The sequence below is a fragment of the Homarus americanus genome, unplaced genomic scaffold (assembly GCF_018991925.1).
Source record: "Homarus americanus isolate GMGI-L3 unplaced genomic scaffold, GMGI_Hamer_2.0 scaffold32871, whole genome shotgun sequence".
Classification (NCBI taxonomy): Eukaryota; Metazoa; Arthropoda; class Malacostraca; order Decapoda; family Nephropidae; genus Homarus; species Homarus americanus.
The window spans coordinates 2,909,040-3,035,458 of NW_024748870.1; the positions used below are offsets into that span (position 1 = coordinate 2,909,040).

Below are 126,419 nucleotides of genomic sequence, written 5' to 3' on the forward strand. Positions count from 1 at the left end.
AGCTAGATAGATAAGGGGAGGTGGAGAGGGTGAGAGAGACAAGATATAGCTTGATATAAAGAGAGAGAGAGAGAGAGAGAGAGAGAGAGAGAGAGAGAAGTAGGAAGATAAGAAAACTGGAGATAACGAGATACATTCTTTTTTTTTTTTACGAGGATTACCCACCGGGACAGGTCACTGACCCACATCGGCCTGGGGGAAATGTAAATATAAAATAAATATATAATAATAATAATAATACTAATACTAATACTACTAATACTAATAATAATAATAATAATAATAATAATAATAATAAAGAAATAAAAATAAAAAGAGATCAATAGTTAGAAACGATATATGTATGTTGTGTTGTCAAAGAAACAATTGAGACCCTGCAATTGTGTGTAAATGAAGCAGAAAGTCAGATCAGCAACCTGGGACTTGGTCACCATGGCTGCAGGGTCTACCATTACACAACACATTATGCTTCCAATATCTTCCCAGGCGGTAGTACCTCCCTGTTTGGTAGCTTAGCGAAGATAGACAGAGTGAGATGGAAAACGATAAAATTAATCAATGAGACTTTACAGCAGCAGAGTCCATCACCACTACCACCATCACTATAACCACCACAACCCCCTCACTATCACCACTGCCACCAAAACCCTCACTACCACCACTACCACCACAACCCCCTCACCATCACCACTACCACCACAACCCCCTCACTATCACCACTACCACCACAACCCCCCTCACCACCACCACTACCACCACAACCCTCACCATCACCACTGCCACCACAACCCCCTCACACACCACTACACCAACCCCTCACCATCACCACTACCACCACAACCCCTCACTATCACCACTACCACCACAACCCCCTCACCACCACCACTACCACCTCAACCACCATCACCACTGCCACCACAACCCTCACCACCACCACTACCACCACAACCCCCTCACCATCACCACTACCACCACACAACCCTCACTATCACCACTACCACCACAACCCCTCACCACCACCACCACTACCTCAACCCCTCATTAACAATACCACTACCACCACAACCCTCACTATCACCAACCATCACCACTACACCACAACCCCCTCACTATCACCACCAACACACCACTAACCTCACCACTACCACCACAACCACCTCACTATCACCACTACCAACACAACCCCTCACACACTGCCTCTCACCACCACTACTTACACCACAACCCCTCACACACCACAAACCCTACCACCACCACCACTACCACCAAACCTCACCACCACCACTGCCACCACACCCTCACTATCACCACTACACCACACCCCCTCACTATCACCACTACCATACCCTCACCACCACCACCACCCATCACAACCCCCACCCACCCCACCACTACCACCACAACCCCCTCACCACCACCACTACCACCACAACCTCACTATCACCACTACAACAACCCTCACCACACCACCACTTGATAATTCACAACACATCATAAGTCACAAGATAAACACGAGATGATTGGAAGGAATAAACAAAACCTTCTCAAAATAACAATAAATTAGTATAATGATTGAAACTAGTGGGGGGGCAGGGTCTGTGGGGGTGGGGAGGTCTGGGGGGAGGGAGGGCCTGGTGGGAGGGGAGGTCTGGTGGGAGGGAGGTCTGTGGGAGGTCTGTGGGAGGGGCAGGGTCTGGTGGGGAGGGGAGGGTCTGTGGGAGGCAGGGTCTGGTGGGAGGGAGGTCTGGTGAGGAGGGGAGGTCTGGTGGGAGGGGAGGGTCTGTGGGAGGGGAGGTCTGTGGGGAGGGAGGGTCTGGTGGGGAGGGGGAGGGTCTGGTGGGGAGGGAGGGTCTGGTGGGGAGGGGAGGTCTGGCGGGAGGGGGAGGTCTGGCGGGAGGGGAGGGTCTGGTGGGAGGGGGAGGGTCTGGGGGGAGGGAGGGCTGGGTGGGAGGGGAGGGTCTGGTGGGAGGGGAGGGTCTGGTGGGAGGGGAGGGTCTGGGGAGGGGAGGGTCTGGGGGGAGGGAGGGTCTGGTGGGAGGGGAGGGTCTGTGGGGAGGGGAGGGTCTGGTGGGGAGGGGAGGGTCTGTGGGGAGGGGAGGGTCTGTGGGAGGGGAGGATCTGTGGGAGGGAGGTCTGGTGGGGAGGGAGGGTCTGGTGGGAGGGAGGGTCTGGTGGGGAGGAGGGTCTGTGGGAGGGGAGGGTCTGGTGGGGAGGGGAGGGTCTGGTGGGAGGGAGGGTCTGGTGGGAGGGGAGGTCTGGTGGGGAGGGGAGGCCCTGGGAGGGGAGGGTCTGGTGGGGAGGGGAGGGTCTGGTGGGAGGGGAGGGTCTGTGGGGAGGGGAGGGTCTGGTGGGGAGGGGAGGTCTGGTGGGGAGGGGAGGGTCTGGGGAGGGGAGGGTCTGGTGGGGAGGGAGGGTCTGGTGGGGAGGAGGTCTGGTGGGAGGGGAGGGTCTGGTGGGGAGGGGAGGGTCTGGTGGGAGGGGAGGGTCTGTGGGAGGGAGGGTCTGTGGGGAGGGGAGGGTCTGGGTGGGAGGGAGGGTCTGGTAGGGAGGGAGGGTCTGGTGGGGAGGGAGGGTCTGTGGGAGGGGGAGGGTCTGGGAGGGGAGGGTCTGGTGGGGAGGGGAGGGTCTGGTGGGAGGGGAGGGTCTGGTGGGAGGGGAGGGTCTGGTGGGGAGGGGGAGGGTCTGGTGGGGAGGGAGGTCTGTGGGAGGGGAGGGTCTGTGGGAGGAGGTCTCAGTGGGGAGGGGAGGGTCTGGTGGGGAGGGAGGGTCTGGTGGGGAGGGAGGGTCTGTGGGGAGGGGAGGGTCTGGTGGGGAGGGGGAGGGTCTGGTGGGAGGGAGGGTCTGGTGGGAGGAGGTCTGTGGGGAGGGGAGGGTCTGTGGGGAGGGGAGGGTCTGGTGGGAGGGAGGGTCTGGGGGGAGGGGAGGGTCTGTGGGAGGGGAGGGTCTGGGGGGAGGGAGGGTCTGGTGGGGAGGGGAGTCTGGTGGGAGGGGTAGGTCTGGTGGGAGGGGGGAGGGTCTGTGGGGAGGGGAGTCTGGTGGGGAGGGAGGGTCTGGTGGGGAGGGGAGGGTCTGGTGGGAGGGGAAGAGGGCCAATTGAGTTGATGGATGTTTGTCATGTTGAGGACAGTGTGTTGTGATGGTGGTCGCGTGTGACCAAGTGTTCCACATTATAATATACAGTACAGTATATATCATTTAGAGTTACCATGATCAAGGTTTGGTTACTGGAGGAAATGGATCACCTGAACATTAACCACCCTAATGATAACTTAACATATCCTAAACCTAACCTAATGCTACCCTAACATATCCTAAACTTAACCTAACCTAAACTTAAGCTATCCTAACCTAACCTGATTTTATCCTGACCTAACCTAAACCTAACTTAACCTATCCTAACGTAACCTAACCTAACCTACCACAACTACCTTGGACCTACCCACGGCACCAAGCCCGCCGTAGAGTGAGGGAGCAAATGCCCGTCTGAGCTCTGGATTAGTCGCGATAAATAACCCGATTTTATATAAATAACCCGATTTTTAGTTAAATTACCCGATTTTCATTTCTCCAGCTGCCGTCTTTATAATTATCCGCGCGAGTCTAGAGGTAAATGCGACTGGTAATCCGGAGTAACAATGATTAGTAATGGAAGGTAACGAGGGGAGAGATTCCTGCCCCATGAGTATCACAGGATAGTTATGTCAGAGTAATGTTAGGAGCAGAGAGGGGAGAGAGAGAGATGGAGAGAGATAGAGACAGACAAGGAGACGGGAGAGTGACGAACAGGGAGAGAGACAGAGACAGAAAGACACAGACAGACAGACAAAGACAGAAAGACAGACAGAGATGAAAAGCGTCAAGGTGGAGCCATCAGCCACTCGACCTCTTCCTAAGCTATAGAATGGCTGCCGGTACAGACCTCTGAGGGCACAGACATACACCACATTATCACCAAGCTTCATCTACCATCTTTATCACTGTCTATCTTCATCTGCTTCTTCTTGGGGAGTTTATTAGGAAGAGGAAGAAGGAGGGGGAGGTACCGAGGAGGAAGAGAAGGCGGGGGGAAGATGAGGAAGACAAGAAGGAAGAGTAAAAGATAGAGACGAGAGACGAGAGCAAAAAACGAGGAAAAACAACATCGAGAAGAAGAAAGGGAATAATCTATAAAGGCTAGGAATAAGAGAATGAAAGAAAGAAAAGAGGAATTATGAAGGAATGAAGAATACATTAGTCTCTCTCTCTCTCACACACAGACACACGCAAACACACACACACACACGTAAATAAACTAGGTCAATGTTTTATACTTTCCGAGGGCAGTACAGGTAACACACACACACACAGTCGCATCAATAAGACATGAGTCCTGCCACTACACGACACCCACCTCACTTATTAACCCTCACGGTCTACACATTATTGACGAAACATAAAGTAAAGGTGTTTCCAGGTGACCACGTCCGCTGATGAATAATATTTAAGGAATTGCTTTAGTAATTTCTTTGAGGCTATATTTTTGGACAGGTGTGTTTGGTTTAAGTTTATGACTATTTTTCGACAGGTGGGGGTTTTTGACAGGTGTGTTTGGGGCTATTTTTCGACAGGTGTGTTTGGGGCTATTTTTTCAACAGGTGGGTGTGATTGATGTCAGGGTGAAAGGCATTTCTTTTTATATCGAGAGGAGGGGGAAGTGGAGGAGGGGAGGGAGTGGGTGAAGGGGGGATGGGGGGAGTAGGCGGGAGTAGGGGGAGGCTGACCACAACACGAGATCATCATAAATAATTATCAACAGAATCGAAGCCCAATGTCATGGTAGTTTGGGGGATGATTCAACCACCTCAGCTCTCATACCCCCGTCTCATCTCCTTCTTCATCTCCCTCCTCTCGTCTCCCGTCATGCTTCCCGCCCCACTCATCACACTACCCCCTCTCCTCCTCCTCCTCCTCCCGTCCCTCATCACACTACCCCTCCTCCTCTCCTCCTCCCGTCCATCTTCTCCTCCCGTCCCACTCATCACACTACCCTCTCCTCCTCCTCCTCCCGTCCATCTTCTCCTCCCGCCCCACTCATCACACTCCCTCTCCTCCTCCTCCCCATCTTCTCCTCCCGCCCCACTCATCACACGACCCCTCTCTCCTCCTCCCGCCCCACTCATCACACCTACCCCCTCTCTCTCCTCCTCCTCCCGTCCTTCTTCTCCTCCTCCGCCCCACTCATCACACGACCCCTCTCTCTCTTTCTCCTCCCGCCTCACTCATCACACGACCCTCTCTCCTTCTCCTCCTGCCCCACTCATCACATACCCTCTCTCCTCCTCCTCCTGTCTCTCCTCCTGCCCCACACATCACACGACCCCCTCTCCTTCTCCTCCTGCCCCACTCATCACACCGACCCTCTCCTTCTCCTCCCGCCCCCACTCATCACACTACTCCCCCCTCTCCTCCTCCTCCTCCTGTCGATCTTTCTCCCGTCACACTCCATCACACTACCCCCTCTCCTCCTCCTCCTCCTGTCCATCTTCTCCTCCCGTCCCACTCATCACACTACCCCCTCTCTCCTCCCCTCCTCCTCCCGTCCATCTTCTCTCCGCCCCACTCATCACACTACCCCCCTCTCCTCCTCCTCCTCCTGTCTTTCTCCTCCCGCCCCACTCATCACACTACCCCCTCTCCTCCTCCTCCCGTCCATTCTCCTCCCGCCCCACTCATCACACGACCCCCTCCTTCTCCTCCCGCCCCACTATCACACGACCCCCTCTCCCTCCTCCTGCCCCACTCATCACACTACCCCCTCTCTCTCTCTTCCTCCTCCCGTCCTTCTTTCCTGCCCCACACATCACACGACCCTCTCTCCTCCTGCCCCACTCATCAACGACCCCTCTCCTCCCTCCCCGCCCCACTCATCACACTACCCTCCTCCTCCTCCCTCCTGTCGATCTTCTCCTGTCACATCATCACACTACCCTCTCCTCCTCCTCCTCCTGTCCATCTTCTCCTCCGTCCCCTCATCACACTACCCCTCCTCCTCCTCCTGTCCATCTTCTCCCGCCCCACTCATCACACTACCTCTCCTCCTCCTCCTCCCGTCCTTCTCCTCCTGCCCCACACATCACACGACCCTCTCCTTTCTCCCGCCCCACTCATCACACGACTTCTCCTCCTTCCTGCCCCACTCATCACACGACCTCTCTCCTCCCCGCCCCACTCATCACACGACCCTCTCCTTCTCCTCCTCCCCCCACCTATCACACCCCCCCTTCTCCTCCTCCTCCTCCTCCTGTCCTTTCTCTCCTCCTGCCCCACTCATCACACGACTCTCTCCTCTCTCCTGCCCCACTCATCACACGACCCCCTCCTCCCGCCCCACTCATCACACGACCCCTCTCCTCTTTCTCCTCCCGCCCCACTCATCACACGTCCCTCTCTCTCCTCCCGCCCCACTCATCACACGACCCCTCTCCTTTCTCCTCCCGCCCCACTCATCACACGACCCCCTCTTTCTCCCTCCTGCCCCACTCATCACACGACCCCCTCTCCTTCTCCTCCGCCCCACTCATCACGACCCCTCCTCTCTCCTCCTGCCCCACTCATCACACGACCCCACCTCTCCCTTCTCCTGCCCCACTCATCACACGACCCCCTCCTTCTCCTCCTGCCCTACTCATCACACGACTCCCTCTCCTTCTCTCCTCCTGCCTCCACTCATCACACGACCCCTCTTCCTCCCGCCCCACTCATCACACGACTCTCCCTCCTCCTGCAACCAAAACAAACATATCCTCGAGTTGTAAAATAATAATAATAATAATAATGGTTCCAGAAGTATAACTATGACCCCCACACGCACACAACATACACACACACATCATACACACACGCACACATACACATACACACACACACATCATAAACGCACAGCACACACATACACACACACATCATACACGCACACACACACGCACACACACATACACACGCACACATCATACACGCACACGCACACACATACACACACACACATCATACACGCACACGCACACACACACATACACACGCACACATACACGCAAACATCTCCCTTATAAACACTTCCTCCATCCCTGCTATGATAGACTCAAGACAGAGCAACTAGTGAAACCTTCATAAAATGGATCTTCTCCATATAGTCCGTTAAATAGAGGTTTCACATCTAACGGACCTTTGATATAACGGACTTTCATCTCTATATCGTCCGTTAAATAGAGGTTTCACATCTGAACTTCGATATAACGGACTTTCCTCTCCATAAAGTCCGTTAGATAGAGGTTTCACATCTGAACTTCGATATAACGGACTCTCTCCATATAGTCCATTAGGTAGAGGCCATCTGAACTTCGATATAACGGACTTTCCTCTCCATAAAGTCCATTAGGTAGAGGTTTCACATCTGAACTTCGATATAACGGACTTTCTCTCCATAAAGTCCATTAGGTAGAGGTTTCACACTGAACTTCGATATAACGGACTCTCCTCTCCAAAGTCCGTTAGGTAGAGGTTTCACATCTGAACTTCGATATAACGGACTTTCATCTCCATAAAGTCCGTTAGATAGAGGTTTCGCTATATCGGAATACTATAAACATTATCCATTACAGAGAAACGAACCCACATTACTTACAATAGCAATTCAATACTTATTATGGCCTACCACCACGAGTTGAAGTGTTGCAGGTCACTTATAGTTCAGTTAAGTGTTGCAGGTCACTTATAGTTAAGTGTTGCAGGTCACTTATAGTTGAGTTAAGTGTTGCAGGTCACTTATAGTTCAGTTAAGTGTTGCAGGTCACTTATAGTTCAGTTAAGTGTTGCAGGTCACTTATAAGTTGTGCTGCAGGTCACTTATAGTTAAAGTGTTGCAGGTCACTTATAGTTGACTTAAGTGTTGCAGGTCACTTATAGCTGAGTAAGTGTTGCAGGTCACTTATAGTTGAGTTAAGTGTTGCAGGTCACTTATAGTTGAGTTAAGTGCTGCAGGTCACTTATAGTTGAGTTAAGTGTTGCAGGTCACTTATAGTTGAGTTAAGTGTTGCAGGTCACTTATAGTTGAAAGTGTTGGGTCACTTATAGTTGAGTAAGTGCTGCAGGTCACTTATAGTTGAGTAAGTGTTGCGTCACTTAAGTTGAGTAAGTGTTTGGTTCACTTATAGTTGAGTTAAGTGTTTCAGGTCACTTATAGTTCAGTTAAGTGTTGCAGGTCACTTATAGTTCAGTTAAGTGTTGCAGGTCACTTATAGTTCAAAGTGTTGCAGGTCACTATAGTTGCTGCGTGTCACTTATATATAGTTGAGTTAAGTGTTGCAGGTCACTTATATTGAAGGTGGCAGGTCACTTAAGTTGAGTTAAGTGTTGCAGGTCACTTATAGTTGAGTTAAGTGTTGCAGGTCACTTATAGTTCAGTTAAGTGTTGCAGGTCACTTATAGTTCAGTTAAGTGTTGCAGGTCACTTATAGTTCAGTTAAGTGTTGCAGGTCACTTATAGTTCAGTTAAGTGTTGCAGGTCACTTATAGTTCAGTTACAGACCAATTTGTGAATTTATCCTGTACTTATACATGCCACTATATATATGTCATGTAATAGCTATATCACACTGTTTATATATGGTGCAGCCTGAGGATATATCATAGTGTTGGTTTGGTTAGGTTAGGTGTTGGTTTGGTTAGGTTAGGTGTTGGTTTGGTTAGGTGTTGGTTTGGTTAGGTGTTAGTTTGGTTAGGTGTTAGTTTGGTTGGGTTAGGTGTTGGTTAGGTTAGGTGTTGGTTTGGTTAGGTTAGGTGTTGGTTTGGTTGGGTTAGGTGTTGGTTTGGTTGGGTTAGGTGTTGGTTGGTTAGGTTAGGTGTTGGTTAGGTTAGGTTAGGTTAGGTTAGGTTAGGTTAGGTTAGGTTAGGTGTTGGTTAGGTTAGGTTAGGTGTTGGTTTGGTTAGGTTAGGTGTTGGTTTGGTTAGGTTAGGTGTTGGTTGGTTAGGTTAGGTGTTGGTTTGGTTAGGTTAGGTGTTGGTTTGGTTAGGTTAGGTGTTGGTTGGGTTAGGTTAGGTTAGGTTAGGTTAGGTTAGGTTAGGTTAGTTAGGTGTTGGTTTGGTTAGGTTAGGTGTTGGTTTGGTTTAGGTTTGGGTTAGGTTAGGTTAGGTTGGTTGGTTAGGTTAGGTGTTGGTTTGGTTAGGTTAGGTGTTGGTTTGGTTAGGGTGTTGGTTTGGTTAGGTTAGGTTAGGTTAGGTGTTGGTTTGGTTAGGTTAGGTGTTGGTTTGGTTAGGTTAGGTGTTGGTTTGGTTAGGTTAGGTGTTGGTTTGGTTAGGTTAGGTGTTGGTTAGGGTTAGGTTAGGTTAGGTTAGGTTAGGTTAGGTTAGGTTAGGTTAGGTGTTGGTTAGGTTAGGTTAGGTGTTGGTTTGGTTAGGTTAGGTGTTGGTTTGGTTAGGTGGGTGTTGGTTTGGTTAGGTTAGGTGTTGGTTTGGTTAGGTTAGGTGTTGGTTTGGTTAGGTTAGGTGTTGGTTAGGTTAGGTTAGGTGTTGGTTTGGTTAGGTTAGGTGTTGGTTTTGTTGGTAGGTGTTGGTTTGGTTAGGTTAGGTGTTGGTTAGGTTAGGTTAGGTGTTGGTTTGGTTAGGTTAGGTGTTGGTTTGGTTAGGTTGGTGTTGGTTTGGTTAGGTTAGGTGTTGGTTTGGTTAGGTTAGGTGTTGGTTTGGTTGGTTAGGTTAGGTTAGGTTAGGTTAGGTTAGGTGTTGGTTTGGTTAGGTTAGGTTAGGTTAGGTTAGGTTAGGTTAGGCTATAATGGAATACGTGTGTAGGCTGAGGGGTCCTGCACGCTCATATTATCATTATTATTATTATTATTATATTTATTATTATTATTATATTTATTATTATTATTATTTTCATTATTATTATTATATTTATTATTATTATTATTTTCATTGTTATTATTGTCTTTTTACTGTTGTTGTTGTTGTTACTGATGTTATTGTTATTATAGTTGTGATTGTTCAATCAGCCATAAATTACTGCAGTCAATCAGTCAGTCAGTCAGTCAAACAATTAAGTCAATCAGTCTTTAATTAATTCAGTCATTAAGTGAGCCAGTCAATCAGTCAGTCAGTCAAAAAATTAAGTCAATCAGTCATTAAGTGAACCAGTCAATCAGTCAAACAATTAAGTCAATCAGTCTTTAATTAATTCAGTCATTAAGTGAGCCAGTCAGTCAAACAATTGAGTCAATCAGTCATTTTAATTCACTATTTTAGTAGGTGAGTGAGTATGAGTGAGTGAGTGAGTGAGTATGAGTGAGTGAGTGAGTGAGGTGGTGAGGTGAGTATGAGGTGAGTGAGTGGTGAGTATGAGGTGGTGGTGAGTATGGTGGTGAGTGAGGTATGAGGTGGTGAGGTGGTGGTATGAGTGGTGAGTGGTGTGGTGAGTGGTGGTGTGAGTGAGGTGAGTGAGTATGAGGTAGGTGAGTGATGGTGAGTGAGTATGGGTGAGTGGTAGTGGGTGGTGAGTGGGTGGTATGGTGGAGTGAGTGAGGTATGGTGGTGAGTATGGTGGAGTGAGTTGAGTGGTATGGTGGTGGTGAGTATGAGTGAGTGAGTGAGTATGAGTGGAGTGGAGGTGAGGTGAGTGTAGGTGAGGTGAGTGGTGAGGTGAGTATGAGTGGTGGTGGTGAGTCAGTATGAGTGGTGAGTGAGTGGTGGTGAGTGAGTATGGTGAGTGAGTGAGTCAGTCAGTATGAGTGAGTGAGTGAGTCAGTCAGAATGAGTGAGTGAGTGAGTATGAGTGAGTGAGTGAGTCAGTCAGTATGAGTGAGTGAAGAACATTAAATGACCCAAAATGCTCACTGGATTGAGGTTGTCGCCGGCTGTAATCTAATTAATGGAGGCACTTGGTTCACCTCTTACCTGGCCGACACGAACCCTGTCATAATAGTTCACTCCTCTTTTAATTCTCTCTCTCTGTCTGTCTGTCTGTCTGTCTGTCACTCTCTCTGTCTCTATCTATATATCTCTGTCTGTCTGTGTACCCCTCTCTCACACACACACACACACACACACACACACACGTCCAGTTTTCAAACCCATCGTGAAGAAAAAATCCAGGAAATTTATTCCCCATATTCCTGTCTCCCACACCACCACCACTATCACCACCATCACTATCACCACCATCACTATCACCAATACACCACCTCTATCACAATCCCTACCACCCTCACCACTACCAATATAACCACCACCACTACGACCTCCACTATCACCATCACCACCCCCTTAATACCACCAAAACCACACCACCACCACCACCACTATCACCATCACCCACCCCCAGCAATACCACACCACCACCACTTCCACTATCACCATCACCACCCCCACCAATACCACACCAACACCACTACCCAGCTACCACCACTACCACCACCATCACTCACCCCAACCACTATCACCACCACAGTCATTCACACACGGATACACACACCTCCCTTCCCCTCTCTTTGACTCGTTCACTCTCAGCTGTCATGTGTTCACGACCTGCAACAAATCAGACAGCATTGTGTTGTCAAGAACGTGTCGCTGAACTCCATTTATTTTGTCAGTCAGAGTCAGGCGTGCGTGTGACAGCCCAGCCCAGCCCCGCCAGCACTCAGAGCGCCAATGGTAATCTAACCAACGTAAAGTGTCAACAGAATTCACCCGTAGCTCAATTTTTTTTTTAGCCCTTTTGATTTTTGTACGAATCTGGTATACCAATTTGGGTGTATGATGTATAGCTGGGTTAATACATGGCTTTGTGTATGATGTATAGCTGGGTTAATACATGGCTTTGTGTATGATGTATAGGTTAATACATGACTTTGTGTATGATGTATAGCTGGGTTAATACATCTTTGTGTATGATGTATAGCTGGGTTAATACATGGCTTTGTGTATGAATGTATAGCTGGGTTAATACATGACTTTATTGTTATGATGTATAGCTATGGTTAATACACTAACTTTGTGATATATCGCTGGGTTAGCCTACATGGCTTTGTGTATGATGTCTTGGGTATGAAGTTTTATTTGACCAAACTGGGTGGATCGCAGAAAATTGGCGAAGACAGGGTTAAGTAGAGGAGCCCACATTTGGAAGGCTACAAGAAATTAAGAGGAAAAGAGCTGGCGAAGTTAAAAGAGAGGCACGGACAGAGTAAGCCAGTGTCTGACGAAAAATCAAAACGAGGAAGGAGAGAAGTCGTGGTAGTGGGAGGACCAAGCTGGTGGTCAGAAGCACTCAAGATAAACCAACAACGACAACAACCGTCAGTGTACCAACCCGTTCCAAAGTCCCTTATTCAAATTGGACGTTAGTACAGTCAGGGGCAGGGATGACCCAAGGAAGATATAAAACTTTATTGTTGGTGACTCTGGGTGGTACATGGACGGGGCCTTTTGGTAAAAAACAAAAATAGAGATGGTGTGTCGTTTGCCAGAATAGGGTGGGATATAGTTGACCAGGATGGACAATATCTTGTCTGGTATGGGAACAAGCCATTGTCTGCCTCAGTGCGAGCAATATTGGCCGGTGTGAGACGAGGAGCTTGATGGTTCAAGGCGGCATAGATCGTATTAGGACTAAGGGAGGGATCCTATCATATGCGGTGTCCTGCCTAGAAGGAGAGTTGGCAGTGAATGGTTGTCAAGGGCAGTTGGTGTTGGCGACCGTCTTGACAGATATTGCAAAGTCAATATCGGTCCCATTCTGTGTTGCATCTGGGACCTTCTATGGCAGAAGGACGCTACGCTGGGGATGGTGCACCTGTTGGATGATGTAACCCTATTTAGAAGACTCTAGAGAATAGTTCAAAATATCAGTCTCTACATGTTTAGAAGAACATAATAGGAGCACAGGGGTGGAGAACTGCGGTGGGGCGGGTAGTAAGGCAGTGCAGGGGAAATAGTGGCTGAGAATGATGACAAAACTAAATTAGACAGGGAGTTTTAAAACTAAGCAGCAGTGAGGAGGACTCAGAACCACATTAGCAATGCTTGGTGGTAGAGTATGAGAAAACAATAGTGATGTAAGGCCTTGGTATGTACAGAGAAATCGATATAGTGCACAAACATGGATCAGCCTAGACACGTGAATTACCAGTCGAATACCAAATTGCAGTTCCTAAACTAATTTCCATACCGATGAGCAGACCAGGAAAGGAGGAGTAACAATCTATGTTAGGATAATCTGGAGGTGTGAAATAAATAAGGAAATAAAAACTGAGAGAATACAGAAACAATTTGGATAGAATTAACATGCGGTGGAAAAGTGTCCTGAAGTATCTCTGTGATTAATCTTTAATCATCAGGCGACTTATCTGGATGAAAAAATCTTGGAATACCATACCGCCAAATCAACAATGGGCGACTTTGCTTATGGCCAAATGCGTTGGACTGTCCTTCTGAGGTAACAAGTCAGGATTTTCTCGAGACAGTCGGGACTGTTTCTAAAGATCAACATCTCTTCAGATATACGGGGAATGACCAATATACTAGTTTAGTTCTGACGAACAGAAAACCTCATGGCAATGTCCCGAGTAGGAACAGACACCAAACGGCGATCACCAAAATTCGATTCGGATTTTCGGGCGGAGGCCGATAAGGAAAATTCCTGAAAGTACCAGATTTCCAGAAGAACCAAACTTTGACAGTTTAAGAAACTGGCGAGGGTGTCGGCAACGTGAACCTGACAGATGACACCGGACCTTGATATGAATCTGAGATTGGGGTTTTACGATGAATTTAAATAATTGAGTTACTTAATGCAAAACAGTGTATATAACTAAAAGCTCAAGATCGAACTAACTGTGACCTAAATGGATAGAAATAATTATTTAAAGAATAGTATTAATGAAGGAAGGGCTATAGATTGCGAAGGATGAAATCGTGGCGAAATTCACCTCGGGACTATTATAGAGGTATTAATGAGTAAGAGTTAAAACCGAGATAGAGGAAAGCAAAAGAATAATGAGGTAAGGATAACAGGAGGCGAGACAAGCCCCAAAGGATTCTACTAAATGTATCAACTAAAACAGAAAAGTTGGTTATCTGGATCAAGGAGCTCTGGCGAGCTCACTGATGCTTGACCCGGAGAAATGAGCAATAATTTGAACAATATTTTCAACAGTTTCACCACCAAAAATCTAAACATGATACCGAGGCACCGACTCTATCAAAGATGAATGAAAAACAATATCAGTGAGATAGTGACTAATGTGTAAATCATTGGCAGCAAATAGACAAGCTAAAACTATAAGTCACCTGGTCTGATGAGATATTTGCCAGAGTATTAAGGAATGTAAGGAAGAGCTTGGTATGCCCTTAGCAAGTTGTTTAGCATGTCGCCCAAAACAGGTGTAATGCCAGAATCTGGAGGATAGCAGATATAATACCGATTTTTCAAGAAGGGGATAGATCACTATCCTCTAACTACACGTAATCAGTCTAACATCAATAAGGCAAATTACTGGAAGCGGTAAACAATGAAATCACCTACAGAAAACTTTCGTTGATCAGGTTTAGCTTGTGGCTTCACAACGGACGTTCTTGCCTAACTAATCTGTAACATTCTTTCAATGATTTCAGAATCAGTGGTGGATGAAGGCTTAATTATGATGTGGTATATCTCGACTTTTAGCAAAGCCTTCGACAGTCCCCACGAAGACTAATTAGGGTAGAAGCTCATGGCATCAAAAGACATCGTAAATGGATAGGGCGTGGTTACAGGACAGGAAAAAGCGAGTGAGCAATATTGAACTGGCATGCAAATTAGATTCCCCAAGGCTCAGTGCTTGGACCATTATTCATTTATTATATACAAGCGACGCAGACAACAACATAAGTATTTGCTGATGACACTAAATACTAGACGTGGTATCACAATCAGCGAGGACTAGGCAAAACTACAAGGAAAGATCTAAAGCAAATTTTTCGAATGATTCTGAAAATGGCAGATGAAATTCAATGTCAATAAATATTGAAAATTATAATTATATGATCTAAGCAGGAAACGAATGCCAGATGAACAACGATATATGAAGAAATCCGACTCTTTGAGAGAGAGATTTAGGAAGTAATGATAAGTAAGACATATAACCAAGAAGTAAACAATGTCAAACTTTATCAACAGTAATAATAAGTACTTGGGTTCATGAGGTGTTAGTTTAAGCTATTGGATCATCCTAAAACTGTATCTTGCTCTTGTGAGACCACACCTGGATTCCGCCAGTTCGGTTCTGAGTCACGTGTTACAGAATATAGAATCCTTGGAAAGAATTCGAGAAAGGAGAATAATAAAGGACTAATCCGGGCATTAGGATGCTTGAGTATAACAGGTTAAAACATCTTAATTTGCACTCCCTCGAGGCGTGGCGAGGGCGACTGATAGAAGTGTATAAGTGGAAGACAGAGATAAACAAAGGGACGTACGAAAGGTACTCAAATTGTCAACCAGGAGCAGGCTTCGTAACAATGGACTTTGAATTGACAAATTTAGATTTAGGCGTGAAATAGGTAAACACTGGTTTGAAGCAAGTAGTGGATGAATGGAGCTGGGTTAATACATGGCTTTGTGTATGAAGTATAGCTGGGTTAATACATGGCTTTGTGTATGATGTATAGCTGGTTAATACATGGCTTTGTGTATGATGTATAGCTGGGTTAATACATGACTGTGTATGATGTATAGCTGTTAATACATGGCTTTGTGTATGATGTATAGCTGGGTTAATACATGGCTTTGTGTATGATGTATAGCTGGGTTAATACATGGCTTTGTGTATGATGTATAGCTGGGTTAATACATGGCTTTGTGTATGATGTATAGCTGGGTTAATACATGACTTGTGTATGATGTATAGCTGGGTTAATACATGGCTTTGTGTATGATGTATAGCTGGGTTAATACATGGCTTTGTGTATGATGTATAGCTGGGTTAATACATTTTTGTGTATGATGTATAGCTGGTAATACATGGCTTGTGTATGATGTATAGCTGGGTTAATACATGGCTTTGTGTATGATGTATAACTGGGTAATACATGGCTTTGTTTATGATGTATAGCTGGGTTATACATGGCTTTGTGTATGATGTATAGCTGGGTTAATACATGGCTTTGTGTATGATGTATAGTTAGATTACATGGCTTTGTGTATGATGTATAGCTGGGTTAATACATGGCTTTGTGTATGATGTATAGCTGGGTTAATACATGGCTTTGTGTATGATGTATAGCTGGGTTAATACATGGCTTTGTGTATGATGTATAGCTGGGTTAATACATGGCTTTGTACATTTGTTATGATGTATAGCTGTTAATACATGGCTTTGTGTATGATGTATAGCTGGGTTAATACATGGCTTTGTGTATGATGTATAGCTGGGTTAATACAGGCTTTGTGTATGATGTATAGCTGTTAATACATGGCTTTGTGTATGATGTATAGCTGGTTAATACGGCTTTGTATGATGTATAGCTGGGTTAATACATGGCTTTGTGTATGATGTATAGCTGGGTTAATACATGGCTTTGTGTATGATGTATAGCTGGGTTAATACATGGCTTTGTGTATGATGTATAGCTGTTAATACATGCTTTGTGTATGATGTATAGCTGTTAATACATGGCTTTGTGTATGATGTATAGCTGGTTAATACATGGCTTTGTGTATGATGTATAGCTGGGTTAATACATGGCTTTGTGTATGATGTATAGCTGGGTTAATACATGGCTTTGTGTATGATGTATAGCTGGGTTAATACATGGCTTTGTGTATGATGTATAGCTGGGTTAATACATGGCTTTGTGTATGATGTATAGCTGGGTTAATACATGGCTTTGTGTATGATAAGCAGGTTAATACATGACTTTGTGTATGATGTATAGCTGGGTTAATACATGGCTTTGTGTATGATGTATAGCTGGGTTAATACATGGCTTTGTGTATGATGTATAGCTGGGTTAATACATGGCTTTGTGTATGATGTATAGCTGGGTTAATACATGGCTTTGTGTATGATGTATAGCTGGGTTAATACATGGCTTTGTGTATGATGTATAACTGAGGAATTTATTAGTGTTTTTATCTTTACAGTAATGGATTTGTGTGTGTGTGTGTGTGTGTGTGTGTGTGTGTGTGTGTGTGTGTGTGTGTGTGTGTGTGTGTGTGGTTCTAACAATTAATGCATCGTAGGAATACATCAGAAACACACCTCCATCCGCACCAGTCTTGAAATTCCTTCCGTTTTTACATTCGTCCATTCTTCCCTCCATTTAATTTCTCTCAATTTTTCCTCAATAATTAAATAACTAAACACCATCACACTACTTTCAAAGCCCAGTCAAGGGTGAATATACAGCACTCTGATCACCTCAAGATACCTCAGCTTATTTCACCTGAAGATTGACAATCCCTAACCCTACCTGGGGGTTGGTGAGTTGGGTTGTTGGGTTGGGTTGGGTTGGGTTGGGTTGGGTTGGGTTGTGGGTTGGGTTGGGTTGGGATGGTTGCTGGGTTGGGTTGGGTTGGGTTGGGTTGGGTTGGGTTGGGTTGGTAGGTTGGGTTGGGTTGGGTTGGGTTGGGTTGGGTTGTTGTGGTTGGTTGGGTTGGGTTAATATTAAAGTTAAATAAGCTGGAGTTTTTAATCTTCGTGTGAAACCCAACAAATCCATGTGCAGTATATACTATATTAAGCTAATGGTGACTTTCAATTAACTTCGTGAAATCATTTCCATATTCGGCAGATTTTTTTTTCAAAGTTCTAATCAAGGAAGTAGTCTCAAAAAACTTAACTTGAGGTCAAATCACTGAATAATATTAAGACCGACACACACACACACACACATATATATATATATATATATATATATATATATATATATATATATATATATATATATATATATATATATATATATATATATATATATATATATATATATATACTGTATATATAAAAACCAACAGAATAAATCCCCCACTTGAAGAATTGCTTTCCTCCTAAAACGTATAAAAAAAAATCCCCTGCCAATAAAATCCTAAGCGAGATTTATATCCCACTTTTAACCACAGCGGCACCGAGAGTAAATCCTGGAGCCAATAATCCCACGCCAGGGTAATGAAGTTGTTTATACTGTTAAGATATAAACCAACAGCTGAAAGAGACGCTAATGTTTACGTTCACCAAGTTGAGTGTTTGGCGGGTGGGGCTGGCGACGTCCTGTTAATCAGCCTAAGTCGATGTTTAATACCATCGATTCCCCGCAACCTCTGATATGGTGGCAAAAAAATAGTATTAATCCGTGTGTGTGTATGTGTGTGTGTTCTGCCATTTCATAAACAACCACAAGACCCCGGGAAGACTCATAATCAGTGTTTTCCCCTCTCAGTGTTTTGGGGAGTCATTTGGAGGTGTTTTGTGTTTATTTCCTCGTGTGGGTGAGTACAATTGTATGAGGAGAGAGAGAGGGTGTTACTGTTTCCTAACGAGGCTGTTACTAACCATTAAGGGTGGACCCGAGACTGTTATTAGTATTACTGTCATTACTATTATTATTATTAGTAGTAGTAGTAGTAGTAGTAATGTTATTGTTATTATTATTACTATTAGTCGTAGTAGTAGTAGTAGTCGTAGTAGTAATGTTGTTAGTAGTATTAGTAGTAATGTTATTGTTATTACTATTATTATTATTAGTAGTAGTAGTAGTAGTCGTAGTAGTAATGTTGTTAGTAGTATTAGTAGTAATGTTATTGTTATCATCATCATCACTACACCACCATAACCCCACTCAGAGGACGCTGGTAAGGGTGAACTACAGATAACCGTCACGTGAGGCCGCTATGTGCACATGACGCCGAGCTGCAGGGTCCTCTATTACTGTTAATGTAATACAGGAGGTGGGTGCTTGTCACGGGAGGAGAGGTGAGGAGGAGGGAAGGAGGAGGAGGGAGGAAGGAGGAGAGGAGGGTGGAGGGAGAGGAGGGTGGAGGAGAGAGAGGAAGGAGGAGGAGGGGTGGGAGAGAGGGAAGGAGGAGAGGAGGTGGAGGGAGAGAGAGGGAAGGAGGAGAGGGGAGGGTGGAGGAGAGAGAGGGAAGGAGGAGAGGAGGGTGGAGGAGAGGAGGGTGAGGAGAGAGGGAAGGAGGAGGAGGGTAGGGAGAGAGGGAAGGAGGAGAGGAGGGTGGAGAGAGAGGGAAGGAGGAGAGGAGGGTGTAGAGAGAGAGGGAAGGAGGAGAGGAGGGTGGAGGAGAGAGAGGGAAGGAGAGAGGAGGGTGTAGGAGAGAGAGGGAAGGAGGAGAGGAGGGTGTAGGGAGAGAGGGAAGGAGGAGAGGAGAGGGAGGAGAGAGAGGAAGGAGGAGAGGAGGGTGTAGAGAGAGGGAAGGAGGGAGGAGGGTGTAGGAGAGAGGAAGGAGGAGAGGAGGGTGTAGGAGAGAGGGAAGGAGGAGAGGAGGTGAGAGAGAGGGAAGGAGGAGGAGGGGTAGGAGAGAGGGAAGGAGAGAGGAGGGTGGTAGGAGAGAGGGAAGGAGGAGAGGAGGGTGTAGGAGAGAGAGGGAAGGAGGAGAGAGGAGGGGTGTAGAGAGAGGGAAGGAGGAGGAGGGTGTAGAGAGGGAAGGAGGAGAGGAGGGTGAGAGAGAGGGAAGGAGGAGAGAGAGGGAAGGAGGGCAGGAGGGTGTAGGAGAGAGGGAAGGAGAGGAGGGTGTAGAGAGAGAGGAAGAGGAGAGGAGTGGAGTGAGAAGGAGGAGAGGAGGGAGAAAAGGAGGAGAGTGTAGGGAGAGGAAGGAGAGAGGGTAGGAGAGAGAAGTAGAGAGGAGGGTGTAGGGAGAGAGAGAGAGAGGGAGGGAAATGTGGATAGAGAGGGGGAGAGAAATAGATAAAGGATGGATGGAAAGGTGAAAGAACACGAAAAGGAATATGAGAAAATTTAAAATGAAATGAGAAACAGAAGAGGAGGTGAAACGTAACAACTAAGACGAAAAAGGCAGACATAAGAGAGAGAGAGAGAGAGAGAGAGAGAGAGAGAGAGAGAGAGAGAGAGAGAGAGAGAATTAGACGCAGCGAAAACAAAAACAGAGGTAAACAAAGACTCAGAAACATGTCAAACAAAATAAGACACAAGGACAAAGAACCAGATATTAAAGAAAAACAAAGACAAACAAAACAAACACACGTAACACAAAACAACACAAACAATACAGAGACCAAAGCACAAACACTCTTCTCCCAGCACAAATTCACCCGATACAAAAACGAGATGACGGACAGACCCAGAACCTCCCCCACGAGCCGAGAAGTACACCTAACAGCTATATAAAGTGGTAGTGTCGAGCCCAAAGTACACACCTAACAGTACCGACAACTTAAGTGGCTATAATCAACACTGAACTGACGGCGAACGCTAAGTTGGTTCGAAATGTCACTGCGGCCCCATCCTGTAGTCAAAACTTGTGCTTCTGTTGCTGCAATGTTGGAGCCTACAGTGTGTGTGTGTGTGTGTGTTGATGAAAGGGTGACGGTTGAGAGGACAAAAGGGGGTGAGGGAGGGGTGGAAGGGGTGAAGGAATAGGTAAGGGAGAGGTGGAAGGGGTGACAGGGGTGAGGAGAAGAGTGAAAAGGATTAAGGGGAGTGGGGGGGAGGAGACAGGTGAGGAAATTTAGTGCATAAAAATAAAAATCGACAATTCGGCTACCTTAAGCTTCGCAAGTTCCAACCATTCGTATAAGAAATTTGCTCTCTCTCTCTCTCTCTCTCTCTCAAAACCTCGAAATACAGCGCTATTACAGTATTACAATGAAACAAAACATTACATAATCCTGTAATACGCCGCCACAAGAACCCGCACCACCTCCCAGGTTTGTCTCATCATTACAAAAAATAAAAATTAAAACCTGGAGCGGAAATGAAGTTCTTCCTCCCTCCTAAATTCATGATTATCTTCCGAGTCGTAATAAGCTTGTTGTGGAGACCTCTTGTCTCTGCCTGCTGTTCTTGCTGCTGTAACTTCTCTTTACCAACGAACCACGTGATAGTTAGACACCCTAGCTTATTTCACCTTAAGATTAAATTACGCTAACCTAACTTAAAATAACCCAACCTAACGCTAACCTTACTTAACATAACCCAACCTAACGCTAACCTTACTTAACATAACCCAACCTAACGCTAACCTTACTTAACATAACCCAACCTAACGCTAACCTTACTTAACATAACCCAACCTAACGCCTTACTTAACATAACCCAACCTAACGCTAACGCTAACCTTACTTAACATAACCCAACCTAACGCTAACCTTACTTAACATAACCTAACCTAACGCTAACCTTACTTAACATAACCCAACCTAACGCTAACCTTACTTAACATAACCCAACCTAACGCCAACCTTACTTAACATAACCCAACCTAACGCCAATCTTACTTAACATAACCCAACCTAACGCTAACCTTACTTAACATAACCCAACCTAACGCTAACCTTACTTAACATAACCCAACCTAACGCTAACCTTACTTAACATAACCCAACCTAACGCTAACCTTACTTAACATAACCCAACCTAACGGTAACCAAACTTAGCCTTGCCTTGCCTAACCTAACACTAACCAAACTTAACCAAGCCTAACTTAACGCTAACCTCGCCTAATCTAAACTATCCTATCCTATCCTAAACTAAACTCACCTGACTTAATTAATAGTAAATAATAAGACAAACAGACCAACGATAGCCAACAGTCATCTTCATTAAATAAAAACTCACTATAATAGCTTACGTTAAAATTAGGTTTTTGTTTTTTAATCGTGTGTATTGTGATTTTAAATGCATTCTTACATCCCCCGTAAAGTGTAAGAGCCTTTTTTAAGATTCCGTTTCCTGACCAATCCCAGCGAGTTCTCTAGTCGTCTTTCTGGTTTTAATTGGTTGTTTGCTAGTTTAGTTAACGAACGAGAGTAATTACGGTTAATAACATGGTTTGGAAAATTGCGTTTTGATTGGGCGATATTAAGTTATGGAGCAATTTTTTTGTCGTTAATGGAATTTGGCTTGTGAGAGGGAGAGAGATAAAAGAATAAAGAGGGAGACAGAAGCGGGGAGAAAGAACAAAAGGAAGAGAGCAATGCAAAGAGGAAAAGAGAGACCGGGTGGGCAAAGGGAAGAGAAACAGACAGAAAGAAGAATGGAGAGAAAGTAAGTACTGTATAGTTGAATAAGAGGCAGTAGGCAGCTACCAAACAGGGAGGTACTACCGCCTGGGAAGATATTGGAAGCATAATGTGTTGTCTAATGGTAGACCCTGCATGTGACCAAGTCCCAGGTTGCTGATCCGACTTTCTGCCTCATCTACACACAATTGCAGGGTTTCAATTGTTTCTTTGACAAACACAACATACATATATCGTTTCTAACTATTGATATCTCTTTTATGGTCCTTAATAATTAGTATATTATATTTTTAATATTTTTAATATTTTTTATTAATTGATATTAATTATATTTATTCTTCTTCTTATTATTATTATATTTCCGCCCTAGGCCTTGATGTGGGCCATTATCCTGTGTCCTGGTGGGCTAGTCCAGTTTGTCTTTTGGAACTTATTATTTTGAATGTTTGACGAGGTCGAGTTTATTGTGTTAACCTAATAAAAAAAGTTACATGTGGCTAAATTGGGGAATAAAGCAATTTATCTTTAAATGTGATTCTTAGAGCGTTAGCTGTGTATACCTGCCAACAGTGTGTAACAAGAGACGTGACCCCATCAACTCAATTGGCTAACGGCCCTTTAACGAGGCGATCAGTGGCGAAGAGAATAAAGTATACGTTTACTTTAAAAACCTCATCTAACCTTTCCTAATACTTTCGAGTTTATGGGCATCTCACATGAACACCGAGTTTATGGGCATTTCATATGAACACCGAGTTTATTGGGCATCTCACATGAACACCGAGTTTATGGGCATCTCATATGAACACCGAGTTTATGGGCATCTCATATGAACACCGAGTTTATGGGCATCTCATATGAACACCGAAAACTTCACCATCACACTTTATACACCGAAAACACGCATAATGTTACCTTTTTATAGTTTTAGTACTTTTACAAATTGGGAAAGGTTAGGTAAGATTTTCAAAGGTTAGTTTGGCATTCTTTTTAGTATTTTACCCCACATTTCCCCTGTATTTCAAAGCCCTGTCCACTTTGAACAACCAATATTATCGGTAACTGGGGGAGGGTTAAAATACTCGAAAAATATAAGTTTGAGATGGAAACATAATAAAATATTTTCAGTTTTTTCCTTTATCTCCCACATGACTCAATATATGGTGTTGGGAACTACTACATAAAATTAAGGCAGTGGTTATTTTGCCGTGACTGGTAAGTTCCTACTAAAGCTATTTTACCCTGAGTGAGCTGATTGGCTAATAGTCCATTACCAGCGATCGAGAGAACTATATTTGATCGTGACTGACGGCATTTGGCATTTATTTCGCCGTGACTCGATCGTTGTGCAGCTGTAAACATACCTAACAACATTTCTGTTGTGCATGGAAACTTATCATTATACAAGAAGCGACATTTACTAGAACCTGACCTAACCAACCAAAGAAACCTACCTAACATGACCTAACTCCCTAGCCGGGGGCTGACCCCCCTCCCCCCCCATCATATTAAACAGAAAGCATTTAGCTAATCAGAGCATACTCACGGTAAAATAGCATTAGTAGGAACTTAGCCGGTCACGGCAAAATATCCACTACGTAAAATTAACCCAGCTGGGTCCTGCAATGTAACAATAAATTATAATTAATGTGTTTATCACTTACCTTTGATGTTGTTGATGATGTTACAGACACCATAATGACGACACCATAATATCGTCAAATATTTGTAGATTTTCATGAACTTGGTCTCACTTTGATGGATTTTTTTTTTTTTTTTTACGGGAATTAGCCCACCCGGGCACAGGTCAAACGACCCACAACAGAGCCTGGGGGCGAGAAAAAAAAAGCAAAAAAATTGAAAATATAGAAAAAAAGGTTATACTGTGTTAATCTACACCACGAAGATGCCGGAAAACCAGCTTTTTAAAGTGAGACAGATTGTAAGAGCATGGAAACACAGAAGAAGGCAGAGCATTCCACAGTTTGGCTGTGTGAGGAAAGAAGGAGGTACTATAACGGGTTATTCTCGTGTGACCGACATCCACAGAGAAATGGTGGGCACCGCGGGCAAGACGTGTGTTACGAGCCCACGGCCTTGCCGGCGGTACACAGGATGCCAAATCCACTGAACATTGCCCGTTAAAGTACCTGTAAAAGAGGCAACCCTGCGAGTGGAGATTATAGGAAAGTGCATAGGTTCAGTAGGAGGTGCAGGGGTAGGAGGGGTAGAGTGGGAATCGTCTAAGGTGGAATTAGAGGAGAATAAGGTGCCAAAGAGGTTGGCTTTCTCAGGGGGAGAGTTGGCTATGGAGTTATTGGGAAGGAAGAGGGGAGGAAAAGAAGGCGTGAAGAAGTTGTTACAGATGTTTTTAGCTTAGGACCAGAAGGATTTACTAGAGGATGGTATTTAGTCTTAGAATAAAGTTCCACATACAGTATTTCTGTCTCTTATCAACCGTATGAGAGTACTGAAGCACTCGGATGCATATCACTAACACAAGAACACACTATAGACGCAGGAAACACAAACTTACATGACAAAAAAAAGGTGAACCACCACCAGTCTGCCACACGTCACCTGTGTCAACACAGTGAGGCGGGAGAGTTTGGCCATAACTAAAGACTCTGCAGAGCGACTACTACAAGCCTAACATTAAAAAAGATGTGGCTCATCACTATATGGTACATTTTAACACTTGCTAACGTGTCAATAATATGAAATATGCTAAGATATATTAATATAACCAATTTTATATTTTCTCCATATAATACACATAAAATGTATAAATTAGTCGTTCACCTTGCTATGTTATAATAAGGTACTGGAAGAATTGTTACTCCCTTTAATTTGTATTCAGATTTGGAATATATTTTTGCATATTTTATGGTGAATTAAATAAATATCCTATTTCATGTATTCATTTAAGTCAACTGTTTGCCAACTCATTTTCTATGCTTTATAATTATACAGTAAGGTGTAAGAGGTAGGTACTGAGGGAGCAGTGAAGATATCAACATCAAATATTAAGTTTAACCGCTAGTGCACGGGGTCCCCTCAGTGCTGAATAAAATTGTCTAGTGTTAGTCTAAGTATTAGAAGGTACTGTACTTTTTATACAAATGTGATGACTTAAATGGAATACCTTTTCACTGTAAACCAATACCTCAAAAATAATTAAAATATCAGAAAAAATAAAAAACATTTTCTTAACCAGTCTAAGTATAATCAATACTACACTATACTATACGGTATGTTGGTACAGTAATCTTAAAGCCCTTCCATAGTTTTCTTAGGTATAATCAAAGGCCAAATAAATCATACACTGTAATTAGTTTTTGGGCACAATGCACTTCACAAATCATCTAATATTCATTAATTTCCAAGAATTCTTTTAATTGACAACAAAAACTACACCATCTTCAAAATTTCTTACATTCACACCTAATTTATAAAAATATATATTTTAGTTACAACTAAAACAGTGCTTTAAGTCTCCCTTCTTGCTTCATGTAAAGAAGAAAATTAATAATAAATTGTTATACAGTATAACCTACAGCAACGGTTAAACCATGTCATTCTTTACTTCATTAATGTTAGAACTTATATCTATACAGTATAGAGGAACCTCAACACTTCATAATCAAGACATCTCTTAAATGCAGAAATTTGTTTTTGTCCTAGATACTCTGCTATACTATACAGAACAATTCCATCAACTAAGGACCAGATAATGCAGACACATCACTCATCAAGAACACAGATACAGGCGCATTGTACTGTAGTACTTTATAATTCCTAAACAATAAAAATGTATCGGTAATCATAGAGCTGTGAGTTGTACCTTTATGGATGACTTTCACAGAGACAGTACAGCACAAGTTCATGGTAAGTTATGGACTGTACAGTTAAACACAACAGTCATGTACTCGTTCTTGTCCAATGATCACTCACAGTCACCATTAAGAGTCATGTCACTCTCTGCTTCATGAACCCTGAGATTCAGACTCGTGAAACTGACACAGTAGACACAAAAGCATTACTACGGCCACGAGTCTCATGAAGCAGAGAGTGACAAGACTTTTGACTGTGACTGTACATCACAGTCCAGCCTTGACTGACAGTAGCCCTGACAAGGATTATGACAACAGGAGAAGGAGAGAGGAGTTAACATCTTTAATATTTTCAGTCAATGCTAAAGTGTAAGTCAATATCACAAACTTCTGATCAGGTGAAGTAAAGACTTGTTAAATAGGAGTCCACACCAAGCATGACAGGAGTACCCCAAGTCAGATACAAAAAATAAATAAAAGTAAATGTAATTATGAAGACTTATATTTTCAAACAATTTTACATGTTTCTAATAAATTTTCAGTGACATAATTTTGTATAATCATATTTAGTAAAGAGACTGTACCCCACTAATGTAAAACTTAACCTAAGCTGAACAAGTATTGTATCCTGATAATCAAGGTTTCAATGTAAACAAAGACACTCACTCCAGAAAAGTGTCTTTTCAGAAGGCTCCAATGAATTACAAAATAAACACTGCGATTCCTGTTGTCTCCGTAGGGTTATCAAAATTCTTTTTCCATTTAGTGTATGGCGGCTGGAAACAAGAACAAACACACATATATATTTTCCATTTGTTTATTGCTTTCAAAAACTTATCCTCTCTCCCCCATGCACAAGATATGTTCTGCTACCATACCTCAGCCCCTTTCACCAGTACAGTACCTTTGTCACTTCACACAACATACCAGTACTTCCCCAAACATCCCTCAATGATATGCTCTCCACTCCTTCATACCTCTCTAACTCTCTACTCTATATATTCTTTTCTATGAACTCTACAGTATACTGAAATAATGTAATTTAGAAATTACCTTTCGCTCAGAGCAGACCTGCCCAAAGAGAGCATATTTGTTGCTGTTTTTACTTGTTAGTTTCTATATTTTGTGCATCAACTTCGGATATTGTCCCCAAAGCTAAAATGATCAAATTATAATGGATGACTATATCATACCATAATAATAATAATAATAATAATAATAATAATAATAATACTGTAATAATAATAATAATAATAATAATAATAATAATAATAATAATAATAGAACTACTTTATTAACTGTTATATTCCCCAACACTTACAATATTTCACATTTGGTAGAAACAACCTTGCAGGGTGTTAAAAAATGTTTCTGTTGGACCAACAATAGTTAACAATATACTGTAGTTGGGTGGGAGGGAAACTTATCTCTTCCCTGTGTTTACCTCCCACCCATCAAATCCACTTGTTGTCATGGATCGATCACATTTAACAATAATACAGGTATACGTGTTCCTTGTGACACCTACATTGTTATATACCTTGTTCTATACTTATAGTAAATATTGGGAATAGTATCCACTTCCAACATTTACTGCGACCATTTCCACTATTTACCATCGGTAGAACAAGGTCAATTACTACACGTACTATATCTTCAATTATTGCAGGTACACGGGGACTTTTTTAACACTGTATAGTTTTACAATATTTGCTACACTGGCAAAGTTTAACATCACAAACTCACTGCACATCACCTCTAACATCTGGAAGCTTCACTCAAAGGAATATAGCAAGAAAGAGAAAACAAAAATGATCTAAACCGGAGTAGAAAGTACTAGTTATCACATATAAAATGGTTGGGATAAAAATGTGAAGGTGAAATATGAAGTGTAAAGCTCTTTGCTGGACACACACACTATGAAGACAAGTATATAAGTCATATGTAGAGGACAGAGTTAATATACTGATGGGAAGCTCAAGTGTGAGGAATCTGAGGGACTACCAGCTGACACATACAGTACAGTACAGTATATGGAGGAGATTCAACCAACACGTTACAATTGAAAAATTAAATTCTACAAGATCTGAAAGGCTCCTATAAATCCATATGTATTAATAAACTCTTCAGACTTCATTTTCTACACCATTAATAAATTATTTGAAGGTCATGTTATCTGCAACTTTCCTGAGCAAATTGTGCAACATTGCCACACATCTACTGTACAGAATATGTAAAAACAACCAAACTACTCAGTAAAATTTTCAAACTATGAGCAGCTACTTTACATGGAAAATAAAATTAATCCAATACAGTACAGTACAGTAGTACTGGTATAGTGTTTTCAAAATACAGTATAGCTAACATGCGAGAGAGAGTCTCCACAAATGATATTTCCCAATTTACATTTGTGCACAAAATGGCATCACTCAACACAATGCTGCCTTGAGCCTCAAGTTGTACCAAGACCTTGAGATGAGTAGTTAATAATTACTGATCCAGATACAACAACTTCTTAAAACACACAAAATAATTTTGACACAAAATGAAACACATTTACAATAAAGATACAGTTGTACCCCACTTAACGCGGTCAATAGAACCCAGAGGGTCCCGTGTTAAGTGAAATCCGCGTTAAGTGAACAACAGAACATATGGGATTAATTCCAATAGAAACCAGCCCGACCCCCAAACTCCACTTTTTGAAGACACATAACTATGTTGTAGTAAAAATAACATCTTAATTTTATGATGGTATATGCACACAATTAATACTTAAGAGAAATAGAGAAATACAGTCGCCAAGTTAATGTCCATTCAAATAATGGACTCAACTCCCTCCCCCTCTTCTCACACTACACTGCTGGCTCTTCCCTCTCTGAGAAATTTTTGGGGGAAAACCACTAAATTTTAATAAATAATACCTCAAACTAAAGTTAGGATAATACAATTGACATTGCTGGATTCCTTGTAAGACCAGGAATATTTTGAATATAAATGTCATATATTTTGCACAAAAGATAACATATTTACTAGAGAAAACATTTTATCTAAAATTTGTACAGTATGTCTAATGCAAAATATATGATGTTTATATTCAAAATGATCACCAAATTATAAGAATTCCAGCAATGTAAATTATATTCTGGCCGGGTAATTTGTATGAATTTTATGAGCTAAAACAAATATCTTCAGTTAATAAAAAAAAAAATATTCTTCAGGACACTATCTGTCAATCAAAGTACCCCACCTTGCCTCCCCCCACCCCCCACCAATCCTCCCTTCAAGAGAAGAGTGGGTGAAAAAAATAAATTTTAACATTTTGTATTAAATAATACCTCAGATTAAAGTTAGGATAATATAATTGACATTGCTGGATTCCTTGTAAGACCAGGAATATTTTGAATATAAATGTCATATATTTTGCACAAAAGATAACATATTTACTAGAGAAAACATTTTATCTAAAATTTGTATGTCTAATGCAAAATATATGATGTTTATATTCAAAATGATCATCAAATTATAAGAATTCCAGCAATGTAAATTATATTCTGACCGGGTAATTTGTATGAATTTTATGAGCTAAAACAAATATCTTCAGTTAATAAAAAAAAAAATATTCTTCACGGGGTAACAGATGGTCGGTCGGTCCCTCCCTCCCCCCCACCCCCCACCAACCGTCCCAAGGAGATGTGTGGGAAAACCACTAAATTTTAATAAATAATACCTCAAACTAAAGTTAGGATAATATAATTGACATTGCTGGATTCCTTGTAAGACCAGGAATATTTTGAATATAAATGTCATATATTTTGCACAAAAGATAACATATTTACTAGAGAAAACATTTTATCTAAAATTTGTATGTCTAATGCAAAATATATGATGTTTATATTCAAAATGATCACCAAATTATAAGAATTCCAGCAATGTAAATTATATTCTGGCCGGGTAATTTGTATGAATTTTATGAGCTAAAACAGGCAGATAGGCAGGGTGGCGGGTGGGGCAAATCTAAAAATAGCGTCTCGAGCCGGACACTCACCGCGTATATGTGGAAAAAATCCGTGTTAAGTGAAAGTTCAGCTCTGGCGAGGCACCGCGTATATGATAAAACGCGTTAAGTGAAACCGCGTTAGGCGGGGTAATACTAATGTTAATACTGAAAAAGAAAACTAACAAATGAGATGAGAGAACTGCATTAATATAGTACAGTACAGTACTCATAACCATAAAATATCTGTCAAACTATAATCATAACACAATTATCTCCAGTGTGGTCAGTAACAAGTTATTACAATATACAAAACTGCACTTAAACTTTCACTTATTGAATGCTTTCAAAAACTAATTTTACATTTAATTGTTAATGCCAATCCTATTACTGGACAGTGAGAGAATGACGTATCTTCCCAGTTTGGGCGAAAATATTGTGAAACCTGGAAGCGTTACTGAGACTACAAGTGTGTGTGTGTCTAATGGTTCAACTGTTCTGCAATGTATTTGTCAAAACATTGGAAGTTACTTCATTCTCTCTCTGTACCTCTAGTATCAGCTGGGTTATTTCTTTTGAAGTATGAAATATCCACATGGTAGTTTCTATTCAATACAGTACAGTACTACAACATTCAAAAGACTGTACAGTATAATACTATCTTCAAAATACTCTACAGTAAAATCAAAGTCTTCTTAATACATAATTATTTCCAATTGAGTAAACATCAGTAAGTTGCTCCAAATGATCCATCACTATATCACCTGGCACCTCTTCATATATATCTCTATAATTTTTGCTTCAATACTTCACTTCTTACCGAGAGCAATATGACCAACCTACACAACTGTAAACACTGTACTACTCTATCTCTCATAAAACACAAATTTAGTATATACCTCCAATCCTAATGAACTACTACTGCATTTTCTTCATCTTATAAATTCTTAAATAAAAATAACATCTACAGTGGGGTATGCTATAACGAACGGATCCTACTACGAATATTCCTATAACGAACGGTTTTACCTATAAAATTGAGAATGCTATAACGAACGCAACTCCTACAACGAACGCGGATGAATACCGGACTATTTCGCCTGGCGCATGAATATTGTTGTACCGCGACCCACAACAAGAGCGTCAGGCGCCATCTTTGTCTCATTGTGTAGCCAGTGCACCACTGTTATTGTTGAAATTTCGTCTTTTGATGTGGAAATTCGCGTTATTTTTATAACTATTTTGTTATACAAGTATACAATTGTAACAATGAGTCGTCCAAAGCGAGTGAGAAAGCTAATAACCCTTGAAACTAAGAAAGAAATTATAAAGAAACGTGAGAATGGAAGAAGCATTGCGAAACTTAGTGATGAATATGGGATGGCTAAATCGACTATATGTACGATTTTGAAGAATAAAGAGGAGTTAAAAACTGTGCAAGTGGCTAAGGGAATCTTTAGACTTAGCAAAGCAAGGTGTAATGTGATTGAAGAGATGGAAAATTTACTCTTAGTGTGGATAAAGGAGAAAGAAATGGCAGGTGGTAACATTAGTGAAGCTATAATTTGTGAGAAGGCTAAACAATTGTTTGAGGACCTTAAAGCCAAGACTCCCAGTGGAAGTGATAGTGATGTGCCAGTGTTTAGGGGTACCTGCATGCTGAATAACACTAAGGTAAGATAAAGTACCGTATTTTTTACATTTTCCACAGAATTTTTTCAGTGTTAAGCGGTTGTATTTGGGGGCCTGGAACGGATTAATCCTATAACGAACGAATGCTGTAACGAATGAGGTTCTGGAACCAATTACGTTCGTTATAGCATACCCCACTGTACTTAAGTACAAAAATGCCCACAATATTCTTTAAAAAATTCCTAACTACATCTCCATGTGAACACACTTGATATATAATGAATCACAGTTTTAACTGCCAATCTTTACCACACAGTTTACCCCGAGTCCTCTAATAAGGTGTGCCGCTTACAAGACTCTTCTTCTAACAGTCTGGCCACACAGCACCTCAGCACATACAAAAACTCAACACAGCAATGCTTAAAATCTTTGATGAAAAGTTCTACATAATTCCTTGATGACAAACATGAAACAGCTACCACATGATTGTACTGTACAATATCATGAAATGAAGATGTATAGAACCATTGTAAAGAGGACAGAAGGTTCATCAAACAAACATACATGGGTTTACGGAAAGGCTGGGTACAGTAACAGGAAAAATACAGAGAAATCTAAGAACACTGTAGGATGAAACAACACAGGCTAGCAAGGTGATAGGAATTCCTCTGAGGAACACTGTGGAGAAACCGGAAGTACATATAACCATACAAGAGATGCTAGAAAATGGGAATCTCTTTTGATCTAACATTTAATCCTCTCTATTTTAAGACATGAGGCACTGCTATGACTTCCTGAGGTCTGCCAATAAGACTGTCTGGGTCATTAGTCCTTACACACAACTTTCAATATACAGTACAGTACAGTAGACTCCCAGTTAGCTGGACTACCTCACCCATATATACCACATCATCGGCCCACTGCCTCATGATCATCACTGAGAATTAACAATTATTTTTGGCAAATCTGTTAAGACAATAATGTAAAGCTGAGAAAGACAGATGCTCTTTCACAGTAACTTCCTGTATCATTGTTTCTCTGAAGGATGAACAGTAACTGCAACAATCACCCTCATGTGACAGGGATAAAATGGGGGAAGGAGACTAACAACCATTACAAGTTTCTGGAGAAAAAAAACTGACATATCATTTACAAGTTTCTGGACAAAGCTACAAACTAACTCATTTACAAGTATCTGGACAAAGCTAAAAACTAACTCATTTACAAGTAGCTGGACAAAGCTAAAAACTAACCCATTTACAAGTCTCTGGACAAAGCTAAAACTAACTCATTTACAAGTCTCTGGACAAAAGAAAAACTGACAATCATTTGTAAGTTTGTGGATAAAACACAAACTACAAAAAAGATCATTCTCTGAGACTCCCTGGAATGTGGCAAGGTTAAGAGAGTGATGTGGCAGACAGGTATTGGGTAAAGTAGCAGCAGGAAGGATTCAGTGCACTTGTACTATCTAACCATTTAATACAGTAAGACCTCAACAGTATAAAAAGGTATAATGGACTTTCATCTCTATATAACTCGTTAGATGGGAGGTTTCACATCTAATGGACCCTCGATATAATGACTTTCATCTCTATATAGCTCATTAGATGGAGGATTCACGTCTAACAGGCCCTCGATATAACGAACTTTCCTCTCCATATCGTCCTTTAAATAGAGGTTTCACTGTACAATACAAGTAATAGGTTTAAATTATGCAGGAAATAGTATTCAGGGAGTTATGGCAGTGGACCCCGAATGAAACTCAAGAGTAAACGATTCCTCCAGTTAGAGGAGAAATATCTATGGGATAAAGCAAATATTGCCTTTATAGTAACTGTACTCACTTGATCCATTCTTAAGTTAAAAGCGTTAAAACAGGTGATAATGAATGGTGTACTACATGAGTGAAGGAAAGAAGAGGTTCCATGATTCTTTTTCTACTGTAGCAAACAATAAAATAATTTACTATCTGCAGAAGGAAGCCAATGCATTTACTGGATACAAGAAATGATCAAATATATGCAGTCAATTATCTAAAGTCCGTTCGCCTCTCTTCCTGAACCACGAACCCCTGAGATTCAGACTCGTGAACCCTAAGCAGTAGACTGAGGCATTATTCTGGCCATAAAGGCTTCGGATTCACGAGTCTGAATCTTGGGGTTCATGGTTCAGGAGGAGAGGCGACAGGACTCTAGTAGTTGACTGTACTCGGAACTGACTTGGTATCACAAATTTTCACACGGTATACGTCAAGTTCACTTTCATCTACACCTTCCCCTCGCTTAACACGGGAGTATCGTGCCTAGAAAACTTAATGTAGGGCGAACCCGTGTTAAGCAAGAGGGCAGTGTATTCTTCATCCTGAGTACAAGTAACTGGCACACGACTTCACTCAAGACAAATTAAATCATCTTAAAATTCAATTATATCACAAATAGTATTGCTACTTAATACCTAATAAATATTATAATAATCCTGGAGAGAAAAAAACATAGAAGGAAGTGTCTCCTTTTCTCCCCAGGATGAGATTATATACTCTTATGTTGCACTTAACTTACACATCTTTGAGAAAATATTGAGCGTAATGAACAGAAACACAAAGTAATCTAGTCCAAAATATTCACTTTAAACATTGCACAAGTCAGTCAGTTTCTAATTCCTGCTCTGTTAATGTATCACTCTCAAGCTACAGCACCAGGGCTTGGTGTGTGCATCTCAACATACACACAGGACCAAACACAATGATCTAACAAACCAAAATACACAAACTTTTTAATATTTCAGCTGTCATGAAAGAACCAGTCATTAATATTACACCAGACTGAATGATATGTAAGTGGTAGGTGGTACAGCACAGTATATCCCAATACAATACAATATGGCATAAGGGGCAAAACACTTTAAAAACAAGTCACAATCTGTTCTGTAATAATAAATAAGTCATAATTACTGTTCTATAATTTTACACTTGCTTCTCTGATGATATGTAAAGTTACTACAGGTTACTTTGTCCCCCTGTGACATCTATCCCTTCATCTCTCACTGATATCTACTGAACAAACTGCAATAAATTCTTGTGTTCATTTCACACTTGATATGCGCTTCTTCTCACTTAATAGTAAAACCTTTACATTATATTCATCTACTCATTGTGATATGTAGAGGACTTACCCCAAATGAACACAAAAAAAGTTTCATTAACTCTCTAAGACATCTTGATAAACTCCCCCCCTCAAAAAACACAAATGAAAAAAATAATAGTTTGAAAGATGATGATAAAAACCAGATATATACAAGTGTCATTCAAGTACCATTTTAGTGTTTTCTGGCTCTTGGTATGCATAGACTTCATTAGTTAAAAAAAAAATGACAATGAGTCAAATCTCCTTAAACTTACTACCAAGAGTCACACCAAAACACACACTCATAAAACATCTGTATAAAAGGTGCATTAGTAACCTGGTGTGTCCTTATTACTATATAGACTTCACTGAGGAAGACCGATTAATCATGTACCATTCTCATGTCTTGGACTCATGGCCCTCCACTACAAAACATTTTGGGCTCACTTTAACAATCCTCCCATACAGTATTGTTAGGACAAAAGTAACGTCATTTCACCACAGATATCATCATATGCCCAGGTCCAAGTAATGACACATAACAAATATTATTTTTTTCATATACCTGTATGTGAAATTTTCTCTTTCTTTTTTTCTGGTAATTTAATCCTGTGACCTTTAAATATTCTTTAGAATTAATTTTCACTATATTCTAAACTGCCCTCTTACAGTATATTTAAACTTCCTGCAGGACTGTATCCCAGATTCATGACTCGGGAAAAAAATGCCCTAAACTATGCTTCTAATTTTCTCCAACTTTAACAGATAATTATCAATGATCACAACAATGCTCACTAAGTCTACATAACAGTACAGCATTTTAAAACAAATAAGCATTAACTTCTATCATAAAAGTACTAAAAGAAGTGAGTTACTTGCAGCTATTAATCAACTATTGCTTTACATAATGAGAACACTGCTTCAAGCTTTACCTATTACATAATCTTCCTTACACGTGTTCTACGCACCTCTCACCAGGAGCACAACAACTGTACTGGCCCATGACAACAGTAACCGGCTCTCTGTATAATATAGCTAAAATAAAATGGCTTCTCTGCTGAGCACCCAGATACAGAACCCAAGGTGTGTGGTTGGTGGATGTTGGGTCCCATCCAGAGACACAGTTCAAACAGATAAATTAATAATATCAACTATCCCACTTCCCAGTGTGAGCAGCAGGGGTGTATGGCAAGATGGAACACATTGGTGAGGAACCCTGACATGATGACTAACAAACCATGTCAGTAATACCCAGTACTGAACAACCCTAATGGTCACAATTGTCCCTAACAAAATAAGCAGAAGCAGCCTCGTGTGAACACAAGTCTACTAAATATTACCAGTTACATAATCCATCACTTTTTACCCCTGGCATAATTTATAGCTATACTGTATACCGTACACAGCACTTGGTGAACAAGCAAAAATGTTTACACAAATAAATTATATATATATATATATATATATATATATATATATATATATATATATATATATATATATATATATATATATATATATATATATATATATATATATATATATATATATATATATATATATAATTGTCCTCCTTGTCTACCCAAACTTGAAGAGATGTAACTGAAAACACAATTTGTTTTAAATATCCTAATCGTAATCCTAGACTATTCTTTAGTTTCTTTTATTCTTGTTTACATTCATAATACACCAAATAATGTTACAAAATGCTCATATTATCAAGATATTAAAACACTACAAGTTTTCCATAATAAATTCACTATTAAACAATTAAAATTGCCAGCCATCCATATATATGCTCTGATAATGATTTTTGTATGAGCATTGTGAAGTGTGTATCATAAACATCAAACAAAACAGCCATTAATGTACTAGACTTTTCACCCAAGGAACTTACAACTGTATGTTACTCCTCAGGCTCAGCACTACTAAATGGCACATATAATGTTATCACATTATTTAAACTCTTCAGTTAATCAGAACATTCTTAACATACAGAATCAAATGACAACAACCATTTGGTAAAGCTGATGGTCACCAGACAACCAGACACATCTCACTGGCCAGATGTGCCCCCAAGTTCTATACAGTATACCAAATTCACTATAAAAACACTTTTTCACAAGTATTTATCACAAAGACTATTAATAACTCTATATTAAAACTGTGACATATAATTTGTGCTTGTATTATGCATCTTAAAGCTTCTTTCATATTAAATACTGTACATGTGAAAATACTTATTTTGGGGAATGGATTTGATTTCATATTTTCTATTCAGTTCCCTTCAGAACACAAGCATTGGGTATTAGGAACTCCTAAGTCATGTGAAACTTTGTCACACACACACACACACACAAACCAGGTAATTCATAACTTTTATTCAATCATTTAATTGTCCAATTTTGATATACTGTACTCACAGATGTGTGTAAGCTTAAAGCATGCACAGAACAAAACATGGATCTAACTCCTTGCTGTTCACTGAATTGGTTTTCTTGATGATTCACTGTTCTAGGTCTTGCAATGGGTCATACACATACTGTACAGTACATATACAGTAATACATATATATACAGTACTATATGCCATTTGATTTAACACCTGTAATAAGTTCCAGCTTACTTATCCTGAGACTCAAACAACATTCTTATGAGGGAAATCTTGAGTTCTGTCACACGAATGAAAACTTTCTTGTGGGAATTCTTATTTCTAGATATTACTAACCATACAATGTTTATCATTCTTTATCAAATGTACGGTCATAAGATAAGTACTGTACCTAATTCTTGAACGATATCACATATACCATGTAGTATATATATATTTACTGTATATATATTCTTTATTCTTTCAAGTCATATCCCCCACTTAATGCAGGTTGGGCCAAAAACAAGAGTAAACACACACACACACACACACTGTATCTGCTAATGTTTCTAATCATTCATCACTGTGTGTGTGTGCGTGTGTGTGTGTGTGCTACTGTTTCCAATCATTCATCATTATGGAGAAAAAAGTTTGAAAGAATAAAAAATATATTCATTATATTTATATACATTGTAATATTCCTTTTCATTTTATTTTTTATTTTAAATGATTTTTAATGCAATGATACACAGCCAATTATGCACTTATACTAATAAAATGGTTCCAAGTGATATCATAAATTCTTAATGGTCCCACCAACAAGACTCTCCCATGCTGTTCTGTACACAGTATGATATATCAATAACTGGGTAGATATATTCACTGCAACCAACCACACTGATCCAGAGATTTTTATCAACACATTATATCTGGATCACCAAACTTATCTAAATTCACTATTGCCAATGCGGTAAGAGTCGACAATTTTTCCCGTCTTGGGGTCAATTTCCCCGAGGTGTGACTTGGGGTCGGGTGACTGAGAGCTCCAGATGTTCTTTGTGCAGGAGTCCAGAAGAACGTGAACACACTCTGGCACGTGTTGACTAGGGATGTAACATGAATCTTGAATAGTGTAGAACCTGTGAGGGAATGAGAGAACATTATATCATAAATTATTGTTATTAATGTGATGGTTATTTAATTTTTCACAAGTCAATCAACTACAGTGATACCTCCATATTACGGACATCTCTTTCTATATACAGGTGCTCCCCGACTTACGACGGGGTTAGGGACCCAAATCCAGGTCGTAAGTCCGAATGGTCGTAAGTCCGACATAGATAAAAAAAAAAATCAATTTTTTTTTTAATAAAAAATCTACAATGAAATACAGTACAGTAAAAGTAATAAATAATGAGGAATGGATACAGTACAGTGAAAGTAATAAATAATGAGGAATGGATACAGTGTGACTGAGCACTTACCTTTTATGTAGTCAGCTGAATGCACATGGGGCCCCCATAATTTTCTAATTATACATGGAGACTACATTAACTGGAAACGTTTCGGTATAGAAAATGCGTGCGTCATTTGGGAAAAAATAAATAAAAAATGGTCATAACTGCGGCGGTCGTAAGTCCCGACGGTCGTAAGTCCAAGCAGTCGTAAGTCGGGGACTACCTGTAATCTGTTAGATGGGGGTTTCAGATCTAAAGGACCCTTGAGATAACAGACTTTCATCTCTATACCAAATACAATAGCTCATTGGACGGAGGTTTCACATTAACGGACCCTTGATATACAGTAATACCCCGCTTTACGCGGTTTCACTTTCTGCGATTTCGCATTTACGCGGTACTTCACCAGAACCGGACTTTCACTTTACGCGGTGCATCTACTCATATACGCGGGAAGCAGCGCGGGCAGGATGCGCACACGGTCGCTCAGTCATCAAAACATTACCGAGTTCTTCACCCGCCACCCACCACAGCCGGCCCAAGTCAGTCATAGTGATAGTGAGGATATGGACTTATATGGACTTTGAGGGGTTTGACAAAGAGGCCCTGCAAGCCTATGTGGTGGATAGTGATACAATTGATACAAGTGATACAGGTGAGGGCCAATAATCTGCCCTCTGCCTCGGAACCAACCCCCCATCCCCGTGTGCCCAGCCATCTTTCCTACTAATGTAAGTGTTAAAAAACCTAATATTATTGATATTTCTCTTAATTATTAATTGTGTGTGCATACCATCATAAAATTAAGATGTTATTTTTACTACAACATAGGTATTGTGTCTGAAAAAGTGGAGTTTGGGGGTCGGGCCAGTCTCTATTGGAATTAATCCCATATGTTCTGTTGTTCACTTTATGCGGTTTTCACTTTCCGCGGTACCCCATGGGTTCAATTGACCGCGTAAATCAGTACCCCATATACAGTACAGTAGTCCGTTAATTAGAGGTTTCACTGCATGAACCTTCAGTTTACCTGGTGACTAGATTATCGATCCAGTTAGACAGCTTAGGACCATGCAGGTGAGAGTGTAAGGCGGAGACTTCCTGGGCTGAGGAGTTACCAGGCTGCCCAAGGCTCAGCAGGAGGCTACTGTGGCTGAGATCTGCATTAGTATATGGCTCTGACGGTCCTTTGTGCAGCATCCTAAAAATGGCCAAAATCACATATGAGTAAACAAGAATCACAATTAAATTACATGTAAACACTGGAGGTAATACGACTAATTGATCAAGAACACAATGTTCATGGGGACTTTGCTTTCATTACTGTATACATGAGTTCTTACACATGAATTCTGCAGAATACATCCCCTTCTTATACTGAGGCCTCTGTACACACTGTACAGTATATATATTGATAAGGTTCTTCTGTAGCAAAGTACTATGGAATGTGTGTTGTAATATACCATATTTCATGGCCTATAAAATGCACCCCCCATTTTAGTAGGGAGTATTTAGGAAAAATATTTTGTGTCTATTTTCCTCCTGTAGCCATAGTATCCTTAAAATAATATATACAGTACAGTACAGTACCAGTAAATGTGAGGAATAAATAAAAATAGTACTAATAAATAAGTAACAAAAAATACTGTATTGGCAAACCAGTAAAAAGAAGCCAATTCCCAAGCAACCCCCAACCCCCACCACCACCACCACCAACAACTGCCAAGCCATCCTCCTGCTCCCCACTAAGCCAACTAACTCATGTGCAAAGAAATGTATATTCCTTTTGTATGTTTACCCTTAGGACAATTATTTCTTTTACTTTTTTCACATTATGTATGTACCGGTATGATGGTATGTGCATGTAATCGAGTAAAAATAAAGGAAGAAAGTTACGTATATCTACCCGAAAATATGAGATGAAAAACAACCATTACACCACAACTTAGCCCAGTAACCTGGTGGTTACCTGAGTCTAACTTGGCTACAATGCCGCCAGCGCTATTAACAGATGCAATGTGAAAAGAAAGTTATCTGTAAATCTTCATTCGTATCAGGTATTTGTAGATTTAAAAATAAATGTTGCAGGTATGACATTAATAGATTATAATGCTTGTAAGAGTTCAGAAATAGTTACTGCTTAACTACCTTTGAAGAGTTGGGTGTCTGCCGTACGGACGTTAATCTTCTCAGGTTATCATCATCAGTACAGTGCAGAGCAGTAATAGATCAACTTTTTATATTTACAATATTTATGTCTTAATTTATCAAAAATAATAACACTTAATGTTTAAGTAAGCAGTAACATATTTTTAATTCTGGAATTGGGTTAGGTAGAATTTATCCTATTGGAGACAGCAACTGGGGGATTCATTAGCTTACGGGAGACCTCAACTTCCCATACAGGACGTAGGCTGATTTTTTTTGCCATTTTTTGGACAAAACAGTGCGTCTTATATAACGTAAAATACGGTAATCTATGTACAGTACTTGAAGATGACATTCACTAGGATGACTCGCTGTTTGAGAAAGTCATCTGCAGAAATCTGTTATACTCAAAATAGGCTCATAAGATATGGTATAATCATGGATAAGAAAATAACTGATTTATGAGATAAAAATAAAGTTATAAGTAATTTGTTATCTCACCTGGCCTCTTTAACTGATATCTGACGCCCTTGTACAAACTGGAGAGGTAAGATGAGGAACGAGTGGGAGGCGATCACAACGTTGTCAATCAGCACTCGCATCATCCACGACCCAGGAAGAAGTGGCTTACGTAACTCAAAATTGTGTGAGACGACCTGGTGAAGAAAGTAAATTCATTGGTAAGAGTCCTATTATTTACCTCAAGGTGTACCAAGACCCAGGTAGCTCTTACAGGCTCCAGGAGTTCAGTGTCTTAAGCTGTAACAGGATATTTGCCTATGGCTGTAAATACTGTATCAGCCTTTTCTTTAACAATACAGTATTACAAATGAAATGAAAAGCTCAATAGTGGATTTATATATTACTGTACTTGTGACTGTAATTCCTATTTAATAAATGAACCCAGGAACATGATCTTTCTCTAAACAATAATATAAGAACAAGTCACCATAGTAAGTGGGTACCATACTCTCGACGACCCACTACAGTGCAGAGCGGATACAACATTACTTCTGAAAACTGAGAAGCTGATAAAATAATGAAGACGGCTCAAAGAAATACTGTACTGTACAAGCTGCCAACATCAGTGACATTAGCCTACACATATAAGATACAGTACAGAATAGTACTCAGTAGAAACAAAGATGACCTAAAAAATAATAATAATACACCTTTGCACATACAGTATACGTTGGGACATTGTTATATATCTATTTGACATATTTCATAACCGAATGACAGAACACATATCAAACAACAATCTAAAATAACTGTTGGTGGTATGTCATTCTCCAATTGTTACATTCTCAAACTATTTGTAGACTGTCGGTTTATTGTTCACGGCTGTCAATTTCATAACATATGTCAACCATTTCCGTTAGCATGAACGAACAGTTATTTTAGATTGTCATTCGATATGTGTTCTGTCATTCGGTTATGAAATTTGTCAAATAGATATATAACAATGTCTCAACGTATATGTGAAAAGGTGTAATAGTACAATGAAACCTCTATTAAACAGACTATATAGAGAGGAAAGTCTGTTATATCAAAGATCCATTAGATGTGAAACCTCCATCTAATGAACTATATAGACATGAAAGATCTTTTATATCGAGGGTCTGCTAGATGTGAAACCCCCATCTAATGGATTATATGGAGAGAGAAGTCCATAATATGGAGGTTTCACTGCAGGTGACAGAAAGGACAATTAACATCACCAGACCTGTTCTCCAGGTTCCAGGGTAATCTCAGCTTCAGCAGCAAGAGTTGATGTTGGATCAATGAGAACTATGAGAGGATGCTGCACTGTGTCCTCCCCACCAACTCTCTCATCACCAGTCACCCCACCAGACCATCGTGTTGCTACAGTGACGTCACTGTTGGGGCCCATAGCTCCACCAAAGTTACGAAAAACTTGCTCCTTAACGTCAAAATCTGTTCCCACTTCCAGATCCTGTAACAAAGATTGTGTAAGATGAAGCAATGAAACAAGTCACCAGGAAAAAATATAAAAAGTAAATCTTATAAAAATAAATAAAGATGACCATCAACTTTCACTTCTGATAATAACACATAAACGACGTACAGTATTAATAAAATTAGTCTTTCTCTATATACTCACAGTTAATCTATGGTTTGGTTTCTCAAAGGGTAACCTGTACTTGACATGTGGGAAGATCCAAGTTTCAAGATGAAAGGTTCCCTGACCACTTATAGTACCCACAAACTGTATCACAACACCCTGCAAAAAAACAATAATGGTTTAATACAGATGCAAATACACTTCAGTACTGTATTCTAGTTTGTGAGGGGGCCCATGATCTGTCTGCCTGAACCATATTTTCTGCCACAAAAAATTATAAACACAGCCAGCCAGATACAGTAGAGTACTAAGTGAGTCCATCAGATGACACACAGATGGTACACCAAGGCCTCCCCCCAAAAAAATAATAATTAGACACCATTACAAACCCCTCCACAGGCAGCTTCAAATACCTGGATACATATACAGCACAGGGTATATATTTTTCACTACTTATCAGCTTACTAGCCATTTGGGCAGTTGGTCTACCCAGTGTTAGTACAGGAGGAAACTGGACTCCAGGAAACCTGTGATGATTGGCAGTGAAGGTCACACTGGTTAGCACCCTTCTCACATGTGTCTGGGCCAAGCAGTGTTTGAACCTTTGACATATTGGTGAGAGATACATATGTTACCACTGTACCACCAACACCACAATTAACCCGGCAATACTCCCTCATGACATATATACTATACTAAAATATTATCAAATACTTCCTCTTTTTCAACTCATAAAACACCATTTATACACCACCACCTTACCTTAAATGTGTCGCTAACATGATAGGAATAAGCCTGAAGAACAGAAGTGGCATAGATCGCGCAGTCATTCTTCTCTGTGGTGATGAGATGAGAGAGTGACTGAGTACTGAGTCTGGCTCCAGCATGGTAGAGTGTAAGGGCTGCGTCATTATTGCTAGACGGTTTGTCCTCATGATGGTAACGATTTTCCCAGTAACTTTCTAGTCCCGGAGTAGCTGTCAAAGGGGTTTTAAAATTATGAGTTATTTTCGTCATTACTCACAAACTACAATCTCATAAGAACAGACAACGACAGTACATAAAACTGCTCAAAACTGCCAAGGAATTTTTTTTCCCTACAATACAGTACAGGATACATATGGTACATTACCTGCCTCAAAGGAATAAAGATAATTACAGTACCTATATCAGTACATCATAGCCTATATACAGGTATTACATTGCTCATAGAAATTCAAGAGTTGTACCATAATACTATTCTTGGAACATACCCGGTATGTGCTTGAGTATAAAGATGTATACAGTATACGTAGTGTGCTGTTGGATACAAAACTTCATGTCTGTGTGTGTGTGTGTGCGTGTGTTGAAAAATGTACAGAATAATTGACATTTTAAAAATTCCAAATGTGTTTAATTATTTAAGGCTAAATAATTAAAACTAATTTCTTGAATTTTACAATTTTTAATCCAGATCCTTAACCAGCATGTGTAAGAGAACCTTTGTATGAAATTTAAACAAAATTCATGTTTTGACCTGTGCCAAAAGGCATTTTTGGAATGACAAATACCTTTTTCTAAGTAGTAAAAACTAGCATGTTTATATACCGGTAATAGAATTAGTATTGTTTCTTCATAAAATGTATATAATGGTGATTTAAAACTCAAGACATAGTGTGATTTACAATAGTAAACAGTATGGAACTCAACCAACGAAAGCCATCAAATTTATCAGATACTATTGAAATTATAATTTTTATAACCAAATAGTAAACAGTATGGCAATTTGACCAGTGACAGCCAACCAAACCACCCAATCCTATTGCTAATATGACCCCAACAGTGAGACAACTTACAGGAGTAGTAGGGAGTGTAGAGCCAAGCGTCCACCTGGTTAATGATGGCTTGGCTGATCACCGCCTCAAACTTTCGAGCGAAGAACAGGTTGCGTGATGATGACGTCTGTGGGAGCAAAGTCACCATTACTCTCTCTAAAATTCTGTCTACCTTTTTGTCTGTCTGTTTGTGTCTGTCTATTTATCAATCTTTCTTCCTGTCTATCTATCTGACTGTCTGCCATCGTCATCACCATCAACATCATCATCATCATCATCATCTTCACAATCGTCATCACCACCATCAATGTTTTAAGGCATTTTCCACACTTGCATGGGTTAGACATGGTAACCTGAGGGCAGTTCTTCATGCTATCCCTTTGGCTCTCCTGGTTTTAAAAATATTTTCCTGTGGTTTAAGATGCAGTGATACCTTTATTTAATGGACTATGCGGAGAGGAAAGTCCATTACATCAAGGGTTCGTTAGATGTGAAACCCCCATCTAATGGATTATATGGAGAGAGAAGTCCGTTATATGGAGGTTCCACTGTAGTATTTGTACAGTATTCAGTAATTTACCTCAAGCTTAGGCCAATCACCAGGAGTGAAGTCATTGGGTGAACAGCCGCACCAATCAACAATGTGCTTATACTGACACTTGCAGCCTAACTTCCTCTTCCAGTTCGTAACATGAAGGTTGTTGTCCGTGAAAGACTGGCAGAAGCGTGAGTTGCGGAGAACAGTATGGAAGAATGACTGCGGGGGAAAGTACAAAAAAAATAAGGATTACCGTTTACACATCCTCTTTCTTACATTCCAATTGACTTATATTAATCTATCCATCAACCTACTTTCTACAGACAGTTGTTGTTCACAGAGAAATTCAAGGACACAGTATCAAAGTCATCCTGCAGATTTCAACAAGTCTTTATTTATGTAGGTGAGTGGATTGTGGTGGTAAGGAAACACAGAGTGAAGAAGATTTTTATTCTCTTATGTTTTGGTGTAATGCTGAGACATAAGAGAATAAAACTTCAGCTTCATTATCTATTTCTTTATCACCACAATTCACTCATATGTCACTAACACAGTCAACTTTTACATATATATGGCCAATCCAAAAGTAAAGAGACCCTCAGTGTCCAAAAGAAGGTGAAACATCGGGCAGAGACCAATACAAGAACGTGTCAAAAGGTCATCACACATCTTCTATTCCACCTGGTCCTGGGGTCTTGATAGTTTTAGACTAACTTAGTACAGCACAGTATAGTATAGTATAGTATAGTATAGTATAGTATAGTACAGTACAGTACAGTACAGTATAGTATAGTATAGTATAGTATAGTATAGTATAGTATAGTATAGTATAGCATAGCATAGTATAGTATAGTATAGTACAGTATAGTACAGTATAGTACAGTACAGTACAGTACAGTATAGTATAGTATAGTATAGTACAGTATAGCACAGTACAGTATAGTATAGTATAGTATAGTATAGTATAGTACAGTACAGTACAGTACAGTACAGTATAGTATAGTATAGTATAGTATAGTATAGTATAGCACAGTACAGTATAGTATAGTATATAGTATAGTACAGTACAGTACAGTGCAGTGCAGTACAGTATAGTATAGTATAGTATAGTATAGTACAGTACAGTACAGTATAGTATAGTATAGTATATTATATTATAGTATAGTATAGTACAGTACAGTACAGTACAGTATAGTAGAGTATAGCATAGTATAGTATAGCACAGTACAGTACAGTACAGTATAGTATAGTATAGTATAGTATAGTATAGTATAGTATAGTATAGTATAGTATAGCACAGTACAGTATAGTAAAGTACAGCATAGTATAGTATAGTATAGTATAGTATAGTATAGTATAGTATAGCACAGTACAGTATAGTATAGTATAGTATAGTAGAGTATAGTATAGTATAGTACAGTACACATAGCAGAGCATGTTATTAACAGCCACATCAAACGCCAACAGCCACAGCCACAGCCACAGCCATTGCCACAGCCACTGCCACTGCCACTGCCACTGCCACTGCCCCAGCACACGTAGCACAGCACACTGCCCAGCCACAGCACACCACAGCACATCAGCCATCAGCCACCAGCTGGTCAGCACGTCACCACGCCACAGCACAGGTTAACAGCCACGTCACATGCACATCGCCACAGTTAACGCACTGCTCAATCACAGCCAATGTCATGCCACATACATAAGACACGTTACCGCACGGCACTGCCACGTTAATGTTACTGTTACTGTTACACATTGTTACACAGCAGTCAAAGCGCATGTTACAGTTACTGTTATGAGTATGTATAGCATAGTATAGTATAGTATAGTATAGTACAGTATAGTATAGTATAGTATAGTATAGTATAGTATAGCACAGTACAGTACAGTATAGTATAGTATAGTATAGTATAGTATAGTATAGTATAGTATAGTATAGTATAGTATAGTATAGTATAGCACAGTACAGTACAGTATAGTACAGTATACTAAGATTATGACAGAAAAGCTCCTTTCTTTTGGATTTGGAAATTAATATATTTTAATTGTACATCCAAAATAAAAGAATAAATAAAAACACAAAAGAGTGCCATTGATAAATCATAGGAGGCATGTGATTAGCATTGCTGAACTAATTAAAATGTTCCATGAGTCATTATGACAAATATCTAATTACTCAAATATAACTTTTTTAAGCCCAGATCCTTAATCAGGAGCACTGGACTGATACAGTATTGAAATTTTCAACAAAATCAAAATTTTCAAGATACTGTAACTCTATATATGTATGTACAGTACTGTATGTATGTATGTATGTATGTATGTATGTATGTATGTATGTATGTATGTAAGTAGGTATGTATGCATGTAGGTATGTATGCATGTAGGTATGTATGCATGTAGGTATGTATGTATGTAGGTATGTATGTACTTCATGTTACAAGCACAGCGTAACTGGTGTTTTAAATATTCTCAACACACGTACAGTACAGTACAGCACTATGTTGACCACCACATACCTCAGCAGGCAACAGGGTGTAGGAATAAATCTTCTTAAGGCCTCCCACCAGCTGATCTTGGCTGTTAATCACATACTCCACAAAATGACGGTTAAGACACAGCCAGTCACTACCACCGTCCACGCGTATACCTGTTGAAAGGATCACAAATTACTAATAATGTAGAGTGCTTCCTCCATATAACGGACTTCTCTCTCCATTTACCTGTTAGATGAGGTCTTCACGTCTAGCGAATCTCTATCTAACAGGATTTCTTCTCTATAAAGTCCGTTGTATGGAGGTTTCATATCCAACGAAACCTCAATCTAATGGATTTCCCCTTGAACTCATAAAACAAGTAGTAGCTATGATAATGTAGTCTAGATATAAGGTAAATATAAGTAAGGTTGTTGTGGTTAACACAGTGGAATCACTTTGTAAAATGAAGATGAATTTGGGGGAGATTACATTCTTACATTTAAATATTTTCTTAAATTTGAAATGTACAGCAGCTAATAAACTTGGTGATTAGGACATTAAAGGGAGTTTGGATTAAATGTTCACTTTAAGGAATTGCACAAGAAAAATGTCATAATTTTGGCCTGCGTTGCCTTTGATGAGCTCACCCAATTACCTCAATTTCAAAGCACATGTGCAGAAAGCTTGTGTTCATCACCTAACTTACTGTAGAATGATATAAGACAAAATAATGATACAGTTAAGATGATGGACTAACCAAGAGGCAGCCGTCGTTCACCGATCCTCCACATGTGAGTCTCACACTCGAGGAAGGTGCGGTCGAGTCCTTGCTTCTGAAGGAATCTGTTGGTGTCGTGGCCGTGGGATTTGAGGAAATTGCGTTCTTTGTTGTTGGTCAAGAAACTCACCAGCTCCTCGTTTTTTCTGTAAAACCCAAGACAGATGAAGTTAACACATTTATACATATCATCCACAGTACAGAAAGATAATAATTCTATAAACATTACTTAATTATCGTTTTTTAATGTATGCTACTACTTATATCAATGTTCTCACTTATATGCAAATTAAAAGCCAAAAATATTTGTTCACTCACTTAATAGGATAATCAGATTCACTGAGGTTAATGACAAAATCCCAATTCCAACTTTTGATTTGTAACACTTGTTGCATACAGTGTAGAAGTATCTTGAGGAGGGAAGCACCGCCCCATATGGTAGACAGTCGGTACCGAGACACATGAATGTTGTCGAACTGTTCCTCGAGCTTCAGCACCTCTCTGAACAGGTAGTCTTGTCGCTGAAGAGCAGACAAGAGTATTATCTTAAACCACAAAACATTTACATTTTCTCACAAAGTTCTCCCTAAACTATGCTATATCATCAAAACTATTTGCTAGTGTCACCATATTAAACAAACACTTACAGAGTCCACATGGATGAAGAAATAGTGGTCCTTGTGATAGAGAGCCTTAACTAGCCGACTGAGCTGCCTCATGGCTCTACCATTGACGGTCAAGATGAAAACAATTCTCACTGGGATGTTTCTGCCCGCTGATGATGGCCCCTTCAGAGCTTGTGGGACATACTCTGTAAGGATTCATTAAGGATTCATAACAAGATTATTCATAGAACAACAAAACTATTTATATCAATGCTTAAGGCTTGTAGCAAGGCACAGTACATGTGACTTGGCTATATCATAGACAGTGTGATGAAGCTTAAGCCTTAACCTATCTCTCTTCTCACTCATGGACCTTTCTCCCATTAGGCTACATAGTGGACACAACCAGGGGCAAACAAACAGACTCTATCCCATTAAGCTGTACATTTATGTGTTAAATTATTAATGAAAACTGATAACCAAAAAGTAATACAGAAACAGAGATGAGAGCACCAACCTATAAAATGAAAGAACTTTAATTAAAACAAATTTAGCTAAGCACCTCGGAGATGACTAAGTCTTATATGGTTGACTAAGTAAACTAAGATGATCATTGATGCTTGATAAGTACAATTAAGTGTAAAACCCAATAACAATGTTTCAACTTACTTGCCAATCCAGTTTGATAAATGTTAATGTGAAGGTAATCTCCACACTTCAGATGAGAGTCCCCAGTACATGGCATATTGCACAGGCTGTCTGCAACTTTCATCTGAAGAGGTATTTCTTCATTACCACAGAAACATTCCTTCCTGTTAAAGGCAAACATAAGTATTCACTGTACTGTACTACATATCCTTCTACATAAAGTTCCATTCACAAATTTTCACAGATATCAATGTTTTTATGTCAACAACAATTCATCCTATTACCTGATGGCAACTGACTCAATGGAATTAACAATGAAATAAGATGTACTCGTAATAAATTATTTAGATGGTTATAATAATACAGACAGTCCCCAAAGTTACAGAGAGCTGTGCTTACAAACTGGATCCCAATATGATCACAAAAAATCTGTAACTAAAATTTTATTTTTTACAGTACATTATATTGTTTAACATCACTTTATTTACAGTACAGAATTTACAGTACTTGTTATGTATGGAATATTATGTTGTTTTGTACGGACTGGGTTGTGCTTTAACGTATTGAAATAACACTGTTCTGACTTGTGAACAGAGTCCATGAACATAACCAGTTCATAACTCGGGGACTGCCTGTACAGGAATAATAATAGCCAGGCAACAAATGTACACAGAACTTTCTACAGTATTTTGGTTTAGAATTACAGTACAGTACAGGAAAAGTGATAATATTTAGCAGGGACAACATAAATGACAATGAAAAGTTATAAATTAAATAGAAAACAAAATTTCCTTTGCAGAACAGTACATGTTTAATTAACGCTTTGTGTATGGGGTCACCTCCGAGCTGAATAAAAGCGTCAGGCCTCAGCCCATAAAATATTAGAAGTGGCATACCTATGGAAGGGGTTAGGAAAAAGATGACTTATAAAAATTTCATATAAAAGTCAAACAAAACTTAATAAAATACTTATATTCTACTTCCTCCTCACTACCGTGACATATGCTTACCCATACTGCACTCCGGAATATATATATCCACGTTGATAACATATATCGCTACATAAGGTTGGAGTGTTGCGCTTTAGTTGTCCTGCGTGGCCTCTCAGTATTCGATTTTCACGACTGTCAACAAAGCAGCCCACGTGCTTGCCTCGAACCTTTCCTATGTACGGTATAAAAAAATATCATTCGTCAACTTCCATACAGTAAAATATTTCATATGACACACACAAATTTGGCCTATAATAATATTAAGTAATATGAATGGATCAATTTAGTTCAACTATAAACTGTATATAAAATATGAAAATTATAATAAGTTTTAATGAGAAAAAATATGACAAATAGTACATTATTTTCTGCAGAAAAAAAAGCTAGAAATTACTGTAGTATACTACTATACTGGAGAGAGAGAGAGAGAGAGAGAGAGAGAGAGAGAGTACTGTACAAGGTTTAATGTGTAAATTTGTGCAGCAGGGATTGTGCAGCAGGTATTGGTACAGTAATGTGTGTATGGACCTATACAGCAGGCAGTGTGCAGACCTGTGCAGCAGGGAGTGTGCATATCTGTGCGGCAGGTAGTATTACACATAATTAACCTGGGTACAGTATTACTGAAGGAAAACCTGTTTACCTATTAAATGAGTCAGTCAATATCAGGGGATGTATAATAAAGGTGAGCAATCAACTACGTACTGTATGTCACTGAAAAAAATATCTATAATTATTATTTGTATTTAATACTGTACTTGGCTTTACAAAAGTTCATCACAAGATCACTAAATATAAGTAACCAAAAGAGATTTCAAAATAACTAATGAACAGCAACTGGGGTTATCAGTACAGTATAGTACTGTATAGTATAGTACAGTATAGTATAGTACTGTATAGTATAGTACAGTACAGTACAGTATAGTACTGTATAGTATAGTACAGTACAGTACAGTACAGTATAGCACAGTATAGTACTGTATAGTATAGTACAGTACAGTATAGTATAGTACTGTATAGTATAGTACAGTACAGTATAGTACTGTATAGTATAGTATAGTACAGTACAGTACAGTACAGTACAGTACAGTATAGTACAGTACAGTACAGTATAGTATAGTACAGTACAGTACTGTATAGTATAGTATAGTACAGTATAGTATAGTACAGTATAGTTCAGTATTGTACAGTACAGTACAGTACAGTACAGTACAGTACAGTACAGTACACACCCAACCACTACTTGTCACAGCTATATCACAAGAAACAAGAGATGTTAAGCCATTAATTCCCCAGCCATTGTTAAGAACAACCTTCTGAGAACCAAGATATTCAAAGGCCCTGAACTAACCATCAAAACACCTTGGAACATGGACCAACTTTTGTACACAATGTAAGCGTGATACGGGTATAGCCAATGAGCATGTCGGTCAGTTGCTGGAAGGCTCGTCATGCCTATGGTGACACCTGTAGTCTTTTATATACAACGATATTCAAACCCAATTTTTTACAGCCTAAGCTAACCTGACAATCACAATGTAATTAGTTACATTATACTGTATAATTCAAATCTACAAGACAAAATCTAACTTTTTCTCCCTAAGTTTAAGCGATGTTATGATTACAATGAGCCTATATGAGGTACAGTACTGGGGCATCTCCTCAACAAAATACCAGTGTACAGTTGTGAACATAAGAATTTGTGGTGTGCAAAGAAAATCTCAGACTTTAAATCGCCGCCTCTATGCTATGTTGCCAAGTCTCCACCTACCCCATACACCACCTCCCTCCCTGCCTGCTGAATTCTTTTTGTCCACAACTTACACACTACCAAGTCAACTAACAACTGTCATTATATGGTCTTTAGGTCCCACTGCAGTAAACTCAACACTCTGCACTATTTACACACGAGTTAGAGTCAATAAAATACATGACAGGATATTAAAGTGGCATACCAGCATAATCAATGTAAAAAATAAGAATTACAGTATGGTGCCAGAACTACTGAGGGAGCACAACTACAGAAGGGGTGCTGGAGTATATAAATGTACTGCTGTGTGAAAACTTCAGCTTAAGGAAAACTCTGCATATTACAGTATATTAAATAGCATAAAATGCCATTAAATTTGTACACGAGTATCAGATATGTTACAGAAGTGAAGTGCAGTCAGCGACTAGAGTCCGTTCGCTTCTTCCCCTGAACCATGAACCCCCGAGGTCCAGACTAGTGAACCCGAACCAGTAGACTGAAACATTATTTTGTCCATAGATACTTTGGATTCAAGAGTCTGAATCTTGGGGTTCGTGGTTCAGGAGGAGAGACGAATGGAGTTTAGTAGTTGACTGTACTTATGAAAACATCAGCACCCACTTTATATCAAGAGTCCAAAAATATTGTAACAATGCAAACTAATAAAAATAAACAATCATAAAAGCATAATGAAGCTGCTAAAATATTTCATTAATAAATTCATGCACGGTTTCCAGCAGACAACTACAAAATATACTTAGAAAAGAATGTCTTACAAATTTATGTTTGGTAAGTTAATGAATTACGCAAATATTAATATGTACATCAAAAATTATATATCATCCAATTCTTGTACAGTCATGGAAAAAAGTCCTGTCAGTCATCCCCCCATTCGTGAACCCCAAGCCTCATGTACAGGTGAATCCGAAACATGACACACTGTTAGGCCCATAGATAGTGTACTGGGTTAAGTGATGTCTCAGATTCACAGGTTCATGAGTCTCAGGGTTCATGGATGGGACAGAGGACTGACTGGTCTTTTTTCCGTAACTGTACATTTGCACTCTACATAACCTGAGCCACTACTGCATACACATTATCCTTCTGAGAACACGAGGAAATTTACTCAAAAGGTTCCTCTTAAAATGGCTGAGTAATGTGCTGAGTGCAGCATCTCAAGTTTAAATTTGGTCAGCCATCCAGCAATACTCATGTATATTAACCAAACAATAACTGGGCGGCTAAAAGTGATCACATCATGGCCTGGGCCGGTATACAGTACACAAAACCTTTAAGTGCTAACAAACAGTTGTTAAGGCTGACCTGTTAAGCACTAATAGTACATACACAAAACTTTAAGGGCCTTAATAGTACTGTTAAGTTAAAAGACCTCGTGAGCACTTTTATGTCCCGTAATAGTGGTCTGTTAGTTGATAGCAACGCAAACCAACAACAAAATCAGCGGTGGCAACGCATTTATCGGGAAAGGAGAGATATATTTAATGAATATAGTGAGTACAGTATATATTAAATATAGTGTGAACATATTGTGTGTATTACCTCTTTATAGCAGAGATCTTCTTTCTTGACTTGGACAATACTGAGAACCAGCGTGTCTCTCACTCTGCCACTGACCTCACCACACTAGGAAATGCACCATTGACTCTCATGGTAATTTCCAGCCATGCTCTCTTTGGTTATTTTTTGTTCACCATCAATCACCTTTTTTCACATGAAAAATATATTTTTTCACAAGTTTTCTTGCTGTTTTAGATGATTCTGACATTTATCTTTGGGGCAAATCACTTTATTTCGTTAGGTTAGGTTAGGAGGTAAGGACCCTACCAGGCAACATCCTTACTTCCTAACCTAACATAACTAAATAAAGAGATTTGCCCCAAAGATAAATGTCAGAATCATCTAAAACAGCAAGAAAACTTGTGAAAAAATATATTTTTCATGTGAAAAAAGGTGATTGATGGTTAACCAAACAAGAGCGATGCTGCTTGTCACCATAACATCAAATTGAGACTTGGAAAAATTCGTGATTTTTACGAATAAATCGTGAATATCGCGTTTACTTTTGGAATGCGTCGCTTAGTTCAAGCATATTCTTTCGTTACTTGACAAGATCTATGAAATGGTAAGAAATTTTTTTAAAAAGGTGATGGGTTGATAACGCAAAATAACCCTCTCTTCGTCTTTATTATTCAGGAAAGCCTTCAAGCGACCATTCAATATTAACCTTTTCTCTTCAATGGCTACCACCAATAATAAAGTCTGGTCTGCTGTCCAGTTGGGCTTCCTTTTCGTTCGTTTGTTTACAAACAGTACGGCAAGGAAACGCCACCGATCACTATTCTTGGTTAATAAATCCTCCTTCACACTACAGAGATTAGATTTTATTTTTTATTTTAATGATCAAAATGTACACGGTATATAAATGTAAATATTGAAATTAATCTTCATCATTTTATTGAGGTTATTCAGCCATAAGACCAATTTATATGATGAACTCCTGCTATCTTTAGCGCTGTTTAGTGGTACTTAACAAACAACTATTTGTGCAGTAAAAGTGTGCTAGTTGAGCTTTGTGTATAACTTCTAAATTGTACTGCTAGCTAACAGTACTATTATGTCATTAGCATAAAAGTTTTGTGTATACGGGCCCTGGTAATTACAATTATTCCAAAACAACATTCCCAAATAAATTAAAAACCCTTTATTATCTGAGAAAGCATCAAGCCAGTGGATTAATATGGTAAACTGTACTGTACAGTACAGTACAGTAGTCTCTCGTAGTAACCACTTTTGATGGAATATTTTAGCTATCAATCAGAGGTTTTTAAGGGCTGTCCCCTCCTGCCATCTACAAATATTATATAAAAAAACTGCAAGCTCAAGTGATTTCACAATAAAGTACATGTAGCAAATGGTGATGTGAAATTCAAAGATGCAATCAGTGCTAGAAAAATCAAAACCAAAATACAAATACGACTGGAAATAAATACAAGTCAATGTAATACTTTTTTACCTGATCAGTGCATGTACAGTACAGTACAGTACAGGATGTAACCTGAGCAATGACGGGGGGAAGCAAGTGTTTGTGTATACAGCATTAGGGTACACAGTCAGTAGCCTGTGGCCTTTGGGAAACACGGAAAACTTTTAAAGATCTGTTTTTTGTTTGCTAAAATATAGCTAAAACATTCTTGGCAGAGGTTCAACATGGATAATCAGGTAACAAGAATTACACTCAGCAAAATATAAATTTCCTCAGCTCTCCATCTAATCTAATGTGCATACTTCACTTGCATGTTGTGGTGCATCAATTTACACTACCTACATAATGTAGTGATATAATAATTATATAGCGTGTGTAAAAGTACTCAAACTTACTCTTACGTCCTGGGACCGCAACAAGAAAATATAGAATGTTAATTTAGTTTTAAGCCAAAGCCAAGCAGCCCACCAGTAATGGATGGTTCACTCCTCAACAATCCTAAAACACAATTCAATACATAATTTACCTGATGAATCACACTTCTTCCCTTTATAATTTAACCAAGAATTAAAAAAATTAAAGTGGAAATACAGTACAGTAATTTCTTTCAAACATACCTATACTTGCTCTCGCCCTTACAATGAATTGGCTGTACGTTTTCTGTGGGTAAGGAAGAATACTAAAACAGGCTAGTGAAGACTGTAGGGTTATAAGTTTGTACTAGTTTTTAAACAATCACAACATTCATCAGTTTCATCCAGGCTAAACCCATTGGCTCTATAGCTATGAGTATATTGTATCACGCAAGTGAATAAAACCAAAAATATCCTCGAAAAATTATGCAAAACATAAAAATCACTTAAATTACAACAGGGTGGACTTCAGTTAGCAAAAGAGGTGTGTAACTTTTTGTTCAACTCATCCAAGTAACACATCAAAACATTGTGTGTGTACAGTGCTTCTCTCCTGCCTACACTAGGTGGATCACTTGACAACAAAATTGTTACCAAGGCATAATGGAAAATATATAAAAGAAAATTATTACCCCGGAACACGATCTGCAAATCGATTAACATTCAGGTCCCCAATTACTGCTGGGAAGACAGGCAAATGGCACAAAGAAACTTGCCCAAAATTTCACCCTGTCCGGGGATCAAATCTGGGTCCACTCGCTTGCGAGGCCAGCATGCTGACCATTTCATACATACATACTGTACATACATTCAGTTACATACATCAATCCAAAATAAATTAAAAAATAGCTAAAACATTCCCTAAACTAAACTAAAATCAATAATAGGTACAATACATAAAGTGCTCATAATAGTGAGTGTACATTTCAGCAGGTGAGCCAAACAACTGAGAGGACGCACCAAACAACTCCAACACTCTATTGTATTTTGTTCCAAAAGTCTACCAAAATATGAATAAGATGAAGATGCAACATCCAAACACATGGTTTTCAATACTGTTCCTTGTAACCAATACTGTATGAATGTAAAAGAAGATTAAGGTCTTACAGGTTATGTATACTGTACTTAAATCTTACCATTAGAGGGACAGTAGCTCTGAAGTCTTACTGGGTAAAAGCTGCCAGCCTGAATCTGTGCACACATATGTAAAGAAGTGTTAGAAGGGACATTATGATATATTTTAATTAAATAAATACTGTACTGCTAAACATAAAAACATCACGCTATTTTGTACAAAGAAAACACTTATCTTTGCAATAGATATTCTTTTGTCTAAAAATATTTAAAAAATTACTGAAACAGTTGACTTATTTGACAAACTCTGAACCATTTTAGTAAAGAGTTACTCCCACATGAAGGTCAATACATGAATTACTAATAACAAATATTTAAAAGATCCTGTCTTTATAGTGTACAGTATAGTAAAACTTTATTTATATAAGTATCACTTTTCATGCAGCCAAAAAATGAAGAGAATGGTGTAATTCCTGTATATTTACTAAATGTTATCAATTACCGTATACGTACTTTACTGTACTAAAGAAAAAATACCTGTAACTACAAAATGAATTAAGTTAAAGGTACACATTAAATTCGTACAATATTATTTTTTTTTAAGAATAAACCATAAACTGATTAACAACTCTGTGACTCTACTGACCAGTTTAATGATATACAGTACAGTACTGGAAAGGTTTTCTCTCCACTAAGTAAATTTATATTAAACTAAAACCTAGATAAAAAAAATTCTGAATTACTCATTACTCTTGATCATAAGCAAATGCCTTTATTAACTTACATTTCCAAAGTTGCTCTTGGAAGTTTTAGCAATATAACGAGACTTAGTGGGTAAATACTTAGGTACCTACATGAACTCCAACAGTCTGACATTAACTGCAAAAAGTCTTTCAATAATATAAAGTAATGTATCAAAGAATGAATAAGAAAATGGCTTTTTCTGACAAGGATTTTTGGAAGGGGTTGATAAGGTTATTCCTGCACTGATACACATTTAAGGTGTACCAAATTATGACAAGACTCACAGATCAACACAATACTGTACACTACACTACATCAATACCTGGCATGATATGTTAGCAATGACAGTCTTGCAGTGAACTGTAGTGGCTCTCTTGATGGCAGACAAACTTTCTCTACTTCTGATTTTACAAGGAGTGTCGATCCCCAGCCACTCTTTGCTTAGCTCCTTACTGTCTACTTCCGCAACATCAGGAGGACCTGATAATTTCAGATTATTAAAATATAAATAAAAACCCATTTACTATTATCATATATTATTTATCTTATTGAACATTTAGTCATTCAATGCTAAAATGTTATATTGTACTATGTTCTTCCAGTAATACACCCAATTTATCATCTTTGATCACATAATGGAGAGAATAATATGAATTCATTAATAATATTGACTTTTCAAGAGTATTATCCTATATTTAACACAAGTTAGAGAATAAAATAGACAACAAATAAACTCATACAAACCAAACTTACGAAACATTAAAGTTGTAAAAAAATATATAAAAAAACTTCAACATCACAGCATCTATAACTTACCTTTGTTGTGACTATCAGCGTCTCCCTTGTCGTTGGCTTGATACACACGACTCTCAACATCCACTTGTGATCTCTGCAAAATGTGTCATGAAAAGTTAGTAGGGATCACGTCCTTGTAAACTAAATCCACAACACAGTAACATAGTCAGAAAATACATAGATTACATTGGGTTAGGTAAGGTTAAATTGGGTTGGATAAGGTTAGGTTAGACTGGGTTGGTTATAAGGTTAGGTTGGGTTGGGTTGGATTGGATTGGGTAAGGTAAGGTAAGGTTAGGTTAGGTTAAGTTGGATTAGATTAGATTAGGTTAGGTTGGTGTGTATGAAATGGTCACTGAATGAGTTTGTGTAAAGAAGCAAAGAAGCGTTGGTGAGATATTGAAGGTGGACGAAGATTAGTGTTAAGGATGAAAAAAGTCAACATAAATAACAAAAATATAAATACCTCGTTATTATTTCCCATTTTAACAAAGTATGGAATAGGTTGTATTCAATACAATATTTCTTGACATTAAGTGGATCATGAGGTAAGAAAGTATTTACACCTAAACCTCTATATAATGGACTGTATGTAGAGGAAAGTCCATTATATCGAGGATCCGCTACATGTGAAACCTCCATCTAACAGAATATATGGAGACAGGTCCATTATACGGAGGTTTCACTGTGTCTTCTACGGAAAAATTTCTTAAAGCCCCTGGATAACGTGCGATACTGTCGTCAAGTATTACTGAGGAATCAAATTAAGTAATTTTGTAAAACAAAGTTGGGAAAACCAAACACTGTACTAAGGCCACACACGTAAAGATGGAGAATACAGTCACCCCAGAGTTTGGCATGGTGATAATTACTGTGTTCAGGTGAGACAACATGGGGTGATGATTCTTCAGGTGGACACTCTGGGGTGACGATTCTTCAGGTGATCCCAGTAAGGTTAAAAACAATATAATACAAAGTACATATATTACAGAACTTCGAGGAAAAACCAAGTTAAAATACTTATTTCCCTTTCTCGTAAGTTACTATACCTTTACCTGGTACTGACACCTTGACTCACACTACCAATACTCTCTCTTAAGCCTCTGAATTATAACAGTACAGTGAAACCTTCATATAGCGGACTTCTCTCCAGATATTTCGTTAGATGGGGATTCACATATAAAGGCTCCTCGATATAAAAGACTTTCAAATCGATATAGTTCATTAGCTGAAGGGAGGTTTCACATCTAATGGACCTTGATATAACGGACTTTCCTCTCCATATAATCAGTTCAATAAAGGTTTAGGTGTAAGAGGTATTAAGTGTCAGAGATGCTCCTTACCTCCTCTTCAGGTATGGATCGGCTGTTGTAAGCTTCCAACTGCCTCTCATCTGTCCCCAGGCGCAACACATAGTACCCCGAAAAACCTTGAAATAGGATGATCATTATCCCAATAACAAGGTAAAATCCGTATTTCCTGCATACTACACGGAATATATTGAAACTAACTATCAAAATAGCGCGAGCAGGGGCGATAGCCATCCTGCCGCTGATATGTCAACAAACCACTGTGCACGGCTGCCAACTGTACCATGCCCACCGGTCACCATAATACTAAATACAACGAATAATATCCTTTTATATGGTTATTTATATTTATCAAGGTGTAATATAATATAGTAATTTATATATAAAAAGCATGACTTGATGGAATATATTATTTTTATAATCATAAGATGAAATAAGCAACATGTTGACGATAAGGTTGGTATTTTTGTTACTGTCTGGGCAACAGAGTGAAGGGGATACAGAGATTAACGTTAATGTATTATTGTTAGAAAATAGCAGTGGATGGCATCTTATTTACCTCTCTGTGTTAAAAATGATGATATATGTATTATCATGGTTCAGAGCTTCATTAATAATATTGAAGATAACATTAAAAGCTTGTTGTTAACGTCTCATATACTGGAAGTCGTGTTTGGTTACTATGAACACACAGGCGATAAGACATGGCCTTATGTTATTATTTTGTGTGATTTTCTATTGTTTTTATCTCTGAATTTATAATATCAGCTTTAAGGTTATAATTATGTTAAGTTAAGAAGTAATGCATATATTATTTTGAACATGACATGACAACTAGCCGCCTTATCATACACACACCCCCACAAGATGATAAGTAGTCTCCACCAGACAGTGACAGCTCACTAAGGCGACTCTAATAAAACACATTTATAAAAGAGACCGGTTGAAAGATGCCGAAATATAAGTAAACAACTGAAAATCGGAAGGACATGCAAGGATAACCTCAACATTAACCTTACCTGATATTGCCTTAACATACCCTGTACTTGACATTCAACCAACTATAACATTAAAAGAATATAAATGTAACCTAACACAACCTTAATTTTAAATTTTACGTAATATAACGTTAACATAATATAACCTTAACCTAACATGATATTAACCTAATTAACATTAACATAACGTTACTCACAGATACTCACAGATGATCTTCTGGAAGAGGCTCACGCCTGTGACTCCAGCTCAATAGCCTCTTCTCTACTCAGACGGTGGCTGTGTGTGGCGGATATTTGTGCCCTATAAATATATACTTGTTGATTTTTCCAGTATTTATCTAATTTTGCTTCAAACTTTTCCACCGTCTCCACATTCACTACCCACTCAGGTAACCCATTCCAGTTGTTGACAACCCTACTCGTGAACGAGTGTCTTCTGAGATTTAGCCTCGCTCTTGTTTTGTAGGTCTTCTTTGTGTTCCCCCCGGGTAGTGTCAGCCTCCCTCATCTGGAACATGACTGCTGTACATGCCTGGTCATATATGCCACACACTATCTTGTATGTTTCCACTTGGTCCCCACGAGATCTTCTGTACGCCAGTGTTGGTAACTGTAATTTCCTTAGTCTTTCCTCAAGATAAATCCTTGATCTGTGGTACTAATTTGGTAGCCCTCCTCTGTACATTCTCTACTGCTTCAATATCCTTAATGAGATATGGGCACCAAATTTGATTAGCATACTCAAGGTGTGGCGTAACCAGAGCTGTGTACAGAGCCTTGAATATAAGTGCATCCAGATGAACAAAAATTCTTCTAATAATGCCCACTATTTTATTAGCCTTGTTGATTTTCTCAGCTAGATGGTCAGAGAACGTCATCTTATCATCGATGACTACCCCTATATCCTTCTCTACAGTGGTCTTCTTGATCGTGGTGTACATATGATATCCATGGTCAGCAACTTTTGTTCTTCCTATCCTCATGTATTTACTTTTTCTGGGTGAAAGTTTAGCATCCACTTCTCAGTCCAACCCCTTACGGTGTGTAATAATCAGGTGAAATAAGCTGGGGTGTCTAATCTTCGGGCAATTCAATTAAACTGGCAAAAATAACTGTAATACAACTTAAATAATTTTTGGAGGAACATACAAACAGTTCTGTCTTTAACCCTCACTAAGCCTAATCTAACGTAACCTAATTCTTAACTAAAATTATTGTAGAATAAATAAATTATTTTTATCTAACAATAGTTAAAGTAATCTATCTGAGTATAATGTAAATTATATTGAGTTAATACAAGCAACGGGAACCTAACCTAACCTAACGTGGATTTACCAACCAAATTCGCGAGAAATATCATACGAGTGTAAATTTTATATTTATTTAAGTAAATATAAAATAGAAAATATTTTTTATATCAAATTAATATATTTAAGTAAATGTCTCTCTCCTTGTAATAAGTGTAATATGAATATTAGATGATTATTTATATTAAGTAGAATACTGTATTTCTATATCTATAGCTACTCAATCTACAAAGTTTTTGTTACAGGATTTACCTTGATGTATTACTTATAGGAGGGTTAGTTCAATGATGCATACCCGTTGTCTCGGTAGTATATAACCTAAGTAAACAACCTTAAGCTAACAAAATATTAACCTGAAATAACATTAACCTGAAAATACATTAACCTAACATAATATTAATCTGAAATTACATTAACTTGACATAATATTAATCTAAGAAAATTAACTTAACACCAAACATAACCTCCACCTAACAAAACATTCACCTTACCTTACCTGACGTGACCTCAACTTAAAACATTATTTTAACATTTACCCTTCTGTATCACTAACTCAATAACTTAGTAAAACTTAATATAACATTAAGCGGATCACCTGATGATTAGCTTATTTCACCTAAATATTACGCACCCAAGTTTATTTCACTTGAAGGGAAGTAAAATCAAGTATATGTGCACGAGACTGCGTGGTAGTGAACTAGTATGTGTTGACAGGTGTGTATTCGTATTCAGTGTGATTTTATCAAGATTTATCTTATCCACGTTTTCATTGTGGATCTACATGATACATATATATATATATATATATATATATATATATATATATATATATATATATATATATATATATATATATATATTTTACATGCGTCTGTTCATGTGTGCAAACGTGTGTATGTGTGTTATGAATACAGTATAGCTGTTTGATCACAGCTGAACAGGAAACTTAAATGTGTCTGCAGGAAATACCAATAGTTCTTTAAAATAATTGCCACCTTATAATGCAAATTTGATTTGAGTTAACATATGCAGTTTTAATATTTAATTTCTTTGTATGATTCTAATATTTACACTATAAAAAAAAACCAAATGTCAGCTAAAACTACATACATATTATACGTGCCTGGGAGTATATGGTATTAGCTGCACTGGGTGTTATGGTGGTCTGTGTGTGAACTTGTGTGGAAACATCAATTCTAGCACGATCAGGGACCCGCGTGAGTTCCAGGTAATATTGACAAATTTGGGGAACTTTTAGGTTAATTTGTATTAATATTAACGAGTTTTATCTGATTTTGCAGAAGGTTTGGGACAATTTGTTGATACCATAGCGATTATCGGGTTGAGAGACTTGGCAACAGCTGGCTGAGTCGTGGCCATCAGCCAATAGCAGAGCAGAGTGAGTGAGACCACAGTGGCGCGGGGTGGTGTGTTGTAGTTGGTCTAAAGCTTCCATCTGACAGTCCGGTTTACTCTTCCCTAAACACCTTCTTGTTATCTTTGGATAATACATCACAAAGCTTACGGTAAGTACTTCATAAGTCTGATTATTGGTAGAGTGACGGTGTGTAATTGTGATTGATGTCGGCATGCATGCAACTGTCAAACCCGGCAGTGAGGAAGGAAGGCAGAGTTAATCTAACAAGTTGTATTTTTGTCGACAACTCACGTATGTATTGCTTAAAAGAACCAAATTTTCAAAGCGAATTAATAATGAAAGTTAATAAATATTGCCGGGGGTATTTAAACGATAAATATTTAATCTAAACAAATTCCACACAAATGATAGGTTGACGTGGCTGGCGGTCTTGAACCCCGATAGAACAATTTGCATCAGTTTGTTGGCTGTCCAGGGAGGAGTTTCATAAATCAGTATTGATTAAATGATGCAGTGTCTCTCAGTAATAAAGTTGGGTATTAATGGTAATGCGGGAGGGTAACCAGGTACTGTTAAAAGCCAGTTAATGCCAGTGTGTAAAGGGAAAGGACCGCTAGGGAAAGTGAAACTGTTTAAATGTTCATGTACAGTATGTCTAAAAGTTCATGTGTCTAAATGTTCATGTATGTATGTATGATGTATCCGTATGTATGTACGCATGTTTATATCGGTATGTATAGAATCCGTGAATGTATTCGTTAAATTAAATCCTATTTTTTTATTTCTGACTGGCGTGGTTCGTATAACAAAAACAATCGTTTACAAGGCCCCGGTGGCAGTGCTGCATCTTTTGTATGGGAAACTTTTGTTGGCCTGTAAGTCGAAAGATTAATCCGCTGTCTTCCTGAAATGCGAAAACGAATTGAGCCAACAGGAAAAGCTGTAAATGCCTTTAGTTTATATTTTGAGGACACTTTTATTACAGGTTTTTGTCGTTTGAAGAATCACGAGTAACAAATGTATCTTTAAAACATGAGTATGGAGTTAGTGTATACCTGTTGGTTTAGCTTGTTTTTGTATATCAGAAAGACCCGTCCGTGCGGCACTGTCGGGAACCAGTGACCTTTCTCACACTCACAAACACTTGGCGCTGAGAGATGGAGACAGTCCCTTTCAACCAACAATCTTTTCAGCCTTTGACCACCATAGTGAATTAATAACTTTTGACACTTTCATCACTTCAGGAGCAAGGATGTCGCTTCTGGGCGCCACGTCAAGAATCGTGCCCCAAGTAACTACAGGATTTATATTTTTCCCGTCCATATCCACTCTTTTTCTTTCCCGTATGTGGGGCGGGTCCGTGACTAACATGTGAGAAGGGAAATAACTAATAGCTATGGGAGGGTCAGCCTCTTAATCTGTTCACTGTACATTCATGTTATCTCGCTCATGCATGAAGTCAAATTTTCCAGGACGGCAAGTTTTAAGTTATTCTTGATAGATATTTGGTGAATGTTAAGTTTAGCGTTCACTTTATTTTACTATTTTTTAAGAGAATCTTCATTGATATTCGTTTTAATTACAGAAACAAGTAGGAATGCCATTTGTGAAAGTGGCACGACTAAAATTTAACCGAACGATCCAAGGGTAATTTTAGCGAGGTTCATGAGGTCGACTTTATACATAGACCTCAACCGAGTGTTTGTCTCGCTTCCCCATCGGATTTGCATACTATGAATTAAACATATCGGTGAAGATCCCACCAAAAATACCGCAAAATGATGTGGAGGTAAACGTGATATTTACCATTTTGATCTTGAAATTTCAAGGTTTTCCGACTTCAGTTTAGTTTGTTCTCGACATTATAACGGTCATCACTTCTAACACTGAATTTAATACAGTGGATCTACCAAAACACAGCCATAACTGACATTATGCTGAACACTCAGGTAAGTAAAACACAGTTATGCTGGTGAACACGTCGGTGAGCGCTTAACACGCACTAATAAACAGACAGTTGTTAAATTCATATACTGACGCAATGGTAAGTAGATACAGTTGTGACAGAACAGTTAACAACACAATTCTCAACACTGACAGTTGTCAACAAATCACTTTTGTGTACAAATATGCTTGCAACGTTATCAGTACAATAAATCAACAGCATACAATTGTTAACATAAGCTAAATTTCAACATAACCCAGTTGTCAACACAACAAACCATTTAATATTTCGACATAACCGTAACCTCAAGACGGTAGACAACTCTCAAGTGCAAAAGAGGATGTCGTTGTCATAGTAACGTGACGAATACGGCCTGGGTGAGGGACCACTGCCCGGCTGGTTACCTTTCCTACTGTTATAGTGCGAACACTTAAAATTTTATTATATTATACAGACCTTAAGATTTTCCACCGATGCGTGTATTTCTGTCTATGTTTAGAAATATTAGTTTCTGTGTGGTGTAAATTCAAGTGTATTCGTCGGCGTGTAGAGTTTTTCCACCCCAAAAAATTTTCTCGGGCCGATTTATACTGTACTCGGCTTAAGAATACCTGTTAAATTAAAAGTTTGTAGCTAAAGCTCCAACCAACATAATATAAAACTACATTTTATGTGCAGTAGTTCGAGTTACATCATTTAGATTTTTAAATTGCCCCCGAGGGGGCTAGTTTATTGGGCACCCCCTTACATCCTGTGCAAGGTGAAGCGCAGAAGCGTTTACAGCGCCCATCTGGGAAGCATGCGGAGTTCATGCTTGCCTTTATAACTCGTGCATTAAGGGCGTAAAAGCCTGAAGGGTTATTGGTTTTGTCAGCAAATTACATAAAGTGACAGAATGATGAGTGTGTGGGGGGACAATTCCCGGTACAATTTATCTGTTTATGGCAAAGCATGGCAGGTCCCTTATAATGTCAAGTGCCAGGCCATAGGCATTGACAATATTGAGGGACATACCTTTTAGTGATGATTACATCATCAGATGCAAGGGTCGTTCAACGTATTAGCCTTTGATCCCAGTAGGCTACTCAAGGTGACATATCAGGTTTTTAGGCCGGGAATTGGAAATTGCCTCTTTAGTGTGAACGTTTCGTAAAACAATAGTTTTGTGTATCAAACCGTGTCCCATGATAACGTTAGATGTGTATTTTTGCTTGTTTTCGCACTTCAGACTTCGTAAAATCGTAAGGGAGAAACGTTATCTCTTGTAGAATGGAGGGGGGCGTCTCGCTGGAGTTGCTAAGGCTGATGTTATGTAGTTACCACACACGATAACACTTAATTAACTTGGGCTGTGTGACAGATAGTGTATTTATAACTATTAATGTCGATCACGGAGGTGTCTGGGCTGCCGATAGTGATGTTGCCAACGTGTGTGGTTGAAGGATGTACTGTATTCTCTAGATGTGTAGGAATTAAAACGAAAATGTTTGGTTTTGGGTATATTGCCATTAAAAAATTGGTCTCGTGAAATTGATTCAAGAATTAGAGGATTTTTCATATATACGAAGTGATTAACATTGATATGAGAATGGTAACATACTGTAGTTAATGTTCAATTGGGTTAGGTATCAAAGTCTTTAATGTACCTTTACCCATTACCATACAGACTAGCTTCACTGGCTCACGCAGGCAGGTTATAACACAAAAATACACGCATGTATTTTATTAGTACAATCTAGGATAAGTTATTAGTGAGGCGGGAGACACAGCTTGACTTGGCTATTTCTGTGATGGTGTATTGTGTTGAGGGAGGCCACCTGACGTAAGACACGCCCTACTTTGGCTTAATGATGAGTAAGGTTTTTCATTTTAAGTTAGTGATTGTTATAGTGTGTGCAGTTCAGTTGCAGGACGAGACGAACTGGTGATGGGGATGTTGCAATATTTTTTTTAATTGGATAAAATTAGGGGTTTTCGATGTTGGCGCGATTTTGTTTGTCTGACGAAACTTCTCTCTGGCCCACGTGGTCACTATGCCGGGATGTTATCAAAATGACATTAAGCTTGTATTTGTCCTTGATAAATATCTGCTGAACACATCACTTCATAATAATCCATCCCGGTACCTGATACGTTAATGTTTAAAAGTGATTAATGAGGGGTGTCGCGTGATCACTGCATGGCCCCACTGACGTTGATGGTGCATTTTTCACCACCTGGTTACCGCCACCACTACAGCCCACAACCCTCTGGCCTCCCTCACCTCAGCCACACGCTCCCCGCCTCTCCTCAGCCTGCATACAGGTATACTCATTGGTACGGCTCCCTGGTAGCCAGTTATCGTTGTTGTCTACGAGGTGATGTTAGTAACATCACATTAGTGTCTTTATCGAAACAATTTTACCTGCTAATTTTTATGCATTTGAAAATATATTAACGTGTGGATATATTTATCTTGAGTGTATTGGATGTGTTTGTTCTTAAACTCATAAATAATTTTTTTCACGCTACTCCGGTGACAGATCAGTGGTTTAAGACGAGCAAAATTTGATATGTTTGTATTCAGAAATATTGGGATTATTCATATTCTGCATTGAAATAATAGCACTAGTCCCTAGCCTAGTTAAATATTCTGCAAAGAAATTAGGGAAACAACTTTTAGCAATATAAAATATGGAAATATGAAGCTGTCAGCCGACCTCATATATCAGTTACTTCTCGCCTACCCTGTTTATGATATACGGGTGATAGAACCTTGGTGCCGTGGTGAACGTCAAAGGCTGACAACTTGGAACTTGATAAATGAAGATTAATCACTGGTTAGGCGGATTCAGAGTCTTACGATCATTCTACTGATGATTATTAAAGAGAAAAATGTAAGGTCAGTTTACCTTATACAGTATAATGTTTTATATGTTTGGCATAGAGGCAGCTGTAGGTGTAAAAATTTATTAAATAATAATTGTTATTCGTGGACACTGAATGCGCTACAGTAATGTTGTTTTAATGGAAATTAATGTAGTTTAATAATAATTTATAATTACTGCTGCTGCTACAGGTAAACTTGTTTGTACAGGCTGAGAAAGAATGTCAGCCAAGGCCATCAGAGAGGTGACGGGGAAGGCGATCCTCAACAACAACCTGCCCTCCCAGGTGTGTGCTGCCTGCCGCTTCGTCCCTGTCACCGACGACACCAACTGGGACGACCTCGTGAGGGACCACCCATGGCTCAGGACAGAGGTAAGCCACCACCACCACGCCTTTAAGTGAGAAGCACTACACCACTGTCAGGGCTGCCTTAGGGAGTTTTTGGTTGTATATATGGCCAGGGAACTCTAACCCTAATCTACTCAAAACCAGTCCCAAAGTTTTGATGGATCACCTGAAGATTAGGCACCTCAGTTTGTCACCTGATTACTGTATTAAAAATCCTAACGCTAATTCGGGGGGGGGGGGTAGATTAGGTTTGTGTTAGGGTAGTTAATCTTAAAGGTGAAATAAGCTGGGGTGCCAAATTTTAAGCTAGAATAAGCTGGAGTGCCTGATCTTAAGGTGGAATAAGATAGGGTGTCTAAACTTAAGGCGAAATAGGGTGCCAAATCTACCCATGGTCTTTTATTTTTCATTCAGGAGATTACCTCGATGGTTTAGTGTGTAATATGAGGGTTTTGTTGTTGTTGTTGCAGAAGCTGGTGGTTAAGCCCGACCAGCTGATCAAACGGCGAGGGAAACTTGGCCTCATCAAAGTCGGGGCTGACCTGGCCGGCGTGAAGACCTGGGTGAACCAGCGAATGAACAAAGATCAACAGGTAAGTCGGCCTTATTTCAGTACCTCTACCTCCCTCACTGATGTCCTGTCCTCCACAAGTACCTCTACCTCCCTCACTGATGTACTGTCCTGTCCTCCACAAGTACCTCTACCTCCCTCACTGATGTACTGTCCTGTCCTCCACAAGTACCTCTACCTCCCTTACTGATGTATTGTCCTGTCCTCCACAAGTACCTCTACCTCCCTCACTGATGTACTGTCCTCCACAAGTACCTCTACCTCCCCTCACTGATGTACTGTCCTTGTACCTCCATAACTGATGTACTGTCCTCCACAAGTACCTCTACCTCCCTCACTGTGTACTGTCCACAAGTACCTCTACCTTGTCACCCTCTGTACTGTCCCCCCCACATTTTCAGTAGTGTACATCTGTCCTACAAGGATGTGACTTCTCACTGTCTGATCTTGCTGTTACACTCTGACTATGTTACCTTCACTTCCTTCACACACACTTTCATCTCTAGATAATTCAGATTAATTTTCCCTCTCAAATTTGGAGTTCTGTAGAAGACTGTAGGTTTCTGTAGACGATAGCAATCAGGATTTAGCGGAGAAATAAGCTCAGTAGTTGGCTGGCTTCCACAGTGGTGGTGGCGGTGAGTGGTTGCTGCCTCTCAACCATTACCTTCCTCACATTTACTCCTCCTTCAGTAGTGTCCTTCAGGTTCGTCTGCAGGGTCAAACCTTCCCTTCTTCTCGTTGTGACTCTCAGTGGAAGACATTGATAAACTTGCTGGACCATAACACTACACTGTGACTAAAATGTTACCTTCACTCCTTCATCACAACGCTTATGTTAACTTTCATTTGTAACAGGATTGTGTAAACTAGATAATTCAGATTAATTTTCCCTCTAAGTGGTAACAAATTTGGAGTTCTGTAGAAGACGTTGTAGGGAAGGGTTTCTGTAGACGATAGCAATCAGGATTTAGCGGAGAAATAAGATCAGTAGTTGGCTGGCTTCCAGATAATCAGTGGTGGTGGCGGTGAGTGGTAGCTGCGCCCCTCACACCCGAAGCGTCAGGAAGGTGGTCGCTGGGCTGATCACCTCCGGCAAGATTTATGACCACGAACTTTGGGTCTTAAGGTAGGAAGAGATGGTCGGTTATACACCATTCTTACGACACCTCAGGAAATGTTCTTGACGACGCGCGTGATGGTTAGGTTAGGTGAGCCATTTTTTTTTTTAAATATTCGAGAAGTTGGGATCTACTCCCTTCCCTGTCAATCCATTTCTTCCCTCCCTTTCTTCCATTCCCTCCCTCCCCACATCCCTCCCTCCCCACGTCCCTCCCTCCCACATCCCCCTCCCATCCCTCCCTCCCCATCCCTCCCTCCTCCCACATCCCTCCTCCCCACATCCCTCCCTCCCCACATCCCTCCCTCCCCACATCCCTCCCTCCCATCCCCTCCTCCTCCCCCCTTCCTTCCTTCCTTCCTTCCTTCCTTCCTTCCTTCCTTCCTTCCTTCCTTCCTTCCTTCCTTCCTTCCTTCCTTCCTTCCTTCCCTTTTCTCCGTGTTAGGTTAGGTTGAGTGGTCGAGTCACAGACACTGCTACACACCATCACCATGGTTGTGTCGCCATGTAAAAATAATTCAGGCGACGATGTTGTGGTGAAGGTCGGCGGTCCTCGTGTGTGTGTGTGTGTATGTGTGTGTTCTTGTATCAACTTACAATAGTGTCTTGTTATAGGTTTAGACAGTTCCTTAACAAGTGACTATCTGAAAATTTGTTTGCGGCTGACGTCCCCTGAAACAAACACCTTCCCTCATTATCACCGCGCATGTCCCCTCACCCCCGTCATACACCTTTCCACCTCATTATCACCTCACACCTCCCTCACCATTCCCCATCGTCCTCCACACACACACACGTCTTCTGGGTTAAGGAGATCATCTACTGCCAAGCCCTGTGGAAGATTTACGGAAGGTGTCGGTAAGTTGCTCGTCCTTGGGAAAGTTTGAGGGGCAGTGTCTGGTGTCGTGAGAGTCCTTGTACGTGTACTTGATCTTAATTGTTTTTTGTTTTTTTTGTTTTTTTTGATAACGTGAAGAATAAACACATCTTTGGTTAATTTGTTATTGCACCTGAAGATTAACTACCCTCATGCTAATTTAACCTAACCAAACCAAGAGTAAATTAACTTAATCTAATTTAAAACAAACATTACCTGACCCAACCAAACATGTCCCAACTTAAGCTAACCTAATACTTACGTTATCTAACCTAATTCAACCTAAACTAACATAACTAAAGCAACCCAACCCAACCTAACGTAACCAAACCTGGGTAGTGTTATGGTGGTTAATGTTCAGGTGAAATAAGCTGGGGTGTCTAAACTTCATGTAATAGTTGTTTTCCTTCCTACAAGATAGTTATGATTTTTACAAGTGCCTGACAGAATCATGTTGAAGATTGCATTAAGTCGTGTGAGGTGTTTGTGGTGAGCCAGGCACAGAGGCGGTCATGTGTCGACTTAATGGGAAGATGGAGTCTGCAGGTGTTTGACCCCTTGTGTGTGTGTGTTGTTTGACCCCTTGTGTGTGTGTGTTGTTTGACCCCTTGTGTGTGTGTGTTGTTTGACCCCTTGTGTGTGTGTGTTGTTTGACCCCTTGTGTGTGTGTTGTTTGACCCCTTGTGTGTGTGTTGTTTGACCCCTTGTGTGTGTGTTGTTTGACCCCTTGTGTGTGTGTTGTTTGACCCCTTGTGTGTGTGTTGTTTACATGGGATCACCTGAGGTATCTCCGCTCTAGCTTATTTCACCTCACGATTAACCATCCTAATATAATTTGAGGGGGACGGTTAGGTTGGGTTGGGTCATATGTTGGTTAGATTAGGTTTACTTTTAGGTGTGTTTAGGTTAGGTATTCCCCAGGTAACATTATTCCTCATTATATTGTCATTGGTCGTCTGTACCTTGGATCTTACACCGCCAGTAGTGACCAGACCTGACCTAACATGACCTAACCTGATCTAACCAATAAACTTAATTTAAACAATCAACCAACGAACATAATCTGACCTGACTTGAGCTAACCAAACCTCCACTAACTTAACCTAACCAAACCAACCCATATAACCTAACCAATGCAGCTTGTGGTTGTCACTGATAAATGTAAGAGTCGTCAATCTCACGGCGGCGTCTGGCGGTGGACGCGGGAACCAAGGTTTGTTTTCCCCACGTGACGTCTGAAACACTGGCGCCTGGCTAGATCGGTTGTTACTATTTTCAATTTGTATAGTAAAGAAAAAAAGCTTTAATCGATAATATGACTAGATTAGGGTAGGTTAGGTCAGCGTAAGATAGGACAGGTTGGGTATTAATAAACTGTATCCATTAATATACTGTGGCCAAGATTTATAAAGACAGGAATTTTACTAAGAATAGAATTAAAAAGAATGGGATATATTAGTGTGTGTGTGTGTGTGTGTGTGTGTGTGTGTAAAAACATGTATACGCCCCAATAGATATATTATTTTTTTTAATCATTTCGTGTTTTGTTGTTATTTTAGACATTAAGTTCAAGTGTTTGTAAATGTGGTCAGTTCCTGTAGAGAATCACCTTGTGTACAGTGGTACTGCCTGTGTCTGAGGGTAAATATCTATGGCCAGGTGTATGGGGGTAATTGATCCATCGACCGGTAGAGGGCTGGAGGGAGGTGCTCGTGTTGGCTACTATCCACAACCCTGCCAAACTATGCTAACTATTCTCATCTTGTTTGTTTGTTGCATTACTAACGGTGAATCTCCTCCTCCCGCCCACTCCCTCACGCATTCTTGCAATCACATTCCACAGAGACACACATAACATCCACATATTTACGTTTATATATGAGACAGATCGTGTGGGATTCATTGCTCTCTCACCATTGATGTTGAAATAATTCCCAGCACCTATTGGAGCAGTATTCACTAGTCGAGTTTTCTAGTTGGCAAATGGATATGAAGCAGCTGGCAGTGTACTTGTATTGTGGCGTCAGTAGCTACAAGAGACCCATCACGTGAGCGGTTATTACGTCATGATGCGGTATAACAGGCAATACTTATCACAGCTGAAACAGATTATTCTTGGCGGATGTCCACTTATTGGCGAGGAGTGTTGTTGTTATGTTGTTGTGTGTGAATTATAACTTATTTAATCATCTTGAGGGAAAAATATTAAAAGTTGAAGCAGTGGCAGATAACATTTAAACTAATAATTAATAGGTAAAGTTATAATGATTGATGGCAGACGTACACACATGGTGACCCCTTGACGAAGGTGTAAGGTTGGGGGTGTGTAGAGGATTTACTTACGGATTTGTAAGCTGGCTAATGAGGAAGGGGTGGTCGTGGAGGTCGTGGGAGTAACGGGTAGTGGTCGTGAAGGTCGTGGGAGTAACGGGTAGTGGTCGTGAAGGTCGTGGGAGTAACGGGTAGTGGTCGTGAAGGTCGTGGGAGTAACAGGTGGCAGTGGTCGTGAAGGTCGTGGAGTAACAGGTAGTGGTCGTGAGTCGTGGGAGTAACGGGTAGCGAGTAGTCATTAGAAAGGTCGTGGGAGAGTAACGAAGTAGTGGTCGTGGAGGTCGTGGAAGTAACGGGTAGTGGTCGTGAAGGTCGTGGGAGTAACGGGTAGTGGTCGTGAGTCGTGGGGAGTAACGGGTAGTGGTCGTGAAGGTCGTGGGAGTAACGGTGAGTGGTCGGCGAGGTCCGTGGGATGACAGGTCAGTGGGGTAACGGAGTGTGAGTGGTCGTGAGGTCGTGGGAGTAACGGGTGGTGGTCGTGAAGGTCGTGGGGTAACGGTGAGTGGTCGTGGAAGTCGTGGAAGTAACGGGTAGTGGTCGTGAAGGTCGTGGGAGTAACGGGTGAGTGGAAGTGAAGGTCATTAGGAGGTAACAGGTAGTGGTCGTGGGAGGTCGTGGGGTAACGGTAGTGGTCGTGAAGGTCGTGGGAGTAACGGGTGAGTGGTCGTGGTCGTGGGAGTAACGGGTAGTGGTCCGTGAAGGTCGTGAATTAACGAATTGTAGTGGTCATGGGAGGTCGTGAAGTAACGGGTAGTGGTCGTAGAGGTGTGGGGTAACGGGTAGTGGTCGTGAAGGTCGTAGGAGTGACCGTTGAAGTGGTCGTGAAGGTCGTAGGAGTAACAGGTGAGTGGTCGTGAAGGTCGTAGGAGTGACGGGTAGTGGTCTTGAGTCGTGGAAGTAACGGGTAGTGGTCGTGAAGGTCGTAGGAGTAACGAGGTGAGTGTGTGGTCGTAGAAGGGTCGTGGGAGTAACAGGTGAGTGGTCGTGAAGGTCATGGGAGTAACGGGTAGTGGTCGTGGAAGTCGTGGGAGTAACGGGTGAGTGGTCGTGGTCGTGGGAGTAACGGGTGAGTGGTCGTGGGAGTAACGGGTAGTGGTCGTGAAGGTCGTAGGAGTAATAACGGGTAGTGGTCGTGGAGGTCGTGGGAGTAACGGGTAGTGGTCGTGAAGGTCGTAGGAGTAACGGGTAGTGGTCGTGGGGAGTCGTGGGAGTAACGGGTAGTGGTGGTCGTAAGGAGTCGTGGGAGAAGTAACGGGTAGGTGGTCGTGGAGGTCATTAAGGAGTGAACGGGTGAGTGAAGTCGTGAAGGTCGTGGGGAGTAACGGGTGAGTGGTCATTGAAGGTCGTGGGAGTAACGGGTGAGTGGTCGTGAAGGTCGTAGGGAGTAACGGAGTGAGTCGTGAGGTCGTAGGAGTAACGGGTAGTGGTCGTGAGAGGTCGTAGGAGTAACGGGTAGTGGTCGTGAAGGTCGTGGGAGTAACGGAGTGAGTGGTCGTGAAGGTCGTAGGAGTAACAGGGTAGTGGTCTTGGAAGTAACGGGTAGTGGTCGTGAAGGTCGTGGGAGTAACGGGTAGTGGTCGTGAAGGTCGTGGGAGTAACGGGTAGTGGTCGTGAAGGTCGTGGGAAGTAACGGGTGGTGGTCGTGAAGGTCATGGGAGTAACGGGTAGTGGTCGTGAAGGTCGTGGGAATTAACGGGTAGTGGTCTCGAGTAACCTTGGGTGGAGTCGTGGGAGTAACGGGTAGTGGTCGTGAAGGTCGTAGGGTAACGGGTAGTGGTCGTGAAGATTATTAGGGTAACAGGTGGTGGTCGTGAAGGTCGTGGGAGTAACGGGTAGTGGTCGTGAGTCGTAGGAGTAACGGGTAGTGGTCGTGGAAGGTCGTAGGGAATGGGTAGTGGTCGTGGAGGTCGATGGGAGTAACGGGTAGATGGTCGTGAAGGTCGTGGGAGTAACGGGTGGCAGTGGTCGCCAGAGGTCGTAGGAGTAACGGGTGAGTGGTCGTGAAGGTCGTGGGAAGTAACGGTGGGTGGTCGTGAAGTCATTAGGAGGTAACGGGTGGTGGTCGTGAAGGTCGTAGGGTGACGGGTAGTGGTCGTGAGAGAGATTATTAGAGATGTGGGTGAGTGGTCTTGGAGGTCGTAGGAGTGGCAGGTGGTGGTCGTGAAGGTCGTAGGAGTAACGGGTGTCGTGAAGGTCGTGGGGAGTAACAGGTAGTGGTCTTAGAGTCGTAGGAGTAACGGGTGAGTGGTCGTGAAGGTCGTGGGAAGTAACAGGTAGTGGTCGTGAGGAGTCGTGGGAAGTAACAGGTAGTGGTCTTGGAAAATGAATTGGAGGTCGTAGGAGTAACGGTAGTAGTCGTGAAGGTCGTGGGAGTAACAGGTGGCAATTGAGGTCTTGGGGGTCGTAGGGGTAACAGGTATTGGTCGTGAGGTCGGTAGAATTAACGGGGTAGTGGTCTTGGAGGTCGTAGGAGTAACGGGTAGTGGTCTTGGAGGTCGTAGGAGTAACGGGTAGTGGTCTTGGAGGTCGTAGGAGTAACGGGTAGTGGTCGTGGAGGTCGTAGGAGTAACGGGTAGTCTAAACATATCTTATTCACAATAAATATAAGATTCTTTGCTTGGTTAGGTTAGGTCAGGTCTGGTCTGGTTAGGTCAGGTCAGGTGAGTGACTAATGAGATGGTAGGAGATCCGCACCACGACCCTCCCACGAGACACCTGATGCGGCTACGGCAGTTTGTGTTGTGAAGCTCACGAGAAGTGTTGTAGTACTGTTGTAGTCCGGAATACAGACTATCAATACTGCCGACCACCTGTGTGTGTGAAGGCGACAAAAGTGAGCCGACGCGTTGCATAAGCTTGTCGCATTCCTCCTGGTGGTGGTAGAGAAGGACTGGGGGGGGAAGAAAGAAGACGAGGAGATGGATCCGGAGGGAACGATAGAAGAGGAGGAGGAGGGAAAGAAGAGGAGAAAGGGGGGAGGTTTCTACTATATTTACAACAAGGTCCTGCTCGAGTACACAGCCCCGGCAGCTGTCTCTCGTCTCCATCACCGGCATCACATACCTCGTCTTTAGTCAAGGACGACCACTGTCACTACTACTATCACTACTACCACCACTACTATCACTACTACCACCACTACTATCACTACTACCACCACTACTGTCACTATCATCACCTCTTCCTCCACTCATTATTTAAAGTCATTAATCATCTCCGGTAACTGATGGTCCACAGCGGGACAAACTTAAGTCACTGTGTCCAGACTTGTGCTGAGCCGAGGGAACTGTTCTTATCTTTTTCGTCTGTCCACCTGTCCTTCCTTCCGCCCCTCCATCTGTCCACCTGTCCTTCCGTCCGTCCTGTTGGTGAATGGAGGTAAGAGAAACGCAGCTGAACGAGACAGAAACGTTTTTTGTGTGATAATTGACGCGACAAAAACGTTTATTTTTTTATCATAGTTTACCCGAGAAAACGTTTTTATCGTTTCTTCTCCCACACCTTGTACAGTTTGGCCGTGTGTTGATGTTCGCCTACTATCGAACACCCGATGTATTCCCGAACATCCTCAAGTGTCCCGGTTGAGAGAGTAGCAGCAGCAGCTAAAAAAGTTGTTTCGTGTCTTGGATAAAAAAATAAATGTTTTCTATTCACGTGGTGGTTTGTGTTTTACTGACTGCTGGGAGACGTGACTGGCTGACTGCTTGGGGGACTAACTGGATCTGAACGGAGCAGGATTTCCAGTTTTTAGGTTGTTGTCGTCCCCCCCCCCACCTGAATAAAAAAAAGGCGAATTTGTAGTTTTGGCAGCAAGTTTTTGTGACGGTGTTGGGGGTGGGTGGGGGGGGTGAGGGGAGGTGATCTGTCTGGTGCTTGTGTGTGTCCCCTCCTTCTCTCCCCCCTCCCTCTTTCTCTCCCTCCTTCACAGCCACCTCACCCCACTCAACCAACTCACCCCCACTCAACCACCTCACCTGACGGAAGACTCCTAACTTATTCTGTTATCTTCCCTCAAGGTGGATGATGGTGGTGGTGGTAACACTTGGGTTGTGAGGAGTCGTGTTGCTGCTGTCCTCTGGTCGTGTCCTTGTTACTCTCTCAGAACACACAAAGTAAGGGTTGTGGTGTTGATGGTGGTGCTGCTGCTGGTGGTGGTGCTGCTGCTGCTGGTGGTGCTGATGGTGTTGGTGGTGGTGTTGGTGGTGATGTTGGTGGTGGTGATGTTGGTGGTGCTGCTGCTGGGGTGGTGGTGGTGCTGCTGATGGTGCTGCTGCTGATGGTGGTGGTGGTGGTGGTGGTGATGTTGGTGGTTGTGGTGCTGCTGCTGGTGGTGCTGCTGCTGATGGTGCTGCTGCTGATGGTGGTGGTGGTGGTGGTGATGTTGGTGGTTGTGTGGTGCTGCTGGTGGTGGTGCTGCAGTGTAGTTGCTGATGGTGTTGGTGCTGATGGTGTGGTGGTGTTGGTGTGGTGGTGATGGTGGTGGTGCTGCTGCTGCTGGTGGTGGTGCTGGTGGTGCTGCTGATGGTGTTGGTGGTGGTGATGTTGGTGGTGGTGGTGGTGCTGCTGTTGATGAGATTGCTGCTGCTGATGGTGGTGGTGTTGGTGGTGATGTTGGTGGTTGTGGTGCTGCTGGTGGTGGTGCTGCTGCTGATGGTGCTGCTGCTGATGGTGGTGTGGTGGTGGTGATGTTGGTGGTGGTGGTGATGTTGGTGGTTGTGGTGCTGCTGGTGGTGGTGCTGCTGATGGTGCTGGTGCTGATGGTGGTGGTGTTGGTGGTGGTGGTGATGGTGCTGCTGCTGCTGCTGCTGGTAGTGGTACTGGTGGTGGTGCTGGTAGTGGTGTTGGTGATGGTGGTGGAAGTGGAGTAATGGTGGAGGTTGAACTGGAGGAGGAGGAGGAAGTGAATCCAGTAACCTAACCTCCCATTTCTCTTATTATATAACAATCATGACCAGGTATTACGTCTAGAAATAATATATTATTCAGATACAATAATTGGATCACCTGAAGAATAATCATGCCAGTTTATTTCACCTAAAGATTAACCACCCTAACGCTATTGGTGGTTAGGTCAGGTCAGGTCAGGTCAGGTCAGTGTTAAGGTAGGGCAGGGTAGGTTAGTGTTGGGGTGGGGATTCTTCAGGTGATCTGCAACAAGTGAGGTCATTAAGTGAAGAGACAGTTTAAGAGAGAGTTGCCGCCCCTGGTGTAGAAAGGAGAGAACCGGTTTGGGGTTTGTTTGTTTTTTGTGTGACGGAGACCGGTAGTTAAAGACAACCAGCCCTTCTTGTGTGACGGGAGCAGGATGGGCCGGGTGTGACGGGAGCAGGATGGGCCGGGTGTAGGGTGTGACGGGAGCAGGATGGGCCGGGTGTAGGGTGTGACGGGAGCAGGATGGGCCTTGGTGGCCCAGGGTGTGACAGTGGGCAAGGGATGGGCCGGAGTGTGACTGCGTGAGCAGGATGGGCCGGGTGTGACGTGGTAGGATGGGCCGGGTGTGACGTGAGCAGGATGGGCCGGGTGTGACGTGAGCAGGATGGGCCCAGGTGTGACCCAGGGAGCATGAAGTGGGCCGGGTGTGACGGGAGCAGGATGGGCCGGGAGCAGGATGGGCCGGGTGTGTGGTATGGAGAGAGCATGATTAGGTTTATTAAGACATACTGGACTTGATATGGCAGAGTAAATCCCGCCTCACTCAGCCACTGTTGCGGGTATGACGAGGGTGTGGGAGGCTCTCTGACATACTAAGGCTAGGTTGGGTTAGGTTAGGTTAGGATGACATTTACCACGGTGGGTTAATGGTCAAAGACTCGTGAAGTAGACCCTTGAATCTCTCGGGTCATCGAGTGTACTTGTGACCACTACAGTGTACCCTGGCTATACTGTAGTCCTCTCACTCACTCTCCAAGCTCGAATACTGCTGCCATGCGTGGGCTGGGTGTGGTACTGTGGTCTGGTACTGTGATACTGTGGTCTGGTACTGTGGTCTGGGTGTGGTGGTGGGTGTACTGTGGGCTGGGTGTGGTGGTGGGGGGTACTGGGGCTGGGTGTGGTGAATGACTTGGCGATCCATCGCCGCCTGTGTTGCAATGTAATTCAATTCAATCACTCGTGTCTGCCCCCTGCTGTCAACCCGCTCCTCACAGACAAGCTTCCCGGTGTAAAGTGTTGTCAGCGGGTGATGTGAGTCATAGCTCAAAATGTTGTGTAGCAGGAACAGATAAGGAGGGTTTATACTCGTACGTTATCACAGGGACACTGTCGGTGTCCATTGATTAAGGGTGAGGTGTGTGTGTGTGTGTGATTCGAATATACCAGATTACAATATGGCTGTGTGTTGGATCTCTCACTGTACAGATTAAAGTTACGCACACACACTCACACGAACTTACTCAGGTTCTTCCCTTGAATGGTAACCTTCAACCCACCTTGTCTTACACACACACACACACACACACACACACCTTCTGCCGGGGTATTGATTGCCGGCCTCCACGCCTTTCCCTCACCACCTGTGTCCCCCACGCCCACTCCACGCCCTGTCTGTCGCCTCTCACCCACACACATCCACTACCCCATCTGTGTCCCCACGCCCATTCCACGCCTGTTTGTCGCCTCTCACCCACACATCCACTACCACGCCCCACCTGTGTCCCCCGCCCTCCACGCCCTGTCTGCCTCTCTTACCCATACACGTCCACTACCACGCCCCACTTGTGTCTCCCGCCCTCCACGCCCTGTCTGCCTCTCACCCATACACGCCCACTACCACGCCCACCTGTGTCTCCCACTCACGCCCTGTCTGCCTCTCTCACCCATACACGCCCGCCCCACCTGTCTCCCACGCCCTCAACGCCCTGTCTGCCTCTCTACCCATACACGTCCACTACCACGCCCCACCTGTGTCCCCACGCCCACTCCACGCCCTGTCTGCCTCTCTCACCCACACACGCCCACCTGTGTCCCCACCCTCCACGCCCTGTCTGCCTCTCTCCTACACGCCCCTACCCGCCTGTGTCCCCCGCCCACTCAACGCCCTGTCTGCCTCTCTTACCCACACGTCCTACCACGCCCCTGTGTCCCCCACGCCCACCACCACGCCCTGTCTGCCTCTCTTACCCATCCCGTCCACTACCACGCCCCACCTGTGTCCCCCACGCCTCCGCCTGTCTGCCTCTCACACACGCCCCTGTGTCCCCCGCCCCACTACCCTGTCTGCCTCTCTCACCCCACGCCCACTACCACGCCCCACCTGTCCCCCCACGCCCACCACCACGCCCTGTCTGCCTCTCCCCATACACGTCCACCTACCACGCCCACCTGTGTCCCCCGCCCCTCCGCCCTGTCTGCCTCTCTCACCTACACACGTCCACTACCACCCACCTGTGTCCCCCGCCCTCCACGCCCTGTCTGCCTCTCTCACCTACACGCCCACTCACCCTGTGTCCCCCGCCCCTCCGCCTGTCTCTCTCTCACCCACGCCCCGCCCACCTGTGTCCCCCCCCCACTCAACGCCCTGTCTGCCTCTCTTACCCACACACCCACCCCACGCCCCACCTGTCCCCACGCCCACCACGCCCTGTCTGCCTCTACCCACACCGTCCACTACCACCCACCTGTGTCCCCACCCTCACGCCTGTCTGCCTCTCTACCCCACACCCACTACCACGCCCTGTCTGCCCTCTCACCCATACACTACCACGCCCCACCTCCCTCACCTACCCACGCCCCTCCACCTTCCCTCTCACCAGCTTGACCATGTACAGTACATTTAGACCTACTATAGTTGTCCTCTCACCCTTTATCTCGTGCGTGTGTGTGTGTGTGTGTGTGCGCCGCGCGTCATAGACATAGTCCTCTAAACTAGGTGGCCGGGTAACACGAGGTATTGATTCAGGCATTTGTAGGCCACCCTCCATCTACTCCCTCCTCCCCTCCTCCCTCCCTCCCTCCCTCCCCTCCCTCCCTCCTCCCTCCCTCCCTCCCTCCCTCCCTCCTCCCTCCCTCCCTCCCTCCCTCCCTCCCTTTCTTTCTACCCTCCCTCATACCCTCCTCCTTCTCTCTGACCTTTCTCACCTTTCTCCCTCCTTACCTCATCCTTATCGGCCTCACCTTTCTCTCCCATCCTAGAATCTTACCTTCTAATCCCTCTCACCTCTCTAACCCTTCCTTATCCCTCCTCTCCTCTGACTGACCCCTCTCACATCCCTCCCTCTCATCTGACTGACCCTCCCCTTCCGTATCTAATTCCCAACTGTCAAGTCTTCTTCCTTTCCTTCTCACTGATTGTTTTGCCTTCCTTCCTTCCTTCCTTCCTTCTCTTCCTTCTTCCTTCCTTCCTTCCTTCCTTCCTTCCTTCCTTCCTTCCTTCCTTCCTTCCTTCCTTCCTTCCTTCCTTCCTTCCTTCCTTCCTTCCTTCCTGTAGCACCCTCATGAATATAACCTATACTAGTATCCCCTTTGTGTATGAACCTCTGTCCTGCGTGCCAGTGAGAAGATATACCACCCTCAGTGTCAAGACCTGACTGAATTACTCACAATAGGCAAGCTGTACTCCAAGCTTTGTCAATAAGTTTGTTAAACTTAAAAAAAAACTCTCTCTCTCTCTCTCTCTTATATATATATATATATATATATATATATATATATATATATATATATATATATATATATATATATATATATATATATATATATATATATATATATATATCTTTATCTTTAACTGTTGTCTATATTATTGTAGGTTAACTCCAGACAATGTTGTATCTTGTACGTATCGTCTACAAACAACGGTGTATTTCTTGTATAAAAATCCACAAATGGTGTTGTATTGTATATATTGTACTGTATAATACATCCATAAAGTGATGTATCAGTTGTATACATCTTCCATAAACACTCGTCTCTGTTCCTGTATAATGAAAGAAGTGCTTGAGTAAAGGTTTTTTGCCTGTCATTGAATGCATCATGAGAGTAGAGATGCGTTTCAGAAATATTCCTCTTGTGATTGTCTGATAAACTATTCCTCTTACACTGGACAGGTTGGTAAAGCAGTCGGGAAGCTCCGTAGTTTTATCATCGAACCATTCCTGCCCCACGACCAAGGTGACGAGGCCTATGTGTGTATCTACTCTCACCGCCATGGGGACACCATCCTCTTCACACACGAGGGAGGAGTGGACATTGGTGATGTGGACTCAAAGGCTCTTAAGATTGAACTGGGTATTGAAGAGAAACCAACAGAAGCTCAAATTAAAGAACAACTTCTTACTCATGTTAATGGCCCACGCAAAGAGTAAGTACACCGCTGTACCATAATTATTGTTTTCCCTCGCATCTTTTGAAATACATAACATTTACTGTAAATTGTTTTGTTTTGAATTTTTGCATTACTTGAAGAATAATCACCATAAGTGATCTGATTTTATTTTTTGTTTTTTTCACATTTTAATTTGAAATGGTCAATAAACACCATACATTCCCAAAATGGTGGAAAATCTATAAAGAAATTCTGCTCTAACATTAAATATTTGTCTGGTTCCACCAGTAAAGCCGCAGCATTCATCAAGGCACTGTATGACCTCTACGCTGACCTCTACTTCACCTACCTTGAGATCAACCCACTTGTGATTACCTCAAAAGATGTCTACATTCTGGATCTAGCGGCCAAGTTGGATGCCACAGCGGAGTTTATGTGCAAGGCCAAGTGGGGTGATGTTGACTACCCGCCTCCATTCGGTCGTGACGCTTTACCCGAGGAAGCTTTTATTGCTGACCTGGACGCTAAAAGTGGAGCATCGTTAAAGGTAGTTACATGAGACCCTCAAGTGCATCTCCCCACTTGAAGATTACAGTATCACTGATCACGTAAATCTTCAGACATACAGTACAGTACAGTATTCAACCTGCTTGAAAATAAACATTTAATGCTCTTGATATTGTATTCGACAGGAAATTTTCTCTGCTCACTATTTACTCTGGTTTTAATAAGGACATTGTTTTTTGTTTGTAAATCCTCTGTCATCTGCACACAGGTACAGTACTACTACAGTGAACCCTCAAAGATCCGGAAAAGCCAATTGTCTGGATTTTCCGGCGAATAATAAATGATATAAGTAACACCAAAAATAATATTCCCACAAACAACAATTGTCAACTCTGTTTGTTTCCCACCTCCTCGGGCACCTGTGTCCAAGCAACTGACGGGTCAAGCAGCTCCCACGAGCCTAAAATGTTCTTTGCTCTGGTTTGGGAATGTTTCTTAGGGAAACTTCTAGGAGGCTTCTTTGCCCAGAACCCCCCAAATTTTTTGTCCGGATTTTCTGAAATCCGGATTGTCCGGATCTTCGAGGGTTTACTGTACATGTATTTAATATCGGGTAAGTTATTCCACACCTATACACTCTTATGTCCCTCATTTATAGTTTATCTGTCTATATTATTTCTTATTACTGTATTTCAGTTAACTATCCTGAATGAAGGAGGCCGCATATGGACAATGGTAGCTGGCGGAGGAGCATCGGTCATTTATTCAGACACCATCTGTGAGTTGGGAGGAGCTACAGAACTGGCTAACTATGGTGAATATTCAGGAGCGCCATCTGAGCAACAGACCTATGAATATGCCAAGACCATCCTGACTCTCATGACCAAAGAAAATCATCCAGATGGAAAGGTGATGTATGCTGTTGGTCTCTTATTTTTCTGTATTTATCACTAGTGTGTCGCCTCCTCTCTCTCTAATAGAGGTTTGTTTATTATTGTTGTTTCCATTTGGGTAATTTTTCTTTCCAGTTTGGTTTTCTTTTTCCGTCATTTTGATTTTAGCTTAACTTTTTAGCATTAATTTTCTCCGTCATAAGACCTTGGCTGTTGTGGCACTAAGACGTATACCTAATCAATTAGTCGTCACTTCTGCTTTGTGTTGTTGCTATATTTCCCTTGACAGTGTTAGAAATATAAACTATGTCCTTGTGGATTAATGAGTACAGTAAAACCTTGTGTATTGTTTCTGTATGTTTATTTAGTGATGATACAGTGTAGAAAGTTATATTATATAAAGTTATAGAAACACAAAAGGTAATTTTTTAGTCTTATATTCTTAGACTGTAAAGAAAAACATTACAGCCTTTAAGTTTATTTTAATTGACCAATTTTTAATGTGCTGTGAAATTTATATGGATCAGAGTTTATTATATTTTTTATTTTTTTATTTTACCTCCAGATCCTAATCATTGGAGGAGGTATTGCCAACTTCACCAACGTAGCAGCAACGTTTAAGGGCATCGTACGAGCCTTGCAGCAGTTCCAGGTTAAGTTGGTTGAGGGGAAAGTTAGCATCTTTGTCCGCCGTGCTGGACCAAACTACCAGGAAGGTCTACGGTGAGTCTAGTAATACTGTACTGTAGTGGGTTATAGAGCCTGGATTGTGGTGGTGTGTTCTGACAGGGAGGGTGCAGCATTACAAAGTATGAATAGTTGCTGTCTCTATGTTATGTGGGAATGATTATAGAATCTTATTAGAAACTATATACAGTACTATTATACTTCAACACACACTGTTATGTTACCTGGGATGATAGTAAAGAAAGACTTGTGGGGATAATGTTGAAAAGCTTGAGATAAGGAAGTGAAGGTGTAATAGTGTTCCTGGTGGTCACTGATGAGCTCTCCCCGGGGTGTACTGTAGGAAGGGATCTCACAGGTCACTGGACTCTTCCCTTTGGTTATAATTTGAGGTTTTCAAGTTCAATATTTTGTCTCTTCCAGTGTGATGCGTGAAGTGGGTAAGACACTGGGTATTCCAGTCCATGTTTTTGGAAATGAGACACACATGACAGCCATTGTGTCCATGGCCTTGGGAAAAAGACCAATCCCTAAGGAACCAACTGTGGAGAGTCACACTGCAAACTTCCTGTTGCCAGGAGGACAGAACACAGCAGTAAGTCATGTCCCTCATTGTGTCTTACAAGTATTATATATTTAACTCCCATCATCACTTACAATTAATGCAAATCTTATCTCTGATGTTGTTGTTTGCTGTTTTGGAAAAAGTAAAAATCTTGAAATTTAGGAATTTTCTCTTCATTTTCTCTTTTTTTATTTTCTGCTACCAATGAGGACTACCTAGTTATAACAAGTTCCTTGTGTGTCCACACAGGCCTGTGCCACTACCAGTAGAGAAATTACAAACCAAAACAGTTTGAAGGTGATTTTTAGGTGTGACGTACTGTACTAGCTCGTTGCATGCCGTCATGACTCCCAACTGCTTATCTGTCCTCTTGTATTTAAAGCTTCTGTCAGTAGGTTGCCAATAGCTACTTGTACCAAAATTCACCATTGGTAACTATTTTTCATTACTGTTGCCACATTTGCTGTTGGAAAATGTTTGACTTCTCCATTTCTATCCACCAAGGTAATGATCTGAAGTTCATGGCACAGAACAAGACAATTACTGTCTCACTATTATACTATGATGTGTTCTGAACAGTGAATTGTGGGATCACTTGGGGAGTACACCTGTACTGTACATAGAGAGATCACAGACACAATAATATTTGTGCAGTGAACGAAAGAGGATGTAAAAATGTGATTTAAGGGACTGTAATGTAGGTAATGAAGAATTTGACTGACACTTTTTGGTGTGTGTATACGCGAGACTGTGTGTTTAGTATTGTGAATTTAATTGATCTCTACTGTTATTCATGTTGAGGGAAATCAAATATAATACCATTTTACACTTATTTTTTACAATGAGATTTATCTACTTTGAAAGCATCAGGAAATTTTTATTGTAGTACTGTACAGTGTTAATATCAGGGGTATACAAATTTTGTTGCAGTAATATACACTCCTCTGTACACATATTAATTATTATAATGTTATACCAGCTGGACACTTTATAGTTAACGATTTTTTTTTTTTTTTCGTCACATTGATTTAGCTTCAGGATCTTCTAGCTTAATATATTAGCTGTAATCTGGTACAGTATAAGGCTCTAGGTTCTGCCTCTAATATTACTTGATATCACATTGGGTGAGCTATAGGTAGACTATAAATAAACTCCAAGCTCTGTAACCAAACTTGACATACTGAAGTGCCTAGTGCTTGTTCAGTCTATTTTCAGAGGCCAACAGGATGTCAGTTGTCCTTCACTGTTATAGGCAGGGGACAAATGCATACCTGTATTAGTATACTTTGGGAGCTATTAACCAGATATCTAGAACAAATAGCAATGGACTTTAACCTAACTTGATGTATGGATATTATTTCTTCAGGTGACATCATTTTCTTTAATCAGTTATACTTCATTTTCTCTCCTCAATTGCTTCATTTTCTCCTTTTATCAATTTTTGCATGTTTACTGTATCAATATCAACAGACTGTAAAATATGTTCAGCCAAAAGTACAGTCAATGGAGGTAATATGTATCAAGTCGTAATTCATGACAGCTGGTACTTTAGCAGATGAATTAATTTAATGTTTCACCACTTACCAGCTTCATTATTAGCCATTTTGGTGGTTAATGTTTCACCACTTACCAGCTTCATTATTAGCCATTTTGGTGGTTAATGTTTCACCACTTACCAGCTTCATTATTAGCCATTTTGGTGGTTAATGTTTCACCACTTACCAGCTTCATTATTAGCCATTTTGGTGGTTAATGTTTCACCACTTACCAGCTTCATTATTAGCCATTTTGGTGGTTGTTCTGTTTTTTATTATTAACTATATTGTCCAGTGTTAGTACCCAGAGGAAACCTGCCATATTTGGTAGTGAGAGTCACACTGGATAATATCCTTCCCCTATGTGTCTGCCAGGACTCGAACCCATGACATAGTAGTGAGAGATACACATGGTGTCACTACCATCAGCACCCATTGTGAGATCCAGCTTGCATATTGTAGTAATAATGATGGAGGTTTTGATGGGTTCAACGAAAGGGTATCGTTATACAGGTGTATTTAAATTATTCACTTGTTGGTGATGCTGAACACTTGACTTTTCTGGATGAACAATTTTTTGTTCATTGTACCATAACATCCACAGCAGCTAAAAGAAACAAAAAATCACTCCGAACTTTATAGCTGCAGTACCGGCATATACGTAGATAGAAATGTGAAAAGTGGTTGTCCTCTCCATTGCCCCACTGGAACACTGGTGTACTGTTAATCTTAGAGTACTGTATGTCTGGAAAGTTGAAGTGAAGCAGGTTAATCTGAAGTTGACGTGAACTGAACGATAGCAACCATTGAGACAGGAGTTTGAACCACTGATTCAATCCAGTTTAAGCTATCTGAGAAGCTGCTGAGTAGACTTACACATTCAGTATAATCTACACCTACATGGGCTAGTTCCCTGGCAATAATGAGCTCTTCAAGGTGGAGAACTAATGTTGTATTTTGCCGAGTCTCACAGATAACTTGCTGATGATGTGTAGACTACAGAATGGTTTGTTTAGTATAGGTTAAGAGTGTCCTGCATGGCTCCGGTACCTTTTTAAATTTAAACCAAGATTGAATATGATGTTTCCACCAGAATTAGAACATGAAATAACAATGGAACATGTCCTAACAGTATATAAGAAAGCCTTTTATTAGCCCATTGAGTGGTATTTTTTTTATCTTAATAAAATCGTCTAGAATTAGGTTGAGAGTAAAACACCAACACTACTCTTTAAGGAGTTAAACATGGTACAGTACAGGAGAAACCTTATCATCATGACACTTGATCATTATGTAATTGTTTATTTTCACTTTCTCCAACATTTACTTGTGTTTGCAATGTTAATTCTCTGTTCCTTCCTTAGGGTCCTCCTGCAGAAATCTCGTATCTGAAGGAAATGTTTCCGACAAACAGAAAACGGGTATTTTTGAGTGATGTTAACAGCCCTGACCGTTGTGTGTAGTCCTAACCTTATGAGGTGATACTCCCTACCCAACCCTACCTAACCTAACCTAACCTAGCCTAACCTTATGAAGTGATACTCGTAGGTTCTGTAACACCATCTTATTTCACTAACTGGTGCTATTGATGATCTAACTCGAGTTGAATAGTGTCCATAAACATTTATTGCCTATTCAAGTAGCTGTGCGTTAATATATTCGATAATTATTAGTTATTTTAAGAATAGCAAGACAGGTATTGAAACTGAAGAAGTATATAGTTATTGAATACTTTAATACTATCTGTGGTAACTGTTGGATGTTGTCTGTACAGGCACCAAGCAGCATTGTGTGAGGTAGTGTGCTCTCTGAACCTTCTTGGGTGGATTGAGAGTTGGTTTACATTCTTATAAGGAAGGGAATGTTGTGTTATCATAATTACAAAGAGAAAATGTTAATAAGTCATGAATACATCTTTGACTATTTTTAGTGTTTCTGGTAATTATTAAATTATTAAGACGTCTTTAGATGTACAGTTGTGGACTAATAAAAATCCCATCAGTCCTCCAACCTGAGACTCATGAACCTGTGAATCAGACACCTTACACGACCCAGTGCACTGTCTATGGGCCTAACAGAGTGTGATGTTTAGGATTCACTGGTTCATGAGTCTCAGGATGGAGGACAGACAGGAATTTTTTCCCTGACTGTTACATTACTTTAATTTTGAGATGATGGAAGGAAAAGCTGTGTTGGATGACTGTCTCTGTGGTTGTAATTGGAAGGTGATGAGTCAGAAGGTATGATCAACATCCAGGGTCAAGATGGGCCTCTGGTTAAGTCAATAAAGTTCTTCTGGTCCTCATACTTTTTGGGTTAATTTATGGAGGTTTGTAAAGGCTGGAGACGAGAAGGATCGGGTGTGGATCGGATTGACCTTCATTGGTTTAGGCATTATTGTTGTGTCAGAGGGACGCTAGTAGCTGGGTTGGCCTCGACTCTCCATTGAAACATGACCGTACAGTTTAAGAGTAAAGAGAGTTATTTTTCCACTTTGTTTCTTTTTTCTCATTTATAGTGAACTAACTCAACATTGTAGTTGAATAGAAGACGTTTGGGCACATGGATGTGTGGTTTGAGCCAGGGTGGGTAGGACCTAATCTGACTTAATCTTAACCTAACAGTGGCCCAAATATCCACTCACCATTGTGGCCTGAGATCTTCTCAGTCTCTCAATCCTTTAAAGTTTATTGTTGCCATTTCTTTATTTATTCGACACAACTCATCATAAAGCCTTCCTGTTTCTGTACTTGACCATCTCTCTCTCTCTCTCTGTGTTTTAATTGTGATTGATTTCTCCTTCTGTTACACTTGGTTTCTGTACGAGGAAGTGTTGTCTGGCTCCCTGGCATAGTGGCCATATTAATATTGTTCATTCTTCACTCGGGAAGTTCTTATTTGGGGATATTTGCACGATACTCTTATAAAACATTAGATTTTGCATCATGAGTTTTTGTTCATAAATATGGAATTTGATTTTGATTTATGAAGAATTGCATCGTTAGTTTATCCTGACTTTATTTCTAAATTATGCTTGAAAGCAGTATTGAGAGGCATTAAAACTTAACAGTGATATTTGGCCTGTATTTGCTGCTATTTTTTATTTGAGTTGTAGGAATTGGCTAAAGATTTCATTTGACCAACCATATACTGAGCATGTGTGATCACAATAAATGCATGATGTATAATAAATGCACCAGTTAGTATTGTTGTATTATTATGACTTATAGCCTAAATAGTGTGCACAGTATTTGATGTGCAGTACTGTATGTATTTAGTGTTTCTTCGTGAGTGTGTAAAGTATTGTCTAGCATGTACATTGTTGTAAAAGTTTGTTGTAATACAAAGTAACACATAGTCTTTGAGTACAGTACAGTACTTAGCATTTGATATACTGTATGGTAATGTAATTGTAATTTTTTAAATGTTTTGGAATTGTAGGTGTAATTGTATGTTATTCAGAAGAGCTGGAGAGAATATTGTGGGATATTATGAAGATCAAGAATGAGGACACAACAGTGAGTGGATGTTTGGTTCATGGTTAGGTCCTTACTACCCTGGCCCAAACCAAACACCCATGGCCCAAACGTCCTCCATTCACACACAACATAACTCGCAGGGAACTCAACAGAGGAGTGACTTGTATTTATGTCATGTACTATGAGTTTTAATTATGGATATACAGTACAGGTAGTTCATGCCAGGTACAGTTAGAGGCTGTAGTGTATAAAAATGACAAGATGTAATGAATGACTATAATATGAGTTAAGGAATTTGTTCCAGCTGTAAGGTAAGTTGTACAGCAAGCTAATAATAAAAGATTAAAGAGAATCATGTACAGTGACCCCTCGTTTAACGAACGCCTCGTTTAACGAACGCCTCGGTTAACGAAATTTCGGTTAACGAACTGCCTTCCATAAGGATCTTCAATTCGGTTAACGAACAAAAATTCGGTTAACGAATTTCTTACGAACCGACCTCATGTTTTCGCTTGCACTGACCGGGCAACCAGCTTTAGTATCAGTCCGCCAATACATTAATCGGTTCTAGGGCTTAAATTCCTTACTATTTTGGTAAATATCAAGAAGTTTATACTATTCAATAATTTTAAAAGTTTAATATTCAATTTTTTAGTCATTTTAACGATTATTGAACATAATTGAAGGTAAAGTGACTAGTTTAATGCGCGGCATCCAGCCTCTTAACACAGCAAACATGCGTTAGTCTCTCTCTGTTTTCACTGGAGGTAACATCTTGCTTGAGACTCTTCAACTAAACACTTTTTTTCTGTGTTTCCAAGCAAATTATTGGTCATTTTGAAATATATTTTACATATTGACAATATATAATGCAGTGCAGTGTTGATTTAAAGAAAATAATCTTGAATTACACCAAGAGAGCTAAAATTTTATGGGTGAAATGGCGCCAAGGGGTGACTTCTCTTCCACCCCAATGCCTTCTCTTCTTCCTTCTCCTCCACCCCCATTCTAAATTCCATCATCATCATCATCATCCAGGAGCCTTCTACAAACACACCTCAAAGTAAGTGAACTTTTCTACCATTTTTGTTGAATTTAGGAAATTTTCGGTGAGCTGGAACCAATTACCCAAAAACCCATTGAAACAATGGTTTCGGTTAACGAACTTTTCGGTTAACGAACGACCTTCTGGAACGGATTGAGTTCGTTAACCGAGGGGTCACTGTATTCAGTTCCTGAGCATATGGGAAGAGCCTGAGTTTCTTCCTTGTTTGCTGGGCCTTGCATCCTCATAACCTAGATAAGCTGAAGAATATGAGAGGAAGTTATGTGGAAATTTTAACAACAAATGTAAAGGAAACTGCTGTATGGACTGAACTGTATTGTATTGTTTACCTATTATTTGTTGCTTTTAAGACCAGTATTGTGTACTGTACTGTATTGTCTTTGGCATACAACTCCTTTATTAATGTTTAGTCAAAAACAATGTCATTTTGGAAATTGGTTTGTATGTATAAATGTTCAACCATAGGAATTTACACAGAAAATTTAGAGTATTAAATAGTCGTCACTGATAGTTAGCGAGCTTATAGATTGATTCGTGTCTTAAGTGCTATCAGGGATTTCTGTATTCTGCTCTTGATGTCTGGATGAATGGATAGTACAGGATGGTGATATAACTTATTGTTAATTTCAGTGTTTTGGGGGAATGTGTTATGAAGTATATAAATTGTTAATGTAATTCCAATACTGTATTCAGTTTTCTGGCAGTGTTAGACCCACAGATAATACTGTACTGTTAATACTGCATACAGTATACTGTCTTCATTATTTAATTTTTTCTTTCTTTGAAAATATAAATATAGGAATGTAGGAAGCACCTCAGTTATCCAGAGATTTTAACACCTGTAACTGCCTAGCTTATATTATAGTTGGATAAGGGGTGACTTAATTGAAGTTTATTAACATCTCTGAGGACATTACATACTCAGTCAAGTGTTCATACCTGGAGCTGGTAGATGCCCGCCCCACTAAGGGTCACAGCTCAAGGTTAAAGAAGTCATAAGTTCAGAAAACTGTCAGAGCAAACTTTTTTTTTCTTTTTTTTTAAATACTGTAGTGAGAATTGTCAACTCTTGGAACAATCTGCTAGAGAGTATTATGACAGCACTGAGTGTGAACTCATTTGAGGCCAGACCTGGCCAACACTGGAGCAGGTTCAGATACATTCAGGAGTCAGTACATGCTCAGTACTTGCCAACAGTGTGTAACAGATGTGACTGACCGTCTAAGCGGCTAACGAGCCGATCAGTTGCGATGAGGATAAAAGTAAAAGTAAAGTCTTCAACGTACAGTATTGTCATGTCTTAAACACAATTGTGTGGCCAGTTGTATAAATTTCTTGTAACTTTAAGGACCAAAGGACTAAGGTTGGCCTTTGTGTGAAGTCTTTGAATTCTTCTACCCCCCCCCCCCCTTGTCTTAAATATTTATTCTTGGATCCCTTTACGTGGTGATGTTCTGAGATTTTCTTAAAATTAATTTCTTTGTATGGTATTTTATCATGTTTGTTTTTGTTATATAGTGGCAGAATTGTATTTATACACATTCACTTTGTGTGTATACTGTACCGTATGTGCTCCAGATTCAGCAATACAGAACTGGGGAGGGTTTATGGGATACAGTATTTATTTAAAACTAAATAATGGTACATGTAATTGTATGTCGAAGTTGCTGTGTGTGGACGATATTTGTTCATGTAGTACAGTACAAACACCTTACCATTTACTGCCCAAGTGTGTTTATTCATTGTGTACACTTCCAGATATTCACATAGGAGTAATAATTATTTATCATTACACTTAACATGAATGTGATACCAACAGCAATCCCCTCGACCAGAGCGTAAGATGGACCATGACACTGAGGTTCCACCAGTGTCCAGCAAAAGAGACTCGACACAACTCTTCCACAAGGAAACAAAAGCCATCATCTGGGGCATGCAGACACGAGCTGTACAGGTGAGTGTTCCTACCCTGAGTGTTGTACAAGATTACACACCACTTGCATGGTTCCCAAGTAGACGATTGATAACCTAACCTAACCTAACCTAATCATGTAAGCATGATGGAAAAAATCACGGGAAACAGACGATCGTTCAGATGGCAATTGATCATTTGGGTTGACACCTTCCTGAGTAACAATCAGTTTACCAAATAGTGAGAGTTAACACTTCATTTGATACACTAGAGGAAATGATAAGCAATAATTTTATATATTTTTTATTTTATACAAATTTAAGAGATTTTCTATGTGCGGTGACCAGGTGACAGGCACTGGGGTGTTCAACATTATTATTGTTCATTGTTAGCAGAATCCACCTCAACCTGTATGGTGATTATATAAGAAAATAATTAATCAATTTTGAAAGTCTTTTCTATTTTTAATGATTGAAAGTGCACCTAACTAGGATGAAAGTCATAACTGATAGAGTACTTGATTATATGTTTTATTGTGTTGTCATCTTTACAGGGCATGTTGGACTTTGACTTTGTGTGTTCGCGACCTGAGCCATCGGTGGCAGCGATGGTGTACCCCTTCACTGGTGACCATAAGCAGAAGTTCTACTGGGGACACAAAGAAATTCTTGTTCCAGGTCTGAATTTTTCAAGTTTTATTATTTGTAACTACAGTATAAATACAACCCATCCTTTGTTGAAGGAGTATAATCACAATTTCATGATAGAAATATACCTCGTTATATCTTAAATATAAATATGCCTTAAATGGGTAATTACTAGTTTTTCTTTGAATCTGGTACAATACAGTGTCAGTCTGTCAGACCTTGAAGTTTAGATTAACCTTAAGAAAATACTTCCTGACATCTATAATATTCTTTTATTGTTACTTCACATCTACTGCCTTATTTTTTACCTCTGTTTCCCTTAGTGTTCATTCTTGTGGCCAGTACAGTACTGCACTGCACTGTACTGTATTGTATTTTTTAAGAATTTATTTCTTTGTGTAAACATTGGTACTACATACACCACACATGTGGCAGTAAAATGGGGGCACACTTTTTGTTCTTTGCTACAGTCATGAAACTAAGATGAGAATTAAATAGAACCCATTTTAAAACGTAGTGTTTTGGATATTCAAAATTGTAAAATGTGTTTAGTAATTGTAACCCAGAAGTGAACAAAGGAAATTGTGTCTTTGTTTAGTATGGGATATATATGAGACAGTTAAAGAGGAATATAAAGATATATAGCACAGTACAGTATTGTGTATATATTTATCTCTTTACAGTATACAAGAGCATGGCAGATGCAATGAAGAAACATTCAGATGCAGATGTGCTCATCAATTTTGCATCTCTACGTTCTGCATATGATTCAACCATAGAAACGCTGGGCTTCCCACAGGCAAGTGTACCTCAGTGGAACTATGCTGTTAAAACAAGTTAGGTTTATATGAGGATAAGAATATTGTGTGTACTGCACTGTATATCTATTGAGGAAATGAAAAAAGCAACCTAATTAAAATGATAAAAGTGAATGTTAGTAATGTACAGTACTAGAGACAAAGATGGTGTAGGCAGAAGACAGGTGTGTGTGTGTGTAAAGAAGAGTTATGGGCTGGACAGAGTCTGACAACACATATACTATTGTATGAGGTTTTGGAATGAGTAGAATCAGTGATGAACTGTAGTTAAGATATACATAGTGTGTTAAGCCTTAACACAGGCACAAGTTGCCAAGGAGAACCTTGATGAGATTTTATAGATTAATGTGTATTGGTCACTTTAATGTATCTCTGTAGGTGTATATATTTTGTGTATAATGTATTTGTGGATGTAAATATTTTTTGCTTAAACTTTTGGTAATACAGTAAAACCTCGATAAGGCGAACTAATTGGGGGGAAGGGGTGTACTGTACGGGATAAGAGGTTGTCCAAAAAGACTGCCATTTAACGAGAACAACACCAATGTATCCAAGTTTTATGAAACAAATACAGTCAACCCTCTCTTTACGCGGTCCCACTTTACGCGTTTCCACGTTTACGCGGTGCCCTGCCGAACACGGAATGCTCACTTTCCGCGGTGTGTGTACCCTTTTACGCCGAGAGCGGTGCGAGCAGGGTGCGCACAAGGCCGCCCAGTCATCAAAACATTACCGAGTTCTTCACCCGCCACCCACCACAGCCGGCCCAAGTCAGTGATAGTGATAGTGAGGATATGGACTTATATGGACTTTGAGGGGTTTGACAAAGAGGCCCTGCAAGCCTCTGTGGTGGATAGTGATACAATTGATACAAGTGATACAGGTGAGGGCCAATAATCTGCCCTCTGCCTGAACCATCCCGTGTGCCCAGCCATCTTTTCTACTAATGTAAGTGTTAAAAAACCTAATATTATTGATATTTCTCTTAATTATTAATTGTGTGTGCATACCATCATAAATTTAAGAAGTTATTTTTACTACAACGTAGGTATTGTGTCTGAAAAAGTGGAGTTTGGGGGTCGGCCTAGTCTCTATTTCAATTAATCCCATATGTTATGTTGTTCACTTTACGCGTTTCTCACTTTACGCGGGCCGCTGTGGGTTCAATTGACCGTGTAAAGTGAGGGTTCACTGTACAAGTTTATTAATCAAAATTAATTTTAAAATGTAATTTAGTACATAAAGTACTGTACACTTATTTCAGTTCACTAATAAGGTCTTAGGCTTAACCTTCTAATAATTTTGTTCGGCTTAAGCGATATTCTTCTTAGCGGGGTCCGCCTTCACGAGGTTTTACTGTAATTTGAGATATTTTTCATTGCACCATTTTAACATTGCAATACAGTAGTTTTATATTCTTTGGTTGATTTTCAGATCCGCACTATTGCCATCATTGCTGAAGGAATTCCAGAGAACCTGACTCGAATCCTGATTAAGAGAGCCAACGAAAAGGGAGTTTCCATCATTGGCCCGGCCACTGTAGGGGGGGTAAAGCCTGGCTGTTTCAAGATTGGTAATACTGGAGGCATGATGGATAATATTCTGCACTCTAAACTTTATCGGCCTGGAAGGTTTGTATCACAGTAAGGGACACGTGGAGTCCCCTGTGGGTTCAGTACTGGTGGTTTTTATACATTTTCTTCCACGAGTAACACCGTGTGTGATGTCAGGGGTAAGATATGCAAAGTTATCTCATGATAAAGTTGTGTTTGTTGGAGAATAACATTTTGGATATTGATACTTATTCAGGAAGATGGGAGGAGGAGGTGAGAGTGGCCATTAGTGCCCAGTAAGCTTGAGTAGTAGTAAGACATCGGGAGTGACTGGCATATCTGTTGAAATGTTAATAATGGGAAATGAAATAATAATATTCTACAGTATTTATAGAGGATTTGAAAATGTAGGGAGATGAATTTATCATTTCCAGCTGTAGAAAAGTGAGGACTCTTGCCTTTTGTATTCTCCTGAATATTACCCCACAGTAAATTGTATGACCAAATGTTGTTGATGTGTTTATTCTGTTTTCATCTACAGTGTTGCGTATGTGTCACGGTCAGGTGGAATGTCTAATGAACTCAACAACATCATCTCTCACAACACTGATGGTGTGTATGAAGGTGTGGCTATTGGTGGAGATCGTTATCCTGGGACCACCTTCATGGATCATCTTCTCCGCTATCATGATAACCCAGAGGTTGGATATAATGTATACTTTAAACCTTCCTACAGATGTATGTTCTTATATCTTAATTGAAATCTTAATATATAATTTTAAATACTATCAGTAAATTTGTTAATTAATACAGGTGAAGATGCTGGTTCTCCTTGGTGAGGTGGGCGGTATTGAGGAGTATGAGGTGTATGAGGCACTGAAGGAGAAACGCATTGTCAAGCCCATTGTTGCTTGGTGCATCGGAACTTGTGCTGGTAGGTTGGGAATTATATATTTATTTTCTATCATTCACTTGCAGACAAATATTAATGATGATAGAATTCATTCTATCTTTTCCCTGTTAGTGTTTGGAGCTCATTGGGACCATTTCATTTATTTCACATCTTTAGTGATGATTGATTACTTTATCTAATACAATAATTATTTCTATTTTCAGGTATGTTTACTTCTGAAGTGCAGTTTGGTCATGCTGGTGCTTGTGCCAATGCTGAGCGGGAGACAGCTATAGCCAAGAACAAGGCTCTTGCTGACTGTGGTGCCCATGTCCCAGCTAGCTTTGATGAACTGGGTGAGGTAAGTACTGTACAGTATATTTGTAATTGTCAGAGCCAACATTTGGAGCTCAGGTTTTTAGCAATAGATGCCAGGTCACTCCAAGAGATTCTTTGTGGATGTCATATTGAGAAGTTTTCTGTGATGGTTAAACATCAAGTACTGTCAGCAGTATATTGACCATTTAAATTATAGTTTTAGGCAATGTGGGCAGAGTAGAGTTAGTTTGAGGTGTTTAGTGTGTGGAGAAGTGTTATACTGTACAGCGTTATTATTATTTTCTTTTCAACATTGTAGGAAATCAGCAGAGTGTTCCAGAAGCTCCTGCAGGAGGGCATCATTGTTCCCAAGGAAGAAGTTCCTCCACCAACTGTGCCAATGGACTTTAACTGGGCCAGGGTGAGCTGTAATGTGTAAAATAATTGTGGTCTTTATTGAGAACATTTTGTATTGTATATGAAAGTGCCTCAGTATTCCACCAGCAGGACCTGGCAGGGTTTGCCACCCAACAGGTTTTTGGAAGCACAGAATGTTGAAATACCCAGTGGGTTCATTGTAAGGAGTGAAATGCATGTATATACAGTACAGTGAGAGTAATTGTATGGTTTCATTCCACATAGGAATTGGGTCTTATCCGTAAGCCGGCTTCCTTCATGACCTCCATCAGTGATGAGCGAGGCCAGGAGCTGCTGTATGCTGGCATGCCTATATCTGCTGTCCTGGAGCAAGGTAAGAGTCTGGACATGATGACTCCTTAATTTGTTTATTGCTTTATGTTAGAGATTATTTTTTCTTTTGGGGGGGGAGGGGAATGTTTAAATGCCAATTGAGGCTTAAAAGATCATTAAGTGGCTATGTGACTTTTTTATATTATTTCACCACGGTACAACAGAGGAAGGTGTACTGCAGCCTTCCTTCAAACTGCTACATTTCACACATCATTTATAACACTCTCACAGGTCTTGGAATTGGTGGGACCCTGTCACTGCTCTGGTTCCAGCGTCGTCTCCCAACCTACGCAACCACTTTCCTAGAGATGTGTTTGATGGTGACTGCTGACCACGGACCTGCTGTTTCTGGTGCTCATAATACCATTGTTTGCACTCGAGCTGGAAAAGATTTGGTGTCCTCTTTGGTGTCAGGATTGTTGACTATTGTAAGTATTTAACCAGATGTAAATGCAACCAAAATACCTGGCCTGTTGATTTATTATGTACTGTGCAGTAATTTATGTTAGGATATAATTTATTTAAAGTTAATTTGGAATAGAATTAAGAATTTGGAAAAGGTAATGAATTGATAAGAATTATTAACTTGTACAGTACCAATATTTGAACTGCATTGAATATGTGGCCACAGAGAAGAAGTTTATATTTTGTTTTACTACCTCAAGGGTGATCGGTTTGGTGGTGCTCTGGACGGTGCCGCTCGTCAGTTCAGCGAAGCCTTTGACAAAGGTTTACTACCAATGGAATTTGTCAATGAAATGCGCAAGAAGGGGCAACTCATCATGGGTATTGGTCACAGAGTCAAGTCAGTAAGTGGTTTGGCATTTTTGTTAAGTGAAAATATATACCCCCTCTCCCCCTCTGTATACATGAATCTTGAATACAATTTATATTTGATATGTTTTGTTGTTGAAGTATGAAGCTGTGTACAGTACAGTATAACAAATAACTTGTTGAGCTTTGGAACTCCAAATGATTCAATATACCAATACTATCCAGGAATTTTTACAGTGGGTGTACAGTATTTTAAATTGAATAAATCCCACTGCTGTAGTGCAGGTTGGCAAGAGTTGAGGAGAAATGCAAATTCTTCCTTTAGTCTTACTGCTGAAGCTGATGTGTTCCATTGTTATATTCTCTCACAACAAATCCCCATAGAATATAATGATTTAGTTTACCTGTCACCTCACACAACCGAGTAACCACCAAACTCCCTGTTCACTGACACAGGTTGATCCCCCTTTTCTTCTATAGTGTGTCCTTCACCCGATCCTTCCACCCCCCTTTGTGGTCTTCTATGTCATGAGTTCCCTTGTGATCAGGACTGCCTCTACAGGCATTCTCACTTAGTTTGTCAACCTCCCCCATTTCTCTTGCTTTAGCTTCTATCTATTCCTCCCCTTTAACAGCACTGAAGCTTGGGAGTAGATGGTTCTATAATGGAGCATTTTAAACTAAATTTGAGATCAAAGAGATGCAAAGATATATTATACACTTTGTTACACACAACTTAATCACGTGTATTTTCATTGGGTGGATGTGCTCAAGGTTCATCTGCTGTTGTTACTATTGGAGTCAGTTGAGCAGAATTATATCTTTCCAGCTGAACAATCCAGATAAAAGGGTTGAAATCATCAAGAATTTTGTGAAGAAAGATTTCCCCACCACTCCTCTTTTAGACTATGCATTGGAAGTTGAGAAGATCACCACCAGCAAGAAACCAAATCTCATCCTTAATGTTGATGGCGTCATAGGAGTAGCATTTGTGGATCTCCTACGGAACTCAGGATCTTTCACGCCGTAAGTGTAGTTGTTCATTTAAGGATGGATGAAGGCATAATAGACACAGCACTGCCTAGTATTGATTGTTTACACTTTTAGATGTATAATATTATGAATACTGTACATGTAGCCTGGAAAACCCAGCTTTTAGTACAGTAGGGTAGTGGCATTAATGGATTTGTCAGTGCCGTGTGCTATAATTGTTACCTGTTCATGGTTTTACAATTGATGTGTTATCATAATTATATGTTCACAATTCCTGGAAATATAAATAGCAGAAATAAATTTATAGTGTTAAGTGTTTGTGTGCATGATATAATAGAGGTTTATAGCAGACAACCCTAGAATCTGTGTCATTTTACAGAGAAGAAGCCGAGGAGTACATCAACATTGGTGCCATTAACGGTCTGTTTGTTCTCGGCCGATCAATGGGATTCATTGGTAAGTTAAATTCAGTATTCAGCTGATGGAATTTATGTTTATTACTGAAAAGACTGTACAGGTACAGTGAGCCTTCCATGTAACAGACTTCTCTCTCCATATAACCTGTGAAATGGGGGGGTTTCACATTTAATGGACTCTTGATATAATAGGACTTTCATAACTATATACTGTACAGTAGTTTGTTAGATGGAGGGTTTACATTTAATGGGCCCTTATTATAACTTACTTTCCTCTCCCTGTAGTCCGTTAAATAGAGAGGATAGTGACAGTTAGTAACACCTGCTACAGGATCCTTAACCAGCACTCAAACAAGGACCTTTGCATGAAATTTGAGCAAAATCAAAGTTATGACTTCTTGTGCCTAAACACTGGGTTATAAGTTTGGTGTTTTCGGGAAGACGAACCCCTTTTTTCTGTTAAGTGAAAACTAACATGTTTTAATGGTAAAGTTTGTCATTCTTGAGAAAATGTATATAAAGGTGATTTAAAACTTAAAGGCACAGCGTAACTTGACGTTAAATTACTGTACCAACATCTTCAAACAACAACTGACTCCTTCCATTTCCACCCTACAGCATTATCCTGTGTAATATTACACAGCTACTATAGTAATGAAATTGGTGGCAAAGATGTATAAATTTGCTTGTTAGTGAGAGACTCTGCACTCTTAGAGGGAGACCATTTAACGTTGATCTTTTCTTCAACAGGTCATTATCTGGACCAGAAACGACTGAAGCAAGGTCTATACCGCCATCCATGGGATGATATTTCCTATGTCATGCCAGAACATTACACTACTTAAATCATGATATTCCAAATTGCCTTCTTGGATTTTGTGGACACAGATTTGCTTTCTTTGGTATGAAGTGGTGCAAATTGTATAACAAAATATGCATATTACATAATTCAGAAGGACAACTTAATGATGAACCAGACCACAGTATTGTATAGTCTCGGTAAGTGTTTAAGCTTTTTGTTTATCGATCATGATACTGCACCTCAGACCTGGAGGCTGAATGTTCCCAATTGAATACAAATAATTAAGGCTTGTTGGTTATGTTTTTTAATGAAGAAAGATTCAGAACTAAATGCTTTTGTCATATACTCGGTAATTGTTAAACAATGTAATCCCCGAAAGGTTTTTAATAAGCGAGGATTATTTAACTGGGTACATGTATTCTGTAAACACTCGTGTAAGTACAGTACATATAGACAGAAGTTTAATTTAAATATTCTTTATAAAAACATCAGACCTTAGTATAATTTATAATTATATGGGGTTAATGCAGCAGATTTTTTACTGTTTTAAGTTTCTCTCGCAACATGTGTCATAGTACAGTAGTGTCCGTACTATAGTACAGTAGTTCTTTGTTTGATTTGTGTAATGTTTTAGCTTTTTGTCAGTTTTATGACTTACAATTATCATAAATTGCTGAATCCATGAATTATAGACAAGAAACATCAAATATGGAAGTTTCAGATAAGTTGCTGGAAGGAAAATTTTTAAGTAGAACATTGTAGATGTGTACAATATACTGTAGTACTGTAGATGTGGTTGGTAGTCTATTGTTGAAATAAAACTGTAAAAAATCCAAGGAGCATAACATTTTTATGTACTGTAAGTTCTTTTAAATAATCCATCTAAATTATGCACAAATAATTTTAAGTTATTGACTGGGATGTACCATCAGTGAATATCAAAATAAGCAACACTGAAGCTGATGGTTATTAACCTTATGGAACAACCAAAACTTTCTTATGTTTGTATATTTGAAAACTCTTGAAATAATATTGTTGTTGATATTATTTGAAGAATTGTTCACCAAACTTAAGAGTGACTTTGGTAAGTAGTTAGTGTTGCTTCAGTTTGTTCACAACTTCTTTTCTCTTTTAAATTTGCTTTGGTTTAAATACTTGGGTACAGTATTGGAAGCCGTATTTTAGTTTTTTAGTAATATGTATCGTGAATAATATATAATAACATGGATAGATAGTGTTCTCCCAGTGAATCCTGTGACAATATTGATGTTGCACACAAGTTAGTTAGATCTGCACTCAAATCCCTCCAGTCAGTGCTTTAGACAATTGTTTTGTCTTTCAAAAGAATTCCTATTAGATAAATGTAAGCAAGTTATCAAGAACAAAGAAAACAAAATTCCAGTTGGGTTCTGTGGTATACAACATGTAGTCTTTCAGTGACACAAGTGCATAATGTAATTATTATTATTATGTCTTGAGGAGTCATTGAAGGCCTCTTTGATGCCACTGAAAGTACAAGGTATTCAATCACAGAATTTGCTTTCACACCCAAAACAGTGATTGGTGAACTTAAGACTCTGAATGACCAGTTAATACTGCTTGTTGGTAGTATTATCTGCCCTTTAGCCTTGGTATATAATCATTTTTAAAGCTTAATAATTTATGGAATACAACTATGAACTGAAACCATGTCACTTTTTTTTAATACATACTATACAATGGGTGTAGAATTCAGGTTCTCATGTCATGTGGAACTCGTTTTAAAGGATTTTTCAAGGTGATTACACTCGAGTTTAAATTAAAGTCAGAGGGAACAAATCTTTGTTGTAGCTCGTTAACACGGCTCGGCTACTGGAAGTCACGTAGTAAACGCCTGTGAGTTGTCTCACACTCCCCAATGCTGCTATGGTGTAAATCTCTTACTGTGAATAAATTGCTTTTTTTGGTGCTGTATTCAATTGTTTTAGTTTTGTTATTAAAATTTTATCTGAGTACATTCCATATTTATATTGGTGTTATGGTTGTGTGGAGGAATTAATGTAATGTCAGGTAAAATAAAGCATTTTAGTTTTGTAGGGATATATGGTTTATTGTAACCTTGTATGTATTACTCTTGGCTAAAAGAAGCTCCGGAGCTCATGTGTTGAGCACAGATACACCGCTTGTTGAGGTATGTGTTACGAGTGGTTTTGTTTCCCCCCTTTTCTGGATAACAGACCAGTATTTAGGCTTGAATGCACACAAGTTGTTATATTGTGGCTTGCTGTACTGGTAGAGGGTGCTGTTATGTAATACTTTAGTTTTCACTGGTAACTGATTTTCACAGATGTAAAGGATCTATTGCAAAACAATTTCTTATTCATAAAAACCTGCTTTTAAAATTTTTGCACATGGGTCTGTTTATTTTTTCGAACATAAACGCACATGGTCCCATGAACTAGCGAGATTCGCACATAGCAGATGCGAGAAACGTCTGTTTTTTTACTTTATAGCTCCATAAGATAAAAATATACTTGGTCTGTTCACCGGAAGCTTGCAACTGAGGCCTAGGGTGAGATTGTAGCAAGGCAGCTGATTGGTTGGTGGATTTTCACCCAAAGAGCCACTACAGTTCTTAAGTATTTTTTCTATTTTATTTATATTCTCATAATTTAAGGGATAATAACTTTTCAATATTGATTTCCGCAATTGAGAAGCAAAAATTAACATGAAATGTACTCGTAATAAACATATAAAGAGAATACCAACACAAACAAATTTGGGACGTAAGCTCCTTCCTGCCATGTGACGTCACGCAGCGTAGTGGAGGATGATGCTCAAAATTTAGTAATCATCATTGTGTTCTCTTCAAGATGTTCACGAGCTAATTTCTGCTTCCCCAAGTGCGGAAATTGTCAGAGATCAACACGGAAAAGATATTATACTGCACCTTAAAATATCAGAATATATATACTGTACAGTATATATGAAAGATTAAATACTGAAGAATTACAGTGATTCTTCCAGTGTTTGTCCACCAACCCAATCAACTGCCTTGCTACTAACTAACCCTAGGCTTCGGTCATAAACTTCCAGTGAATAGATTACTGTACGTACTGTATAGTTTGTTGCATAAGCTAAAATTTTTCTCCTGTCTCCACATTTTTAAAAAAGAAAAAATAAATACTGGTATAATTTTGTGCAAGTACTGTATTGTAGTAACCACAAGATGTATCAAAAATATATCTATGAATTCACTCACTTCCTCCCTCTGTTATGTTATCTTCTGAAACCAGCATTTTTTTTATACCAGGAGCTAGGCATTTTTATTCTCAAGAGAAAGGTACAGTACAGTATATGGCAAATTGAAACATGGGTAAAAGTTCTTTATGGCAAGTATAGAAAATTGAATACAATTACAAATACAGTACCCCCCCCCCTCCCAGTTCCCGGATTTTTACTTCGCGGTTCTCGGTTATTCGCGGATGACACCCTTGATGTACCCTAGAATGTCTGTGGGTAGTTTAAAAGTTGCCGTCATTTTTGTGGCTGGGACAAGGAGCCATTCGTTCTAGAGACAATAATTTACTTTACCTGTTTTGTTAATATGTGTTTATGGACACGCACAAATAAATAATAATTGGAAAATCTTCGCAAATTTATTAAAAATGTGACCGTCTACCCTCAAGTCTGTGCTCTATTAATAAAGTACTGTAATAGAGTTTGGACTTGAGGGTAGACTCACATTTTTAATAAATTCGTTCGATTATTTGCGAGGAATTTCCAATTACAGTACAGCTCTATCCCAGACTTATGACCTACTTGACTTACGACCACCCGCACTTGCGACCTGCCTCGGTCGTACCAACATTTTGTAAAATTACGTATTTTCGAGTCCCAATGTCAGTGATTGCACTGTGTACTGACAAATTTTTTTTTTTTTTTAATTCACTCTAAAATGGCTGGCAAACCAAACTAATAAAGGAAAAATTACAAATGTAAAAAGTCCAAAAATATCCGAGCCAATAAACATTTTATATACAGTACAATAATACCTCGCTATAGGTTCAGCACAAGTTTACCTCAGACTTAATGAAAGAAATAGGAGTTACATTTCTGGTCAAAATTTCTCGCCAAATTATTAATTAAATACAGTTCCTAAATTTGGCTAACTGAAGTTAAAATAATCATTTAGATCAAAAGTATAGCTACTGTAGTGTGTGTGTGTGTGTGACAGTTACCCAAGATGGTTGAGGAAATTGTGTAGCAGAGGCTGACTGGGGTAGGGATTGCCTGCCTCTTCATCTAAGGATGGATGTGTAAAATATTGGTCTCTTAATTCATGAACAACGTACAGTATACCCGTATATATCTCGGGTACCAATGGCTTTATCCTTGAAAATTAACGGAAAATCTTCAACCAGTTTTTGAAAATGGCAAATTTGTTTTTCCTATTTCCTCCACAACAATGGAATAAGAAACCCTAAATAAGTTAAACCACTTTAATCCCTACGTGTGCAAATTTCAGGTACCAATGGCTTTCATCCCTGAAAAAAAAGGGAATTGCCCAACTTTTCAAATACAGTATGATTCTTCAGTTCCTACTACTGTACTGTAATGTACTACTACTATGAAAACTACTGTACTGTAATGTACTACTACTATGAGAACTGATTCCTGTAATTCTCTTAGACTACATTTGAAATACTGTAATTTAAAATGCCCTCATACTTGCCATAATTATAAATCCTGTTACCTGTACTGGCTTCAACTCGACAAAGGCCAACTCATAGGTCGAACTTCACTTTGTTTTAATTTTCTAATGAGCTTGATTTAAAACTTAATTCCCTGCTGTAAAGTCTACGATAACAGTAATGAGATACAGTAGTGTGTTAATATGATGTTGAAGATTCTACACAGATACCTCTCTCAAAATGATGAATAGGGAAACAAGTGCAGTCTATAGGTCGAAAATGGTGGTGACTGATAGTGAGAAAAATGATTTTTAATTCAATATAAACAAAACTACTGTACTGTCTAGTTAAGCAAACAAACTCTCATGTTAAAATCACTGGGGTCAGTACTTCAAGGGAGGTTCGACCACTAGTACAAGTAAACAGTAGATCTATAGGGCCTTGGCAGACACTAACAGTTGTCAATAAATCGGATAAAATCATTAAAGCAGCTCTTCAAAACACTGATAAAAATTCTTAGCAATGATTTAAAGCAACTTGCAAGTGAATTTCTTAAACATCCTTTAAAATTATAGTTTGTTGAACATAATTAATTAAGAGACTGCTAAAAAATAAGTCTGATTAGCTTCAAAATTCTTTTGTTATTAACAAAATAAATATATAATAGTCCTGGCTACAGAAAAAACTGTAGATGAAATCCTTGGATCTATATCTCTTATAGAATATTTTGTATGCAATATGCTGCCTAGTATACCAAGTACTATAGTGTCAAAGGGAGAGATACATGTAAGTACAATTTAATGAATATCATAAATAATCATGAGAATGTGAAGTAAAGAAATGAAAAAATCCTACGATGATGCCAGACAGGTCAAACAAGTGGCTGCCTGTTCATACTAACACTTCATAAAGGTTAGGATTAATAACAATAAAAACTTAAAGGAGGAGATACTGCAAGGTGTGTCCTGGCTTTAAAGGAGCATATAATGGTCTTGTGAAAGTGTTGTGGGGCATACAACCTGTGAGACGAGACCAGCGGGCAAGGAGCGGCCGGTGAGCGTGAGGAATAACTGTTGGGAGAGAAGACTCTCTCTTTTTAAGCTTATTAATATTCTTCTCCCAACAGCCTCTGATGTTCATTTGCATATGTGACCTATTGTCAGAAAGAGCTTTGTAGCCATCAAAGACCTGAGAGAGAGGATATGGTTGACTTCTTCTTGATTTAGGTTTGGTAGAATGGTGTGACTTGGATCTTGATCGTTTAGTTGCAGGAGGATTGAGAAGTGCATCCCCTGATATGGCTTGATCCCGGTAAACAGAAGACTGCAGGAAGCTTGGAACCTGGTTAGGTGTACAACAAAGGTACACGGTAGGAATCTGAACAATGAAGGCAGAGCCGTAAGATTCCTCTCCTAGTTTATATATCTCCTGTATCTGCTCAAAGGTAACCTCCCCATCCCCAATACCAGTAGGAGATATAGCATTAATAGTACTCTGAGAAGATTCTTTTGAGGATGAAAACATCACTATATTGTCTGGAAGGCTTCTCACAAAGGTGGTCATAACATTAACCAGCCCAGCCTGAAACAGATAAATTTTCTTAGAAACAACAACAGAGGATATGTAGCACAGTATACAGTACAGTACACAATTACAGGGAGTCATTAAAAAATATTTGAGAAAAACTTGCTTTGTTACTCAATATTTTTTTGTCCCTGCATACATTCCAAGATACTAACCAGTAAAAGGCAATTTGACGTGTGTGCATCCAGAATATCTCGAGTACTAGCTCCCGGTGACTGAGAAATAGCATGAGTCAGCCGATTATAGTAGGGTCGAGCAATAGGCGTGAGGCTATTCAAGAGCGAATGGCATCCCAGAGTAAGAAGGCCAATTAGTGCCCCCACGTGTTGACCCCACGGACGACTGCTGCTGGCAACAACTCCACCCAGACTGCTAACAACCGTCTCCCAAGTTCCTCGAGACCCAGGCTCTCTCGACACAACCTTCAAAGACGTGGAGAAACCTTCACACACTATCTCAATCAAACATATTAGAGTATGTCCTGATATCCTCCACATCCTCAAATACTGTACAATATTAGTCTACAATAAAACATGAATAATCTGCTTAAACTGGAAAGTCAATTGTAAATGATAAATGATTCTATAACTCTGCAATCTAGCTCATTCTTGACACTAGTTTATACTAACCTGGATTAAGACATTACACGCCAAGCTGCGAATTGTCTGAGTATCCTGTGGTGTCTTGCGTTCAATGATGATGCAGTAGACCAACACATTTATTATATCTCTCATCTGTGGGAGGATGATGATGTTTAGTGATGACTTAGTAATTCATTCCTCACAAAAATTTAAAATGACATTACTGTACCTGTAAAAATCATTAGTTGCTAAAAAGAAAGATACAGAAACTGAAGTATTCTACAGTGACATACTGTACTGTATAAACAGGCACACACATAAGAAGATCAGAAACATGCCTATACTGTACAGCACTGTACAATTTCAAATTATAATACCTGTACACATGTGCAAAAAAAAAATATGTTGGGCAAAAAGATTGATTTGTGTTTTAAGTCCAATACTGTACTGTGTACAACCATCAAGTAATATGAAAATTTGAAAGAAACAACAATTTTATTTACATAATTTTGAGGACCGAGGTACAGGTGGGGATTCAGGAGAAGTGCTCTTATTATCAAAAGAATTCTCCGTAAAATGCAAGGTTTCTGTCGAGCACGCTGAGCACCTCGTACAATTCCTCCTACAATAGGGCCCACTACAGAATTTATCCCAGGGGAAGTTGATACATCTTCACACATTATCTGAAAACATATGACATGAAACATGAGCCAGAGTTATTGTTTACAAAAAGGTTATCTTGCATAAATAATGACTGGAGGGTCAGGGCATGATGAAGAGATCACCTGGTATACTGTACATTCATTCATACTTTTGCAAAAAAAAAAAAAAATAAAAAAAAAATCCAAAAATGCAAACTGCATTTTGCAAATAAATACAATAATATTGAAAAAAAAGCACCAAAACTTTTGCAGAGTTTGCTTCCCATTCCCTTCTGTAACTAGATGTACAAGTGACCTAGACAGAAGGTTTACTATAATGAACACTACTGTACTCTGTCAGCTGATTAACCCTGTTGCTGGGAACACCACTTTTAATATTTTATTTGGGTAACATTAGACAATTTTATTCAGCAGTGGTTAGTAGACTATCTCCCCTAACCACTGGTATACAGGGTCTCCTCTGCTGAACAAAATATTAACAGTGGCATCCTTGGAAGGGTTTAATATCTCTCGGGGAATGACATAAGTACATCTTCACCCAATTATTAAATTCATGTGTTCAACAGAAATACTTAACATGTTGAAAACTTTATTTAATATTCACCTTAAAAAGATCATTGGATGGTCCAGCTATAACTGTGAATAACATCTGATAATACTGGTGGTGTTCTGGTGAGAGTGGCAGGGGAGCAGGCACAGACTCTCCCCCTCCTTCACCCTTCACCATTGTGTGACCACTGATGTAGGCCCACTCACCTGAAAGTTAGAATTTATTTATAGTTATATCTGTGTGGCAGAGCCATTAAACAGTGCTTCACAAACTAAGGTCAAAGTATGTTAACACAAGAATAGAGAATTTTATTCCTCACCTCTAACACACGGGCTGCCAGGCTGATGGAAGATGTCTCCACTGAGGGCTGTACTGGCTAAGTTTACAGTGGGATCATGTGGGATGTGAACACCAACCTCTGGTATTCCTTGCCACTCGACTGGCTCACTTCCCGTGTACCTGTAATTACAGTACGATAATTCAGGAAGGCAGCTTTAAATTTATTTTTTTTTTTTTTTTGTCACTATTGCATTGACTTACAGTAGTTATTATGTATTTTTTTTCTTTGGATCTGGCTACATGACTGCTTCTACTGTATCTGGAAAGGGATCTTATTTTACATAAATGCAAATATAATTCACATTTATTATTCATAACAATCTCATTGATATATACCATTAGGTACTTCCTCTACAGACACACACACACAACACATACTTTCTCTTTCTTTTTCATATAGACAAGCCAATACATACCCCATAATGGAAGTAATGTCCATCCATTTCAGAGCACGATTTACGTCATCTGGGGTGAGTTTGCGACGTTTACAATGCCTTAGGAACTGGCCACACACCTGATATAAATACATAAAATTATCAAAAGCTTTTGGTTGCAGGAGATAAAACGATAGTGAGGCTGATATCAGTATAACATCAAGTAACACCTTTTAAACAAAGCAACATCAATACAGGCTGTCCCCAACTTACAACAGGGATAAGTTCCTGGACCCATAGTTTAGGTTAGGTTAAAGCCCATACAAAACAACAATAATATCCCATACATAACAAATAATGTAAATAAAGTGATGTTAAACAATATATAATGATGAAAATAATGTAACAAATGGGAGTTTAATTACAACTTTTTGTGGTGAATGTATTGGGATCCCGTTCATAAATGCAGGTGTTGGTAAGTCGGACGGTCGTAACTCGGGGACTGCCTGTATTCATAATACATATCCAGTACTGTACATTCTGTTTGGTTGCACATTCATAGACCAATTGCCAATAATGGTAACACTCTTATGCTAGACTAACATCCTACCAGGGAAGTGGTGTTCTACACAAGTAACTGAACACCAAGATGTAGGGTCAGTACCTGTCTAGCCACCATGCATTATAAAAGAATTGTGTGCATGAACAATTATTACCATCATCCTTAAGTTATTCTACAAGTTTACCACAATATATTTGCTGTAATGAACACTTGATATATAAGACTAAAACAAATTATAAACAGCATGCAAAATATGAAACTCACATTCAAACTCTGGCGCAATCTGTAAGTGACATCAGCGGCAATAGCCCGAGCCATGTCTTGTGAGATGTCTGCCACACCTGCAGCCTCACCCCATGTTATGACACTTTCCACCGCCACTTGTGCACACCGTTTCTCTTCATTCTGATGTAAAAATGATGATCTATAACTCGTGCAGTAGCTTATTCAGAGATTTATTGTCATATTTGACTTTCATATTCAGAATGAGAATAGTCTTTACCACCACCACAACTGTATTGTAATACAGTATATGCTACAGAAAAAGAAATACTGTACTCTATAACAATTTAAACAATCATCTTACATCTAGGGAATTATTTTTTAACTGGTACTAAGTGCTGGTATTACAGGATGGAAGACAGACCCACATAAAAGTTACTGCCAGACAACAATGAGGTTACTCCTTATGTTGGCTATGCTGCTGTAGAATAAGGGATATGATCCACATCTTCCCTAGGGCACCTATTTAAGTAAAGTTCTCTAAATTTTAATAAATGCATTAATGTCACAATCTAACAATTGACATTTTAAAAAAGCTTGAAAAGACCTTACATGATTGTTCTTTTTTGTTTTTGCATTACTGCACTGTACTCTTAACCTTGTTATTTGTGGATCTGACTGTACAGTACATGAGAGGTATCTAGAACTATACAAGTACAGTATTGTACTGTATTTTACCACAAAACTTAAGTACGCTCCATCTTGAAGTTTCCCGAAGCAAATTGTGCATCTGACGCATATTCGGCCAATTGAGAATGTCTAATGTCACCTTTAAAATTATATTCTTTCTCTGTTTCTTGATATGCGATGTACTTACTATTACTTTTACTTTTATTCTCTTCAGCACTGATCGGCTCGCTAGCCACTTGGGCTCAACTAATAAGAACTTACAGAATATGACAAATTTTACTCAATAAATGTATATACTGTACATCTATTACCCAAAAAAACCTCTGCATACAAAATGCAGCAAAAGTGATAAATTTAATGATGTTTTACAAACCACTCCATATTTACCGAGATTTACATTGTAAGAATTGACCCGATCATGTCTGCTAATATCCACATCAAGAAATAGATTGTTAACTAATTCTCCATTTGAAAGAATCAATGTGTCTCCATATCAAATAATGCGCAGTCAATATAAAACTACATTATAATACTGTACTTACCAGTAGCCTAAAATACCAACGGGAAAAAAATATCCCGTAAACCATTGTTTCTTTAACTTTACCATTAAATTAATACTTCTTAAATATCAAACAACATCAACATACTATCCTTTTTAACTCACCCGACTGTCATTGCGATCAACCATACCAGAGAAATACCAGAGAACAAGATATTAGTGACCTTTAACAGCCACACACACTAACACTCAGGACCACAACAAACAGCGTGATGCACTCCTTCATCACGGCTATCCGGATTGACTTCATTGTTATCCGGATTTTACCTTCCTCTACCTTATTTATTGACCAAACGCACTAATATCTTACCTGTAATCACGAATAATAATAATAATAATAATGATATTCCATGTTTTTTACAATGTAATCTCCAACCTCTCTATATCGATACCTTCCCCACTTAACTATCTTAATACAAAATTAAGCTGCAAATTTATGTGCCATTCTTTTTCAGTGACTGATGCCCTATTGTCAACTACTACTACTCCTAATAATAATAATAGTAATGATTATTCGGCAAAATTGTCACAAAATACAGCCAAAATTTCGTTTAATATCTGAGAGACACTTATAAATACGAGTTGTAATCCAACCCATTTCGTCACCAATATCAAACCTGTTTCGTCACTACTAAGTCGCTGGTATTATTGACAACTTGTAAGTTAGTATTTTACACAAATGGAAATTACATGTGTATACAGACGACTCAAGAATTAGTTTTATTATTATACTGTACATGAATATTAATTGTTTAATCAAGAAACGATTACAATATTGGTAAATAAACAAAATACTTTTGTACAAAACTGTACCTTTAATGGTGCTGATCAGTAGTTTTATTATGTAATAGTTATGGTGTAGTTAAAGAGGATATTTAGATGGCTTGCATGTTAGAGTCTGAGCCTCAAGCTGGGCTGTGGTCCACTTTTTCATTTTGTGGGAGGTCAAGTCTGAGTTGAGCTGTGACTAGATACTTTATTGTACCAGAACACCTGCTCTGTGGTCTCTAACTTGCACATGGGTGTCCATCCTTCATGACTCGTAAGATCCTGAGGTTTGGAGTTTAATTCCTGAATGAATACTTGCTGGCCACAAAGGCGACGGCCACTCTCATCATCAAAGTTTTATAGCCATTTTCTACACTTATGTGTTAGCTGGATAATCTTAGTAGGCTCTGAGTCAGACGGTAAATAGATGCAGATACTGTACAATACAATATTCTTTTGAACAGAGTAATGTCCCACAACACTGGTGAGCTCGTTCAGTATACTGCGATCTCATCACTCACTCAGTAATGTCTGGTGGTTATAAACATATAAATGTAGTTACAAAAAACACAAAGATGTCATCATATTTATTGCCACTAAAGTTGACACAGGAAGTGTAATTTGGTTTTAAGATATACAGTTCTAGACATTGTACACTTTTATATTCATTTGTCATGTATATCCATAAATAATGGGGCAAGTTAATTGGAACAGTAAGCAAATTCTATTAATTTGTAAGACATCTGTCTGGCATACCTAAACAATTGACAATCTTTGTAGAAATACTACTACTAACAGTCATGAATCATTCAAGAGGAATATCTTCATTGGACCTTGGTGGAATAAATATAATACATACACAAGAAGAACTAATTTGTACAAGTGAGAAAAAATGTAAAAAGAACTCAAACAGTAAATGACTTTATTTTCCAATTGTAAATTAAATACCTGGATACTGTACAGTATACAATACTTTAAACACATGGACACAGCCTACTTTTAAAAATTACATTTGGTGGAAGGGAAAGCAACTCAGACCCCTACATGTATAAAGATATCAGTAATCTTATTGGTAAGGCTATGTACTGTACCTGCAAGTACAAAATCTTAAATTTACTCCAAACATTACAATTCCTTAATCAGGTTTGTGGGAGAAATCCTCCACATATACTGGGAATCATTACAGAAAAAAATGAGGACTGATCCTATAATCTTATTTTCTGATAGCCTCTGGCCAGGCAGCTTGTAACACAGGCAGCCCTAATTATGTAAACCAGGGGGACTTATTAACCCATCATCCTTCCATCCTCATTACACACATTATCTCTAACATGAAGGAAATCAGATATAATTTGACCTTTTAAGCTCTATCTGACAAATTATGTCCACAAACCCAACACTCATTTCTCAGGCAGTCTTTCTGGAACTGAATCTCTTAGGCATTTCACAGTGCCTAAATAAAACACATGCCTGTCTATCTTTTCTTATGGAACAAACTCAATGTGCAGTAGACATAATACCGTAGATTCAGTTTGGGAACTATGGAACCTCACGCACACTAGGGTAGGTCGGTAAAGTCAATATGAAATGATACATATAAGATGTTATATCTCTCTTACTTAAATCATCACACCAATACCGGTAATTTCTGCTTACAATCTCTGATGTGTTGTAAAGGGCTGGCTGGATGCTTAGCTTTTTGTAGTAAATAAGAATGCCAGGGTTAAGTTTTAGAGTCTAGAAGAACTTTACTGCTATCAAGAACAATTCGTCTAGAATCTAGCTAGACCATTTGTTCTTGATAGCAGTCAGCCTTAGAGTGGAGTGTGCTGATTGGTCAGACACGGATCTAAAAGACCTGCTGTCTCTAGAAGATAACTGTTACACCCTATCTTCCATGTTTTGAAGGTAATACAGTAGGTGTGAAGGGGAAGGAAGGATATTTCGTTTTAGCAAATGTGTCAACAAATCTACCTGGGTGACATACTGAAGGTTGTATGAGGACCAAAAATCCCCCAATAAGCAGCCTGTATTAAGAGAACATCAACTGGCTGTGGGTATAATGCAAGAAAAAAAGGCTTCACTAACAATACCCCAACTTGTACATTGACTGAGAAACAGTTAGTGTGCCATACAAGCTGCTCACTAAGGATAGTAACAAACAGACACTAATTTTACATGCACAGGAAAACAAATCAGTGTGTGGTGTATAACCCTTGGCAGGAGAACACTGAAAAAGCATTACAATACAGTAGAGTACGTACTCCACAATCTCTTGAATGTGATGCATAGTAGGAGTTAAAATATATCTAAACCACTTTGTATCCTTTAAAAATAAGATACTGAATATACAGCATCTGACTTCACAATGCACAAAAACAGTAAAATTGCCCAAAATACAGCTCTATACTGTAAAGTAAAATTAAAAAGAGCTAAGTGGGGGGAAATGGTACATAAATTATTTATGCGAACATGAAATAATTCTACCACTGACAAAATATCCCACGAGCATTAATTTTGTACTTGAATTATAGATCTACATGTCAGAAACACTCCACTTGTATGCTTCTTCATCAAGAGCTTTCCTACTGTTCTGACGTTCAAACCATTGTTTTTCAAAACCATTTGATCTGTCTACTCCATCCCACCTGTAGCCTGGTCGAATATTGAGTCTGTTTGGAGGAAATGAACCTTTATATATTGGTTTAACTGGCTCATTACTTGACTTAACATCTTTCTGCATAATATAATCCAGCATAGGATCCTCTTTTCGAGCTACAACTTTTAACCGATCATTCATGTCTATATCATCAGCAGTTCTAGCAAAGGCTTTACCCATCTCATGCATGTCATCAGCTACCTTCTGTTGGTATTCCTGCACTTGCTTCATGCCGTGTTTCCACTGTTTGTGCTTTTCCTCAGCTTGACGCTGCAACACTGCTTCCCTTTCCTTCCTGGCAAGATCTTCTGGAGTATCTTTCTTCAGCTGACCGCGCTTCCTTGCCAGGAGATACTCCTGGGTGGTCATTTTCCGCTGTAGAGGCTGTCTATTATCTTTCTGTGGGTGAATATGCGAGTCATTCATTTTCTTTCTGGGAGGAGAAGAGTCAGAATCATTTCTTTGTCTCCTGGGAGGGGAAGTATCAGAATCGTTTCTACTTCTTCGGGGAGGAGAGGAATCAGAATCATTCCTCTTTCTTCTGAGAGGAGAGGATTGAGAATCATTTTTTTTCTTTCTCGGTGGTGAGGAATCAGAATCCATCCTCTTTCTCCTAGGAGGTGAGGGACGACAATCATTTCTTTTTCTTGTGGGCGGTGAAGAATCTGATTCATTCCTCCTCCTAAGGGGTGAAGAGTCAGAATCAAGTCTTTTTCTCCTAGGAGTTGAAGCATCTGAATCACTCCTTTTTCCCTGTGGAGTTGAGGCATCAGAATCATTTCTCTTCTTCCTGGGTGGAGAGGAATCAGATTCACTTTTCTCCATTCCAAGAGAGGAATCAGAATCATTCCTTTTCCTCCTGAATAGCAATGACTGAGAATCTTTCCCCTTTCTTGTGGGTGAAGTGTCTGAATTATGTCTTCTCCTTGGAGGTGAATTACTTGAATCTTGTCTTCTTTTTCTTGTGGGTGAAATACGTGAATCTGGTCTCATTTTTCTCGAAGATGAAGCATCTGAATCATGTTGTTGTATCCTCGAGGGAGAAATGTCTGAACTGTACTTTTTTCTGCCTGGAGATGTCGGACCTGTATCATGCCTTCTACCCGGAGGTGAGGCGTCCATATCACGTCTTCTTCCAGGAGGCGGCGTGTCAGAAACGTGTATTTTTCTTGGTGGTGAATTTGAATCTAATCTTTTTCTGCCTGGAGGTAAATAATTAGGCACGTGTCTTTTTCTGCTTGGTGAGAGATCTGGGGAATTGGCACCTTGCTTATCATCAGCACTTCCTGACAGAGATGAATCTGAATCATGTCTCATTTTCTTTGATGGAGACATTTTGATATCCAAATTCTGAGCTGACTGAAGTGATTCATCGAAATTCTGAGTCTTTTGTTTCACAGGAGGGGATCTGGAATTACTTAATCTGCTCCGCGGTCGAGAGCCAGAGTTACGTTTTAAAGTACGAGGTGGTGACCCAGAGTCGTGTCTTCTCGATGGTGGGGACTCTGAGTCATGTCTTGCCCTTATTGGTGGAGGAGATGCAGAGTCATGTCTTGCTCTTAATGGTGGAGGTGAGGCAGAGTCATGTCTTGCCATCATTGGTGGAGATCCAGAGTCATATCTTTTCTTCCTTGGTGGAGATCCAGAGTCATGTCTTTTCTTCCTTGGTGGAGATCCAGAGTCATGTCTTGATCTGTGTGGAGGAGAATTCCTCACGTTTCGTCTTTGGTGATGCAGCTCCAGCCAATCAGAGTCATCATCCTCCTTACCCTCCTTGTCACTTACCTTCTTCCACCTTTTATTTCCTTTAAATTCTTCCATTGCTTTAATTTTTTCATCTTCATAAGTGACTTCAGCTATTGTTGGGTTATCGTCATCATCTGTGTATCCGTAAGGCACGGTTTTCAGGTCAAGAGAATCTTCAATGATGCGCACTCTGTAATGTACAACAAGCAGTAATTAATGACCTATTTTACTGGGCAAGTTTTTATCCCTAACAACAATTAATTCAAGTTTTTATGAAATCTACAATCAATTTAGAACCCACATTAAATTATGTATGGAATCTTTGCAGTTTACATTTCATATAGTACTGCATTCAATGAACTATCTGAAACTCCTGTTTTATGAATACTGTAAATTAATATTCATTGCCATGTCACCAGTTGGGAACAAAACGTGGAGATGATAAGATGGCAGGTTTTATTTTACAAACTGTTAACCCCTTCAGGGGATGCCAATTTTAAAATTTTATTTGTCTAACACCAGATGATTTTATTCAGCACTAAGACCAGCATATACAAAGGGTTAATTTCTCTGAGCAGTAATAAGCAGTGTACAGGATGCTGTTATACATACAGTACTGCTAACAGTGAAGGAATTAACAGAGGACTGCATAAGAGCAGAGAAAGGGGAAGATTGAAGTATGAAATGTGAGACTGAATCTTGAAATCCCATTTAATGGCAGAGTCCTCCATGAAAGACCAATACAAAAAGTGGAGGCTCATGGAATTGAAGGAGATATTCTAAACTGGATTAAGGCGTGGTTAGGGATAGGAAACAGCGAGTAATCATAAATGGCACTAAATCCGATTGGGGTAACGTCACTAGTGGAGTGCCCCAAGGATCAGTACTTGGACCATTACTATTTATTATATACAGTACACAAATATACGTAGGTGTAGACATCAACATAAGTAAATTTGCCGATGACACTAAAATAGGGAGTGTAATTAAATTTGAAGTGGACTCCGCCAAACTTCAGGAAGATCTAAAAAAAATTTTGAATGGTCTGATAAATGGCAGATGAAATTTAATTTGGACAAATGTAAAGTACTTAGTCTAGATGTAAACTAAAACTAGATACCAGATGAACAACAATGTTATTGAGAAATCCGACTGAGAAAGATTTAGGAGTAATGATAAGTAGAAATATTAAAACAAGACAACAATGTGTACTTGCTCGAAACAAGGCTAACAAAGTCCTTGGGTTCATACAAAGGAGTGTTAGTTACAAGAGTAGCAAGGTTATCCTAAAACTATATCTTGCGCTTGTGAGACCTCACTTGGATTACGCAGTTCAGTTTTACAGAATGGATATAAAATCCCTAGAAAGAATTCAAGAGGAGGATGACAAGACTAATCCTGGGCATTAGGAACCTTGAGTACAGAGACAGGTTAAAGCATCTTAATTTGCACTCCCTCGAGACACGTAGAGTAAGGGGCGATATGATAAAGGTGTATAAATGGAAGTCAGGGCTAAACAAAGTGATATAACAAAGGTACTCAAACTATCCAACCAGGAGCGAACTGGTAGCAATGGTTTTAAATTAGACAAATTTAGATTAAGGCGCGAGATGGGTAAACATTGATTTGGAAATAGATTAGTGGATGAGTGGAACAAGTTACCAAACAAGTTACCATTAACTCATACGCTGGGTAATTTCAAACATAGGTTAGATGGATATATGAACGCTAGGGGTTAGGTGTAAACGGGGCTGCCTAGTATGGGCCAATAGGCCCACTGCAGTTTTCTCCATTCTTATGTTCTTAGTTGGTATGCTTGCTAATCCTGGTGACACAGCAGCCTTATCACATCTGGATACAACAATGAAGTGTTGCCAAAACAAATACCATGCCAGCCATAACTGGACCTCTCAATTCTTAAAGAGAGAGGGTACCATCCTCATCGTTTTTGGTTATTTTCCACGCTTGCATGAGTCAGCCATATAACATACTGTATACAAGACTATTATACCCTGTACTCATTAAGCGAGGGTTTTACTTTTTATATATGAATCTTCATTTAACAAGGGTTTAGTATGGTACAGTACTACTGTACTGTATATGCCTCTACAAAAGAAAAGAAACATACAATATATTTACCCTTTGCTATGACCTGGAAGTTTATCCTTTTTTTTCTTTTTCTTTTTCTTTTTTTCTGGATCATTACCACTGAGATACTTCTTCAGATATTCCTTTTGACTCAGTGGTGCAGCCATCTGTGAGAAGAAAGAAAACATATTAAGAAATGGAATAATTATTGACACAAAAAGATCTTCCTACTGATCAACCCAGCCCACTTAAAAGTATACTGTATAGGTATTTTTACGTTTACACACCGCACATTCCTACCACTAATCTATTATCATATTCGAATAAGACGTCTAATTATAAGATAATTTTCATCTATTACATTACCGGTGGAAATGCATAATAACGGAGAAAGTGTATCCAAAATTTTCTCTATTTTCTTCCATTAATCTTGCGCCATTATCGCCTGCCTCACCTCTCACACTTGTTTGTCTCCTTCATAAATCATCACGCGCTTGCGTTCCCATACATGTCACGCGACCAATCAAAAGCCTTTTTTTTTGCAACAATTAAAATGATTTGTGGTTTGTTTCACAGTATTTTTTACCCAATCAAAATCGATTTTTATTTTGGGTCTCTCATATTTCCAAATTCATATTCGTTTCCACCGTGGAAGTCTGTGATGGGTGTCACTTAAATTATATGGAGCTGATTGCGAGTTTTTGGGAAAAAAACGAAGAAACTATAGCATTTTTTCGATCGCATGGTGTTCCTCAGTAAAGTGTCATAAGTGCAAGACTGAAAGTAAATACTGTATCGCAAAGACCAACATATGTGGCATTGTATAAGAATCTCAGAATCCAACGACGAACAAGAACCAGGCCAATAAGGTAAGAAATAGGTGATTCCATCAAATGGTGAGAGTCAGTTAGGTTAGGTTTGGTTAACAGTTTGTTTTTCTAGTGTTTCTTGGTGTATTTTTTATTCGCTTAGCCATTATTTTTTTCGGAAAACGTCCAACGGAAAAAAAAATCGATAAAAAAAACGGGTAATTTCCGTCAGAAATGAAGGTCATATTCGGTCTAAACACATACAAATACAGTAGAAAAATATATTTTTGACTTTCTAACAGTGCAGTGTGGCAGTGCAAATTTACCAGTATATATATCAAAGGACTGATTCTAATATCCTATTTAAAGGTGAGCCCATAACTAGGTAGCTCACACTACTGATTGCCATTATTTTTTTTTATTTTTATAATACCGATTATGAAGGGCGTAAGCCTATAGGGCACCTCTACCGACCACCAAGCAGAGATTCTGAAGTGACCAACATCTTCACTCTGAAGTAGTGTATTTTAAGGTGTAAAATAAGTGTTGATGACGAGATACCAGACACCATCACAGTCCTCCCCAATCAAACATAACCAAACAACCACCTTAACTTTCTGAAGACATTAAAAATGTAACATTATGGTTGATATACCAGACACCATCACAGTCGTCCTCCACCAAACATAACCACAAATAATCATCTTAATTTTATAAAGACCTTAAAAGTAGCATTTTGGTTTATCAATTTACACCTAAATATCTTGATCGAATTTGAGAACAAGATCAATATAGCCTATAAGCCCCTGGCCCTCACCTCGCTGGCCACACTCTTGTTTACATCTCACCTCAGCAGCTTCCGTTTCTATCCAGCAGGAAGCTTTCAAGAGGTCCTCCTGAACCACGAAAAAAGACAAAAGTAACAAATCACTTTAATTATCCTTAATATTCATATCTTAGGGTTATATTTATTGCCAATATATATAATTGGAAGTTTAATATAAAATATTAAGCATTATATTATGGATTTAAAGGAATAAAAACAAATTTAAACTGTAATTTGTATATACTTTACTTAGTTTATTCTCTTGGCCATATATATGCTTGTATGCTTTATCTTAGTGATTATCTAAAGTATAAATATGGATTTTAAACGTAAATATACCTACATAATTAATAAGTGTATCCACAAATATAAACAATAAAGTGTTTAATCATTCTTATTAATTTAGCTAGTTTTCGGATTTCAAGAGATTCGAAGTTTTTTTTACCAGGTGATATAAGAAATTATTACTTTATCTTTATTTTACTTTTAAACCCTGGCGCCTAGAGTTTTAATCACCCTCCTCCCGTCTTTCAGGAAGAGTCTGTAGGTAAGAATCGTTCCTTCAAGCTGTAGTTTTAATTAATGGAGCCTCTTCTTCTCCCTGTGGGCCTGTCGAGGTTATTGTGTCCACCTTCACTGGCGCCAGGTTCAACACCCACTACGCCCACTCCTCTTAACCAGTGAGGACAAGCCCTATAACGCTCACAGAACGGGAGTTTTTGGTACCGTTAATTGGCGAGGAAAAAAAATACAAAATGAAGATATGTGTCGAGGTGAAGTCATTAAAGAAGGAAGCTGAGATGCCATAACAGCCTAGTTCAACACCGAGGGATATGGGCCTCAGCGATCTAAAGATCTGGGAGCATCTTAAAATAAAGTTAGTTCAACAATTTGTTAAGTACTGTAGGTTATACGTTAAATAGGTGCAAATGACTACACTCTCTGAGACAAGCAAACTCCTCATTCTCATCCCAGTGGAATTCAGCTAATGGTGTCCAGTGTAGAGCAGTGAATTTCTGTAATGTTACTTTACATGATTCTCTTCACGACTCGGTTAGTTTTTAATTACTGTTTAATTCATTTTCATCCCCATCCTTGAGAAGTTAGCAGGGAGGGGATGGTGGTGGTAGTCATGTGTGAGTGTTTGTGCTGTTGTCCTGCACAACTACTTGAGGATGTCTTCCAGAAGAGGATTATTGTCTCAAGAAATGGTTGATAGGGAAGACATAGAGAGAACCACTTTCACTGCTGGACACTGGAGTGAATTACCACATGAAGGCCTACCCACAGACTTGAAGGTTGCATTTTTTTACTTTTTTATTTTTTTTTTACTGGCATTAGCCCACCCGGGCACAGGTAAAAACCCACATCAGGGCCTGGGGAGCGAAAATATAATAATGAATAATAATAATAATAATAATAATATCTATTATTATTATTATTACAACAATTAATAAAACTAATTGCAAATTAATACAAATAAAATAATAAAAATAATAACCATAAATAAATACAAAATTGAAAAAAATAAATCAAGAGTGAGAAATTATTTGCATTATATATGTTGTGTTGTCAAAGTAAGAGAAACAATGAGACCCTGCAATTGTGTGTAAATGAGGCAGAAAGTCAGATCAGCAACCTGGGACTTGGTCACCATGGCAGCAGGGTCTACCATTAGACAACACATTATGCTTCCAATATCTTCCCAGGCGGTAGTACCTCCCTGTTTGGTAGCTGCCTATCTACCTACTAAATTCAAAGTTGAACACACAGCTCTAACATTAAATAAAATAGTTAATATGGTTAGCCTTCAATTCCTGCCACCTACAGGGGGTCTGGTATGATTATTGTATTGCTTGCCTAACAGAGTTTGTACGATGAGATGATTCTAACAGTTGAGCCAGCAGGCATACGTCTCTCTTCTTTCTTACTTTTATCCTCTTTGCCACTGATCAGCTCGTTAGCTGCTTGGGCGGTCGGTCACGTCTCTGTTACGCAATGTTGACAAGTACTGGGCATGGCATGAACTGGATTATTATTTACTTATAAAAACAGAAGGTTTGTGTCTCCTGATCAGATTCACAAAGACTAATAAGATGAATAAATTATTTCATTGAAGATGCTGCACTTACTGTATATTAGAATCTGACAAGTGGTGATGAGGATAAGAAAGTTTTATGAAGTTTTCCTGGAAGATAAATTTTATTAATAGCTTTTTGCTAAAATACTGAATGAAATGTAGAATATGGTTGCCATTTTTTTTATTCAACTTGTTTTTGCTGGAGAGCCGAATGATTAATTTTGTATAAGCCAAAATGGGACCAATTTAGGTACAGTATTGGATAACCTATAAACAAAGGCTATTTACTTGTCTAAGACCAATTTGGTCATGGGTGTCCATTTGCAAAGACAAATTCACATAAAGATGATGGATCAATATGCAGTACAGTACTTTACTTTACTTGATCCTCTTCACCACTGATTGGCAAAAATAGGTTAGGTTAGGTTTGATGAAGGTCTGGTTGGTTACTGTAAGCTGCCCCAAATGATTCTGTAGTTATTTAAACTTATGTAATATACTGGGATCACAATAGCCCTGGACAAGATCATCAAAACAATGGCCACCAGCCTCCTTTCCTGTCTGCCACCACTACCTGTACGTGTGCTGCTGTAAGCTAAATTACTGGTAAATAGGTGAACTACCCAGCTATCTGCCAAAGAAATAAGAAATTAAGAAACAGATCCCAAGTTGGTGAAAATGGGTCCTCATTAGTGTAACTGTTGTGTGGCTACAGTCACTAAACACCAAGTCTTGGTACTCAGGAGGCAAATTGGCTGGCACTGAACACAACAGCCTTCATATTCCCAATGAGTCAGTTATCCATTCAAAGTTGGAATGACTTTGGGTGTTCCAGGCACAAGCCAGCAACCCTTAGGCCAAGAGGTGAACACTGTATCCACTAAGCCACTGCATCTCTATGAAGAATAATCTTAATATAAATAATTACTGGCATGGTAAGCTTATTGACTCATCATCATTACCATCACTGGTTTGTGGCCATTTTCCACACTTGCTTTTGTTAGCCATGATTACCTTATACCAGGGGTGTCAAACTCGTTTGCTATGGTGGGCCAGATTTAATGAGTACACACTAATTATGAACACTTCGTGATCGCCCCTTCTGGGAGTAGTGCGGCAAAATAAGGGAGGTGGATACAGGAACAGGACTAGAGGCATTGGTAGCTGAGGGACGAGGTCTTAGTCTACTCGAGAGTGAGGGACGAGCCCCCCGCTTAAGGGCGATCGTGAAGCTCTGAAAAAAACCCCTCTTGGTATGGACCAATGCATCAAAGTTTGGAGCTGTAGCAACCTTCAGTATTGAATTCAGGTGTGCATCAGTAAGTTGAGAACGAAGCTGAGATTTATTATGCTCATTACAGAAAAGAGCTGTTCAAAAACATATGTACTTCCGAACAAGGACATAATCTTTGAGGCAAAACACTTAATCCTGGGATAATTTGGTCCCACATATTGATAAAATGTGTCAACATCGACTCTCTAAAACTTGTTCCTCAAAACAGAATCATACTGGAGCTCAATTAATTCTAACTGAAGATGTTCTGGTACCTCATTAACAATGACAGAATGGGTTCTAAAAAAATGGAAAAATCTTTCTCAGGGTATTTAAAGTCGGCATATCTTTCTTGGAACTCATTCCTCAACTAGGAAATCTTGATGCAGTATTGTACTTTTCTGTGTTGGTATCAACATGAAGCTCAGGTGTGCCTTGCAGCGATTTTTAGGTCGGAAAGTGTGAAAGACTACCCTCTGCAAGTTGCCTTTCAAAAAGCTGCAGTTTCATCTCGAAGGCACTAATGCAGTCATAAAATTCTGTTACCAATATATTGCATTCTTGCATCTTTATGTGCAGGTAATTTAAGTGCTCTGTAATATCCACCATGAAAGCTAGAACTTGAACCTGTTCATTATCTTTTAATTCATGCTCATCCTTTCCTTTCTGTTCCATAAACATTTGTATTTCACTGCGCATTTCATTAAATCGCTTTAGTACGACTCCCCGACTTAACCGGCAAACATGAGTCTGATGTGACAGTCCGTGTGTGTTCTCATTTTCCCCCTAGAAAGCAGTTGAACTGTCTGTGGTTCAGACCTCGTGCTCATATAAAGTTCACTGTCTTTATAACGACATCCATGACATTATTTATCTATAATGTTTTACTGCACAACACTTCTCTATGTATAATGCAATGCAAATTATGAAATTGAGGGTCGGGGTTCACAGCTAGTAGTTTTTCCTTTAATTTTGTTGCCACACCAGCTTTTCTACCCACCATTTGCGGTGCTTCATCTGTAGCCAGACTCACAGTTTGTACCCAGTCAATACCTAATTTATCCAGTGCCCCTACCAACCTCGCAAAGATTTCATCACCTGTTGTTGTTCCTTTCATTGGTACCAGTTCCACAAACTCTTCTGTTAACTGCATATTTTCATCCACACCACGTATAAAAATGCAAGTTGTGCTTCAGTTATATCGGGACTTCCATCAACTGCAACAGAAAATGCGGTAAAGGACATAACTTTGTCTTTGAGTTGACTGTTAATGTTCTCTGATAATTCATTAATTCTCTCTGCAACTGTATTTCTTGAGAGGCTAATGTTTGCAAATGCTTGACCTTTTTCTGGCAAATATCTTCTGAAGCCATCAACATACATTTCTTTATAAAGTTCCCTTCAGAAAAAGGCTTCGATGACAGTTATTTCATGGGAAATCCTGTAACTTGCCTTCACTGCAGCGTCACTGACTTGATGAACACTCTTAATACTGACTGCTGTTTTTTCAATGACTGCTCTAACTCTTTAACTTTGTCTTCACGTAACTTGCCACTATATTTATTATACTTCGGAGCGTGGTTAGTGTCATAATGCCTTCGAATGTTGTAATCTTTGGCAACAGCTATCTGTTGTTTACAAATCAAACATGTTGGTCTTCCATTCATTTCAACAAAAAATTACAAGATTTTCCACTTTTCCTGTACCACCCGACGCTCGTCATTAATTGTTCTTTTCTTTGACATGATTATGGGCTCAAAAGTAAAAACAATGGACACTGCTTCCGTTATTCGCAACACTCCAACTGCCTTGAGCAACCATGCAGGACTAGTACCCGTATGAATGCCCAAGCGAGAGCCCACCGCATCAGAGCTATCACGTCTAATACTGGTATGCGGCCAGTGGTCGGCCCATCTCACAACTCGTACAGTGGCATGCTTAGAACCACAATTAGC

At 39.8% G+C, this 126,419-nt stretch overlaps 4 protein-coding genes across 9 annotated transcripts; 1 reads left to right on the forward strand and 3 right to left on the reverse strand.

Moving 5' to 3' along the window:
* Positions 1-36,374: 36,374 nt before the first annotated feature.
* On the reverse strand, positions 36,375-60,054 carry LOC121853166 (xylosyltransferase oxt-like). The gene is made up of 18 exons (XM_042347128.1): positions 59,841-60,054; positions 58,519-58,591; positions 58,025-58,182; positions 57,021-57,075; positions 50,736-50,889; positions 49,747-49,889; positions 49,120-49,283; positions 48,791-48,993; positions 48,452-48,618; positions 47,737-47,867; positions 45,257-45,433; positions 44,698-44,803; positions 43,625-43,839; positions 42,902-43,021; positions 42,503-42,733; positions 41,278-41,432; positions 39,659-39,829; positions 36,375-38,310 (listed from the first exon to the last, which is right to left on the reverse strand). Exons 1-18 carry the CDS (start codon positions 60,039-60,041, stop codon positions 38,115-38,117), a joined length of 2,820 nt encoding a protein of 939 aa, XP_042203062.1. The 5' UTR covers positions 60,042-60,054; the 3' UTR covers positions 36,375-38,114.
* Positions 60,055-63,484: 3,430 nt separating this feature from the next.
* LOC121853184 (ATP-citrate synthase-like) lies at positions 63,485-103,498 on the forward strand. 5 transcript variants are annotated; one of them, XM_042347156.1, is made up of 24 exons: positions 63,485-63,638; positions 68,512-68,675; positions 69,122-69,244; positions 82,595-82,848; positions 83,101-83,359; positions 84,016-84,228; positions 84,778-84,935; positions 85,323-85,494; positions 85,714-85,761; positions 88,364-88,420; positions 93,364-93,498; positions 94,010-94,133; positions 94,787-94,902; positions 96,356-96,552; positions 97,016-97,175; positions 97,288-97,408; positions 97,591-97,727; positions 98,004-98,105; positions 98,327-98,435; positions 98,666-98,862; positions 99,100-99,243; positions 100,038-100,234; positions 100,581-100,657; positions 101,368-103,498. In XM_042347156.1, exons 2-24 carry the CDS (start codon positions 68,523-68,525, stop codon positions 101,460-101,462), a joined length of 3,348 nt encoding a protein of 1,115 aa, XP_042203090.1. In that variant the 5' UTR covers positions 63,485-63,638; positions 68,512-68,522; the 3' UTR covers positions 101,463-103,498. The 5 variants fall into 5 exon arrangements, with proteins under 5 accessions (XP_042203090.1, XP_042203093.1, XP_042203092.1 ...); XM_042347157.1 differs by having other exon boundaries at positions 63,497-63,638; positions 68,494-68,675; XM_042347159.1 differs by lacking the exon at positions 88,364-88,420 and having other exon boundaries at positions 63,493-63,638.
* LOC121853185 (TAF6-like RNA polymerase II p300/CBP-associated factor-associated factor 65 kDa subunit 6L) lies at positions 100,675-112,461 on the reverse strand. Its single transcript, XM_042347162.1, has 9 exons — positions 112,321-112,461; positions 111,009-111,149; positions 110,225-110,322; positions 109,789-109,928; positions 109,524-109,675; positions 108,761-108,940; positions 108,306-108,410; positions 107,832-108,098; positions 100,675-107,673 (listed from the first exon to the last, which is right to left on the reverse strand). Exons 1-9 carry the CDS (start codon positions 112,342-112,344, stop codon positions 107,029-107,031), a joined length of 1,752 nt encoding a protein of 583 aa, XP_042203096.1. The 5' UTR covers positions 112,345-112,461; the 3' UTR covers positions 100,675-107,028.
* Positions 112,462-113,557: 1,096 nt separating this feature from the next.
* LOC121853149 (BUD13 homolog) lies at positions 113,558-121,176 on the reverse strand. 2 transcript variants are annotated; one of them, XM_042347096.1, is made up of 3 exons: positions 121,134-121,176; positions 119,528-119,643; positions 113,558-117,578 (listed from the first exon to the last, which is right to left on the reverse strand). In XM_042347096.1, exons 2-3 carry the CDS (start codon positions 119,641-119,643, stop codon positions 115,520-115,522), a joined length of 2,175 nt encoding a protein of 724 aa, XP_042203030.1. In that variant the 5' UTR covers positions 121,134-121,176; the 3' UTR covers positions 113,558-115,519. The 2 variants fall into 2 exon arrangements, with proteins under 2 accessions (XP_042203030.1, XP_042203029.1); XM_042347095.1 differs by having other exon boundaries at positions 121,103-121,159.
* Positions 121,177-126,419: the final 5,243 nt, after the last annotated feature.

Excerpts from the sequence above, each read along its gene's own strand:
- LOC121853166 (XM_042347128.1), bottom strand. The coding sequence starts at position 60,041 with ATGGCTATCGCCCCTGCTCGCGCTATTTTGATAGTTAGTTTCAATATA. Across the intron at positions 48,994-49,119 it reads TCTTCATCCATGTGGACTCT|CGACAAGACTACCTGTTCAG; the intron begins GTAAGTGTTTGT and ends TCTGCTCTTCAG. Across the intron at positions 45,434-47,736 it reads ACACCCTGTTGCCTGCTGAG|TCATTCTTCCATACTGTTCT; the intron begins GTATGTGGTGGT and ends TTTCCCCCGCAG.
- LOC121853184 (XM_042347156.1), top strand. The coding sequence starts at position 68,523 with ATGTCAGCCAAGGCCATCAGAGAGGTGACGGGGAAGGCGATCCTCAAC. Across the intron at positions 85,762-88,363 it reads CAAACCAAAACAGTTTGAAG|GGTCCTCCTGCAGAAATCTC; the intron begins GTGATTTTTAGG and ends TTCCTTCCTTAG. Across the intron at positions 97,409-97,590 it reads GTGCATCGGAACTTGTGCTG|GTATGTTTACTTCTGAAGTG; the intron begins GTAGGTTGGGAA and ends TTCTATTTTCAG.
- LOC121853185 (XM_042347162.1), bottom strand. The coding sequence starts at position 112,344 with ATGGTTGATCGCAATGACAGTCGG. Across the intron at positions 109,676-109,788 it reads TGGCAGCCCGTGTGTTAGAG|GTGAGTGGGCCTACATCAGT; the intron begins GTGAGGAATAAA and ends TCTAACTTTCAG. Across the intron at positions 107,674-107,831 it reads CGTCAAATTGCCTTTTACTG|GCTGGGCTGGTTAATGTTAT; the intron begins GTTAGTATCTTG and ends TATCTGTTTCAG.
- LOC121853149 (XM_042347096.1), bottom strand. The coding sequence starts at position 119,643 with ATGGCTGCACCACTGAGTCAAAAGGAATATCTGAAGAAGTATCTCAGT. Across the intron at positions 117,579-119,527 it reads CTTCCAGGTCATAGCAAAGG|AGTGCGCATCATTGAAGATT; the intron begins GTAAATATATTG and ends TGTACATTACAG.